The sequence below is a fragment of the Camelus dromedarius genome, chromosome 2 (genome assembly GCF_036321535.1).
Source record: "Camelus dromedarius isolate mCamDro1 chromosome 2, mCamDro1.pat, whole genome shotgun sequence".
Classification (NCBI taxonomy): domain Eukaryota; kingdom Metazoa; phylum Chordata; class Mammalia; order Artiodactyla; family Camelidae; genus Camelus; species Camelus dromedarius.
The window spans coordinates 61023670-61167848 of NC_087437.1; the positions used below are offsets into that span (position 1 = coordinate 61023670).

Genomic DNA, 144179 nt, shown 5'->3' on the forward strand with positions numbered 1-144179 from the left:
AAAGGTATGCTTTTTAAAGTTTGTAATCTTAAGGTACTAAGAGAATTGAAGCTCAACTGTATGTGTGCTTCTCTAATTCCTCTTCCTGTCTGCAGATCTTAGTAAATGACAGCCTTATTTTAAGTTTGGAGACTGTTGTCTATTTCCTCTACTCTTTCTCTACCATCCCTCAAGCTGTTTTCTACCAGTAGTTGAAAGGAAAAGACACCTATTCCCATGTATCATTATGTGACTACTATTGTGCTCAAAATATTACTAATTTCAATGACAGATTCTTCAGGCGTTTGAAGAAAGGTTAAAATTCAGATCAGAATATGCTGCTTCAAAATATGCTACTTGATCTAAAGATTATTTTAAGCTGAAGAAGACATTTGAGATTCAACAGATGCAGAAAAATAGCCTGCTCGAAGCTTCCTTATGTGACGCAAAGGAACAGTGTCTTGGAAATAAGGCTGCAATAAATTTCTCATCAGGGCAGATCTACTCCCAGAAGGAAGAACACGAATAAAACCTACCGCAAATTCCTCCTCCAGGGAAGTTTTATGGCCCTGAAGGAGACACAAAGACCATTCATACCTGTATAGACAAAGATTATTATGACTTTCTGATATCCTGTTTATTCTCCTGAAAACTCCAATTTAAAAAGTCTTTCCAAGGGGAGAGTTTAGCTCAGTGGTAGAGTGCATGCTTAGCATGCATGAGGTCCTGGGTTCAAACCCCAGTACCTCCATTAAAAAAAAAAAAAAACTTTCCAAAAAGTCATTTATCTTCCTGTAAGTGCCTTTCTCCCCCATCCCTTTTACATATTAAAATGGTATATAAGGCCCCAAATTCTAACTACTCCTCTGAGTTACTTATCACTGTGTTTTCCTACATGTATGTGTGTTGCATGTGAAAATAAACTCTGTTCTTTTTCTTCTGTTAACCTGTCTTTTGTCAGTTTAATTTGCATGGCCCCAGTAACTGAACTTAAAGGGTAGAGGAAAAAGTTTTTCTCCCACACAAGTAAGCTAGGGTTCCCTGATCTCATCCCAAATAAAGACTCTCTGGGCTGGTAGAAGGGGTGAAGAAGGAGAAGCATTACAATCTCAGGTGCAGTATCTGTTCCTAGAGAGGGAGATCCTTTGCCCCAGATCCCTGCATGTCTCAGAAACATGTCCAGAACAGCATGGAAACAGAGCAGACAACATTAGAACTTGCCTTGCCCCATTGTGGGATGGGAGGAGTAAGACATTTCCTGTGTGCTCAAGAGTGACTCAGATGTGTAGCTCTGAGGGCCTTTGGACCCAAATGAAACCTTCAGATGGGAACAAGGGAGAACTCCATGGTGCCTGGGAGCCACTGGGCACCAGACAGGCTGTGCCAATATCTCAAAGATCCTGGTATGAATAGATGACAACCAAGGACCACATATATCCCCCAGGGGGACTAATCAGGGCACCCTAGAACTTAGGCACAATCCATGCTGGGTAAAGCATGAGGAAACCAACTCAGTTGAAACTTGCCACCCCAGATCACAAGGGCACAGTAGAAATTAATTTGAATTATGGAAGAGGAAAGCTATTGTACAACTACTTCTCATTCAAGATTAGTATGAGCTATTTGTGGGGCTCATCCAGGATGTCAGAATTATAGGGTAGCCCATATCTCCTTGAAGACTAAATACTAACACTTGACTAGGATTAGCGCAAAGCCATCCAGAGATAAAGACCATGATCTGGTGGGAAATTTGGTGTGCAGAGCTAATGTGACCCCTCAGAAGTCTTTGCTAATTTCAGAATTACCAGCAGACAGTGCTGAGAACAAGCATGAAAGAGTCCTACAGAATTATTAAATTTCCTAGACAGACACAGGTAATAAAAGAGAGTGGAGCACCCTTGTTAGAGTTTGCATTTATGATTAAATTTTCTAAATCAGAGATGAGTGAATTCATCGTTATGGATTGAATTACATGCCCCTAAATATATATATTTAGAGAAAGAGAGAGAGAGTCCTAATGCCCAGTACCTTGGAATGTGACGTTATTTGGAAATAGGGTCATTGCAGATATAATTAAAGATGAGGTCATAGTGGATTATTTCAAGCCCTGAGACCAATATCACTGGTTTCCTTACAAGAAGATGGCCATATGAAAATGCAGGGACACCCAGGAAGAATGCCATGTGATGGCAGAGATTTGAGCTGTATGGCTCTAAACCAAGGAATGCCAAGAATTGCTTGTGAAACCAGAAGCTAAGAGAAAGGCATGGAATAAATTCTGCCCTAGAGCCTAATACCACTGACACCTTGGACTTCTAGCCTCTAAAACTGTGAAAGAAAAATAATTTCTGTTATTTTAAGCTACCTGGTTTGTGGTAATTTGCAGAAGCCCTATGTAACTAATGCAGTCATTAAAATGCCTTTATCCCAGGGTGAATTTCTTTTTAGGAAAGGAATAGTAATTTCAATGGCAAAACCCCAGCTGCCAAAGAAGAGAGGCACTCAAAACCCTTTTAAAACTGTTGCACCTCTTAATCTGCCATAAAATTGGTGGCCTGGATATGTGATGAGTAACTGAGTTTTGGAGGATGAAACTAGTGTCTAGCTACTGTCCAGTCCCTGGCACCCAGGGAAGGAATTACTTGGGACCCTAAGTTTGCTGATAAGAGTTTAGGGAAGTGTAAGCATTACTAATCCACCCCCATGCCCAACCACTACTACTATTTGTGGTAAAAACGGACAATTCCTTAATTCACAAAATGAATCTACAGCTATTAATGCAGAAACTAAGTCAGTCTTTGGGAAGAACACTGTCTCCAGAAGACAGAAAGTAATTAGAGTCCCCAAAATATCTAGTTTGGTTGGTACCAAGTTTCGCTCTTAGTTAGTAGCCAAGACCCTGAAACTGGCCTATATTATCTGAGAAGGAAGATGGCAGATGGCATGGTTGAAATATGAGGCTCCTATTGCCTTTCGACTGAGTCAGTGGCTCTGTCCTTCCTCTAGGTGTATGAGACCTATCAGAGGATTCACCCATCTCTGCGGAAGGCCACATCCGTGGAGACTGGAGGAAATGGAACCAACATTCCACTTGGGAGACTTTCTGGGAGGATTACAAAGGGGTATCATTCACATGGATTCAGATCACCATCATATCACCCTGAATCCAGGCTTACCTAAGAACACAAGTAGCCCAAAGGGAATGTATTATCTATTGTCACGTAACAACTTACTCGAAAACTTAGTGACTTAAAATGACAATAAGCATTTATTATCTCACACAGTTTTTGTGGGTCAGGAGTGGCTTGGCTGAGTGTTTCTGGCTAGCACTCCTTCTCACGCTATAGACAAGTTGTCACTTAGGGCTGCAATCATCTGAAGATTTGGCTGGGACTGGAAAATCAGTGCCGGCTACTGGCAAGAGGCCTCAGTTCCTTGCCATGTGGGTCTCTCCACAGAGCTGCTTGAGTGTCCTCATAACATGACAGCTGCTTTCCCCAGAGCAAGTGATCCAAGACGGAGTAAGGTGGAAGCTGCAATTCCTTTTATGGCTTCATATTGGAAGTCTCATGCTGTTACTTTGGCCATGTTTTCATTAAAATGAAGTTATCAAATCTGGCCTATACTAAAGAAGAGAGGAATTAGGTACCATTTTTTTTAAAAGAGTCATGTCAAAGAATTTGTAGATATGTTTGTTTAACTACCACAGGCATCATGAACACAGGCCTGGGCTGCTTTGTAAGAAGGAATTCCTGTCCTGTGGAATCTAATTTGGGACAAATACCTATGTCCCGTCATCAGGAAAGTCGGCGACTTTTGGATGAGATGTAATTTTCTTTGTAATCATGGCCTAAAACACAATTATGGCCAGTGAGAATAACGAAGAAATCTGCTAGGTGGTTCTGGGAAAGTTTTTGTCTTGTCTTTCCCCTTTCTTCCTGCCTCAAACACAGATGTGATGGCTGGAGCTGCAAAAACTACCCTGTAAACAGGAGCACAAGGCCAAGAGTTATCAGCCCTGACTTCACTGAACCAGTACCAACCAGCCTGCTTTCTCTTGGACCTCTCATTATGTAACAGAAACAACTCTCTATTAGTTAAGCCACTAGTGTTCAAGCTTTCTGTTACTGATAGCCATTCCTAACTAGTGCTAATTACATAGTAGAAAACAGGAAAAAGAAAGGAGTCAATTCTTATCTTCTGAATTTTAAAACCTAGGTCTCAGGGTGGTAAACAAAACCCAAAACAACCTCAGGGTATGGGCAGAAGATTTGGGAAATTAAATGATGGCTACCCAACACCTAGACCACATAAAGATTCCCTGGTCTGGAAATAATAAAAGTTAAATTGAGTTATGGAAAAATAAAATTGCTTTTCTTGTTCCATGAGTCTGTACACTAAGATTTATACTTACCAGGTGGTAACTCTCCTGTGACTGAAAATGTTATTTCCATCTTACCCTTTGAAGTCTTACTACCACTCTTAACTCATGGTCATTCTCTGAAAATACACTTTTCTTCTATTCTTCTTGATTTTAACCACCCTTCTCTCTTCTCCCAGGCTTGAAGACTTGAGGTTGTCCTTCACTTTTGCCTCTAATCCACCTCCTACATCTGATCTATTATTTCTTGGCTTTTTTCTATTCACAGATACTGGTTTATAACAACAAAATATTTTCTTTTTTTGTTTTTGAAGTATGGTCAGTTTACAATGTTGTGTCGATTTCTGGTACACAGCATAATAGTTCAGTCATACAGATACATATATTCGTTTTCATATTCTTTTTCATTGTAGGCTGCTACAAGATACTGAATTAGTTCCCTGTGCTATACAGTAGAAATTTGTTTATCTTATTATTTCTTGACTTTTCTTTCGTTTCTCCTTCTCCTTCTCTCCTACTCTCTCCTGTCCCTCTTTCTCCACTTGCCTCCCTCTCTCCTGTCCTCTGTCCCCCTCTCTCTCCACCTCCTTCCCTCTGTCCTTGAAGCCTTCTGTCATTGGGACTATTGACATTCTTAGTACATGAATTCCTCCCCATAATGGAGCTGCAGCTCCAGCAAAGCTGATCTGTTGAGGGAGGTGTTTGGATAGACTGTCCCACAGAGAACAACTAAAAATACTGGATGTGAGTACATTACTTACCTCAACTCTTAGGTTGTCAGGTATGGTAACCGGGACCCAGTGTCTACTGCTGTTGCCTGAGTCTGCTGACCCGTAGCCACCATGCATGAGTGCATCTCTATCCATGTTGGCCAGGCTGGTGTCCAGATCGGCAGTGCCTGCTGGGAGCTCTACGACCTGGAATACGGCATCCAGCCCGATGGCCAGATGCCAAGTGACAAGACCATTGGGGGAGGAGATGACTTCAACACCGTCTTCAGTGAGACAGGCGCTGGCAAGCATGTGCCCAGGGATCCTGGAATACACAGTCATAGATGAAGTTCACACTGGCACCTACTGCCAGCTCTTCCACCCTGAGCAGCTCATCACAGGCAAAGAAGATGCTGCCAATAACTATGCCTGCGGTCACTACCCCACTGGCAGGGAGATCACTGACCTCATCTTGGACCGAATCCAGAAACTGGCTGACCGGTGCACAGGCCTTCAGGGTTTCTTGGTTTTCCACAGCTTCGGTTGGGGGACTGGTTCTGGGTTCACCTCCCTGCTGATGGAATGTCTCTCTGTTGATTATGGCAAGAAGTCCAAGCTGGAGTTCTCCATTTACCCAGCCCCCCTGGTTTTCACAGCTGTAGTTGAGCCCTACAACTCCATCCTCACCACCCACACCACCCTGGAGCACTCTGATGGTGCCTTCATGGTAGACAATGAGGCCATCTATGACATCTGTCGTAGAAACCTCGATATTGAGCGCCCAACCTACACAAATCTTAACCGCCTTATTAGCCAGATTGTGTCCTCCATCACTGCTTCCCTAAGGTTTGATGGAGCCCTGAATGTCAATCTGACAGAATTCCAGACCAACCTGGTGCTCTATCCTTGCATCCACTTCCCTCTGGCCACATATGCCCCTGTCATCTCTGCTGAGAAAGCCTACCATGAACAGCTTTCTGTAGCAGAGATCACCAATGCTTGCTTTGAGTTAGCTAGCCAGATGGTGAAATGTGACTCTTGCCATGGTAAATACATGGCTTGCTGCCTGTTGTACTGTGGTGATGTGGTCCCCAAAGATGTCAATGCTGCCACTGCCACCATCAAGACCAAGAGCATCATCCAGTTTGTGCACTGGTGCCCCACTGGCTTCAAAGTTGGCATTAATTACCAGTCTCCCACTGTGGTACCTGGTGGAGACCTGGCCAAAGTACAGTGAGCTGTGTGCATGCTGAGCAACACCACAGCCATTGCTGAGGCCTGGGTTTGCCTGGACCACAAGTTTGACCTGATGTATGCCAAGGGTGCCTTTGTTCACTAGCACGTGGGTGAGAGTATGGAGGAATGAGAGTTTTCTGAGGCCCATGAAGACATGGCTGCCCTTGAGAAGGATTATGAGGAGGTTGATATAGGCTCTGTTGAAGGAGAGGGTGAGGAAGAAGGAGAGGAATACTAATTACCGTTCTTTTCAGCCCTGCAGCATGTTCTACTCAGAACTTCAGTTTCAGCATCAGCTGACAGGAGTAAAAAGCTTTCTGATTAAATTGTCTTCACCTTCAGCTGTGATCATGTATTTTCCATGTATTCCTGTAAGATTTTCCTATCATGTCTCAAAAGTAAAGGCTTTAAGAAAGAAAAATAAACAAGCAAATAAAAAATACTGGATGCTGTTTTAAAACAAACAAAATTTCTTATATTCATTGAAGAGATGACAGGATAGTAAGGAATTAATGGGCCAAAGTCAAGAGAATGTGGAATCTTGGAAAGAAAAAGGGAGCACTGAAGTCTCCCCACTTTGAGGGCACCTGCTAGCTCTGGCAAACTTGAGCTTCAATTTTCACAATCCCTTGGGGTCTGGAGTAAAGAAGTCAAAGGCTAGAGGGCTGGAAGCTACAGCTCAGTGGAAGCGCACATGCTTAGCATGCCCAAGGTCCTGGGTTCAATCCCCAGTACCTCCTCTAAAAATAAATAAGTAAAACCTAACCATCTCCCTCCCACCAAAAATAATAAATTAAGCATGCAGGAGGCCCTGGGTTCAATTCCCAGTACCTCCATTGACAATAACAATAACAAAGTCCAGGGCCATGCAAGGTAGAGAGTTGTGTTAGTTTGCTAGGCCTGCCATAACAAAATGCCACAGACTGGATGGCCTAAACAACAGAAATTTATCTTCTCCACAGTTCTTAAGGCTAGATGTGCAAGACCAAGATGTCCACAGGTTTGGTTTAATTCTGGGGTCTTTCTCCTTGGCTTATAGATGGCCACCTTTTCTCTGTGTCTTCACATGGTCTTTCCTCTGAGCGTGCACATCCCTGGTGTCTCCTTTTGTGTCCACATTTCCTCTTCATAAAAACACCGGTCACATTGGATTACAGCCCACCCTAAGTTTTAACTTAATCACCTCTTTAAAGTCCCTCTCTCCAACCACAGTCAAGTTGTAAGGTGTTAGGTGTTAGACTTTCAACATGCAAATCAGAGAGTGATACAAGTTAGCCCCTAAAAGGAGTATAGTATGAAACACTCCCCCAAAACACTAGGACCCCTCTGATGAGGGAGAACCAGAAGTAAATAACACTTCCACACCCTGTCACCATGAGGCTGCATGGAGGGCTGCCTCAATGATGGTTAATGGGGAGTGGGTGCCGTCTCTGAGAAGCTGGAGCCCCAGGGCAATTCCCACATGTTGATTTGTAGCCCAAGTTCATATCACCTATGTGGTTCAGAAACCCTCAAGTTACGAGTTTAGTTTAAATTGGTCCTGGTATGGTAGTGTTGGCCTAAAGCAAGTAGACTGCCATCTATTTCTCTGGCAAAGATGGGTTTATTCAGGATCAGCAGAGAATTGCAACGCGGGGGGCGGTGGGGTAGGGGGGTTCAACCATGGTGAGCCACGTGCATTTCCCACACAGCAAGGGAAGGAGAAGCTTTTATAGAGAGGAAAAGGAAGTTGGGAGGGCTATAGTAAATAAAGAGTCCAAGGGTTTTCAATGGCTGAGTCCTCACCAGGAAAAAAGTTTTCTCCTTCCATTCAAGTTCTGCTTGGCAGGGCATGAGAGCTCCCCCTTCTGATCTCCAGGCTCTACTTAATTGAGGTTTCTATTAATTTTTTACCATAGTGACTCTAAATGGTTGGCAGGAACAAAGGTTAATCTCTAGAGAAATCTTAACTTCAAAGAATTCCCATGAATTTTTTTGCAAAAAATAGGCACCTCGCATTAAAAAAATTAACTGAGCACATACAGAGAAACCCAGGCATCATGCATGAGAAGCAGGATAAATGACAATAAACACACATGCAAGGTTTTCAGATTTTAGAATTATCAAACAAAGATTTAAAAATAACTATGATTATCATGTTTTGAAAGAACAGTATAGTGAATACCTGTATACTACTACTTAGGTTCAACAATTGTTAGCGTTTTATCATAGCTATTTTATATACCTTAAAATTTGTTGAACCATTTAAAAATGAATTGCAACAGGGAACTGTATGCAGTTTCTTGTAATAAGCTATAATGGAAAAAAATCTGAAAATATTTGTATATATATGTATGTATATGTATAAAAAAATCTCTTTGCTGTCCACCTAAACTAACATTGCAAATCAACTATACTTCAGTAAAAGATAAAACTAAGAAAAAGTCTGTAAACTGCAGACTTCATAATATTTTATCTCTAGGAGGGAAGGTAGTAGCTCAATGGTAGAGCACATGCTTAGCATGCACAAGGTCCTGGATTCAATCCCCAGCACTTCCATTTAAAAAAAAAAAAAATCCCTAACTATGTTAGAATGTATCTCTGAGGAATAAAAACACTTTTTTCATAACTACAACATCATTATCATATCTAAGAAAATTAATAATTGCCTAATGTCATCTCATATTGAGCCCATATTAAAATTTTCAGTTTGCCTAAAAAAGTTCAAAGCTATTTTGTTTTTTTGTTTTTGTTTTTGTTTACAGCTAGGATCCAATCAAGGCATTGCTTTGGTTGTTGTCTTTTCACTCCCTTTTCATCTAGGAAAATGACCTTGGCTTCCCCCTCCCCCACTCCCTGCTTGCCCCTGCCCATGACATTGACAATTTGAAGAGACCAGCACCGCTGTCTTGTGACATGTCTGTGGTCTGGATTTGCCTGAGTCTTCCTCATAGTGTCCTTTAACTTGTTCCTTGATCTTCCTGTATTTCTTGTAGTCTGGAAATTAGGCCCAGAAACTTAACAATTTTGCCGACAATATGTCATAGGTGATGCTGTGTATTTCCTAACATATCACATCGGGAATACAAAATACCAGGTTGACCTATGCTTAGTTGACCTATGCTTAGTTTGATCCCTTGGTTGAGGTGATGATTGACAGATGTCTTCCCCAAAATGAAATTTAAAAACTCCTGGACAGTTTATTAGCTTCTTATAAAGTCAAACATACATTGACTATATAACCCAGCAATTCTATACCCAGGTATATTCCCAAGGGAAGTGAAAACATATGTTTACCCAAAAACCTGTACATGAGTTGATAACAGCTTTGGCCCCTAACTGGAAACAACCCAAATGCCCTTCAACTGGTGAATGGATAAACAGGTAAACATGCTTACAATGGAATCCTACTCAGCAATAAAAGAGAATGAAATACTGGTATAGGCAACAACATGGATGAATCTTAAATGTATTTTGCTAAACGAAAGAAGCCAGACTCAAAGGGCTCCATCCAGTATATTCTGTTTACACAACATTCGCGAAATAGTAAAAACCGTAGGAACAGAAAACTCTAATTCTAAACCAAAATACCAGTTTTAAAATCTCATATTGAGAAACAGGAGTTTCCAATGACCAACATACTCCTACACCATTCTCCTGGTATCAAAGAACCTGGAAAGGTCACATATTACTCAGAGGGATTCTAGGGAAAAGTAGAATCAGAGCAAAGGAAGCGGAGGAATATTTCATCATGCTCTGAGTGCAGCTTTATGAATGGAGCAGATTCCGGCCATTGACTAATTAACACCCATTCCCCTCCTTCTTTCTTCCAAAGAGCACCAGACTTTAGGGAAATACCCACCTTCCTCCACGAAGCCATATGCTTTACTAAACCAGTTATGTTTATCTCACATTCCTTGGCAGGGACAGCTCTAGGAACAAAACTGTGACTCAATTCAAACCAATGAATTTTGAAGGAAAGTCCCTAAAGGGACTTCTAGGAAATGTTTCCTTTCTCAATTAAAACAAACAAACAAACAAACAAACACAGCAGAAGAGATAAGCTGGCTCTTCTTTGAATGTGACTGTGATGCTTGGAGCTGCTGCAGCTTTCTTGCTACCACCTTAGGACAAAGCTCAGGCAGATGAGGGAAAGTCAAGAGAGAAGCAGACCTGGAGCCCTGTGGTACTGGCCACAGACCTTGCCCTAACTTTTATGATTTAAGCCAGGTAAGTTGAGATTTCCTGATATAATATATAGTATTCTAAACAGCTTAATGCCTGTCCCACAATGTAATACATATTTTCGGTGGTGATAACATTCAGTTCACCTGAAAGGTAAAAAAAAAAAAAAAACAGATATTTTTATCCTTTGGATTTTCTTTTTATAGCTGCAGTATATACCACTCCTCAAAATTCTTGTCAGCTCATTTTTGGGGTCAAATTTCAGTCTCACCCCCTTACCTTACAGATATTTCTAGTTTTAATGTAGTCAAATTTGTTACTTTTTGCCTTTATGGCTTGTGATTTTATGTTTTCTTTAAGAAATCTTTACCTTCCTTGATCAGACCCTCCTGAGACAGAACTGCAGGGCTTTCCCATCACCTCCTGGTCTGTGTGAATGGCGCCCCCTGGAGCACTAAGTGCATGGCATCCCCTCCTTAAGTTACGCAAAGCAGTTTGACTTGGAGTCTTCAGGATAAGCCCCTATACGTATGCTATTATAAAAGTTGTAAAGTTTTGCTATTCTCACTTAAATCTTTAATAAATCTATAATTTATTTTTGTATCTGATATGGGACTGGGATCTTATTTTATTTAGCCTCAGGGTCATTGATTGGTTAATCCATTCTTTCCTTCACTGATCTATAAAATCACTTCTGTCACTGTGTCCATATACGTTTGTGCCTGTTTCTGGACTTCACTCTGTACTCTGTCTATTCCCCCAAAATACCACACAGTCTTAGTTACTCAACCTTTATAATAATTCTTGATATCTAATGGAGCAAAACTTCCACCTTTTTCTTCTACTTTAAAAGTCTTGACTATTGTTGATCCTTTGTTTTTGAATTTTAAAATTATCCATTAAAATATTTGAGAACTTTTGTGAGTTTTTGATTAGAATTAGATTGAATTTATTGATTAATGTATAGAAAATTGGCATTTTTATAATAGTGGGTCCTTCTATACATGATTTACTAGATTTCTTTCATTTAATGTCTATCAATAAAGCTTTATCATTTTTTAAGACCTTGCACATTTTTGTTAAATCTCTACCTATGTATTTTTTTTAGTGTTATTGTGAATGGAGTATTTTTAAAATTAGTTTCAGATTATTTGCTGCTCATCTTTAAAAATACATTTTTAAAATGTGCATGTTGGTTTTATATCCAGAAATGTACCTGAACTCTTTTACTGTTCTAAAATTTGTCAGTTTGCTTAGATTTTCTATGTAAATACTCATATAGTCTATAATGATAACTTTTTCCTTCTTTAAAAACTTTTTATATATTCTTTCTTGTCTTACTGCTAAGGCTTGAACATCTAGTATATTGTTGAATAGAAATAGTGATAAAATGTATACCTATCTTGTTTTTGACTTCAAATGTTTTTGTTTGTTAAACAAGTTTTTTTAAACTCTTTTTTTTAGTGGGAGGGTAATTAGGTTTATTTATTTTAACTTTTTTTTTAAATAGAGTTACTGGGGATTGAACCCAGGATGTGAAGTATGTGAAGTACGTGCTCTACCACTGAGCTATATCTCCTTCTTATGGCTGAAAAATATTCCATTGTGTGGATGTTCTACCTTTTGATTATCCGTCATCCGTTGATGGACACTTCAGTTGTTGTGGAAGATGCTGCTGTGAATATCTGTTACAAGTTTTTGTGTGGAAACATGTTTTCATCTCTCTTGTGCACATACCTAGAAGTGGACTTGCTGGATCATAAGGTAACCGATTAACCTTTTGAGGAATTGTCAGACTGTTTTCCAAGGCAGCCGTATTGTTTTATATCCCCACCAGGAACTTATGAGGTTCCAGTTTCTCCACATCCTTGCCAACACTTATCATCATCTGACTTTTCCATTACAGCCACCCTGGGGGTATGAAGTGATGTCTCACGGTGGTTTTGATTTGCATTTCCCTGATGGTTAGTGATGTTGAGCAGCTTTTCATGTGCTTATTGGTCATTTGTGTATCTTGTTTGGAGGAATGTCTATTTAAGTCCTTTGTCTATTTTCAAATTGGGTTGTTGACTTTAAACGTTTTTATTATTAACTATAATGGTGTTTACTCTGTGTTTTTAGTAAACATACTTTATCAGGTGGAGGATGTTTTTTCTCTACCTAGATTATTAAGGGTTTTTTCAGTTTTGTTTACATTGGTTTAGTTTAATATTATTTCAGCTAACCATAAGTGAGGCTGAACTTTCATTTACTGCTTTGTTTGTTTTTCAAATTTAGGTTAGCCTAGCCTCTTTAGCTATTTGTCTCTTTTGTTTCTTTCTCTGGAATAATTTTTTTAAATTGAAGTATAGTTGATTTACAATATTAAGTTATCTGGAATAATTTTCATAAGTTTGGGATCATCTACTTAACTTTTTTGGTAGAAATCATCTGGGTCTGTTTGTTTGTTTGTGTGGCAGATTCAATTTCATTAATCATCATAAGTCTTCTCATAGTTGAGTCAATTTTGCTAAATTACATTTTTCCAGGAAACTGCCATTTATCTATTTCCTAACTCATTGGCATAGTTGTTGTTCATAATAGTCTCTTATTTTTGAAATCACTGCCATATCTACTATGTCCCTTTTCCCCTTAATCTAATTTGTGAAAGGGTTTAAATTTTATTTGTTTTTTCAGAGAACTAGCTTTTGGTTTTTTGAATCCTCTCTTTTGTATTTTGTTTTCTATTTTATCGATTTCTAACTTTCCTCTTCAAATTTCCCTAGGTTAGCCTCTGTTGTTCATTTATTAACTTCTTGATTAGTTATTGAGCTGCTCATTTTCTAGCCTTCTCTAATAGAACCATTTAAGTTTACATACTTTTTTCCTTTAAGTACTGCTAAAACTGTATTCCACAAATTCTTATATGTATTTCAGTGAAATATTTTCCACTTTCCATTTGTGCCTATCAACTTCCCTTTACTCCTCCAGACCCACTCACTTGCTCTCCCTTCCACGCTGCTCTCTGCCCAATAGGCTGCTGTGTCCTCTGTCTTCCAATTGGATTCTGCCAGTGGAAGTTCCTGGCAGGAGATGGAAGAGAGGAGGAGGGGGAGGTCAGGGTATTTTTTACTGCTGGTCTTTTCTCTGTGAGTTTGCCTGAGGCTGGTTACATCCCTTGACAGAAGGTCACTGCTTCTTAAAAGATGGCCTGCTTTACAAATAAGATTCTCCTTTGGTATTCCAGTAAATCCCTCTCTCCTATCCCTTTAGACCTAAAGGTTGTGATGTTCTACCGTTGCTAGTCCCAGATCCTCCACTGTCCCTAGATTCCCATATATCCCACTCACATCTTTAAAATGTGTTCCTTTAAAAATCATTTGCCTGACCATCTGTTACCTTTGGGGACCCTAAATGATACACCATTTTTATTTTGCTTTTGGCCCATGACTTATTTAGCACTTTGTTTTTAATTTCCAAGTATGTGAGATTTTTTTTTAAAAAGTTATTCTTTTAAAACTAATTTCTAATTTAACTAATCAATATTTAGAGAACATGTTCCATATTATAATGATTCTTTGACATTTGTTGAGAATTGCTTTGTGGTCAATTTTTATTTTGTTCCACAGGTGCTTGAATAGAATATGTATTGTCTGTATCTTTATTACTTTTGCCTGAGAGATGGAGGTTGTAAAATTGTATATTTGTCATTTGTCATTTCTTCTTTAAACATTTTTTTTCAGTACACTTGACACCATGTTATTAGGTCCATACAGATTTAGAATTATTTTATCTTCCTGGTGATTTGTTCTTTTTGTCATTATATAGTGACCCCCTTCATCTCTAATGATACATTTTGCTTTAAAGGCTATTTTATCTGAAATGAATGTAGCTACTCCACCTTTCATTTCCTAAATACTACCTCTGTGTGTTTTTTTCATTTTTCCCTTAATATTTCTTTATCCTTATGTTTTAGATATGTCTTGTATCAACAGCATATTGTTGGATTTTTAAAAAAATGTAATCTAATTATCTTTAAAAAATACTGTCATTTTGCTTTACAATCAAAGTATAGTATATTTATCTAGGATTCAAAGGATTTGGATTCCAGGCTCTACCTTACCAAGTGTGACCTTGAACAACTCTCTTAAACTCTTTGAATCTCAGGACAGCAGTAATAAAATACAACTGTTGAATCAGATTACCTTGAATATCCCCTCTAGCTCATTTACTCTGTCATTCCCTTAAATTACAGTAACATGTTATAAATTGATTTGAGACTGGGAGCCTTAAAACCAGACCTAAAAACAAAAACAAAATCCTAGTGTAATTTGGCGAAAGAATTCAAATAGTAACTGACATTTAGCTTTGGGTTATTTGCTCTGTACTGTTTTATTTTCCATTATTTAATGTATAATGTTTTTGCAGTTTAATTTTCTTTCTGAGGATAATGTATGTTTTTAAGAAAATATTTTCCATGATTTGGGGGATATATTTAAACATTTTCTTGTGATTCTAAAGATCTTCCATATTCTTTCATAATCCCCAAACTCTTTTCAAGGTTTTGTTATTAATTTGCTGACTCCTTTTCTTTTAGCTTATTTTTTAAATTTCTACAAAATCTTTTTTAGAGTTGTGGATGCCACAATCTTCACTTTTTCATAAGATTTATCTAAAAACCACATCAGTATATCTGAACCCTAAGACCTTGGAAATAAACATACAGATCTCATTGTTAGCCTCTTCATTTAATGGAGGTGCAGGAATAATTGTATCTAGTTTTTGTAGTCAATGGTGTTGGACTATTTTATTTGGAGTCCGATTTTGCATAGTTGGCTACAGTGACACAGACTTTAGGATTAAGGCCTTTAGGAAGGATGATGTCACACTGTTTCTTGCTCTGGTTTTCCCTTCCTTTTTTTGCACCTCTGGGTCAATATGTACCAAACAGCTTCCCCAACCCGCAACTGGGTCCTAGGTTTCCTCAACCCTCGTAGAGCATTGTAGCAACCTGGGAGGTTTGTCATTTAACTGACAATACTTTTGATTAGGAGACTGCTTTCTTATACACCAATCATATAACCCTATGGTTACTTTGATTTGACTTGGTTATTTTTAAATTCACCTCAATAGTGCATTTACAGGTGCTTTGGATGGGTCATTTCTCCAGAGGACTCATCTTTTATTGGGCCATTTTCCTGTGTAGATGCAAAATATGTGGGTGGGAGGTGGGAGGCTAGAACCTAAATTGAGTCTCTTTAATTTTATCCTCATGGTGGGGATCATCAGGATTGAATGTACTCCTATAATTGTTTTCTTTAAAGTACTTTAAACCATATACATAACATACTCATATTATATTTTTTAAAACTAAAGGATAGGGGGAGGGTATAGCTGAAAGTGGTACTGCACATGCTTAGCATGCACGAGGTCCTGGGCTTAATCCCTAGTACCTCCTCTAAAAATAAATAAATAAATAAACCTAATTACCTCCCTCCCCTCTTCTCCTCCCCAAAACCCTAAAAATAAAGGATAAAAGAATCCCTCAAAGTCCCCTTTCACCACCCCCTCCTTGCTCCCCTCTCTAGAGGTAACCATTATATTTGAGGACACCTTTCCAGTGACCTTTCTATACATTTCTTTCCTATATTGTGTATACTTATATACATTTCTTCTTTACATAAATGACATCTCATTTTATAGGTGAGGAAACTGAGACCTTAAGAGGAGATGTGTTGACGTATTTATTGAAGGAAAGCGGACTGGACAATCGTTTATTAAAACCTACTATGTATCAGACTCTGAGCCCTGTGCTTTATTGGCACGAAGGGTTCTAATAGTTTACTTCTGCTGGACGGGCCAAGCAATTAGTTTAGTGGTTGGAGAACAGGTGCGAAAGTCGCTTCGGTGCGATGATGTAGGATTTGTATTTTGATGGGAGCTACAGGAAACCTAGCATAGGGCTCCGGAGTTGCAAAAAAGAAAAAATAAACTGTCATCGGCAGTTGAGTCTGTCAATAAAGCTTATGAAGCTGAAAGACAGGGAATCTACTGCCTGCCAAGCTTGAAGCTTCCTTCGGAAACCAGGAACCGATATCGCGGTGATATCGGCCTATGAGAGTGGCCTCGGAGCTTGGAAAGGAAGGCAACAGAGGTTGTAAAGAAGGATGCAGCAGCAGGCAGCAACCGAGCAGCCAACCGGGAGAGCGGAGAGCGCTCCCGAACCGGTCTGGAAGTGCGCCTGCGCTGACCGCCGCGGGGGGGCGGGGTAGGAGGGGCGGAGCTAGGGGGCGGTCAATGAGCCTGCGCAAACCGTGCGGCGAGGTGGGGGAGGGCGGTCCGTGTGTGTCTGTGTTGTTGTTCGGCGGCAGCGGCGGCGGCGGTAAGATGGCTGCCCACGGGGGCTCCGCGGCGTCCTCGGCGCTGAAGGGGTTAATTCAGCAGTTCACCGCCATCACCGGTAAGAGACGCGGTTACCGGAAGGTGGAGAGTAGGGTCTGGAGCGAGCGCCCGGTCTGCCCCGGGCTTCCCTGTACCTTCGTGCATTTCTCCCTCGGGCTTTACCCACGGCTCCCGTCCTCTCTCCTGAAGAAGAGGCGACGACGGCGTCGGGTCTCCGGGTTCAGGCGGGAGACAGCCCCCCCGCGCACCCCATACCCTCGTTCTCGGTCTTCTCACAGTATGGAGGGCGACCTCCCCACCCGTTTTCCCTTTCAGCCTAGACTCAGGGAATGGGCCGAGCCCATCCGCCCCCGTCGGCCCGGGGACCTGGGGGCGGGAGAGGTGGGGGGCCGCACCCGGGCCACCGCCCTCCTCCTTCATCATCTTCTCCTCTTCTCTGTGCATAGTTGGGGTGCAGCGCATCCCCTCACCTCCTTTTTCCTTTCTTCCTTGGCCAGGTCATTCTCCCCCCTGTCCCTGGCCTGCCCTTCCCCTTTCTGGGCCCCTCGGAGCCATCGCTGTGGCCCTGGCGTGCTCGGGCCCTCCCGCCTTAACGGCGAGGTTGGTGGGTTCGGCAGCGCCTTTACGGATCTCCGACGATAGGCCGCCAGAAAGAGGGGGTGGTCAGGAGTACCCTCAAGACTGAGGTTCTGAGAGAAGAATGAGGGGGAACCCTCCCCAACCTTAATAGGAAAGGCCTGGAGGAACCCTTGGTGGCGTTTCCCACCTCCCCATAATAAAATAATAAAGACTGAGACGATGGCGCCGGGGCCTCCTGCTGATAAAATAGCAATGACGGCAGAAACTTCTTTGAGAGAAAACCAGTTTCTGTGTGTCAGTATCCCCCAAACCCTCGGTTTTCTTTTGCTTTGGACCCCTGCGAAGGGCACACGCAGATTCTCTTACCGCCTGGAGGAAAGGCCCTTAAGCCATTCTATGAATTCTCTGTCTTGTTTCTCTCTGATGGTGCTGAACTTTTTTTGCATGAGTTATTAGAGGGCGGAGCAAATGATGAAGTTCTCTGTGGAGTGATTTGAGAGAAGAGTACTCCATGTGCCTGATTGTGATTTTGCCGTTCTAGTTTGTCATTTTGGAAGGAGGTCACGATGTTAGTTCCCTCCCTTTAGCAGATCTATACTTTACCTGGTAATTTGTTAGATACAGAGAACATTTCCATTTTTAATATATCTGGAGTTTGACGTGCAAGATCTGGTTAGGTAAAATTTTATATTTTAACCACTACAGGTTGTTTATGAGTTGCTGGTTTATAGTTAAAGCTAGTTCTGTTTTTTATTTTGCAGTGATAAATGAATGTTGCATTCATTGTCTAGGTTGTGGGCATGAAACATCACGTCAAAGTTGGTAGAGGAAAATTTATAATAAAATTGGGATGAGGAATGGGATTATAACTTTTCTTAATATTTTAAAATTTCTGTGATTGGACTATTATATTAGAGATGTAATTGATTTCCCAATGTCTAAGCAGATCATTATTGGGAAAATTAGAAAATTACTGTGTATATAAGTTAATACTGCTGCATTATGTTTGTATAGAATAATCTTTTTAGTGAGTCAGGTATAGAACTAATTATGATTATCTTTTCTTTGGATTTTCTAGAGGTGGTTTAAAATGCCACCTATTTAACTCCAGTTTTCATGCTAACTACCACCTCTTCAGGAACTCAGACTGCTTTAGCCTCCTCGCATTATTTCTTCTAACGCAACATTTTTGTTGGATATAGACAAAACCAAAAATGTGGTTGAGATGATGTGACTCACTTATTTGATTTATTTCTGTGTCTGTTACTCTACATGGCTTGTTTCTTGGTCACAAGTCCTTGTATTCCTGAATCAAGTTGGAGACCCTCAGTAGACAATGGTATCTGGAAGTGTGCAAGAGAAAGTACCTTAGATTGTTCTTAATGTAGTATGGATTTCTAGTAATTATTTTTTAACAAGATAGTAATTGATTATTAGAAACACATGATTGACCCCTTCACACATATCCTTTTCACGTATCTTAAGAAATTTGGGGGTTCTGTCCATATATATTTAAATTGTAATATTTCTGACAAAAAGGTATTTGACATTTGTGCGTTGCCAGATGAAACTGGCCTTAAGAACTTAAGCTCTCATTTCAAAAAGGTTTTTCTTACTGGGAAGCTCAATATTCTGGTAAAAGTAGTGCATTTTCAAAAATGCGAGGCTTACCTTTTCTGTGGCATTTAGAAGTAGAAGAAAAAATTGCAAGAATTTTAAGTTTTATTTCTCACTAAATAGAACAAATCTCTTCTCTCTGTAAATGTGTGGTATGTGAGTATGAAGTATGACTTCATATTTAATATTTAAATATTAAAGCTAAATTAAATTAAAATAAATTAAAAATTAAGTTAAAAATTAAAAAGATATTTAAAAATATATCACATCACCATGACATAATTTTGAAAAAAGGAAACACTAATTCATTCTCACAATAGCAATCTTATTTATTTCACATATTACCTTCCAATTCTTATTTACATACTTATTTAATTTCATAAATTATTTTAAAATTATTTTTTACATTGTGGATCATAGTATACATAATTTAGAATTCTGAAATTTTCAATTTACTTTATATCATAAACATTTTCCCTATGATTAGACTCTTTGATAATCAAATGACCAAGATAAATGATTGTCTTTGAAGTGATCACACAGAGAAGCTATATACCTTTACCATTGGTGCCATTGCATTATATGAAGCTACATAGAAAACCAGTCCTGTTACTTTATAGTCTGCCACATTTTGCAATATTACTCAGTTTCATCTCCCTTGATACTCTCAAAGATGGCTTTGAATGACTGCTGACTACTTTCAGAAGTCATACCAATTTTCAAAACATGAGAAAGGAACATGCCACTGGATCTAAAGGTAATTCCAAAAGAACAGTGTTTTGATTTTTTTTTTTAGAACAGTTTTTTAAATGTTTTGAATCATGGCAGTATCCCATTAACACTAGCTTGGGCTGATATCCAGCCACACACATACAAAATGCACAGATTAATCAGAATAATTCATGAGATGAGGGATACATAGATGCTATAGAAGAGGTAAAAATAAACAATCAACAGGTAAAGCCAAAATGTGAGGGAATAGAAAGTGGAGGCCTAGAAGAGTACCAGAGGTTGATAGTATAGAATTCCATAAAGCTTGAATGTACTTAGTGAAATTATGGAACCCCCTTAGCTTAATCCTTCTTTCAAATCGTTGAATGAATGCATATTTGTTAAAGACATTAGAAACTCTGGTGTTTGTGGTATTTGGCTTTGTGGCCAATTACCATTCATATTCTTTTTGCATTTTTCTTGAGTTAGTATTAAGATGTATTTAAAGTTCTCTGTGTCAGGAAAGGTGTTTTCAAGTGTTCTAGATATTAAAAGAAAACTCTTCTGGAATTTTGAGAACTATTTCAAAGGTGATAATGAAGTCTGAGCAGAAATTTAGGGAGGTGGTACTTTTTTTGGTGAATTGTGAACAGATTCTTAGTAATAAATTCAGTATTTATTGATACGGCACTATGTGCCAGGCATGGTTAAGATTTTGAGGATACTACCATGAATAAGACATGGTGTATGTCCTCAGAAAACTTAAAGATTAACAGGAATACAGACACATAAATATGATAATACATTGGGATAATGGTAAGGAGCTATTATAGTAGCACAAAAGAGGGAGGTCAAGAAAGGCTTCCCAGAAGAAATAATTTCTTAGCTAAAACCTGGAGGAGAGATGTTTCTCACAGGAGAAATATGTGCAGAAACCTGGAGGAGAGAGGGACAGACTTACACATATATAGAGACAAGAAGAGAAAGGCAGTAGTTGAAGGAATTGATGATAATTCCAAATGAATAGAGCATAGCTAGGAGGAGATACAATAAATGGTGCTGAAGAGTTAAGTGGGCACCAGATTAGGAAGGGCCTTGTAACCCATGTTAAGAAATCTTGGAGTTGTTCTGAATTTTATTTTTTGTTGAGGAGGAAGGTAATTAGGATTTATGTATTTATTTATTTATTTATTCATCCATTCATTCATTTTTAGAGGCAGTACTGGGAATTGAACCCAGGACCCGTGCATGCTAAGCATGTGCTCTGTCACTTGAGCTATACCCTCCCCGCCTTGGATGAAAAGTTTTAATTAGGGGAGCAACACAGTCAGATTTTCTCAGTACCATACCTTGATAGTGGTGAAGAGACTGTTCTTTTGGCATTGAAAGTAGTGAAGAGAATAGTATAAGGGACTACTAAAGTTTGGAATGTTTTTTCATTCTTACAGCTGTGGTGGAGACATGGATTGCATTACAGGTTTTGGGCTATTTCCTATATCAAGTCATTAATGGAGAGAGTGTGAACTAAGGTAGCAGCAAGGAGATGGCACTGATAAATTGTGTGCCACAAGCTGGGTAAATAATGCGCTTTGGTGCCATTAGCAAGCTTAAAGCAGAAGGAAGGAAGAAAAGGTAATGGATAAAGAAAGAGTGTATGTGGTGAGAAATAGTAAAGTGGGACTCCTGCCGTAGCTGCGGATTCCTAGGTGTTATAGACTGAATTTTTGTGTCCTCTCCAGAATACATATTTTAAAACCCTAACCTCCAGTGCGATGATATTAGGAGATGGGATCTTTGGGAGGTGGTTAGGTCATGAGGATGGAGTCCTTATGAATGGGATTAGTGTCCTTAAAAAAAGAGACCCCAGAGAGCTGTCTGGCCCTTCAGCCATGTGAGTACACAGTGAGAAGACATTTGTTTATCACACAGGAAACTGGCCTGCATCACACACCAAATCTGCTGGAGCCTTGATCTTGAACTTCCCAGCCTCCAGAACTGTGAGAAATAAACATTTGTTGTTTAAGCCACCTAATCTGTGGTATTTTTGTTATAGCAGCCCAAACAAAGACATTGGGTTAGATTAAGCTGTCCTGCTGCTACCTATAATATTGGGACCTCAAAATAAGCCCATTTAAACAGGTTCACAGATAATTTAAATCTGCAAATTTGTTTTATTAGATCCCCTTCCCCTTTTGAAAAAGGTATGTTCTTTAATCTGAATGTAATAAGATAGGAGTTCAAAGTTTTTACAGCTGACCCATCAGAAGTTGTTATTACCTCTGAGTATACAGGTAAAATTTATAATTTGATTAAATTTATCACTGTTCATTTCATCTGTATCATTTAGCCCTTCTTGCTTTTCCTCTGCTCACTCAGTTAACTTTCGATTTCTCTATTTAGCTATGCGGAAGTGTTGGCATTTTGGCTAGGACAATTTTTTGTTGAGTAGGACTGTTGCATTCATTACAGAAGATTTAGCGCTTGTATTAGCTTCCTGTGGCTGCTGTAACAAGTTACCACAAACTGCATGGCTTAACACACATTTATTCTCTTACAGTTCTGGAGGCCAGAAGTCTGAAATGAAAGTGTGAATAGTCTTTAGAGGACAGGGGCCATTTTCCAGCCTACTAAAGGACCCCAGCTTCTCTCCACTAAATGTCAGTAGTGCCCCCTACTCTACAATCATGAAACACCAAAAAAGATCTCTCACAGCACCAAATGCCTCTACTACTTCCTGACATTAAGAATCACTGGAGACAAATACAAATCATAAGTACAATGAGGTGTCACCTCGCACTAGTCAGAATGACCATCATTAAAAAGTCTGCAAATAATAAATGCTGGTGAGGATGTGGCGAAAAAGGAACCCTCCTACATGGTGGGCATGTGAATTGGTGCCACTATGAACAACAATATGAAGGTTCCTTTAAAAACTAAAAATAGAGTTAGTGTATGATCCTGCAATCCCATCCTGGGCATATATCTGGGGAAAACTCTTAATTGGAAAAGATACATGCACCCCAAAGTTCAGAGCAGCACTATTTACAATAGCCAAAACATGGAAGCAGCCTAAATGTCCATTGACAGATGAATGGATAAAGAATTTGTGAGATACATACACACACACAGCCTATAGCTTAGATTTTAGCACTTAATGTTTAAGTGAGGATTATAGATAGATTGGCAATTCTGAGCCTCCAGTGTTGATACCATCTGCCCCCCAAAGAGCATCTGATACCTATATACATATATATCTGTATAATGAACTACTACTCAGCCATGAAAAGAATGCAGTAATGCCATTTGCAGCAACATGGATGAACCTAGAGATTATCGTACTAAGTGAAGTCAGACAGAGAAAGACAAATGTCATATGATACTACCTACATATGGAACCTAAAAAAATAATGTAAATAAACTTACTTACAAAACAGACAGACTCACAGACATAGAAAACAAATTTATGGTTACCAAAGGGGGAAAGAAGGGGAGGGATAATTTAGGAGTTTGGGATTAACACATACACACTACTGTATATAAAACAGATAAATAAAAAGGACCTACTGTATAGCATGGGAAACTATATGCAATATCTTGTAATAACCTATAATGGAAAAGAACCTGGAAAAGACTATAGACACACACACATACATACACATGTATATACATATATACATATATATATATATATATATATATATATATATATATATATATATCCCTTTGCTGTACATCTGAAACTAACACAACATTGTAAATTATTCTTCAATTTAAAAAAAAAGAACCACTGGAACCTTTAATTACCCTTCAGTTGTCTTCTGTTTCTAAAATGGTATACTAAGTGATACAACAAGTGATAAACTAAGAATGCCTGATTATCCCAGCACAGATGGCTCAGTTAATTTGGCTTTATTTAGGAAAGTGAATGGTGTACTTTGCTTCTTGGGCCCCTCTCTAACACTGCCTCTTCAATCTTGCCAGGATTTAGCATGTGCTTCTTTTTAAAAAATCTTCATAGGCAGAGACTCTTTTAGAAAAGCTCTTAAATCACTATCCTGACAAGCTCCAGTGATGGAGGTTATCCTGTCAAATTGTCAACAGATATGATAGGGCCATCTCCAGGATATGCTGCCTATAGCTTAGATTCTAGCACTAAATGGTTAAGTGAAGATTATAGATAGGTTGGCAATTCTGAGCCTCCAGTGTTGACACCATCTGCCCCCCAAATAGCACAGTTATTATTCCTTTATTATAGCTTTATTTTTGTGTTTTAAAGTCATTCCCTGTATAATCCCTTTTAATAAATTCTATTTTAATCTATAGTTCAATAGACCTCTGGACCTAGGAAATTTTGGAATACTTACCTGTACTTTGATTACATTTTCCTCTGTCTCTACATAAGCTTTTGATACTTCTCAATCATACTGGAATGCTGTCTAGTTGTTACAGATTTCTTTGGAACAGATCCCTTTTGTGTATCATTTTATTCTTTATCCTTAACATTCAGGGTTTTTTAGAGTAATATTTTTTGCTTTCTTTATTTTACCACTTAAAAAAAATGAGTGTAACATGAGTGAAACACAGTCATAGCATCAGATGAGTGAGGGAAAGAAAACAGTCTTACTCTGGTTATTACTCTGACATAATGTGTTTCTCCATAGCTATATATAAATATTCATACTTCATACTTCAGATATTTTTCACTTGATTTCATTGATAGTTTGAGTACCATATAACTTGGGACAGTCTATTTTTTTTCTTTTTTTTAATTCTTATTTTTTACTGAAATCAATTTACAATGTTAGTTTCAGATATAAAGGGACGGTCTATTTTTATTAACAGTTAACTGTTTGCCGATAAGGAGCTGTGCCAAGTTCTTTAATATGAATTGTCTTAATACACACAAATACTTCATGAAATTGGTACTATCCCTGTTTTGTAACTGAGGAAACTGAGGGCTAGAGAAATTAGTAACTAGCTCAGAGTCACACAACTAGTGAATAGTAGAACTAGGATTCAATATCCAGGTTCTTAATGGCTATATTATACTCTCTAACGTGAGAACAAAAGGGAATATGAAGAATGTTTTCTCTTCGTTATTGGGTATAGGACTGGTCAGAGGAAAAAGTTTTTTTTTTTCTTTTTTTAATTATTGTTTTTATTTATTTATTTTTAATTTATTTGCAGGGGGAGGGAGTAGGAAGGAATTAGGTTTGTTTGTTTATTTTTTATTTAAGTGGCGGTAATGGGAATTAAACCCAGGACCTCATGCATGCTAAGCATGTGCTCTATCACTGAGCTATACCCTCCCCCTAGAGGAAAAATTTTGATAACTTCATTTGAACTGTTGGATGTCTCTGTCCCCAGGAGCCCAGTGTCTTTTTAGTGCCTTAAGTTACCCTCCCTCACCCCCAGCCATGTGATGCTTCATGCAGACCTTCCTTACCTCTCCTCCCAAAGGTACTTGAAGTGCTAAAGCTACTTACACCCCTTTTTTCCTGAACCAACCCTCCATTCTCATATCTGAACCCTCTATTGATTGTTGCTAGGTTTTAGGGAAGTAGTATGACTGAATTAGTTCACATTGTGAAATAGTTGATACATCCTTAACTCTTCAATAAGTGTTTATAGTTTTGAAAAGGATGTTTGTTTACCCAAATTAATCTCTTGAGTAATAGTGTTTTAGGCAGCATAAACATTTTTAGGTGATTAGGAAGACTTTTGAGGTAGGCAGACCATATTGTTGACAGACCAGCTTGCCTGAGGATTGGTTTAACAAGTTCCTGATTTTTATAGTATCTTCTGTTTTACTTCAGAACCCACAGATTCTCTAAATGGTTCTTGTATCGGTGGCATTGGAGCTTTGATAGTTGGATAGTTGGAGGGTGGTGGAAGGATAATGACAACTGTTTGCAATGGTCGTTTTTAAGGCGAATTTCCTTACAAACAAATAAATTTCAATAGGAGTGAAAGCAGCCAGCGTTGATTGCTGTTATAGCAGAAGGAAGTTTCAATCCCCCATCAGCGTGTTCTTTGTGCTTTTTGTGGTGCTTTAGTGCAATGTGAGCACCTAAAGAGACAAGAGCCAAAATGGTATAAAATCAGCCATTTAATTCTATGAAAAGAAAAAGATCAGTAGATGCCATTCAGAAGCTAGTTTGGGGTTTGTTATGAGGCAAAACGTAATAGTACATGCATCTCTTGCTAGAATAAGCAGTCGGAGTAGTTTACTTATAGGAACCTTTTAATTTTCAGAAGCTGCTATGTAGAAAAGTAAATTAAAATGGCGGAGTACAATAGACACAACTTTTAGACTAACATTTAAGAAGTACAGTAATACAACACAATATAACTGGACACGATGTAAAAATATTAGAAAAGCACTGAAACAAAGCCTCAGGTTTTATGAGGTAATAATATGGAAGCACGTGAGTCTTGATATTTTTCATCAAATTTGTGCTGTTTTTGCCCCAAGAGTTTGTATTTAATAACCTAACATACGGTTGGCTATTCAGATATTTGATCTTCTTCCCTTCAAAAAGTTGAATTTGTTCTTATTTTGAGATACAACTTTTTAAAAGTGTGTTTTCTAATGGTGAGAATGTAAATTTGTATATACTAGAATTTGAGAACTTTTGGTTCAGCTTGACGGAGAACTTACAGAGATTAGAACTGGTATGAGAAATGTGAGAACTGGCCAGTTCAGTGAGTTTTTAAAGTTTGTAAGATAGAAGAACTAGTAGGGACTAGGATAGAGATAAGGCTCCCTGGAAAAGTAATAACCATTCCTGTATCTACTTCAGGGTGGGAAGGGGTTGGGAAAAGGTCCAAAACTTAGCAGAAAGTTGGGTATTTGGTGTGTAGTCAAGAAAAATGAGGGAACTGATTTGACTGCTATCACTATCCATATTATGCAATGATATGGCATTGTAAAGTACCACCAAGGGATCTATCTAGATGATGACATAGACCTCTGCAGCTTGAGAGAATAGTATGAAGTGAGAAGAGAGTGGAGGGGTATAAAATCAGAGTGGTTTATAAGGGCGAAGTCTTGTGTGCGGCTCAAGAGAGATGGAACCTTTTCCAGTCAGCAGTGCAGAACTATTGAAACAGAGAGATAATCAAATTTACATTCCTTTGCAGCGTAGAAGGTAGATCAAAAGGAGCATGACCAAGAGCAAAGAAATCCGATAGTTCATGTAAGAGATGTTGAAGGCTTAAACAAAGACTACAGCAATAGACACAGAACAGGATGGATAGGGGTGGTATTAATTAGATAGAAACTGTAGGATTGGTTTGCAGTTGAAGAAGATAGAAGAGTAGAACAAAGTTTCTTAAATTTGAGTAATATGTGAAGCCCCTTTAAAGGAAAAAACCTCCCTGGCCCTAGGTAACTTAAATTACTGTATATACCCAGATATAAAGCACACTCCAAAAAAGGCAATTCTATATTTGTCTAATGCCCAAAAAAGATTTTTGACTAATGTAAATTTCTAGAGATTCCAAGTGAAATGATTGGATGCTTTTTTAATATTACTTACTAATTTAACATTTAATCACAATATAGTATATTAATGCTATTTTCCAATCATGTTTCATGAAATAATTTTGTTCTTTTTTCCACTAGCATCTTAGATATGTCTTTGTCAGCTGTCTGACAAAGCTGTAGCTATTCTGTATCATTGACAGTTTTTTTGAGCATGTGATTTTCACTTTACATTGTTTGAGATACAGCACTTTTAAAATTTCTATGTGATACTATCACTGGAAGTTTTTTCTTAAATTCATTTATCCTAAGTACTCATTTGCCATTTGCAATTTCCACAGTGTAACCATATTGCTTTGTAAATGAAATGTGAAACATAAATATGTGTGGTTTAAATTTCAAAGGATATAGAAGAGTTATTTTGGCCAAAATCTGGCTCTTCTTTCCCTGGTATACTAACTGGTTGGCTGAAGTACTGAGATAGTTCTAAGTCAGTTTATTATATGTTGGTCCATGCAAGTGAACACAATGCTGAATGCTGGGGTTACCAAGACAAAAGCCAATTGCTGTGTTCAAGACGCTCCTGCTTTTTCAGAGGAGCCAGAAAGTAAGCATACACTTACTGCTTAGTAGTATATCTATGTATATAATAGAAGAGTATCACAAGGGTGGGAGTGAGGAGGCGGTAGTGTAGAGAATGCTTAGCACATGAACTGGCAGAAGTAACACTTATGGTGATTCTTGAGCATGCATGAACAAGATGAAGGGGGAGATAAGGAGGATAAGGACATTCCAAGCACGTGATATAGTATGACTATACTGAATTGTGTAGGGTGGGGAAAAGGAGAGGCAAAGCCAGAGAGATAAGCTGAGGCCTGATCACGCTCTGGAATTTATACTGTAGGTGTCAGAGAGCCATTAAAGAATTTTAAACCACGAGTGTGTGTTTGTGTGTGTGTGTGTGTGTGTGTGTGTGTGTTTTCATAACCTCAGCAGCAAGGTAGAAGATAGAATGATAATCAGTTAGGGGCCTATTATACTAATCCAGGTAAGAATAATTAGGGACTTGATTTAAAAACCTTAGACAAAGTAGTAAAGAAGAGAAAACAAATGAAAGATATTAAGAGTAGAGTCAGCACTTCCATTTCTGGCAGTAGGGTTAAACTAAAGAGAGATTATGAATAACCCTCCCAACTGAGAAAAAAAATCCTGAATAAAAACTCAAAATATATCATTGAGCTGGCAAGAAAGTACAGAATAATCAGAGGCTAAAAATGAAATGAAATTGGAAATGAGATGTTAGCTAGATTTTAAAGTAAGCTTTCACCGTTGTGAAATCTGCTCAAACTGGATGGCTTTGAACTTCTCTTTTGATAGCCTCATAGGGCACAGGAAACAGGAAACAAGCCTGCAGCTTTCCTAAGGAGAGGAATCTGAAAGGAGACCCCTCCCATTCATGAAGCTGGGACCTTGGCATTTGGGGAGTGGCAGAAGATATCTTCATTGAGAATTTATAGCAAGGGTCCTTACAGGGTCACATTTACCATGTGGTCTTATAAAACTTTTAAGTCAAGAATGTATTTTAAATAGTCCCTGTTTGGTAGTGCCCTCAGGTACCTTACAAAATCTATCAAATCATATCCTCTTAGGAGGAATGTACCTTCAGCCCAGGGTTTAAAATTCTGCAGGCTACTCAGCCATAAGAGCTGACAACATGGTGCCATTTGCAGCAACATGGATGCACCTGGAGAGTGTCATTCTGGGTGAAGTGGGCCAGAAAGAGAGAGAGAGATACCATATGAGATCGCTCATGTGTGGAATCTAAAAAAAACAAAAAAAACAAAAACAGAGCATGAATGCAGGGCAGAGATAGACTCATAGACATAGATTGCAGACTTGTGGTTGCCAGGGGGGTGGAGGATGGGAAGGGATAGACGGGATTTCAAAATTGTAGAATAGATAAACAAGATTGTACTGTATAGCACAGGGAAATATACACAAGATCTTATGGTAGCTCACAGAGAAAAAAATGTGACAATGAATGTATATATGTTCATGTATGACTGAAGAATGATGCTCTACACTGGAATTTGACACAACATTGTAAAATGATTGTAAATCAATAAAAAATAAATAAAAGAAAAAAAATAAAAGTCTGCAAGTTAAAATTTCAAGACACTTGAGATCATAGTAAAAAAAAATCACAAAATGCACAAAAACCATGGCACAGTGAGCAGGAGCCAGCAGAAATAAGAGACAGTGACTTCTAGAGACTGCAGAAAGTTTTTCTTAGTAATTTTAGTAAGTTTGATTAATATATTTGAAAAAAATGAAAGGATTGAAATATGAGTATGAAGTAAGGGTCTCTGAAACATGACCAATCAGATTAGGGGAAAAAAACCTCTAAGACCTTGTAGTTGTAAAAAATAAACTGAAATTAAAAGCTTAGTGAACAAAAAACAAATTGTCACAGCATAGAGTGAAGAGTTCTAACATACACCTAATTGGAGTTCCAGAATGAAATAAGTGTGAATGGTGGAGTAAGATAATTGTTAAATAGAAATATCTGAGAATTTTTCAGAACTGATAAAAGATAACAATCATTATGGTGGAAGTCCGGTGAATCCCAAGGAGGATAAATGAAATCAGCCCTGAAGACCAAAGACAAAGAAGATCTTTATAGCATCTAGAGAGAAACAACATATTGCTATAAAAATGTTTTTCTTTAGTCTGGCAGCTTACTTCCCAGAAGCAACAACAGAAGCCAGAGGACACTGGAATGCTATCTTCAATGTACTAAGAGAAAATAGCTGTCATCCTTAAAATAGAGTATGCAGTGAAACTGTCTTTCAGGAACAATAACAAAATAAAGGCATTTTCAGACCGAAAAAAACCCCCAGCCTTCACCACACCCCCAACCCCCATCCCAACCTCACTGAAGGAGACTCTAAGGGACGCAATTGAGATAGAAAGTCATCCCATATGGAAAGCCTTATACACTTTTTGATGGCCGCAGAATGTTCCACCAAATAGATTCTTCAGTTTAGACTCTAGTACTGGACACTTAAGTTTTCTTCAGTATTAAATGAAGCTATATTGGATGCATATATGGATATGTTTATGCATATATTTTATACAGATTTATTTAGAAGCCCAAAGTGCTGAGTCAAAAAAGTATTTTTATGTTTCTTGATATGTGTTTTAAAGTTGCTTTCTTAAAGGGCTTTACCAGTTTACCTTACATTGAGCAGATTATGCTGGCTTTATTGTATAAATGAGTAAGTGTGTGATAGGGCCAGTTTTAAATGATAAAGGTTGACATTTCTTACCAGATTTTGACTTAGTTATATCTTTGACAAAAATGTCTCATCTCCCTTCTTTCCTGTTGTTATGAAAATGCTTTCTTTTTAATAGAAACAAATTAAGTGAAATGCATTCTTTCTAACAAAGTATTTCTAACTTTCTAGAATATAGTCTTTTTCTTTTTCAGTTTAGTAACAAATATATAATTGGTCCATTTAAAGAAATGGCAAATAAAGGCTTTACTTAGTTTTTGTTTTATTATGAAGGAAGACTACTATTTTAATGCTACTACTTTTCTAGCTCTGTATATTTCACACTAATCAGCCAACAGTGTGGAAGTAAACAAACAGACCTTTCTGTTTTTAAATTCATTCTAAGGGGGAGAAGTATTATCAATTTGCTTGAGAATTCTGTATTCTAATGTGAACTGAATGTAAGAAGGTGTCTTTTTAAAATGTTTCCCCTGTTACTATACCATTTCAGGTGCAAGTGAAAGTGTAGGGAAACATATGCTTGAAGCCTGCAACAATAATCTGGAGATGGCAGTCACTATGTTTTTGGACGGTGGAGGAATCGCTGAAGAGCCCAGTACCAGTTCTGCAAGTGTCTCCACTGTCAGACCACACACCGAGTATGAATTTATTATTTATTATTGGGAGCTACCCCCTGCCAAAATTGAATAGTTATGTTTTTATCAGTTAGGTTAATTCTTTGTTTTTGAACAAATGAAAGGTTGAAAGCATCTGAAAATGTGTTAGGTGGAAATTTTTATACCTATATGCTTTAAATTCTCTAAAGCACTGTCAAGCCTATATAATACTCAAAAGAATCCTATAGTCTGGCATTATTATCCACATTTTACAGAGAAAGCAGAAGCATAGCCATTTCCCTGAGCTATATAGCAATTAAGCAGCAGATATGGAACTAAAGCCCAGTAAAACTCAGATTTCCCAATTCTAGATTTTCCTCCATTGTCCCAGGAAAGTTTTGAGTTGTCATGAAAAATTTTTGATAAGTAATTCTAATCCTTTATACCTTAAATAGCTATATGTAGCTAATTATTAAAGTACCTTCAGTATATACAACTGTAATATATAGAGAATAGTAATAAATGGTGAACAGATTTGATGTTTTCTATCCTCTATATTTGACACCAGTGAGAGTTTGAAATGAATATCTGTTAGGCCAAATTCCAGTAGTCTCTGGAAAATACTAGAATGAATGCTACTCAAAGGAGAACATTGATTTTTGAAATAAAATTTCAAAGATCCTTAAATAAGTGTTTAATACTCATAGTCCCTTATAACTCTTCAGTGTTTACAACATGAGATACTAAATAAGAGGAATCCCCTTAAATAAGAATAGGCAAAAGACATGGTTTTTTATTTTTACTAAATTGGATTTAAAAAGTCAAATAGTATTAGGAATACTCTTTTATCTAGTTCCAGAATCTAGAGTAATATTGTTTCCATAAGAAGTGTGAACTTTAAAGTTTATCTTATAAAGTTTTTTCCTCACAATGTTGACCATGTATTTCAAATGTGATAGCCCATTCTACACCAACCAAACTCAAATTTTTAATGGAAATCAATATGGAAGCATGATTTACAGAAGTTAAGTCAAGTTTACAGAAACTTGAATAACAGATATTCACAGCTGATTTGGGAGAACATTATCAGTCCTCACTGTTTAAAACATGTTTTCTTAGTCTTATTTAGAAATAGTTTTGATTAATGAATGTCTTTTCCTACCAAATTATATTATAATTTGACTTAGATTATTTGTATTACTAATGATTAACATTTGATAGTGGCACCTACTTCCTAAACTATAATTTTTACTCTTTATAGTTCACCTTCTTCTGTTCCATTCTTCCATTTTGTTAGGAAGCTAGCAATCTTGGAATAGGTACCCTCAAATATATAATAATCAGGTCTTTCTTCATAGGGATTACTCTTTAATCCATCATCCTAATTGATGTATTTTATCAGATTAAGGCTTGTTTTTTGAGTAATTAAATTGCCTTAGATCAAAAGAATTCTATACACACACACACACAGAGTAAAGTGAAGTATGCCAATAATGGAAAGCTTTATTCAGGTAAGAGATGTCTTTTAAATTTTTAGTTTTCTTAAGATAATGGCCGATTTCTCTTTGGTATAAAAGGTTTAATAGAGCTTCCTGTTAGACACATTGTCTGTTTCTTCAGATTATTGAAATTCTGTGAGTAGTGATGAATTATTTTTTATCCTTCTGTCATTTGGCTTATTGTAGATTTATTTGTCTAACTAGCTGTTCTTTGATTACAGGATGTTAGTTTTTGTTGACAAATGAGTTTTTATTTATTAAATAAAATATGTTTTGAAGTTCCAACTTTTAAATGTCAGAAACAGAGCCTTAAACTCAGTTATTACTATTAGAAACACCTGAATGAAAAACATTAGGCTTAATTTAACATTTATTATAATCAAGACCATAATAAATTTGGAACTTACTATTACTTTTTATGAACATTAATCAGCAGAATTAATTATTTTAGTTTTAACTCAAATATTAAAACTGGTGTATATATAAAGGGATATATACCAGTTTTATAATATAGCTAAATGAATATTTTCACTAGAACAGATGGATTATTGGTAAACCCTCTGAAAGCAGACTTTGAAGAGTTTATAGACATTTAAAAGATGAGTAATTACTTTTTCTGTTCTATATATATTAGTGCCTATTTAATAAATAATCCAAGGGTAATACCTATGTTAGCCATCTTCATGACTAGCATAAAATTAACTGCTTTTTAAAATATATCTGTGATTTAATTATTATTTGATGTAGTGGTGATATAATACTGCTTTTATTAAGCTTGTATTTTTCTGCTAATTTTCTGCATGAGGTTTTTGTTTTTGTTTTGTTTTTCCCCCCTCTCTTTTTTCTTAAAGAATTTAGGGAACTTAGAGGAAAGAGGAAATATTTTTTTATTTTTCTGTTTGTTTTCTTTATAAACCCATTTGAGCTATCTACGCCAGGTACTTTATTCCAGTTGATCTCTATGTGGAAACCATTTATCATAATTTAATGTAGTTCCTAAAGGTCACTAAATCTGTTGTTTGTTTGACCTGTTAATTTGCATGCATTTACAGTAGTTTACAGCAACAACAGGTAGCAGAAAACAGTTGTCATTTGGATATTTTCCAACTTTTTTTTTTAACTAGAGAGGAAGTTCGTGCCCCAATTCCTCAAAAGCAGGAAATATTGGTGGAACCAGAACCTTTGTTTGGTGGTAAGTTCACCTTTTTCCCTTAGCTTTGACTTTATTGTTGTCTTCAGGATTTTAATGAAGCTATCAAAAGATGTAAAGGCTTGCTCAGAGATTGTTACTTTAAGTAGAGTCAGTTCTTATCTTGTAATTCTGTACTTCCCTCAGGAAAGTTGCAGAGTTAGTTCTTTCTAAGGAGTGAACTAGATTAAAAAGTTGATAGTTGTTGCAGAAGGCCAAAAGGAGGAAAATAAGCAAAAAGAACTGCTGCCTTATAATGGAAACAAATCTATCATTATTAGAAGATTCCGATTATTTTTTTATTTCTGGATACTAACTTGACTGCCATATCCTTACTGTCTTGGTATGCTGTACCTTCACTCTTTCTTAATTTTTAAAAGTGCTATTCGTATGTTGAACAAAGGAGAAAGTAGTCTCTAATCCATGCAAAAAAATTGTGGTATCAGTCTGGGGTACAAGATGGTAGAAAATGGGGCATTTAATCAGATTTAAAGAAAACTTATAGTTTTTATTTTAATATGTGCTTATATACCTTTTGTAAGGTAGCCAGATATTTTAGGCATTAATATGTCTATTAAAAACAGAAGATAAAGTTATGATTTGGTTGGGTAGACAGAGACATAGAAATGTATATTGTATATATTGAGAACAATTATACAAAGAAATAAGCCTATAAAAAGTTTCATAGGTAAACTAAAATAAAGGTAGAAATAAGTTATAAGAAAAGGATGAAGAAAATTATATAAACCATATCTTTTGATTTCAAAAGCACCTTAGTTGAAAGTTTTAAGATTGTTCTTTAATATGGCAGCTTTGGGGCTTACTGTCAGAAAGAGTAAAAGAATATACTGTCTAGATTCAGAAAAAAGATGGAAAGAAACAATAAATGCTGGAGAGGGTGTGGAGAAAAGGGAACCCTCCTACACCGTTGCTGGGCATGTAGTTTGGTGTAGCCATTATGGAAAACAGTATTGAGATTCCTTAAAAAGCTAAGCGTAGATTTACCATATGATCCAGCAGTCCCATTCCTGGGCATATGTATTCAGAGGAAGCACTAATTCAAAAAGATACATTCACCCCATTGCATAGCAACACTATTTACAATAGCCAAGACATGGAAGCAATCTAAATGTCCATCAACAGATGATTGGATAAAGAACATGATACACAAATACACACACACACACACACACACACACACACACACACACACACACACACACAGAGGAATATTACTCAGCCATAAAAAATTAAAATAGTGCCATTTTCAGCAACATTTGGATGGACCTGGAGATTGTCATACTAAGTGAAGTAAGCCAGAAAGAGAAAGAAAAATACCATATATCACTTATATGTGGAATTTTAAGAAATGAGACAGATTAACTTATTTACAAAATAGAAACAGACTCATAGACATAGAAAACAAACTTTTGTTTGTGGGGTGGGGAAAGGGGGCATTGTGGGATAAATTGGGAGTTTAGGAGTTGCAGATACTACTATATATAAAACAGATAAACAACAGAGTCCTCCTGTATAGCACAAGGAACTATATTCAATAGCTTGTAATAGCTTATAATGAAAAAATATGAAAAGGAATATGTGTGTGTGTGTGTGTATAACTGAATCACTGCTGTACACCAGGAATTAATACAACATTGTAAATCGACTATACTTCAAAAAAATTTAAAAATAAAGAAATAAAGATGGGAGGAAGAAAACTAAGTTCTGAATATTGAAGTAAAAAATGTGCTCTCTAGACTGATTTAGCTAGCCATTGTGCTGTTAATATACTAGAAGTTATAAAGCATTGTTCATGATTTTTTTGTATAAATGTTATGAATAGGCTTTGGAGCTGAGGAGTAATGCCCTTATAAGCTTAATCTTTTATTCCAAGGAATGAGGCAGGATCTTTGAGTGGGGAAGACTATAGCAAATAGATACTGTGCTATTTTACTATTTAACAGAGGCAGAAGAGTTCCCTTTTGAAATCCCACTTTCTCCCTTTATCTTTGGTTTGATGTATATTAAGGAGGGGATTGAGAGTGACTTTACGCAGTTATGAAGTCAGTCCTAACTTTCATTATTAGACCTTATTCTAAGTTTCAAAAGGTTTTTGGAGAACTGTTTCCTTCTTAGGATAGTATTGATTTAAAGTGTGATTCTTAAAGTGTGGTCTGGGAGTCCCTGATGCCCCTTCAGGGGGTCTGTAAGATCAAAACTTTTTTCATAATGATACTAACAAGTTATTTGCCTTTTTCATTGTGTTGACATTTGGACTGATGATTCAGAAGCAGTGATATGACAAACTGCTACATCTTAATTGAATCAGGACAGTGGCTCCAAACTGCTGCTACTCCATTGAATTCTTCACTGACATGCACTTACTGGCAATTAAAAAAAAAGCCAATTTTACTTAATAATGTTCTTGATGAAGTAGTAAAATTAATTTTATTAAATCTTGATCCTTGAGTATACATTTTTAAACAACTCTGTTTGATGAAATAAGATGTGTGCATAAAGCACTTCTGCATACTGAAGTATTGTTACTTTAAAGAAAAACACTTGTACAGTTATTTGAGGTGAAAACTAAACTAGCTGATTTTTTATGGAACATTATTTTTCTTGAAAGATTACTGACAGACTGTAGTATATTAGACTTAGGCATTTGGGAGACATTTTCTTGAATGTGAACAAAGCCTGTTACTGCTTCAGGACAAACAACTGACATTTGTTACCAATGATTTAAGAAAAGAACAGAAAAAGCTTTCAGGCAGAAATCAGAATTTTAGAAAGTTTATGTCCATGATTTTGAGCTTGATAGCTTCCCAATACTGGATTTCTGATGAGATTAGTGGTGATACTAACAGTTGATTTAAAAAAAATATGTATTGTATGATGAAATGGTTACTACTTGGAATATTTGCATAACTCAGTGAACAAATATTTTCAAATGTCCAAAGCACAATATTACAAAATTGTGCATGGGTAAAAGATCTATTCAGATCTATATATAAATAATCTACATTTACAATATAGATTAGATGTCTATTACTGTGTAACAAATTGCTTCCAAATTCAGCTTCCTGAAATGATAAACATTTGCTATATCAGTTTCTGTGGGTCAGGAATCCAGGTGTGGCTTATCTGGGTGCCTCTGTTTAGGGTCTCTTGTAGGATGTAATCAGGATGTCAGCCAGAGCTTCCTCAGTTTGACTAGAGGAAGATCTTCTAAGCTCACTCATGTGGCTGTTGGTTGGCTGGAGATAACAGCTCCTTACTGTAGAGCAAGCGAGAGAGTCAGAGAGGGGCAGCCCAGGATGGAAGCCACCATCTTTTTGTAACCTAGTGTTGAAAGTGACATCCCATCACCACTGCTACATTCTGTTTGATCCTTCCCATCCTCAAGATACTCACACACAGTTTATGAATACTGGGAGATAGGTATAATTGGGGGCCATCATAGTGTCTGTCTACCACATAGACCAGTGGTTTTCAATAGAGCAGAGTATGAAAAGTTCATTGATAAGATTTCAGATTCCATGTTGCAGCTAACCTTTAAGAAACTACCACTGGTTGAGTTCTGGTGTATCAAAGGAAAATGTTCACAATTATCTTAAAACACTATTAAAATACTCTTTCTTTTTCCTACTACATATCTGTGTGAAGCTGACTTTTAATTTTCTTCATGTACTTGAACTAAAGGGATGACAGCAAATTGAATGCAGAAGCAAATCTACAAATTCACGTGTCTTCTCTTATACCAGTTATTAACAGAGATTTGTGAAAATGTGAAATAGTGCCACTCCTCTCATTGAATTTTGCTCTCTGTCTCTCTCACCTGTTCTGACTATGAAGCTCCTTTTGAATCTCTTTCAGTTCTTTGTAGCTTAACCTCTTTGACCTCAGTGACCAACACTTAAATGTGGGCAGTAGAGTAAGAGTACAGAGGACTGATGTTTACTTATAGCAGGTGGTTTGAAAGAGTCAGGAAACCACGTACTGAAGAGGCAGGCAGAAGTAATAATGGTCCTAGAGCTAGAGGTGTAATCTGAGAAGAGGTTCTTGGTTAAATTTAGGATGAAGAAAGGGGAAACAAATGGGAGCAGGTTATGAAGCCCAAGAAATCAAAGAGGGTGGTGACTGGAAAGCTAGCAATAAGAAGAAACTAGTATGAATCTCCAGGAGATTATGTCTGATAGAGAAGGGCTAAATGGTGGGGAGAGAGAGAGTGAGAGAGAGAGAGAGTGTGTGTGTGTGTGTGTGAAGTAATATAGAATATTAACTAACCTGCCTTTGGCAATTGAAAAGTAAAAGAAAACTACCTTTTATGTCCTACCTCCTGAATAATAATATGCTTTCTCAGGCAGCTATTCTATATCTTATCCTAAGATACTCTTACTTTCTTAATTGTTATGGTTAAAGAGTATCTGGTAATGAGTTTATGAAGGCATTATTTGAGAGATTATATTATTCCTGTTAGAAACATACACTTTTAAAATAGGAACTCGATTAAAAATAATTCCAAGGTTGAAAAGAATAACATTTCTTGCTTCTTATTTATAAAGTTAAGGAGAGAAAAATAATGTAATATTTAAATCTTATACAGTTAAGTAGAAAAAATATAAAATAATTCATATAATTTAGTCAGTAAAATAAAGCAATTTAAATGTAAAATTCAATTTAAATTTTAAAATTCAGTGCAAAGCTGAGATATAGAAGTCTCTCATGTGTACCAAATTCCTTTTCCTAGAGATACTATTGTTATTCTTTAATATAAATACTGATACACATATGTGCAGAAGTGATATATGGACACACAATGCTTTAAACAAATATGGAATTGTTTTCAACATGCTTCTCCATTTTTTGTTGTTTTTGTTTTGTTTTCCTTTTTACTCAGTAGTTCTTAGATTAAAAGAATTAACCTATATAATGGACAACACAGGCTGATGGGGAAGATGCTTTAACATGGGATAGGGGAACTTTTATAGTTTCTATCTAATCCTACTATCTTAATTATTATTTGTTAACATGGAACATTGTTCTGGATACAAGTTGGCCAGGCTTGCCATAATCCGGCTTAATTACTGTTACCCATATTGAAAGAATCATTAAATGTTCATATTTACTGTAGTGTATATAAATGACTTGGTAATATTTTTAGGTTCAAGAATATGTAATGTAGGAAAATAACATTTTGATTGTTGTTTTCTAAACTTTATCCATACAATACTTAAGGGTTGGATAATAGACAGTATACAAGGGTATCAGAAGACCTTGGCTCAGTTCACTTTTCCATAACAGTGGAAAAATGTTTTCCTCCAGAATTAAAAATGTTTTTTGGTGTTTATATTTCTACATGTGTATCCACTTACTAAGAGGTAGTTCTTAAATATTATGGTTTGGAACTTACTCAAGCATTCTACCAAAGGGTATAGTCAGATCCCTTAGACTAACCTGAATTCGATATTTGCATAATATGTATGTAGTTTCATCACCATGGGGAGTCATCCTCAAAATCTTCCTTCCTATCTCTTTACACAGGTTTGGCCAAGTCTCCTTAACTGGGCCTTAATTTTCTTTTTTGTAAGACAAAATGGTTGGGTTGAAGATGGTTGGGTTAGTTATATATGAATGATCTGAAGGTTTTTTTTTTTTTTGAAGGTTTTTAAAATATGTTATTTTTTGAAGGAGAGCACCATTATGAATCTGAGTGTCTTAAAATCAGAAATTCTTACAGATAAGGGTGTTTTTAGAATTGTTACAAACTTAATGTTTCAATTTTTGTATCAATTCTATGTTTTCCTCCTAAAGCTCCTAAAAGACGACGGCCTGCACGTTCAATATTTGATGGTTTCCGGGATTTTCAAACTGAAACTAGTAGGTATCTATGGACCAGTTTATCATCTTTCTCCTTCCCTCTCCCCTCCCTCCTTTCTCCCTCCTCTCCTCACCTTTCTCCCACAGGTAAAACCACAAGGTGGGAAAGTACCCACACACTCACCTACAGATCAAGATCCTAGTTTGTTTTATATAATTTTTTTAAGAGAGATGATTAATATTAGGCCTGATAACTTTGAGGATTCTTATGAATTCAGTCTGTGATTAACAACACCCCCTTGAGCTGAATTGTTCCAAATTCAAAGCTACTTGGTTATAAAAGAGTAAGAGAGATGGATATAATGTAAGAAATTTGGTAATTTACAAACTTAATCCATTTCTGATTGAGCACTTAAATTCTGACTATAATAAAATAAAATGATTTTCCTCAAGATCCTGATATCTGTCAATTAAAGGAATGACCACAGTGAAAATGGTTATTGTAAGGGATTGAAAAATAGGAGAAGAAAAAGCCACACTACCCAAAGCAGCCACTATTAAAATTTGGCTACGGTTAATTGGAATAGGTTTATATCTTTCTGTAGAATGAGTTAGAATAAGAATCTTGGCCTTCTACTTTTAATGGATTTAGTACTGATTTAGCAGTGGAATCCTAAAGAAAAAGACAGTTATGTTTAGAGTATATGAGAAACTCTTGGACCATGTTTGATTTTGTAGTTGATTTATAATGAGCTCATTGAAGCACAGATAAGTTTTGTAACTTGAGACAGTTGAAGTGGAACCCAGACTGACTCAGGTCATCCAGAAAGTCCTGTGCCCTTGCAGGAGAAAGTGACAACAGTGATCATTATCTCTCACTGCAAGAATCTTTAAAGATAGGGAATGTAGTTAGAACTGTGGATAAATTAGGATGACTTTCAGAACTGGATAAATGGAGGTGAGTTTTGTCTCATGCTAAAATTAGTTTTGAGTACATGAAGGAAATATTTTCATTGGGTGACTCTTACATAATTTCTGCTTTTATCCTTACCTTTGAATTGAGAGCACCAAGTCTTAAGACTCCCACCCTACCTCACTTTGTATATTTTTCAGAGTCAGCCTTAGATCTTTGCATTTGAGGTCAGGCACATTGTTCACTAGTTCTTGCAATTGATACCTGTTTGTTTGTTTGTTTGTTTTTTCAATGGCAAGATTCATGACTTCCATTTTATGGCTAACTGAAATTTTCTCCTCCACCTTTGTCGCAGTTCGGCAAGAACAGGAATTAAGAAATGGAGGAGCAATAGATAAGAAACTAACTACCCTTGCAGATTTATTCCGGCCACCCATTGACTTGATGCATAAAGGCAGCTTTGAAACAGTAAGTTGTTGGAGATTCTCTGAATCCTTTTGCATTTTCAATGGCACTTTTTTTTCTTTCTCAGCAAAAAAACAGTTTTCAGCATATGGAGAATTGGCATTTTAATAAGTATGAGATACCTAGAAGGTTATATTGATTTACATTTCTGCTATGTAGATTTATATCTCTACTATGCAGTGTATGAGGTTGCCTGATAAAATCATTTTATTAACCTTGTGATATCATTTTAGAATCTGCCATTTGATAGTTTTTTAAAAACCTTACTTTTAAAAGTTTATATATCTTTTATTACTACTGAGAATAGTGTGTGTGTGTGTTTGGCTATTTATGAATTGTTTGTAGGGTTTTTTTTGTTTTTTGGTTTTTTTGTTTGTTTGTTTATTTTGGCAGGAGGGAGGTAATTAGGTTTACTTTATTTATTTATTTATTTATTTTTCAGATGGAGGTCCTGGGGATTGAACCCAGGATCTCGTACATGCTAGGCAAGCACTCAACCACTGAGATATACCCTCCCCCTCTGTAGGTATCTTTTATCTGTATTCCTGTGGGGCTCCTTGTGTTAAAGGAATATCTCTGTAGTTGCAGAATATATTCTCCCTTAGTTCTTGACTTTAACTTAGCTGAAGCCAAAGAAAAGCTTTCCAGAGTGGGTTTATTTGATTGCTAAGCTATACGTTTAATGAAGGCAGAGGAACCATGTTTCTTTTTATTTTGGTAATCCTTGGGATCCAGTCTATAGCATTTAATAGGAGCACAGTATTTGTTGAATGGATGAGGTTAGTTAGGATTTTAAATATTTTTCTGTTGAGGTGTTCAAACAGTTGCTTTTGTGTGTTGACTAACATTATTAATGCTCTTTTGAATCAGAAGAGCTTTTCCATAGATGTGAATCATTTAAATGTCAGATAAATCTTTTCTGTTAAGATAAAGTAGGCCAAACAAGTACTACAAAAATGATGTTAGTAGCTACACACTTGAAAGCGAATTGTGGTTGTTTGGTTTTTTAAAATTTTGTCCTTTAACATACTCATACTAACCTAAATTAAATATTTAGGACAAGAAATTTAACTGTAAGCTTGTTCTTTCTGAATTCTTTAATTTTCTGAATTATAAAACTTGAAAATCTTTGGCTGCATGTAACTGTCCAAATGATGATGATTTGACCAAAAGTTTCTTTTTGTTGTGTAAATAAAGTATAGAGTTGAGAGAGTCTGGTATTCATTCATCAGCTCAAAGATACCAGGTTAGATGTTTTCTCAGTTTTCTTCATCTTTCTCTTGTGATCTTTATTTTTATATGGCAGCTCCCTGTCCTTTCTACTGTTCTGGTGATAATATAACCATTGAGAGAGAATAGCACAGTATGAAAGACAAAACATATCTGAGATTATTTTGATGTGCTAAATTTTCATTAGCTTCTGAATTCTCTGGGGCTTAACAAAATAACTCTGAACTTGGCTTATTTAATTTGGTCGCTTTGAACTCATAAAAACTGTTACTCTGCTGCTTATTCATTGAGGGAAATTGTGAATCTTTTTTGATATTGTCATCTGAAGTTTGATTCATTTTATTAACTTATGTCACCTTTTCTTTCTATTTCATGACCTATAATTGTTTGCAATCTATTCATTTTTTCACTGATAATACTCAACTTTATTACTTACAATCTTTAAATGACATAAACATTCCCAGAAAAGATATCCATTAGTTTTATAAAAATTAAAGAGGTAATATACAAAATTAGTCATTGAAGCTTAGAGAGGTGAATGTTAAAAATTAGAGGGATACTCTGGCTGCTGAGGCAGGGCCCACAGGTTTGGGCACCATATTAGATGTAGATCTGATCCATAGTTCTACAGGATTAGAAACTAGACTTTCTTGGTGTAATTAGAGGTAGACCATGTTCAAGGATTCTGGGTCATACTAACCAAATGAGAGACTGACTAGTTCACTTGTTCATTTAGTAAATATTTAGCAAGGCCTCCTATTGCAAGGCCTTGTTCTAGGGGATAGGGATTGTATTTGTTGGGATAAAGATGTAACTAGGTGTGAGAGAGACCAGGAATAAAACAATAGCTTAAAGAAGATAGAAGTACATGCTGATAGGATGGTTCTGCTCTAGGAAGATATTAAGAGTGCAGTTTTTTCTGTCTTACTCTGCTTTCCTTAGTTCTTGCTTGCCTTTGTCTACAAGATTTAAAGTGGCTTACTACCATGTTTGCTTTCCAGCTAGTATGAAGGAGGGAAATGGCTGAGAAGGGTATACCTTTCCATTTAAAGGCACAACCAAGAAGTTTTACACATTACTTCTCACAACCCACTGACTGGAACTTGGCAACATGGCCACACCTAGTTGCAAAGGTGCACTCAGAAATCAAGATGCCTAGCTGAAAATTGGAGATTCTGTTACTAAGAAGGAGAAGGGGAAAATGGGTATTTGACACCTTTACTCAGTTTCTGCTACAAGGAGGTAATAGTAAACAAATTTGCTATCAAGGAATTTAGTCTCGAGTGAGAAAGACTATAAACAAATAAAAAAAAAACAAAACCTATATAGCATATTTAGTATGTATTTTCTAGAGAGAGGGAAATTTCAGTTTTTAGTAGTTACTGGGAGAAGGAATAAAATAGAGTAAGGGAAGAGGAGAGAGAGGACTGTTTGGGGTCATTAAGGTGCATGTGTTCTTACAGGCAAATTGAAAGCAAGTTTGATTTCATAGGTTTCACATGTTTATAACTGTGATGAGAGAAGATTTATTTTAGATAGGAAGATCAGGAAAGATTTCTGAAAGAATGAGATTTGAGTAGAAACCTGAATGAAGTGAGAGAATGTAAATGATAGAAAGGTCTAGGGGAAGAACAGAAAAACAGTTAAGTGTAAAGGTACTGATGTTTGATGTTGGCAAGAGCATGGGCTTATTTCTTGTATAGTCAAGGAAACCGGTGTAGTTGGAGCTGAGTGACCAAGGCCCTTGGGATGAATAATCTGACCTGGGCAAGGGAACATTTCATAGGTTTTTCTTCTTTCCCCATTACTATGTAAGTTCCATGAATACAGAGATTTTGTTTTATTTACTGTTTTGTATCCACAGTAGCTAGAAGAGTGTCTGGCATGTAACTGGCTCTTATTAAATCTTCATTAAATGATTGAATGGCATAAACTGGAATGTACTGTACAAAAGAATCAGAACAATTTCCATAATATTTATTGTTTTTATAAAAATGCATATTTATTTGTTAAAATTGCCATTCAGTTGCATACGCACCTGGCCCTACTAAGAGTACTTTGTTAATTTCAAAAGTACTTGCTCTAAATGCAAATAAAAGTATTTGCTAAAATTTAAAGAACTGATTCAATAACAAAATATGTAAGATAAAATTTTTCTAAATAACTTTAGATATAGCTTACATTTAGTTTTATTCAAATTAGGCAAAAGTTATATAAAAATTAAAAACTAGCAAGGAAAAATAATAACCATAATTTGCCTTAAAATGTACTGTGCATATTTTAATGTATTTCCTTTTTGACTTTATGCATATATATTTATTGAAACAAATTATTTTTTCCTCTGTATCCTCTATTCATACTTTCCTGATCTGTTTGGGACTAGGAGAGATGTTAGTCTCCCACTATTTTTCCCTTATCATCAGATAAACCCTATCACGTATCTCTTTATTTGATATAGCTGCACTTGCCATTGGATCTCCCTATAATGGCTTTTGAATATTGATTCAGAACAGCCTAATGGATACCAAGAGGAAAGGTTCATTATTTGTCCCATGACCCACTTTCACTTCTAGTCATTGACTCATGTAAATTAGTATACTTAGATTGTATAAGATTCTCTTACATTCCCTCCAAATATTGTTGCTTTGCGTGAAATTTGTGTCTTTGGGCCCTTCCTACTAGAAATTATTTAAGAGCATCTTCAGTTTCTTTTGCTGGTGTAAGGTTTCTCCCAATGTAATAAGCTTCATGAAGGCAGGGATTTTTGTTTTAGTAACTGCTCTAAGTCCAACATCTATAACTACCTGAAACATGGTAGATACTCAGTAAATATCTGTTGAAGGAATGCATTTGAGTTAAAGCATTAATGTGAATAAATGAATTTTTCAGAACAAAAGCAAATGACTCTCTATTGTTTTTAAACTCTGGACTTTCATTATTTTTCAGTGTTACACATTTTTTTGGTCAGTGCTGTAGTGGAGGCAGACTTAGTAAATTTTCCTTGTTATAGGGTAGTCCTGTACTCTTCAGTCTGTTTCTCTAGAATGTGTATTAAGTTTTTTCTTTATTCTCAAACACTTTTTCTTCAATTAAGGCAGTATAATTACTCATTTATTAAATCTGTGTGCTTGCTATAGACAAGAAAGTAAGTGGAATACTATTACTTCCTTATTTTATTATCTTTGTATCTTAAAAAATAAGCTTTTGTAGAGTTAATTGCAGCTTCCTGGCTCAATATAGGGATACTTCCTTTTAGAACTTGGGTTTTCACCTGTGGAACCAGTAGTGAGTATTAGAAAATTATTTTCTCTAGGGGATTCATACAGAAAAATAGAATAACAATTTTTGTAAGATTGTTTAAACTTTCTTAAAACAGAAGATAGCCTAACATTCTCCAATACCTCCAAAATGATACGTGTTCTTCAATTGTTATTAACCTGAGTTAGTTGATTCTTAAGATTTTCCCATGTCAGAGTGATTTGGAAAAGAATATGGTTCCAAGACAAAATTATTCAAAGCTCTGGTATTCATTTCATTGTTTCTGTGCAAAGGTTTGAGGTAGCATTTGCTCATTTGCTTTTCTGCCATTCTTTTCCAGTTCAGCAATATTTCTTAGGTCTTTATGGTGATAAGGAAGTATGAGGCAAAAAATACGCACTCATGGTTGATATTTGTGCTATAAATTGGGGAGTCTTTTTGAGATCATTCTGAAACATTCTTTGATCTGTGATTTCAATTTTGAAATATATTCCCAGGAAAACAATCCCGAGAGAAAAAACCCTGAGCAGCTTTTACTGAAAAATTTAGAGTGATTCTGTAAAATAGCATGTGCGTAATAATTGAAATGAATATAGTATTTGGAAATATGTATAGAAGTGATGTTAAAGAAAATAAAACAACATAAACTGATATATAGACAGTGGTTACAACTATTAAAAAGGTGTATTTGTGGATAGGAATTAGAAGAGAAAATTCAGTAGAATTATGTGACTTGTTGGCCTTGTTTTTGGAATCAATAAAAAAATCCAGCCACTGTAGCAAATAACAGTGGATAAAAGAAAACTAGTTCATTTCAATCTGAAACATACTTGAATATAGATGGTATAATTATATACGCACATGCAAGGTAATGTAATTAATGTTTAGATTCTAAAAATTCTAGGTGTCATACTTAAGGGGAAAAACTGTGTATTTGTATGAAAAGAGGGCATCTTCTGAATTCTGAACCATATCAGTTACCAAGTAGAAGATGTTTTTAACAAACGTTATGTAACTTTACTCTTACAGGCCAAAGAGTGTGGCCAGATGCAGAATAAGTGGCTGATGATAAACATTCAAAATGTACAAGACTTTGCATGCCAGTGCCTCAACCGTGACGTATGGAGCAATGAAGCTGTGAAGAATATTATCCGAGAACATTTCATTTTCTGGCAGGTGGGGAGAGTTAGCAAAAAAATTTCTGTAGTATTTTCCTTTGGTAGTGTGGGAGGCCAGGGAGGAGGAATTGGATTATAAACTAGAAAAAAATTAATAACTGAGTTAAATTATGACATATGAAAAAGTAAAACCATCCATAATGACTGAATATAGTAAGGACAAGTCATAGTTAGGGTAGCAATGAAGGGAAGGAGGGAAAAAAAGAACCAAGCCATGTAAACCATATAATATTTGTATCTCAGAAGAGTTTGAGCATCTTGATAGAGTATACAGCTGTACTGTTCAATAGAACTATAATGTGATTTAAAATATTCTAGTAGCCACATATTAAAAAATCAAAAGAAAAAGGTGAAATTAATTTTATTTTTAAAGTCAGTGTATCTAATATAAAAGTAATATTAAAATATTAATGAGGTGTTTTGATTTTTTTTTGGTGTTAAGCCTTCAGGATCTGGTATATGTTTTACACCAACAGTACAGCTGTTTGGACTAGTCACATTTATAATGCTAGCAGTAGCACATGTTCTAGTGTCTACTATAATTGATAGTGTTGTAGAAGATCTTGAAATAATCAAAAAACATTTGACTAAGACTTGCATTTTAGCTTAAGTTTGACAGTCTTTAACTATATGTCCTTAAACTTGTCACTCAGTCTTCCTGGCTATTTCTTTTTATATAAATTTTCCAAGCTAAAGGTAGATGATCTTGCTCCAATTTTTTATTTTATGAAAAATTATGGAACAAATCAATCAGTGTGATACACCACATTAACAAATTGAAGAATAGAAACCATATGAACATCTGAATAGATGCAGAAAAGCCTTTTGATAAAATTCAGCATCATTTGTGATAAAAACTCTCCAGAAAGTGGGCATACAAAGAACATACCCCTACAAAATAAGGGTCATGTATGACAAACCCACAGCTAACATCATACTCAATAGTGAGAAGCTGAAAACTTTCCTTCTAAGATCAAGAACAAGACAAGGATCCTCACTCTCGCCACTTTCGTTCTATACAGTTTTGGAAGTCCTAGCCAAAGCAGTCAGAGAAGGAAAAGAAAGAAAAAGAAATCAAATTGGAAAAGAAATAAAACTGTCACTGTTTGCAAATGTGATACTCTACGTAGAATACCCTAAAGATGCTACCAGAAAACTGCTAGAGCTCATCAGTGAATTCAGTGAAGTTGTAGGATACAAAGTTAACATACAGAAATCTGTTATATTTCTATACACTAATAACGAAATATCAGAAAGAAATAAAGGGAACAGTCCCATTTACCATTGCATCAGAGGATAAAATACCTAGGAATAAACTTACCTAAAGAGGCAAAAGACCTATACTGTGAAAATTATAAGATGCTGAAGATAGAAATTGAAGTGAACACTAATGGATGGAAAATATGTTGTGTTCTTGGATTGGAATAATCAATATTGCTAAAATGACCACACTACCAAGGAAATCCACAGATTCAGTATAATCCCTATTAGAATACCAGTGGCATTTTTCACAGAACTAGAACCAAAAATGTTTAAATTTGTATAGAAACACAAAAGACCTCGAATAGCCAAAACAAACTTGAGAAAAAAGAGTAGAACTGGAGGAATCATGCTCCCGGACTTCAGACGACATTACAAGAAAAATCAGTAACCAGGACAATATGGTACTGGCACAAAAACAGACACATAGATCAGTGGAACAGGATAGAGAGCTCAGAAATAAACCCACTCACTTATGGTCAATTAATCTACAACAAAGGAGGCAAGAATATACACTGGAGAAAAGACAATCTCTTCAATAAATGGCGCTGGGAAAACTGGACAGCTATGTGTGAAAGAATGAAATTAGAACATTCTCTAACACCATATACAAAAATAAACTCAAAACAGATTAGACATATTTAGACGAGATACTATAAAACCCCTAGAGAAAAAATATAGACAAAACACACACACACACACTCTCACAATGGGATATTACTCAGCCATGAAAAATAAAATAATGCCATTTTCAGCAACATAGATGAACCTGGAGATTATCATACTAAGTGAAGTAAATCAGAGAAAGACAAATATCATATAATATTGCTTATATGTGGAATCTAAAAAAATGATACAAATGAACTTATTTATAAGACAGAAATAGATTCACAGACATAGAAAATAAACATGGTTACCAAAGGGGAAAGAAGGGTGGGGAGGGATAAATCAGGAGTTTGGGGTTAACAGATACTATATATAATATAGATAAACAACAAGGACCTACTGTGTGACACAGGAAAGTATATTCAATATCTTGTGAAAAACTATAATGGAAAAGAATCTGAAAAAGAATATGTGTGTGTGTATATATATATATATATATATATAACTGAATCACTTCATTGTACACCTGAAACTAGCACAGCATTGTAAATCAACTATACTTCAGTTTTAAAAAAAGGATAGTTAGAAACTTCTGAATGAACTTAATTTTCTTCACACTACAAGGTATGCTATTAATGTTAGTAATTTGCCTCTTCATGTTTTATATTCCCCTAAATTCAGTATGTTTTTTTCTGAATGGTAACCTTTTATACAGTGACTGTTGTTTGAGCATCTCTTTGCCTAGCACTATGCTAGGCACTTGAGTTTATAATCTTAATATATTGTGATTTATTAAGATGTATGTGGTTGAGAGTCAGGAGTGATGTAGGTGGGCAGAGAATTTGGAAAGGAAGAATGGGGAGGGTATAGCTCAAGTGGTAGAGCACATGTTTAGCATGCTTGAGGTCATGGGTTTAATCTCCTATATCCCCTCTAAAAATAAAACCTAATTACCTTCCCTTGCCAAGATAAGATAGAATAAAATATACAATAGTAAATGAATGAATAAAATATTAAAAAAGAAAGAAAGGGCAATACCTCTTTTCTTCTGAACTGGGAAGGGAGGAAGAATGAATTGCTATGTTTATGTAAATTTCCAGAAGTGACTAAGGGCAGGAAGTGGAGGGAGTTCGCACCAGGTAACCTTCATTTCCTCTTTAATGGAGGAGTGAGATCCTAACATATACCAAAGGTGTTTTTGGAGAATTAATTGCTGTTGGTATATAACAAGAATATAGTTGGTACTTTTTTAAGATGCTGATTTATTTTATATATATATATATCAATGACTTAACAGGTTTATCACGACAGTGAGGAAGGTCAGAGATACATACAGTTTTATAAGCTAGGGGATTTCCCCTATGTTTCCATCTTGGATCCTCGGACAGGTAAGATTTATTTCAGCTTATGGCCTTTAACCTATCATTTATCTTTCAGTTACCTAAATAATTGATCTTTACTGTTTGACTGGGTCTAGTTTCAAAATTGTTTGTATTAAAACAGAAATAGACTCATAGACATAGAATACAAACTTGTGGTTGCCAAGAGGGCGGAGGGTGGGAAGGGATAGATGGGATTTCAAAATTGTAGAACAGATAAACAAGATTATACTGTATAGCACAGGGAAGTATACACAAGATCTTACAGTAGCTCACAGAGAAAAAAATGTGACAATGAATATATATATGTTCACATATAACTGAAAAATTGTGCTCTACACTGGAATTTGACACAACATTGTAAAATGATTATAAATCAATAAAAAAGTTAAAAAATTAAAAAACCAAATTTTAGAAATAAAAAAAAGAGAAATACAAAAAAAATTGTTTGTATTAAATTAGGCAAAGGGTTCTTGTTCATGCCCTTTATAATTATTTAAACATCCATTGATGTATATATTTAGGGAGTCTGTTTCCAACAACTTATTTTATATTTGTGCATTTCTGTTCTTTCAAAAAATAACTTTATTTTCCTTATCATTTTTAAGGGATCTCCTTAGGTCATTATAATGTTAAGATTATTCAGGTAGTGATTGTAATCCCACCAGAGAAGTGGAGGGTAGAGTTGGTTTTTTTATTAATTGATTTTGAGTTTTATATTGGTATTGTTTTATCTGAATCTCCTAAATGGCAATAAAAGATATCAGCAGATAAAGTAGTTGCTCTTATCAGGATGGCTGGGAATCTCTTAGGTTGGTTATAATTAATGTATCCTCTGGGTTATGAAGACACTGTGTAACTTAGGCTGGTGATGGTTGGGGATGTGCCCCCATAATTTTTAATTATGTATATGCCAAAAGAAATACTTAGAATTCAGAAAGAGTGCTGATTTTGTTATATTTATATATCCTGGTTTTTAATCTTTAGGTCAGAAGCTGGTTGAGTGGCACCAGTTAGACGTATCTTCTTTCTTGGACCAAGTTACGGGATTTCTGGGTGAACATGGGCAACTGGATGGACTTTCTAGCAGTCCCCCCAAAAAATGTGCCCGTTCAGTAAGTATGACCTAAGAAGTGGTGATGCGCAATTAAGTGTAGTTGTATAAAAATGTCTTTTGTAAAATGTTTGCAGTTAAGATTGTAAAGATGATAATATAAGTGGTGGACAGTTACAGTTTGTGGTTGTACAACATCTTACCTTGTATTTTGGTAGTTTCCCACATAAGGGTTCTATTTTCTCAATGAAATTAAAAGATTGATATTTCCAGGCTCCCTTGCAGCTAGGGTTAGGCATCTGACCTAAGACTTGGATTTAGAAGTAAACAATGTGAATATGTAGCAGTGAGCAGGAGGACTGATCTGGCAAGCTGGTGACAGAGGAATCCACTTCTTCATGACTAGCATTGCTTGAACTTTCAGAATCCAGGTCTAAGCAGCAGTGGAAATGGTATTTTTTTCTAGAAAAATTCTCATGGTGTAGTTGGGCATTATTACTGATTATGTAGCTTTAGGACCTGGCTCCCAGATCCACCCAAAGATTACTTCTGTATTTAATTTCTATAATATAGTATTATTAAGCAGGCCTATTTGATAATTGATACCAAGATTAGTTGCAAATAAGAGACCTTCAAAGATGTGGGAATCTCAGATTGGTTGTAGGAACTGTTTAGGTTTGATGGCAGTGAGGATAAAATTAGTTTTAGAGGCTGTGACTTTAGCAGTCCAATCTTATGCAGTGATGAAACCAGTTCCTTAAGTTATCACCTAGAATAAAGTGCTCATTTAAGGAAAAGCTATGGGTGCTTGCCAAGGGGTTGTACAGAATCCTCCCCCCCCCCCATTACTCAGAAATTTTACTTAAGTAGAATTCTTTGTTAAGGCATTACACACACACACACTTTCTCTCTCTCTCTCTCTCTCTCTCTCTCTCTCTCTCCCTCTCTCTCTCTCTCTCTCTCTCTCCCTCCCTCTCTCTCTCTCTCTCTCTCTCCCTCTCTCTCCCTCTCTCCCTCTCTCCCTCTCTCCCTCTCTCCCTCTCTCCCTCTCTCTCTCTCTCTCTCTCTCTATAATTGCCGTAAGAGTCTGAGCTTGTGAGGTGGTGGATTACAACATAAATTGAGTTTAAGATCTCACCAGATCTCTTATAAAAGTTAGGGCACTTAGTAGGGAAAAGAGTGGGACTGTAAAATTGGACAATTACATAGGGCTGATTTGGATTACTAGTACCTCAGACCCCACTTCTGAAACTAAATTCTCTGAATTACAAATTTTGATCAACTGTGCAAGAGAAACACCAACAAATAATGACTTAAATAAGGAAGACATATTTTCTCAACAGGAAGTTCAGAGGCAAGCAGTCTAGGGCTTGACCATTGTGGCTGTCATCACAATAGTCTTCTTTTTTTCCCCCTCTATCCTTAGTGTTGGCTTTTGTCCTCATGGTCACAGTACAGATACTGTGCTCCCAGGTATCATATTCTACCATGCACAAGGAGGAAGGGGATAGTATCTGTATTACAAAGCTAAACAGCCATAGATAAGAGTTCTGCTTATTTTAGCTTAACACATTTTCTTGCACAAAAGCAATTGAGGTTCTGTTAAGAAGAAGAGAAGAAGAATGGATATAAATAGGAAACTAACACAGTCCATCATAGTGTCATTCTTTAGAATCAGCCCTCATGATACATTGTTATTACTTGTAGTCAGTCCAAGCCTTTGCAAGTCATTTGGGCACATCTGTTTGCTTTTTTGTGTGTTCTGTTTATTTTACTCAAAAAAACTCCATAGCTTTATTGAAGTATAATTAATGTGAAATAGTAAACTAAGCATATTTTAAATCTACAGTTTGATACCTTTTGATATGAGCATCTTTCCATGTGCTTTTTTTTGCTGTCTGTCTTTTTTGGTAAAGTGTCTATTCAGGTCTATAGCTTGTTTTTTAAAATTAGATTGTATATCTGTTTATTGAGTTGTAAGGATTCTTTTTATATTCTAGATGTAAGTCCTTTGTTGAATATATGGTTTGCAGATATTTTCTTTCAGTGTGTTGCTTGCTTATTCATTCCATAATGGTGTCTTTTGAAGAGCAAATTTTAAAAAGTTGGTGAAGTCTAATTTAATTGTCTTTTATACTGTGCTTTTTGTGTGTTATCTAAGAAATCTTAGCCTAACCGAATATTTTATCCCCGTGATTTTTGTCATTTAAGTTCTTCAGTCAGTGAATCATTTTGAATTAATTTTCGTATCTGATATTAGGGTGGGGTTGTGTAGGGTTTTGGGGGGTTTTTTTTGCGTATGCCTATACTCTTGTCCCAGCACCATTTGTTAAAAAGATTATCGTTTCCCTTTTGAATTGCCTTTGCACCTTTGTCAGAAACTTATCATATATGTGTGGGTTTATGGATTCTGTCCTTTTCAGTGATTGATATGTCTCTGTTTAAATCAGTATTTTACTGTCTTAATGATTACTATAACTTTATATTAAATCTTGAAATTGCATGATGTAAGTCCTCCAACTTTGCTTGTCTTTATAGTTGTTTTGGTTATTTTATGTCCTTTGCATTTCCATATATGTTTTAGTTAGAATCAACTTTTCACTTTATATGAGGAAAGATGCTGGGACTTTGATTAGAATAGCATTGGCTTTATAGATCGTTTTGGAGAGAATAGACATCTTAAAATTAATGTCTTCAGATCCATGGACGTGGCATATATCTCTTCATTTATTTAAGTCTTTAGTTTTGCTCAGCAGTGTTTTATTTCATTAATATACAGCACTGTTTGATTATCTATTTCTTCTTTAATGAGCTTTAGTAGATTGTGTCTTTCTAGGAATTTGTCCATTTTATCTAAGGGGTCGAGTATATTGACACAAAGTTGTTCATTGTATTTCTTATTATTCCTTTAATGACTGTAGTATCTGTAGTATCTCTTCCAATCCTGTATTTGGTAATTTGTGACGTTTTTTTCCCTTGACAGTCTGACTAGAGGCTTAAAATTTTATTGATTTTTTTTTAAACCAGCTTTTAATTTCATTGATTTTTCTTGTTTTCTAAATCATTCATTGATTTCTATCCTTTTCCTTTTTCCTTCTGCATAGTTTGGGTTTAATTTAATTTTTCTTCTGTGTGGGTACTTTTTAATTTCAGAAGGAAACTTAGTCATTAATATGAAACTTTCTTTTCTAATGTAGGCATTTAGTTCTATAATTTCTTTGGAAGTGCTGCTTCAGCTCTATACCACAATTTTTTTTTTCTAGCTGCAAGGGAAATTGGTAAATGGAATTTTTTAATGGGACATATTTCATTTTATAGACATGATTAAGATTCTGTAAGTAAGGAATCAGAGGAGAATGAATGTTGGATAGGAAGCCAGCAGTGTCTGCCATGGCAGCAGTGTTTAAAATCAAGCTATGTGCTGTGCAGTGTCATTGTTATAAATCTATAGTTCATCTAAGCCATTGCAGGTCACATGGGCACATCTACTTGGTTTTTTTTTTTTTTGTTTTTTTTTTTTTTGTGGTAAATTAGCCTTACGTTTCTTTAAAATGTTTTCTTTAATTTTTTAACTATATGATTGGCAGATAGAGAAAGCCACATTGAGGTTCCTTTAGTTTTTTGTTAGCAACCTATACATTTTTGAACCTTTTAATGTGGAAAATTTTAAAGTAGAAGGAATTTATTGAGCCTCTATGTATCCATTAACTAATTTCAGTAATTAACACGTGGCCAGTCTTGTTTCAGCTATACCCCATTCTCTGCACATTATTTTGAAGCAAATTTCAGAATTCATTGTTTCATTCATTAATACTTTGGCATGTATCTTTAAAAGATAGATTCTTTTTCTTTTTTTTAAAATAAGCACAATACCATTAACACAACCTTAAACAATTAACATTGATTCTTTTATATCATAAGATATCCAGTGTTCAAGTTTAGTTACCATAAAAAGAATTTGTGTGTGTGTAGTTTATTTGAGTTAGGATTTGAATAAGTTCCACTCAAGCAATCCGTATTTTGTGACTCAATAAATTTAGTGAAATCTGTGACATTAGAACTTTTCCAACAGGAAACTATTAAAATTTTCATTTCTCATGATCACATGAAAGCCTTCATTGGAATTAAGCTTAGGAAAATATAGGTTTTTTTCCTATTTATTGTATGATGTTTTGTTTTGAATGTTAAAAATCTGACTTAGATTTTTTGCAAAATGATCATTACTGAGTTATTTATTAATACCCTTCTGTGTGCCAAGTAGTGCTTGTTGAAGTATACAGTGGTGAGCAAGAGAGACATCTTTCTGTTTAGTCATTTTAAAGACTGATGTTTTTTGGCTCGATATTTAAAACTTTAATCCTGGTCTTTTTCTGGACAGAGAATAAATTACTTTCTTGGTTTTATTCATTTTGATGCAAAAAAAGCAAAAAACACCCTACACTTGTCAATCATTGTGCCAGGTAGCATAACACTTTTAATTTTTGTTCTTAAAATATCCATTTCAGCTTGGCTGGGTAAAACAAAGTTATTGCCCTCAAATAGCTTAAAATTTAGTAGAAGAGATCCATTCAGCAGAAAATAATAATGGCAAGCTGACTATTACATTTTTTATGCCCTGCTTGATTTGACTATCTATTTTGATTTAACTGTTTTCTTTTTCTTTCTACCCATGTTTTATGACTGCATCTTGCAGGAGAGCCTTATAGATGCAAGTGAAGACAGCCAGCTAGAAGCTGCCATCAGAGCCTCCTTGCAAGAGACACATTTTGATTCCACACAGACAAAACAGGATAGCCGCTCAGATGAAGAATCTGAATCTGAACTTTTTTCTGGCAGTGAGGAGTTCATATCCGTTTGTGGCTCTGATGAAGAAGAGGAGATAGAGAATCTTGCCAAATCTAGGAAGTCTCCCCACAAAGATTTGGGGCATAGAAAAGAGGAGAACAGAAGGCCACTGACTGAGCCCCCCACCAGAACTGAGCCTGGAACAGCCATAAACCACCAAGGATTGCCAGCCGTGGATTCGGAAATATTGGAAATGTCACCCGAAAAATCAGATGGAATAGTGGAGGGCATAGATGTAAATGGTGAGTTACATGTTAGGCTTATTTTACTTAAACTTGAATATTACTGAAGGGATTCATTTATTTGTTTAAGTTAGTCTTCTGTCTTAAGCTCCTGTATTTTTTTCAACCCTTACTTTAGGACCAAAAGCACAGCTGATGTTGCGGTATCCAGATGGAAAAAGGGAACAAATCACTCTTCCAGAGCAAGCTAAACTACTAGTAAGTGTATCTAATTGGAAGCATTTACATGAAGCAAAAAAAATTAATTGGTGTAATTAGCTTGATAATTCTTTAAAATTGGTGTTAAGGCTGACCTCCAGCTGGAAACTTAACTGTGGTGAATCTTAATTCTAACTGCTTTATTTCCTTCCCATATTATCTCGGGCACTCACATAGTCTGTTCCAGTCAAGGTTTTTCTGTTCCATGGCTGCATGTAATAGAAACCCAACTGAAATTACTGGAAAAGGGGATTGGGGTTATTTAAAGAATATAGTGGGGCTCCTGGATTTCCTAGTAGTTGGAACTGTGAAGTAGTTCAGAACCAAGACTGTTTTCCTCTGTATTTCTCTCATGGGACCTATTTGGTTTCCCCTTGTGATTCTCTACTTCATACCATTATTCTCTGTATTCTGGTGGCTTTTGTTTATAAAACCGCTTGTATATAATCCATCATAGTGATGCTGTGAGAGCCTTTTCCTCAAGTCCACAGCTGATGGGTCTTCTCTCTGTATTTTTCAACTCTGGGAAAAGAGAATGAATCTGACTAGCTTAACTTGCATATGAATGAACCCCCTTGGGTCAAGTGTTCATACCTGGCCACTTACTGCAGCTGGAGATAATTAGATTCTTGAAGACTATAACTGGAATGCAAGTAGGGTCTGGCCTCTGGTGCTAATACCCAGACTGTCACCCTAGTCTAGTAATGGGAAGGGAATGGGAGATGAGACAATGAATGGAATAAGTATGGACCACTTTTTTGAGAAGTCTAGTTGTGAAGCTAGAGTAGGGAGTGGGCAGTAATCAGAGGGGGAAAGATGATTAAAGGAGAGACTGACCATATTTAAGTCTGATGAGAAGCATCTATAGAGAAGGAGATGTTAAAGATACCTATAAGAGTGGTATTCTGCAGTGGCACAGTTTCTGAGAAGGCAAAAAAAGGATTCAGTGCACAGGTGGCAAGAATGGCTATAGGTAGAATGAAGGACATATCTTCCCTGATAAAAAGAGGGAAGGAAAACTGATAAAATGTTTAAAAATGAGGACAATAATTTTATAAATAGATACTGGGTTTGTTTACTGGAGAGACAATAATAATCCTGTATATTTCAGTGTTACTTAATGGCTCTAAACTATTGGTTACAGGTTTATTATCTCCCCATCCAAAGGGTTATATTGGCCCTTCCACAAGAGTGAGCTTCGATTATCTAAAAGAATAACTTAAACTTATATCTCATCTGATATAAAAGTGAATATTAGATTTTTGATTCTTCAGTATGCTCTCCTTTTTATTTCCATCTAACAACTTTGTCTTTCTCTTATTTTTCATAGGCTTTGGTGAAGCATGTTCAGTCTAAAGGATATCCAAATGAACGTTTTGAACTTCTCACCAACTTCCCTCGAAGGAAACTCTCTCATCTGGACTATGATATTACGTTACAAGAGGCAGGGCTTTGTCCTCAAGAGACTGTCTTTGTACAGGAAAGAAATTAACATCATGGCCTGACCTCTCTCAGCTTACCCCTTTTTTCCCTTGTTCTGTGAGATACCATGTCACTGAGTATGCGTTTTGGCTCATAGGACCACAGGGCCAAAGTTGGGCAAGCAAGTCACCTGCCTTCTGTTTTATTTCTTGCTCTCTCTTAAAATCAGTCTCTCTCCCACCCCTGTTAATTCTCTCCTCTCCTATTTTCTTCTTTTTCCTACTCTGGTGACCAAATGGAAGTGTTAGGATAAGATCTCCTAGTACTGGCAGCAGGAAATGTACGTTCCAATAAGTGGTCTCTTACATGGCATTTTTGGGGGATCAAATGATAATGTTACTCTTCAGTCTTCTTTGGTAAAGGAATGGTTAGATTCAGAACAAGAACAACCTCCCCTTTTTGTAAGCCCCATTTTTAGTAGGGAGAAGAAATTCTTTAGCATTTGTTTTGATTTTTTGTTCATATAGGAAATATCACATAACAAAGTGTCCAGGCTTTTGTTTACATGGAAAAAGCATCCTTTATAATTATTGCTCATCATATTTAAAATTTTTTTCAAAAGATTCCCATCTTCCCAGATAGGATTATTTCCACGATATGTGTTATTGGCAAAAAGAGTGTTAAATTAGCGTGAGTAGCATGGCGTGGCTTTCAGTATCCTAGCCTGAGACAGCTTTCTTTGCTACTGTCTATAAACTGTCTTGATCCTGCTAGTCCTGGAATGGACATTTCATGAGCACATTGTGGTGACTGGAATAGGAAGGTGCTTGCTGTTTTTGCCAATACAGCATATTAGTTCCTTTGGCCCTTCCATTGTTTGGGTCCACAAGTGATCTGTAGGAAGGCAGCTGTTCAATAATCATGAGTACAATGGCTTGTGGTTGTAACCACTATGGTTATTGGTTGTCCTATGTGCTTTAAGGCATACTTAATATATGTCCCGGGGTGGGGGAAAGAAAAAGATGCAGCTGAGAGTTGCTAACCATGTTCCTTTGGTTAAAAATAATGATTCATTTTTTACCCCTAGTTGGAACAGTCTCTAAAAGGCTCTGGTGACTGAATGAGCTTAATTTCTCATGCTGTTTCTTGAAAAAGGTATCAAAATGGAAAAGCTCTCTAAGGGAAAGACTTCTAAAATCCATTCATAGGACAACATTTAGTAAGGGAGGTGGGGAAGATTACCAGTAATCTTCAGATGATGTGGGGTTTTTCTGCCAACAAAGGCCACATTCAGGTTGTAGTTGGTGAAAGCGTTTTTCAGTATTTATTTAGGAGAGGCCATCATGAATTTCTGTAATACTGTTTGACTTAATCAGCTTCACTATACGCTCAATTCTTATTTGGAGCTTTAAATAGTCTTCTGAAGGGGTGGCAGTAATTCTGGTGGCAAAATCAGAACTTTAACTTGTTATGAAACCATCATACAGAATGAACCTATTTTGTTGATTGGGATTAGATTGATTCTTCTACTTGAGGAACATAAATTGCTATTGCTCAGAGACCTTTAGGTTCCCATCTACTTTAAGATCACTCTCTTGGCAACTAGGGGATTAAAAAAAAAAAAAGATGCTAGTGTGTTGCTAGTACACAGAAAATATGGTTTCTAATGGTTGGACTTTGAGGGACCCTCCCTAAAGAATGAGTTATGTATCTCCTCAAGGAAATCATGGAAAATTCTGTTTATTCTTCAGTGAGTCCTTTTGAATTAATGTTCTTACATTTTTTTCTAAGTCTGTGTAAGTGCTTATGTATAAGTATATAATTGTATAAATATTTATAAATATATTTATATAATTACAATTTCATTTATACCTTGAGTCAAAGTTCTCTCTCTAGATTGGTGACTGAGTAATACCACTTTGGTGTTTTTTCATAGGCTCTCAAGCCTAACTAGCAGCTTCTGCTTTATTGAGGAAACATGGTTTTCATGTTAATTCCTCAATTGTATCTCTGAACTTGGATAATATACTTGCTATCTGAAGAATGGAGCTATATACAAAGATGTGTTAGAGGGTTAAAAAAAAAAAAAGGTTGGTTGTAGACAAGGTCAGAAGTCTAAAAATTCTGGGAGGCACAGGGTAAGAAGTGAGGGTATGCTCAGCTTTGGTGCTGTGATGGCACCTATCTTTACTCTCAGCAAAGTCACAGCTAAAGCCCAAATCTGTCGAAAATATGAAGTCAAGAATTTTCCCCACAGGACTCTGTTTCATTCTTTTACCTACTAGTTTCTCTTTACAAATCATACCTAGAGAACTTGAGAAAACATGCTCATTAATATTAGGATGTAGTTCTTTCTGATAAGTTCAGCCCTGGCATATTCATTTATGAGAAACCAAAGTGACTTTTTCAACTTCGCTTACTGTGAAATGACCACAGCAAAGTGATTTAAGTAAGCATATCAGAGAGATAGAGCATGAGATGCTGGTCCAGCTTAGATACAACTGGGGTGTTTAGAGTACAAGATGTAGAGGATTTTATTTTATTTTGAAGCAGGAGTGTGATTATCCTGGGCTTGATATAGAGGCCCACAGGGGAGGCATGGGTTGTGTACAGGAAGAGTATGGATTGTGCTTTGTTCAAGAACTTAATCCACTTAGGTAGCATGCTTCCTCCAGTTTGTCTTACTTCCTCTGCAAATTCCTTAGCTCTTTGGAGGAGAGGTTTTATTGAATAGATAAAATGAAGTTAGTAAGATAGGTTAAAATAGTCATTCCTTGTCAGTATTGGAAACAGCTTAAAAGAGATTTTAAAAGGTAGACAGGAAAACAACAAGATAGAGTAAATGACAGGAGACACATACAGAGAGATGAAATGAAAACTAGTGGGAGGAAAAGTAACAGGAAATCTTTTGAATTTTATTTAGGAAGAGACCAGAGAAGAGAACAGCCAAATGAGGGAAGAATGGGGAACTAATTTTGAGTAACTACCATATGCTAGATACTTTAGTCTTTAGTCTTCATAAGAACTCTACAGAATGCTTATTTTCCCCCATTTTACAGATAAGGAAGAGAACTGAAGTTCAGAGAACTTGTCCAGGATGTCACAGCTAGTAAGTGGTAAAATCAAAATTGGCATTCACGCTCTTCACTCCTATGCTTGTAGTCTCCTGTAACAGGGAAATCAATTTGCTCAAAAGGTTATCTTCCCATTGTTTGGCTCTGTAAGTTATCATTTGGTTTTGTTAAAGCTTGTGAGATTGGTGCTATGCCTATAAATTCTTATTTACACCATTATTTTGAGGGACTGATTACTAATTGCTTTTTTTAAATGATGTACTGATGAAAATGTGAAAGGAAAATAACTAAGGCATTATTTGCCAAGAATAGATGGAAAATATAAAGAATTTTATCAAATTTTTAACAATTTTTTGGAAAAGATATAATTATCTTTTCTGTATCCCATTGTACTAGATTATTGAACCTTCTATGTGTATGTTTTTAAATATATAAAATTCTACTTCCTTGACTCTGTAAGTTAACAATTATTTATTGAGTCCTTAATCAAAATTGGGAAAAATCTTGAAATCTAAGATCTGGTTCCTGCCTGTTTTAGCTGGAGAGACACACTACATGTGAGATAACTGGAGAACATGTAAAGCTTACCTTTCTGAGACTGAACCATAATTACAAAAGAAGTTTAGAAAGGGTAAAGAATAGTGTAGGCTTTAGTTAGGAAAATAAAACTGAAAAGTGGCAAATACTGTGGCTCAGATTTTCTTTCAACTCACTTTTATTCTTTAGTTCCACCTTTTAAAACTATTAGATTTAGGATATGACTTTTATCAGTAAGGCATATCCAGTACCCAAGTAGGAAAGGATTATTGATTCTAGGATTAAAGATTTTAGCTAGCAAGAATCTCACTTGGAAAATACCAGAGGGTGCCACTAGCAACTGAAAAGTAAAGGAAAGATTTAATTTCTCTACCCAGGTACAAATTAAATGTATGGTATATTATATATGATATGCAGAAGGGACACTATATGTAGGCATAAGTGTACTTGGGTAACAGCTCTGCTTCTAAATAGCAGAATAGAACTAGACCAACAAGTATACTGTTCAAGTATAAAAGGGCCTGTAATTTTAAAATTAGGCAGTGGTGGGGAGTTGTGGGTTAAGTGTTAATATCATTAATTCTTTAGATGGAGAAAATATAAATGTGTATATGGAATTGCAGACCCTTTGCAGAAACTCTTGACAACGCACGACTATAGACTATTGAATTAGATTTATCTCCAAAGTCTTTTCCACTCCAAAATTTAATGCTTCTAGTCTCTTCCCTTTATTTTATATATTATCTATCCATAGGTTAATTAAAAATATACTTGTTAATCAGTTCCTTTGCTTTTCTGTGTCTAGGTTTCGTTTGCTGAATAACATGATGTACCCTTACTGTGATGAATGAAATCTCCAAAAAGGAGAGTACGTTAGTTACACATAGTTACTGATCTAGTAATTATCTTTTAAACACAATTTATTGATTTTAAAACTTAATGCTGTGTTCCTAATCAGTGTTGAGTATGGCTAAAATGTAATTAATGAATACCAAATATTTTACTGACACCAGAGTTAAATTGTATTTTATGTGTGTGATAAAACAAAGCACTTTATTGGCTGAGCAATTGTTAGGAAATCGATTTGTGTAAGTTGTAGAATTCACACTTGGTTTTGGTAGAAACAAGTTTTTCAAAATCCAATTAGGCTGATTTTTAAAATATTTCTTATTCCATATTGTATCTCCATGGTGTCATTCTCTCTGTCTCTCTGACCCTCTTTCATTTAACTACTCAATAGTAAATCATGGGATGCAGGCTGATGAATAACTAATGTCTTGTGTAGAACTAAATGAGAGTAAGAAGAACCCACTCTTCTGGTGAACATGGCAATTTTTCAATAATAGTAGCCTTGATTAAAAGGCTATTTTAAGACAGCTGTGTACTATGAATATTCAACTTCATTGATTTGCCTTGCTTAGCATTTCAATTCCTGTCTTGCCATGAAACTTAGTATTGCACTGTACACATTGTAGAATGATGTCAAGAGTGTTCTTTAGTACTGAAAATAACCAACAAAGAATACCAAGGCAATATGTTGATTTCTCCTGATATGGAAAAATTTGGTATTTCAGTGATGGCTACTTTGGTCTTTGATTTACTTCTCTGGTAATTCTGCTAGAGAGACGGCTTAGAGTCTAGAATACTTTTTATAGAGATTACGATGACCTTGGTAGTTTTCCCATCAAGTGATCTTGTGGTTAAATTATTGGGTGTAATGAGACCCTTAGTTAGAAAATCTTTCTACTTTCTTTTACTTTTCTATTATTTAGTCTTGATTTTTGACAACCATTCTCTGAAAATTAGTCATGGTTTTCAATGAAATTGGAGATTCCATTTCTAAGTTTTTAAATGTAACATTTTTCATTTTTTATAAATTAATATACAAGGAAAGAATTAGAGGCAAACATTGTTTTTATAGCTTATTTAAGAATTCTTATTCTAAATATAGAATAGCTAGCTCCATGACATGCCTCCCCCCCCCCTTTTTTTTTTTTGCCTATGGAATGCTGTTGTATGACTTAGAATCTCAGTCATTCTCATAAACATCATTTTTGGTAGAGGTCTTTCTTTGACATGATCTCAAAGTAGAGTTGGGCAATCTAATGAACTACTTTAATAAAACATAATTTAGCATTTCTGTAAAGTATTTTCAAAAGATAACCAGATTTACTTGTAGGATTAGAGATACAAATACCAATGGTAGTATTTTGCCTAAGAACAATCACATATTAATCTATAAATATGGAAAGTTGTCTTGTTGTACTTAATTCTGTTGCAACAAAGAGCAAGTTTTTGTTGTTTGTTTTAAAGTATTTCCTTTACAGAGATCAAAATGCCCTAAGAATTTATATCCCTTATAAGGTCACTTGGGTTTTCAAATAGGAAGAATAAGCTGGATTTAACATAAGAAAATTTTTATCTCCATTAAAAGAAGTTATTAATTGTACTGGGCCACCATGAATCATTCATTTATTAGACATGGTAAATAAAATGGGAAGCATTTCAAATCATTAGAAAAATTCTGACCTGGAATTGAATTCTCCCTTACTTACAATCTTTCCTATTTGCTTTTTTCATAGACTCAGTATGGGCATCTTAACTGACAAGGGAGAGAGATTCTTGATCTGGAGCCATTCCCTGCCATTCTGCTTTTTTTTTTTTCATTCCGTCAAGGTTGCTGACTTTAGAGTACATGTCACCAGGATATATTCCAAGTTAGTGACATTGGAATGTTGATGCTCAGTAGAGTATCTTGATGTTTTCAACAAAATGGTTTTATAGTGTGCTTTTCTCAAAACTTCTGTGTTTTAATAATGAAAAATATAATGGTGTGATTCAAAATATAAATAGGTTTTTGACACTAATCGTATGCTCTTAACAATAGCTTTTTGATAATTTATTGCCCTGTAAGTTAAACCTCACATGGAGTGACCATTGCCACCAAAATAATCCCCTTTTACCTGCTAACTAGAATGAAAGTAGTATGTGACCTCCACTTTGTTAATGAGTATCAAGCTTGTAGGGGCTGTTTATCTTATCTATTTAGGGGCTTTTGCGTTGTTACTTTCCTAGGTTTGTCCCTTTGATTTGGAAAGGCAATTTAAAACTTGCTGGGAAACAGACAGTAAAGCTGTGAGATAATCCTCTAGTCTTCGATACAGAGAAATGAGTACCAGTTGAGCTAACATGATACTTAGACTTTGAGGGGCTTCTAGCCAAGCTTTGGCATGAATCTGTTAGACATATTTTATTCACTCCTTTAAGAATCCTTTTTTCTAGAATGGTTTTCCTTTTGATTGTTAACTTCTAAGCCTCTGGTGTCTTTTTTTTTTTTTTAACCCTTCAAAAGACAAAGCCGTTTTTCAAGTAGATGTTGATTGTTCCATGGAAATTCTCAGGCTCTGTGTTTGTAGGCTCTGTGCATGCTTTGTATGAATTCAGTTTGAACAATGCGTTTTGAATCACCTGGATGTCCAATTCTGGCATGTCTTCCCTAATTGTGTTTTTTAAACGTTTTTCATATCATTTTCCAAACCTCACTTCCCATCTTATTCAGAGAGGTTAATCAAGGAATGAAATTTGGGGATAGGGTTGGGGGTGGGTTGGGGACTTGAGTGAAGTCAACTTGGGGTATTTACTTTAAAGTGTTTCTCAAGCGGTTTCTAACGGTATTTAGAGGTTCCCTGGGATGTTTGTGTATTCAGTTTATTCCAGATAAAGTGGTGGTCTCAGTGAGATTTGTATTCTTAATGCAGGACAGGCTCTAAATTTAATCTGTGGTGTAACGTTATTATTGAATCCAAGAAGATAATGGACAGAGACAGTGCTCCTATTGTAGTGTTTCTGGCAAGTGCTCCCTAAAGTGCACACACATACAGTTCTCAGTTTTTGGGGCTTTAATTCCATGGTGCTAGGAGATAGCATTTGTATCTGTAGCTCTTCTCAAGAATGGGAAGAAGGCTTTGGGACCTGTGAGAAAGGGGCAACTGGATCATCTACTAAATTTTTTTGTTCAAGACACACTAGAGACCCTCCTGTATATCGAGTAAGTGATAATAAAGGTGCTAGGGAAAGCCTTAAATTTGAATACATACGGAGGCTGTAGAAAATCTAAACTCATAGGAGGAGAAAAACATGCCATTAGATAAAGCAGAGCTGTAACTGCTGGCTAAGACTCAATGGAACTTCCACTTGCTCTAAAACCAGGGAAATCTTAGATAACTGGGTGTGATATATCTATAGATACACATAGTCTATAGGTAAATAATTTCTAAAATGAGGATCTTTCTCTCAGTTGGTGATCCTCTGGTTTTGGCTGTACCAAATTGTGAATATTCTTGCTGTGTTGTACCCAGTTGCTTTATATTGATACTGCAACTTGAACTGGGGAGGGGGGCGGTGGGACATTTGGGGTGGGGGAGGGAGGGGAGTGGGACGATAAGTCTTTTGAAGACATCAGCTCACTGTGCTGAGAGAGGGACCAAACTCAAGGAAACCTCTGATCTATAATAAATTCAACTGCTGCATTTTTTTATAAATACATGTAAATGTCCTGTTGTAATATTTGATCTTGGAAATAAAATCAAAAACTTTTCGGTATTAGTTTTTTTGCATTATTGTTTTTGTGAGATAAGACTCTGGATGCTACTTTTGTTAATACAATTCAGGTTTCAGAAGCTTGCTCTCATATTCTCATATTTAGGACACTATAGTATTTATTGACAAAGGTTAGTTCATAGTCTCTTTGTCAAGGGTAATGTTAGAATCTCTGCTCTTAGATACATGTTAAACATTCATGGTAAGCGCTCTGTAAATATTGGTGGAACTGTCATGGAGTTAGTGAGTTAGCTAGCCTCGGCGGGAAAGTCAGATTCTTATATTTGACATATTGGAAGTTCAAGCAGTCTAGTCTTTCAAACCAGCAGTCCTGGTTTGAAAATTAGCGTTAGCAGTCCTAATGACTAATTAAGGACTCAGCTTAAACAGGTGGAGGAAAAAAATTAATTGCTAAGTTATTGGGAGAAAAGCCAGGAGTTAAGAGAGAGATCATGATGAGCAAAGCAGACCCGGCCCCTCCCCTTGAAGAACTTTCTTTTCAGTTACGAATACAGACAATAAAAAAAAGAAAAAATAATAGATTTGATTCAAATACTATGAACAAAACTAGAGAAGAAGTCAACAGAATTCTGCTTTTAATAAGATGTTGGGGAGTTAACATTTAGGCTGACACCTGGAGGATGAAAAGAAGGTAGCTCATGCCAAGGGCAGGAGGAAAACTTCCAAGCAGAACGACAAATGCAAAGGCTGTGGAGCAGAAAAGTTTTTGATGTATCTAAGATATTGAAAGAAAGCCAATGTGTCTGGCATAGTGAGCAAAGGGAGTGCATAAAGTGTGAGAGCCAGATCATACAACACCTTATTAGGCCCAGTAAGGAGTTCATACAGTGTTCATATAGAGTATAATGAGAAGCTATTACTGTGTGGAGGGTGGATTAGAAGGGAGCAAGAGACTGACCAAGGTACAAAACGGAAGTTTCCTGGACCAGAGTAACGGAGTGGCAATGGAACTGGGAAGTATTGTATAGATTAGAGATGCATTTTAAGGTAGAAATTTGAAGACTTAAGTTGGATTAGATGTGGGACAATGAAGGAAAGAGAAATTAAGAATGATTCAAATTTCAGACAGTGGGTAAGTAGTGGTGTCACTCCTGAGGCAGGAAGACTGGCGGACCAAGCAGTTTGGTTGGGGGAGAAGTCATTTTGGATGTGTTAATTGTGGTACTTCCAAGTGCAGGTGTAGTATAGCAAGTTGGACATGTAAATCTGAAGCTTGAAGGAAACGTGAGCTGGAGTTAAGAGACTTGAGAAGTCATCAGTGTTATAGATGGAACTGAGTACCATGGGAAAGAATGAGGTCACTAGAGGAAAGTTAAAGAAGAGGGCCCAGAACCCAGGCCTGGAGACCCCCACATAAAGAGGCCCAGTCAAGGAGGAGTCAGTGAGGGAGAACCCCCAGACTGGGGTGTAAAGGGAGCCAAGAGTGAGAATGTTCAAGAAGGACCTTGTGGCCAACTATGTCTAATTCTGCCTAGGGGTCAAATGTTCATTAGATGCAAGAAATCATTGGAGACCAAGAACAGTTTCAGTGTGTTGTTGAAGCCAGAAGCCTAATTTAAGTGGGTTGAAGTTTATAATATTTGTAAAAAGAAAACAACCCAGAACTTCCTCTTCAGTGGACTGGTATAAATGGCAACTCTTTCAACATCTCTTATCTTCCTTTTTTTTCTCTCTCCAATTAAGGAAAATGTGCTCTCTTGTGTAGTCAGCTGTCAGTTGAGGGTGAAGCCCACCCACAAGGAAGCTGATTTAGTCTGTCACTCTTATTTGAGAAAGACTGGCCTAACTGTCATCATCTTTTCCCTTTCCCTTCTACCAGTGAATTCCATTTTCTCAACTTCCTCTATTCCTTGCTCACATCCCACCTCCAAACCCCACAATATGCCCCAGAATGAAACATCTATTTATCCATCCTGTTCTCACAAACCTTTCAGCCTCGGGAAGACTTTCACGGCATTAGGCAAATTGTTTTCCAACCCAGGCCTCATTCTTAATTTGTGCCCTCCCTAAACCCCCATTTGCATTCCTCTGGAATTATCACCAAACAAGTGATAACTAGTAGCTGCGTTACCGATAGAGCCAAATTCTATTATTAACACGTCTGTAAAAAGGTAATGTTTTAGTTCTTTCATGGCAATGACCAGGACTCTGTGACCATAGTGGTCTTACCACAGGGGAACAAAGAATCTGACTTAAGCTGGCCTGACTTAGAGAAACTATTCCAAGTATATAGCTTCTAAAAGAGGGTCTTGTTCATAAGATTAATCATTGAATTAATTGTCATAAATTTACCCTAAGAAACAAAGGCCTACAGCTGCTCTCAGCAGTCCCAACTAAATTTGACACTTTAACATGTAAAAGCCAAATTCCAGCACTTCCTTTTGCTCCACAAGCACCATTTTAATGATATTCATACAAGAGTATCTGCTGTTGGATAAGCCATAGGGCTGGGAACAGAAATACCTTCTAAAAATCTTAGTATATCTGGCAGCCTGCCATCAGATCATTCTAATTGCCTAACTATGAAGTGTTCTAATGGACACTGCATATAAAATTCTTTTTGCTAAGCTAAGATCCAAGAAAAGAAGGAGAGGACTAACCCAGGAGAGGCATCTTGCATCTTATTTAAAATTCTCAAAATAAACTTGTTAGATAGGCATCATTTTATAACTGAGGCTCAGTGAACTACCAAAGTTCACGTAGCTAATAGGTGTTTGTAGCAGAAATCCAGTTCCAGGTCTCTCAGGTGCCAAAGCACCACAGTACTGTCTCCAAGAAGAAATACCTGAAGTTAGTTGGAATCCGGGTTAGGAAAAAAAAAAAAAAAAGACATCTCAAGCACCAATGTGTGGGACTGTGTAGAGTCAAACAACGTAGGATCATTTCCCCAATCTCACTCACTTTACTCTCAGTCAAATTCCTCTGGGCTATAATCTCTTTATCAGCATAATGAGGCCAACCAAATACTTATTTTACTTGCTTTAGATCTGTTGTAAGGATCTAATGAGATAGTTTGTAAATGTAGTGGGGGTTATATATATTTTTATTAAAGTATAGTCAGTTGACAATGTGTCGATTTCTGGTGTACAGTATAGTGCCTCAGTCATACGTGAACATACATATATTTGTTTTCATAATCTTTTTCACCATAAATTACTTGATATTGAATATAGTTCTCTGTGCTATACAGTATGAATTTGTTGTTTATCTGTTTTATATATATTAGTTAGTATCTGCAAATCTTGAACTCCTAATTTATCCCTTCCGACTCCCTTTCCCCTCATAAGTTTGTTTTCTATGTCTGTAAATGTGTTTTATAATAAATGTTTCTTCTTAATTGTAAAGCTTTGTGAGCCCCCCTCAGCCTAGAATCTTCTATCAAAATTCAATTCTCTGGGGGAGACCCAAGAATTCATCTGGGCTCTAAATGATTCTCTTTTACCATGAAAATGAAAACTGGATCCTATTTAATGAACTTTTCAATAAGTTGTTTACCAGCTTTTGTGTCAAGCACATATATATCTGCATACATAGAAATGTCATACATAGAAAGCAGCTCATATGCAGCAAAGAAATGTGATAGCTACTGTAATTATTCCTTCTCATATATATGCATATCAAGGGTTTTCTCAATATTGTTTGTTTTCACTGTTAGAAGTAAAATCTCTGTGCAGAGAGATTATGTGTGTTACTTCATCCAGTGCATAAATTATTTTATTAATTAAATGATTCCTGAATTCCACTTTGTTCCAAGCTCTATACTGGATTTTGGATCTACAAAGCAAAATAAGATACAGGCTCTCTGCCCTGAAGAGTCTCACAGTTGTGAAGGAAGAGGCCCTAAATAGCATGGGTAAATAAAAATGCTGTGGGAAGTGGGCAAAGATTTTTTTAAACAGGACCCAAAAAGAAGTGATCATAAAGGAAAAGATCGATAAACAGAACTTACTTAAAATCAAGAACCGCTCTTAATGAAAAGACAGTAAGAGAGTGAAAACTACAGAAGGAAGAAACATTCATAATACATATATCTCACAAAGCTCTCATACCTGGAATTATAAAGAACTACAAGTAAAGGAAAAGACAAAGAACCAGTAAAAATTGGGCGAACGACTTGAGCAGGCACTTCTCAAAAAAGGATCTCCAAATGGCCAATCAGTATATGAAAAGTCACTAACTCATCAAGAAAATTCAAATTAAAACCACAGTCAGACACTACTAAACACCTACCCGAATGGCTTAAATTTAAGATGTTGGTAAGAATGTGAAGCAACCGAACTCTCATACAGCACTGGCAGGAGTGTAAATTAGTAGGCCCACTTTGGTTAACTGGCAATATTATTTGCCAAAATTAAACATTCACCTACCCTATGACCCAACAATTCCAATCCTAGGTATAATCCCTAGAAAAATTAGTGCATAGCTTCTCCAAAGGCATGTATAAGAATATTCATAGTAGCATCATTTATAACAGGCGAAAATTGAAAATAAATGTCTATCAATAGCAGAATAGATTGTAATATGTCATACAATGGAATAATAAAAAAGAATGAATTATATGATGGATGAATCTTACAGATATAAAATTGAGTGAAGAAAGCCAGACAAAAAAGTGCACACTATATGAGTCCATTTATATGAAATTCAAGAAATGCCAAAAGCTAATTGATGATAAAATTCAAAATGGAATATTTAACATTAGGACAGGGATAATGATGGGAGGGACACGATAGAACCTTTTGGGGATTTGGAGATATGCTATATCTTGATCTGTGTGTGGTTACTCTAGGTGCACAAGTAACAATTCAATTTTTATAATTAAGATTTTTGCATTTTACTGTTTGTAATACCTAAATTAAAAAAAAATTAAAATTTGGGAGCACAGAGAAAGAAGAGCATTAAAAACTGGGAGCATAGAGAAAGAATTGCCTGACTCTGAAGAAATCATAGAGGACTTCCACGGAGATGTTTGAACTGGATCTTGAATAGGAGCTTGTCAAAACGGTGTCACAGACCTCCCATGCAGAGAGTGCCATGAAATGCTCAGCAATCTGGTGTGACTGTGGTACAAGATGATGGTGGCCTGAAGTGTGAACAAAAAATTAGAAGGCTAGTAAAGGAACTACAGCTAAGAGCAAAGTAAGGAAGGTGATAAGGAAAACTGATAGCCACTCTGCTCAGCACTGTTTTTCCAAAGAGCCCAAATTTTGCAGTGAGTGAAACAGATATGGGCTGCAAGTATTTGAAAAAGTGTTGCTGCTTGGGAAAGGAAGGAAGATAGGGTATTTCTCACCAGTGCATCCTCTGACTCATTAAGGCATTTTAGCTCACGAGGCCATGCCTCCTGGTTCCTTCTTTTGGGTCACATGAAAATGAGCAGAGGATGGGTCATCAGGAGAGGGCTCTCTAGGAAGAGGAAAGCTCCTTCCATGGAAGCCTGTAGGCAGTGGTGTGGGGGCACACATGCACACACACACACACACCCGGGTGGCCTCCACATATATACAGCGCCTCCCTGGCCCTCCCGAGCAGTCCTGACAGAGGAGCCTCTGGTCCAGCCCTGCAGGAATCCCAGCTGGGGCCACAGGAGTACGGGCCCACTCTGAACACGGAGCCCTTCTCCACATTCTTTCTCTTCCACCCTGATTCTTGCCACTGGATGCAGGTAAGCAGAAATGAAAGGGCCCAGTGAAGGGAAGGCCGGGGAATAGTTTAGCCTAGCAGTTCAGAGCACAAACTTCCAACTCATAGGAGACCTGGCTCAGGCACTGAGCAGCTATGTGACTTCAGTTTGTTTAATTTCTCTCTGCTTCAGTCTGTCAACTCCAGGTCCTTACCCATGCTTAGAATACTTTTCCTTTCCCAGCACTGCCTGTCTAATAATGCCTTGTTGTCAAGTTTTAGCTTGGACAACACTTCCTCCAGGAGGCTCTGCCTTGCTTCTGCAAGCAGGATTAGGCAGTCCTCTGGGTGCTTCCATCACACCTTCAGTTGGACAGTTCTTGGCACTTGCTTATTGTTTGGTTAGTCTCCCCACCAGAATTTAAGTTCCTCAAGAGAAGAGGCTGTCTCTGATTCACCAGAGTGAATACTGCCTGGCAGACAGTGGTCACTTAATAAATGTATGACTGATGAAAAAATGATAAAAGCCTGGCTAGGTGATAAGTGAGGTAGAGAGACACAGAATTTGCAGTCTCTTCCTCCATGTGACTTAGCAGATCACTTAAACTGTTGCCCAGACATGTAGCTAATGGTTTCTTTACCCAGCCAGGATCCCAGGTTAGAACAGGGCCTCCCCTAGAGCCTGGTTGTAAGGTTTTACCTTATGATCCTGCCTGTCTCTTCCGATATCGCATTAGCCAAACTCTCTGCTAATCTCCTGGCTCACATTTATGGAAACATTTCTCAGAATGGTGTGATTTCCAGGTGAACAAAGTCAGGGAGAGGAAGTGAAATTCAAACTGAGCCACAGCCCTTCTGGACGGAGCAGCACAGCAAGTGCTTTTAGTAGAATGTGAGCAGGACAGTCAGGATTCTCTGAATTCTATTCATCCTAAAGGCCATGCTCAACTGCTTCATTTTCCCTCTGCATGTTTGTATTTTTAAATTTCCCTTCTAAAACTCTTTCTTGATAGGAAAAATTTCCATGGAGGAGATCGTCAGAGGGGTTCATGTTGGTGATCTATGTCTAGACAGGCCTTTACTCACAGGTAGAATGATTCAAAGTCCTCTGAAGGCATTCCTGAACAAAAGCTTTTCCTAGCCAGCTGTCTAGAGTGATTCAAAGCCCAACCACACACTTGTCATCTGGGAGGAGTGTGGGTTAAAGTTGTTACTTGCCAGCACCTTGGATTGGTTAATTCACCCCAGCATGGAGACACACACTGAGAGCCCTGCACTCAGTGGCTGGACGTTCTGGGAAGGGAGGCTGCATCACACGCTGTGGGGAGGATATTTATCACACAGGTACCCTGCCTCCCAACAGCAGGGCAGGTTCCTCACCCTGAGGACCTGAGGAGAGGGCAGTAAGTACCATATCAGTATCATCGGAGACCTACTTCAAGAAAGGAGGCTTCTGTGGTGGGCCACTGAAGGAGGGCAGGAGAAGGAACACACCATCCCTCCTGATCCCTGGTGCCTACCACTCCATCCTTGGTGTAAGGGCCACCGTCCTCCATATCCTACCCGCAGCTCTTCCGTGTGCCCCCTCCTCAGAGATCTGAACTTCCTTTCATCAGGGATAAGTTATTTTATTCACTGTGAGAAACATGGCTTAGAGAGCAAATACCCTGTGGAGAGGGAACAGAGTGAAGGCCACTCATGCCACTAAAATATTAGCAATTGCAGCAGGAAGTTCCCTGCTAGGAGGAGCAGCAGAGATGAGTTTGGACTCTGAGATTTGGGGAAGTAAAGATCACCAAGGGATGCAGGAATGGGGAATGGGGTGGGCAGGAGCATACACTCCCCCCTCCCCCCACCAAATCGCCCACTGAAAGCTGTATCTGACACAGGTCCCTGTATAAGCTGTAGTCTGGATAGATAAAAATCCCTAGGCTAATCAGGTTTTTGTTCCAAAGAGGCTGTACCACTTGAATTCTCACCATCTATCTGCGAGAGTTCTAGTTATTCCATGTTCTCAACAATACTTGGGATAGTCCAGCTTTTTAACTAACAATTCCAGTTGGTGTGTAGTAGGATCTTACTTTGGTTTTAATTTGCATTGCCCTATATTAGTGATGTTGAATGTCTTTTCTTAGTCTTAGTTGTCATCCATATATCTTTTTTGTGTGCGTGTGAGATGTTTTGTGTGCGTGTGAGATGCCTGTTTAAATCTTTTTCCCATTTTAATTATTATTATTTTTTTTTGGTGGGGGGAGGTAATTAGTTTTACTTATTTATTTATTCTTAGAGGAAGTACTGGGGATTGAACCCAGGACTTCATGCATGCTAAGCATGTGCTCTACCACTTGAGCTATACCCTCCCCCTTTTTTCCCATTTTAAAAATCAAATTGCTTGTCTTCTTATGGTAGAGTTTTAAGAGTTCTTTATGTATTCTGGATACAAGTCCTTTGTCAGATGTATACGTATTCACAGTCACATACATATTCATAAAATATATATTGCGAATATTTTCTCCCAGCCTGTGGTTTGTCTCTTCATCTTCTTAATGGTGTCTTTTGAAGAGAAAAAATTTTAATTTTGAAGTAGTTTAATTTATCACTTTTTATAGGTTGTACGTTTTGTGTTCTATCTAATCAATCTATATCTAAGATTCCAATGATTTTCTCCTTTGTTTTTTTCTAAAAGTTTTATTAGGTTTAAGTCTATGGTTCATTTCAAGTTAATTACTGAATATGGTTTGTAGCAATAGGCAAAGTATATATTTTTGTTTTGCATATGGATTGTTCCAGTATCATTTATTGAAGACACTATCCTTTTCCCACTAAAATAACATCTTTTTCAAAAATCATTTGATCATATGCATGCAGATCTATTTCTGAATTCTCTAGTCTGTTCTAGTTGTCTGTATGTTTGTATACACCATTTCTTCACTGTCTTGATTACTATAGCTTTATAATGTTTTAAAATCACATAATGTAAGTCCTCCAACTTTGTTCCTTTTTTTTTCAAAATGTTTTGGCTAATCTAGGTCCTTTGCATTTTAATATAAATTAGGATTCAGCTTGTCAATTTCTAAACAAAACCCTGCTAGGATTTTGACTGAGATTGCATTGAATCTGTGCTTCGTTTTAGAGAGAACTGACATGTTAATGATATTGAGCCTTTTGATCCATAAACATGGTATGTCGCTCTGTTTCTTTAGTTCCTCTTTAACTTTTTCTCAGCAATGGTTTATAATTTTTAGTGTACATGTCTTGCACATAATTTGTTAAATTTGTCCATAACTATTTTTATTTATATGCTATTGTAAATTATTTTTTATTTTTATAATTTATTATTGCTTATATATAGAAATACAATAGAATTTTTGTATATTTTTAATTCAATAAACTTGCTATACTCACTCATTAGTTCTAGTAACTTTTTGATAGATTCCTTACAATGTTCTACACAGATGATCATGTTACCTGTGAATAATGGCAATTATTACTTCTTTCTTTCATATCTGTGGCTTTTGCTGCTTTTTATTTTCTTATATTGGGTAAGGCCTCCTGTACAATGCTGAATGGAAGTGGTGACAGTGGACATCTTTAAAATGACATCTTTTAAAGCAAGAAGATGACATCTTTAATATTTAGTTTTTCTGTATCAAATAGAAATAATCTGCTGGTAATAGAGGTGCAAGCAAATTATGATGGGATGAGGAGAGTGTGCATGTGTGTGTGTGTGTGTGTGCGTGTGAGTGAGTGGAGGTTGGTGGAAAATAGGGTAAATCCAATCCACTAGGGAATATTTGTAAGAGGTAGAGTTTTTAAGCGAGTTCCTTGGCTCTTCTTGATCTGACCCTGGGAAATGACAGGGTCTGTTGTCTATTTCCTCTACTCCACCCTATGCTCCAGGGGTTCCTCTACCCACAGCTCACAGTGTCCACAAAGCTACCATGACCCTCCTTCCATTGGTTCCAGGACTCTATCCTCTCCCCGCACAATGGCATGCTCACGGACCTGCTCCCGCATCCTGGGGCTGAGCCTTGGGACTACAGCCCTGTTTGCTGCTGCAGCCAACACAGTGCTCCTCTTTCCTAACTGGGATGTGACCTACCTGTTGAGGGGCCTCATTGGCAGGCATGCCATGCTGGGCTCTGGGCTCTGGGGAGGAGGCCTCATGGTAAGTGTCCGGGTTCACTGGGTGTGAACTCCCAAAGTGCCCCTCAGGGGTGGAGCAGTGAGCTCAGGGTGGGGACTGTTTTGATTCCTCATAGAAAAGTTTGAACAAGCTGATCCTGGGTCTATAGCAGCAGTCTTCTATAGAAGACTCTAGGAAGTCTGGTCAAAGGTTACTGAATTTTGGACTAGGCAGGCTGGGTATGAACATTGTCATCCACAGAGTCACATCAAGCTAGTTATCCAAAATTGTCCTGCTAGGCAAAGCCAAACCCTCTGGGAAAGATGGGATAATTAAGTCCATGTGGAGTATCCAACCACTCTATTTCAACTGCCATAGATGACAGCTAGAAATGTAAATAACCCTATCTCTTCTTAACCCTCCTCTCTTTTCTCCCAGGTCTTCACTGCAGCTACCCTCATCTCCTTGATGGGCTGGAGATATGGCTGCTTCAGTAAGAGTGGGCCCTGCCGAAGCGTAAGCACTTCTAATACCTAAAATGTCCCCACATTCTATTACTTTAGAGACAGAACGGTAAAGAGGAAATTTCAGTCTTAGGGTTTGAAGTCAGATCCTGACCATACCCTTCAGAAACTCTAAACTCTTGGGCAAGTTTTCTCAACTTCAGGTCCTTATCTATAAAAATATGAGTGAACAAGATCAAGTCAAGGGAGTACGTGCTTAATGAACTATAAACGTAAACACAGATGTGAGGTTCTTATTGTTAGTTTTAGCTTACTGAACAATATGGGTATGAGTCATGTGTCACTGATAGAAAATTTCCTAGCTCCTTTGCTTAATTTTTCTTAGAGCTGGAAGTTTCTCCAGAGATCATGTAATAACTAGATTCTAGTCTAACCTCTCCATTTTACAGATAATGAAACTGAGGCCCAGAGTAAATTTGCATTTTATTAATTATAGCAGCATCTATATATTTGAAAAAAATCTCAGTACATAAATGTATAAACTATATTGCTCATTCAGTCCCAGACACATGAAATTTGTGGCCTCCTTACAGTAACTCTGCAGCCTGCTTTGATATCTGCAGCCCACATGTTGGGAACCCCACTGATTCAGAATTGTATGTTAAAGAATTAAATAAAAACACCCACACATTTCATTCACTCTCTGTTCTCTGTCAACGTCTAGTTTTCCCCTAAGCAAGTGGTTCTTAGACTTACGTGGGTGCATCAGAGTCCCTGCAGGGTTTGTTGAAACACAGATTGCTGGGCTCCACCCCTAGATTTTCTGACTCAGTAGGTCTGGGGTGGGAAAATTCGCGTTTCTAATTAAGTCTCAAGTGATATGATATTCCTAGGACAGGGACCACATTCTGAGTACCACTGTCCTAGGCTTATCTCAGACTAATTCATCTTGAATCTTTTAACTTAGAGTTAATACTTTCTATGCTCGTTTCTGTGGCCCTTCCCAAGTTCCAAACCAGCTTGACATCAGTGGGAAATGACTCTATGATTCTGTATACTAACTATATATATATATATATATATGTATATGTTTTATTTAAATTTTAAAAATATGTGTTCTTTAGGAAGGAGAGAAAAAAATCTAGTATCCTGAGAAAGAAACCAATTTGGAAGTTAGAATCCTGCCAAGAAATAAACACATTGTTATATTTTGGGAGGGAAGTGGTGTACAGACTAGAAAAGTACAGTGACAGAACTGGAATCATTTCAGAGTTGACTGGAATTTCTCTGTCTCTCTCTCTTTCTCCCTTCCTCCCTCCCTCCCTTCCTCCCTTCCTTCCTTTCTCCTTTCCCCCATTCTGCTCTTCTTTCTTTTCATGCTTGATTTGAGAAAGAGAGAAGTCAGGGATGGCAACTTGGAATTTTGGAAAAAATACAGATTTCCCGTAAAAAGTTCAGAGGTGGGCTTGCAATAACAAATCCCACCCTTTAACGCAGAGGCTGAATGGCTGCAGTCTGTAAAAGTTATTGATGCCAATCTGCTGAGATGCTCAGAAGAGCCTGCTGAATCAGGCTGAGCCTGCTGCCGGGTCCAGGTGCCAGTGTTTCCTCCTTCTCTGCCCTTCTCTTCATCTCTTCCTGGCTCTACCCAGCCAACCCCTCATCAGCCAACCCTACCCTGGTTCTGCTTTATAGGAGGTGCTGTGGGTCGGATTATCCCCATGATGGGGGAAAGCCTGAGCACCAGAGAAGTTAGACTTGGCCAGATCGCCCCAACAGTTACTTAGCCACGATCCCATCTCAGGCTCACTGTTTCTTCTGTCCATCTGCAGATGCTTACTGTTCTGTTGTCAAGTGGCCTGGCTTTGCTTGGAGCCTTGATTTGCTTTATCACTTCTGGAGTAGCTCTGAAAGATGGTCCCTTTTGCATGTTTGATGTCTCATCCTTCAATCAGACACAGGCTTGGAAATATGGTTACCCATTCAAGGACCTGCATACCAGGTAAATGGATAGAAATTTGGATTTGCATTCTCTTCAGAGAGAGAAAGACACACCAATGGCCACACATTCTAGCATCTTGCTTCTCTGTTGCTCAGAAGATTGCAAATGCAGCAACAGTAGTCACTCTCAAAAGTCTAGTGCTACAACCTGAGCTGAGGGACAACCCAGTTTTCTACTGAGGTTGGTGGGGCTTTTCTTACTTATTCCTCAACCCCTGGTCTCCTTATTTTTGAGGATAGGAATTATCTCTATGACCATTCACTCTGGAACTCTGTCTGCCTGGAGCCTTTTAAAGCTGTTGTTTGGCACGTGTGCTTCTTCTCCGCCCTTCTGTGCATCAGCCTCCTCCAGATTCTCCTGGTGGTCATTCATTTCATCAGCAGCTTCCTGGGCCTTTTCTGCAGCCTGTGTGGGAAGTGACAGGTAATGTCCTCTCATACATGAGTGTTTTCATCATTAGCTGCCTTGAATCCTTTCTGCCAGTAGTGGGTATGAGTTATTTACAAACTTCCCTTTTAGGTAATCATGTGGTAATCATAACAATAATAATTTCCTCCATGTGTGTTGAATGATACAATGCATTTTAAGTCACACTGTAAACTGCAAGGTGATATATTAATAGAATAAATAATTAAGTCTATTATTGTTTAGGAACTTATAATCCATAAAATGTCCTCCAGTCATGATCTTGTTTCATCCTCTCAACAGCCTCATGAAATTGACCACACGTTACAGATGAAGTCAAGGCTCCCAGAGAATACTGGACTTGCTGTCTAAAAGCACTCAACTAGGTTCAGGTAAAGTCAGTACCTGAGCAGCTACCTGCTAAATTCAAGTTCACTAGTCTTTATGGACTGAACTGTGTGCCCTCCAGATTCATAGGTTGGACTCCAATCCCCAATGTGACTTTGGAGATAGGACCTTTAAGGAGCTAATTAAGGTTAAGTGGAGTCATAAGTGTGGGACCCTAATCTGGTAAGACTGGCATCCTTATAAGAAGAGGTTGAGAAAACAAGTACAGGAAAAGATGCTCAGCATCACTAATCATCAGGGAAATGCAAATCAAAACCACAGTAAGCTATCATCTTATACCTGTTAGAATGGCTATTATCAAAAAGGCAAGAAATAACAGGCAAGAATGCTGGTGAGGATGTGGAGATAATGAAACCCTTGTGCACTGTTGGTGGGAATATAAATTGGTGGAACCACTGTGGTAAACAAATGGAGGTTCCTCAAAAAATTAAAAAAGAATACCATATGATCCAGCAATTCCACTTCTGGGTATTTAGCTGAACAAAACAAAAACACTAATTCTAAAAGGTATCTGTACCCTCACATTCAGCGCAGCATTATTTTCAATAGCTAAGCTATGGAAACAACCTAAGCATCCATCAATGGATGAATGGATAAAGAAGATGTGGTATACACACAGACACACACACACACACACAACATGGATGGACCTTGAGGGTGTTATACTAGGTGAAATGAGTCAGGCAGAGAAAGAAATATCGTATGATCTCGCTTATATGTGGAATTTAAAACAACAAGACTAAGTTCATAGATACAGTGAAGACTGCTGGTTGCCAGAGGCAGGGGGTGGGGGGGTGAGAGAAATGGGTGAAGGGGGTCAAAAGGCACAAACTTCCAGTTATAAAATAGTTAATTCCTGGGGATGTAATGTACAAATGGTGACTATAGTTAATAATATTGTATTGTACATTTGAAAGTTGCTAAGAGATCTTAAAAGTCCTTATCACAAGAAAAAGATATTTTGTAACTATATATAGTGACAGATGTTATTGTGGTAATCATTTTGCAATAGATACAAATATTGAATCATTATGTTGTACACCTGAAACTAATATAATGTTATATGTCAGTTATACCTCAAAAAAAAAAAAGTAGGATGTGTTTCCAGAATAAATAAAAGCATGATTAAGTTTTAGAACATTTATTCACCTATATTAATAGACTTAAAAAGGGAAAATCCTATGATTTTCTTCATAAATGCTGAAAAGGTATTTGATAAAATTCAACATAAATTCTTGATAAAACTCTTAATAAAATGAGAAAATATGGGTACCTCCTTGTCTTAATACAACATATGTATCTCAACCCAAAAGTCAGCATCATGCTTAATGAAGGAATACTAGAAACAATTTCATTAGAGTTGCAAATAAGACAATGACACTCACCATCATTATTACCATTTAATATTGTTCTTGAGGTATTAGCCCAAGCAAGTATTCAAAAGGAAATTTATAGATATAAAATTGGAAAGGAGGTAAAGATATTGTATGCAGGCAATATGATTACACATGTAGAGAACCCAAATTAATTATATTACAAACAAGAGAATTCCATAAGTTGTATGGGTACAAAATAAATACATGGAACAAAAAAATCTTCATATACACAAACAAGCAGTTAATAGATATGGAGATTGGGAAATCCCATTTACATTAGAAATAAAGAAGAAAAAAACCTAGTTAAAATATAACGAGGTAAAATACTTACTGAGGATAACTTTACAATATTGCTGAAGGACATAAAATAAACTTGAACAAACATAACGGCTTATTATGAACTTGGACAGGAAGAGTTAAACATCATAAAATGTAAATGCCCTTAAGCTAATCTATAAATTTTTTTTCATTTTTGTTCTTATTTATTTTTTGTTTTTTCCTTCTTTTTTATTTTTAGTTTTTTCTCTTTTCTTGTTATTTTTGTTTATAAATTTAACATGATTAATAAAATCACCAATGAGATTTGGTGGAAAAGGGTATGGAATTAGATAAGCTGGTTCTAAAGCTTACATGAGAAATGAACAATCTAAGAGAGCCAGGAGGTAAGGTGGGATTTCTGAAGAAGCAGGCAGTAGGTGGGACTAACTCTGCTAGATAATAAAACCAAATATAAAGCTACAGTAATTATAACAGTGTGGTACATTAAACGGACAGACAAATTTATGAAACAGACCAGGGAGTCTAGAGATAGAACTGAATATTTGTGATTATTTACTGCATGCTAATAGAGGGGGGTGGGAGACTGAGATACCAGCTCTCTCTCTCCATGGGAGCACAGAGGAAAAGGCCATGTGAGGACGCAATCAGAAGGTAACCAACTGCAAGCCAGGGAGAGAAGCTTCAGTAGAAACCAAACTTTTTGGCACTTTGATTTTGGATTTCCTGCCTCAAGAAAATAAATTTCTGTTGTTTAAGCAACCCAGTCTGTGGGATTTTGTTATGGTAGCCTGAGCTGACTAATCCGCCATTGTTCTTTCCATTAGTGTTCAGTTCAGTTCAATAAGTGGTATATACTGAGGACCCTCGGCACTGCCGTACACTGTGAATTCAGAAATGACCAAGATATGGTCCTTGCCCTTAGACCCTGCCCTGTCCTTGAAAAGCTCATGGTCAGGTTAGGGAAACAGATCTACCGATAATTTAAATGTCATATAGTAAGGGCCATGTTAGAGGTCCACACAGGGTGTAACGAGAGCTCTGAGGAACACGGAACCTCTGAAGAGAAGCCTTCATAAAGGAAGGCTTCAGTTGTATCTGAACTGATTCTAGAAATAGCCCAGCAAAGAGGGAAGGAAGTGTTTTCCCAGCAGACACTCAGAAGCACAGAGGGGAGGCACAAGAGGGTTTTGCTGGAGAACTGTGATGCCACAGCTGCTTCAATGTGGAATCTGGAAAGCAGAGAACCTCCCTCTCTCCCACTTGGGGATCTTTGGTCAGGATAGATACTGGGGGAATTAATTTTCTTAGTTTTTGAAGCTGGCAAGCTTATGGTGAAGGTAAGTACAGTGTATATTGCAGGGCACCAAGCAAAGAGAATGGGCAGCTAGTTCTCAAAAGACCCAAATTCCCCAATGGCTTTCAGAGAGACAGTAGGAGTCAGAGTCACAGGGTGCCTGATCAGCTTCTGGACATTCTTCTGATTGGTTAGTGATGTGGTGATATGGTGAAGTTTCAGGAATCTCATTCAACTCTCTGGCTCCAGCCTAGGTCTATGTGTTTGTGATCAGCAGTTTCCACGTGGTGGGGTGCTCCTTTCTGTAAAAATAACTTAAGAAAAGAGGAGTCCTATAACTACTATTTAAATTATTACTTTTCTTGCTTGACTGCTTTTCCTTTTCTCTTGCTTTTCCATTTTTCTAATCATTAACTGCTTGAGTCTATTCTTTGGAACTCCAGCCACCTAGAAGACTAAAGCTTTTTTTTTTTTTTTTTTTTTTTTTTTTTTTTTTTTAACAAGTAAGAAGCGGGGAACACAGAGGGTCTGTCACCAAGAACTCCAGCAAAGTACAGCTCAGTTCCACCTGCCGCTCACTACCTGTGTATCCTTGGGCCTCTATGGGCCTCAGGTTCCCTGACAACTTCCTACGGTTGCAGCACGTTAATAAGAGCTGACGCCTGTTGAAGTACTTTGTAAACAAGAGACAAATCAGTCTTTACCTACTTATGGTCACTCTGGCTTGGCCAATTCCGGTCCAGGAGCGGGTGCGCAGGCGCATGGGGGCGTGGGGGGGTGGGGTGGGGTGAGAGCCCCGGAAAAGGGCGGGCCGCACGGCGCAGAGCGCGCGGCCGCGTCACATCAGGGCCTTGGGCGGCCCTGTCGCCCTGGCGACGGTTTCCCAGATCCGTGCTGCCCCCGCGGGCTAAGCCTTCTTCGCGAGGGTCCAAGAAGCTTAGGCCATGTCGGTCACGGAGTCCTTCTCGGCGGTCGATGGGTTGCCCGATTCTGAGAAGAACCCTGGGGAGTCCGAGAATACCTATATTCTGCGGCCCATTTTCCAGCAAAGGCGGGTAGCGGACGGGCTGTGGCGTGGGCGACCTGAGAAACTGCCACTTCCTGCGGGAAGAGCTCGCCTACTAACCTGGGGATAGGGAAGGAGCGCGCTAGGGGCCGGCAGGGTTGGGTGGGGTGGGGCGGGGCGGGGCGCGCTGGAGGGAAGGGGCGGGCGGGGTTAGAGACGGAGGGGCGGGGCTGGGAGGGAGAGGCGGGACATGGTTAGCGACAGAGGAACAGGGCTGGGATGGAGGAGTGGGGCGGGGTTAGAGGCAGAGGGGTGGGCTGGGGAGGGAGGGAAGGACTTGGGAGGGAAGGGCGGGGCGGGGATAGGGGAGGAGGGGCGGGCCAGGGAGGCAGCCTGGGCTGGGGGTGGAGGACAATCGAGAGGGAAGGGGCGGGGCTGGGAAAGGAGGGACTGGCCGGAAGGGGTGGGGCGAGCCGGGAGGGAGGGGCGCTGTCCTCCTTGGGCTTCCTGCTGCAGCGGGTAGCAGAGCTCGCGACCTGCAGTGGCGGTGTTACCGCGAGAGGAGTGCCTTAGACTAGCGCCTTGGGGATGGTTGACTCTAGAGATCCAGGAAGTGAACACAGAGGAATTGAGATGAATGGAATAGAGGGGCAGAAATCAAGCGGCTTGCATCAAATGCCACTCAGCCTACGTGTGGCAGAATGCGCTTACTCGTCCTCTACAGGGCACAGGCCCTGTATGTACATACAGTCTTACCCAGGCAGTGTCCAGAGGCCAGCTACCCCAATACCTTCCCAGAATTAAGGCACACAGTCTAGTGCAGAGGACAATCAGATAGGGCTGTAGGATCCATCACTAACTTCACTTTCACAAGATTTTAAGAAATTAAATTAATTAAAAAAAGATTTTTCCAAGCTCCTCCTCTGGTATTTGAAACCAGGTTCCTGAATCAAATGCTGAGCAAGTACTGGAAGCCAGGAACTTTGGTTATAATGCGATAGAAAATTTCATGTAGCAGTTTTCTAGTGGGTAGAAGGGACATAAAAAAAGATGTGTTCAGTTATCTTGGTTAAAAATTTTAAATACATAGAATACCATTCATTTGTGTTTCTCTTGTAAAACAGAACAAGATTAACAACAAATACATATTTTGTAGGAATAGTCCTTCGAGATTATTTGTAACTTGTTTGAAGAAAACTTTTAATATTTTACTGAGAGTGGAAACAGCTTAAGGGAAGAGCCAGAAATAGTACATTTGTTAACAGGAAGACCACATTTTGAACAGATCAAATCCTGGGAAATTTGTCCATGATGCTGAAGTTCACCTGTGAGAATAAGCAGGCAAGAGACCAAAGAAAATACTGTTAAAAAATAATAAGGGACCACTAGTACTACCAAATATTAAACCACATTATAAGCTCACAACTTTAAACATTCTGGTAACTTGGCACGTGATAGACAAATCAACCTATAGAATATATAGTCCAGAAAAGGAACCTAGTGTTTTAATATGTAATAAGTACAACTAAAAAGCTAGTAGTAGTGTTAGGGTGGTGAAATTTGGGGAGACTTTTTTAGTCTGTCTTCATTTATTCAGTAATTCATTTTTTCAAAAAATATTGTCTACTGTGTACTGGGTGCTGTTCTAGGAAATGGGGATGTAAAAGTGAACAAAACAGGTTAAAAAATCTCTGCCCCTGTGGAGCCTATGTTCTAGCTGGGTAGAAGGACAACAAACAAGATAAATACGTAAGTGAACCATATAGTGTATCAAATAGTGATAAGTACCAGGAGAAGGTGAGATAAAGTGATGTGGTAGGAGGGTGGTTTAGCATTTTAGAGAAGGTAGCTAGGGAAAGTGACTTTTGAATAAAAACTTGAGAGAAGCGAAGGAGTTAACTATGCATATAAAGAGAGGAATTGAACTTCAGGCTAAGGTTAACAGCAAGTGCAGAAGCACTGAGGTTTGCATTCCTGGTGTAGTCAAAGCACACAGGGAATGCCAGTGTGGCCTGAGTGGAGAGAACTAGGGGCAAAGCAGTAGAAAACAAGATAACAGAGTTTGGTAGGGTAGATCATATGAGACCTTGTAAGTCACAATTAGAATGTTGCTTTTACTCTAAAATGGGAAATATTTGAGGTATTTTCAACAGAGGAGTGTAGTGATCTAACAACATATTTTAATATCACCAGTCTAGTTGCTGTGTTGAGAACAGGATTCAGGGGCAAAGATAGACACAGAGAGACTTGTTAGGCCATTGAAATCCAGGCAAGAAGTAATGGTAGCTTGGAGCAAGGTGGTAGTAGTGGGGTGGTGAGAGTGAATTTTAGATTATTTTGAAGGTAGAACTTACAAGATTTGCTCATGAATGGGATGTGGGCAGTGAGAGAGAAGGCCAGCCAACCTGACACCAAGGTTTTTGGCTTAAGCAACTGGCAGAATGGAGTTACCATTGACTGAGATGAGGACCTAGTTTTGGGAAGAGGATGTGATCAGAAGCTCAGTGTTGGGTGTATTGCATATGAGTTGCCTACTAGACATCCAGATGGAATATGGGTTGGAATGTGTGGTCTGAAGTTCAGGGGAGAGGTCCAGGCTGGAGATAAAAATTTGGAATATGACTTGTTTTCTTTATTTGTTTTTACTACTTTTATAATAAAAAACATGAAAAAAGAAGGATTATATAGTTTTAATGACAAAAAACTGGGGGAAGTTGAGCTGTGAAGGTCAATTATGGTTTTAGAGTCACCAATTAGATGTTTCAAACTTTCATTTAGGTTCAGACCCTCTGTGGTTAAAGACTGTATCCATGCTGTACTCAAGCAAGAACTGGCAAATGCTGAATACTCTCCAGAAGAAATGCCTCAGCTCACAAAACGTTTATCAGAAAATATTAAAGATAAATTAAAAGGTAATAGTGGTGATAATTGGAAATAACTTGTTCCCTTCAAACATCCAATTTTACTCATTTGTCTCCTTTGTTTTTAAACAAAGGACATAAGCTGTGGATTCTAGCAAACACAAATTTCTCTTCAGTGTCTAGTCTTCTCAATTATTTGATAACTTTTACTCATGTAGGTTTTTGTAGATGGTGGGAAAGGGTGAAGGTGTGAAATAAAACATTGTACTGAACTACTATCCAAGAAATCTCAGTGTGCAGAAAGACCAGGAAGTACAGAGACTCTTTTCCCTCATAATTTTTGGTGGTCTTTCCTACCAATATATCAAATCCTCTACCTGCCATTCAGTACCCTTGTGGTCTGACCTCAGTCCGTCTCTCCAGCCAAATCCTTAACTACTTGCCCTACTTAACACTCCATCCTGCCGCACTCTATGTCAGCAGAGCTAATCTCGTGCTTTTCCTCCCTGTACTCTCTCTCTTATTAATAATGCTATACCATCTGAAAAGTCCTTTCTTTCTATCTACCCGTTTTAAAAGATATCTTTTAGGAGGGAAGAAATGTCTTTAGTAGTAATGCATTTTCATTGTAATAAACCTGGACAATACACATAATTTTTAAAAAACTACATAAAATTCTAATACCCATGATAGTTACTACTTAATATTTTGGTGTATTTTCTTATTTTTATTAATATGTTTTAAACTTTAGAAATAAAAAACATAGAGAAGTATAAATAAGAAATAACAAATTTATTTCCATCACCCAAACTGTTAATATATTAGTATTTTTGTTTTCAGATTTTTAATGAAAATTAACTGTTTAAAAAAAAATGCTCAGAGGTTGGGGTTTTTGAGCACAAGCCACCTGTTCTCCTTGCTTCACCCTGCAATAAAACTTTCTCCACTTAAAAGAAAATAAAAAAAGGAAAAAATGCTCATTATAAAAAAATTTTAAGTGTAGAAAAATAAATAAAATTAGAAAAATCACTCCAAATGGCAATAGCCATAAAGAATCATTAATACTGGGTAAACATCTTATCAGACCTCTTTCCTATGTATATGTACAGATAAATGCATACTTTAAAAGCCATGGTATACTATAAACTGTTTCCCATAATGTTACAGCATTCATTCGGTATTTAAATGGAGTGATTGCTCACTATTTAGTCCTTTCACCATCCTATTTCCATTGCTGAGTTCTTTTTTCTGGTTCAATTCTTACCTGATTTTGTTGTAAGTTTTTGCAGGAAGGGCTCAGAAATGGTATATTCCCTGGATTCTTTCATGTTTGAGAACCAGACATGCCTTTAAACCAGAATATATTTTGGATGGAATATAGTACTTTGAGGTAATTTTTTTCTTGGAAGATCTTATAGACACATTACTACACTGTCTTCTTGCATCGAATGTTACTGTGGAGAAAATTGAGGCTGTTCTGATATTCTCTGCATAAAGAATCCTATCCTTACCTTGAGGCTCAATAGCTTTTCCAGGATATGGCTTAGTGTTGAGCATTTTATATCTGTGGATTTTGTTTTTTCCATAGCAGGGTAATTTTCTTTTATCTCTAAATACATTTCAATTCCATTTGTTAGATTATCTTCTTTAATACACCAAATGTTGATGTGTTGAATCATCTTTTGTCTTCCATATCTATTAGCTTTTCTCTGCCTTAATTTCTTCCTTTTTCTTTGACATATACTTGTGATTACTTTAGGCCAGTAATTCAGTTTTCATGTGTATCTGTCCTGTCTCTTGCCATTTTTAATTTATTAGTTCTGCACTGATGTAAAGTGAGTATTCAGTTTGTTTCCTTGGGCTATAATCTTCCTTTTATCTTTCTGTTGTTTTATAATCTGATTGAGTTCTTATTTTATTGAATTTGTGAGCTTATGTTGTTCTGTATTGTGAATCAGTTGTGAGAAATTTCTCTTTGTTCCTTGATTTGTATTACCTCCTAGGTTGAGTTTTTTTGTCTTTTAAACAGTTCATTTCTTTTCTTGTCATTCTTTGGTTTGTTTTTGCTGTTGAACCTTTGCATATTGCCACTCAGCCTCTTTTCATTTTGCTCTGCTGTGTGGGTGATTTTTTTTTTAACTCTCCTCCTGCTGTATCTGTGGCTATTTTATTTTTCCCTCAGAATTATGTTTTAAGGGCTGTATATTTAATATTCTAGCCACATTTCTAAAGTATGGGTATGAGAAATAGAGGGAGAGGAATGGGTAGAAATAGAAGGAAGCTGAGCTGAGCTGTGTGCATTGATTTTTAAAAAATAACTTGGGCTCTGTCTTCTGAGATTTTGTTAAGTGTCCTAGATTAGGGTTCATGTCCCAGATGGGAGGGTACCTGTAGTGTTCAGATTGTTTGCCTAATTTGCTGTATAATCCTGGAGGTTTTATTCTCAGAGAGAGTTGACTCTGTTTCAACTTTGCCTATTTCATTAAAAAAAAAATTGTTTCCACTTTTCCTTGGTCAGTAAAGAAGGAAGATAAAGATGCCCACTCAGTTTTCTGTCCCCTAAATTTGGTGTTGGTGAGAATTTTCAGGATTTTGTTGTTTCAGCAGCAAAGTTTCTGGGGAAGCAACTGAGTTGTGCTAGGCCACCCCAGTATACTCCAGAATCTTATGGTTTATTTTCTATCTTATTGAACAGCTTGCAGTTTTCTAAAGATCCCATGCTCTGTATCTCTGCGTATGCTAAATCCCTTTCCATAGAATGGAGAGACGTTGTCCACCTGGTAAATTCCCACTCATCTTTCAGAACTCAGCTCACTTTATCACATCCTCCAAGAAGTCTTTTCTGACCATCCCTTCCCCATTGCCCAAAGGGAGAAGCCTCTCAGCTTTGTGCTCCTGATGTACCTTATCCATGCCACTCTTTGAATTATTAGTACATTGCATTTTCTTTTTATTTGTCATGTTTGCCTTCCCAACTACTATGAGTCTTTAAGGCAAGAAGAGTGTCTTATTTATCTCTTTATCTTGAGGGCCTAGGTCAGTACCTGACTTAGAGTAGGGGAGAAAGGAAGGAAGCTAAGACCTATTGAGAGACTACTACAGAAGATAAATGGGTAGAGACAGGAGGAAGCTTATCTCATCTAACCTCACAACACCCCTGGGAGGAAGGTAGTGATATTCCCATTTAACAGACGAGGGAGACTTAAACTGAAAAGTTAAATAATTTGTCTAAAATTACACACTTACTAAGCTTATGGTTAGAATTTGTCCTCAAGTCTCTCTGACTCCCAAGCTTATAATCATACTTAGTAAGTGCTTGTAGACTGAATGCTTATGTTCCTTTCTAAGCAAATTTGCCTTCATTAAGTAATTTTACCATATATTTGCTTAAAGATAACTTTCTTATTTTTTCTTTCCAGAAATGGGATTTGACCGATATAAAATGGTGGTGCAAGTAGTGATTGGAGAACAAAGAGGGGAAGGAGTATTGTGAGTAGTTGATTTTTCTTTCTTGTTTTTATTTTTACATGTTTCTTATTGGGTCTTCATCCTCTTGACAACTCACTAAGATTGCAAGAGTGAGAAGAAAGGACAGTATAATCAAATGCAGCTGGGAACAGAAGTGATCCTGGTCCTGAGCAGTGATGGGGGGAGCTCCACGGGGTAGCTCACTTTTCAAAGAATCTGTAGGCTAAGATGTCTTTTAGGGTTTATGTATATATACACCCAAAGAGAGTGTAGGATTATGTATATATGTTTCCTCCCTTATTCCTTGTTGCCTGGTTTTTGGTCCTACCATTCTCCTAAATTAATTTCTTTAAAATTGTCTGAGAGACAGTTTTCATAGCTCTTGTTACTGCCCTGGACTTCTGTTTTTTAAAATTCACTCTGGTTTTTTTGGTCCTGGTATCAGTTATCTAACTTGTTTCTCTTCTGTTTTTCTAACTGATTATTCTCTCCTTCACTGATTCCTCTTTCTCCCCTATGTCCCCAGCTGTGAGCTTTCTTCAAGGCTCACTTCTTATTCTTCTGCTTTTCTCTCTGCTTTTTCAATGAGCTCATTCATTCTCATGACCTCAAACTGTCATTCCCCTATTGGCAAGTTCAAAAATCTCTATTTCCTGTCTTTTCCTATGCCCAAGTGTTAGTCTTCTGTTTCCCTTTGTAAACAGTGCCTAGTCTAGTATTTTTGTAAGAAAGTACAAAAATATTTGCTGAATGAATTTTAAAAAATACCTTGTAGATACTATCACTGAGAATTTTCACTATAGAATGTTAGATTTGGAAGGGACTGCAGATTTTTGCTGGTGTCCAGTCCCCTTGTTTTATGATGACACTTAGGAAGTTGAGCATGATTTGCCCCAAATTATGGATCTGGCTGGTGTCAGGGCCACTGGACAGAGCCCAGGCTTCTGACTCCCAGTGCAGGACTCTCCACCACGGAGCCCTCTACCATCTGGTCAAAAGGCTTCAGGAGATTTCCTCACCACAGACACTAAGAAATACTTTACTGTCTTGCCACCTCAGATTCAATGTGATTAAATAAAGTTCCAAATTCTTTTCCCTTCCTTTCAAATCAGTCTGTCTTCTTCATTTCTCTGTCTCCTGCAGTATTACCAAGGTTCCATTGACTCAGGCTTAAAAACGTAGAGTCCTCTTTTATCTTACATAGCTATTACTCTCTCGTTGCATGTACTGTAACCTGGACGCTGGGGTGACTTAGCAGCCCCTTATCAGCACGTCCAGACTCTGATCTGTCTCCTCCACAATGCACATACCAGACCAATCTCCCAGAAGTACACCACACTTTCTTTTCTTAAACTCTGTAGAGTTTATTTCAAACCCTGTAAAATAAAAACTCCCCAAACTTGTCCTGACTGACTTTGTTAAATGTGATCAGGCCAGGTTCTAAAGCATGGCATACAAGGCCTCTGCCACCTCCTTTTAAAACTTCTGTCATCTAAAATTTCAAGCATATATGAAAGTGCAGGCGCTAAGGAACTCCCACGTGTCTGTCATTTAGCTTTAAAGGTTATCAACACATACCCATGTTGTTTCATTTACACCTCTGTCCATTCTCCCTGCCCAACTAGATTATTTAAAGATTTCAGTCATCACACCATTTCATCTGTAAATACAATACTCTCTATCTCTAAGATGTCAGGGCCCTTTTTAACATAATAAAATATCACATCTAAATATTGAAAATCCTTAATATTATAAAATATTCAATTAGCTTTTAAATATCCTCAATTGTCTCATATGTACATGTGCATGTATGTATATGTGTGTTTTTCTGTGTGTATATATGTATGTAATTTTTCTTTTTACAATTTTTTCAAGTCAGGATCCAGGCAAAATCCATACATTGCATTTGGTTGATACATCTCTTAAATTTCTTTTAACTTATCATTTCACTTCCTCTTTTCTCTCTCTGTCTTTCTCTTTTTTACCTTGTCATTTATTTGCTGAAGAAATTAGGTTGTTTGTCCTGTAGAATTTCATAGTATCCTGTAGAGATAATACTGGATTTAGAATTATTTAGAAGATTGAATTCTAATTCAGAGTTTATCCCTCTTTTTCCTAGAACTGTATGAAATTATCAGGCTAGATAAAATAATTTGTTGTCCTTTCCAGACCCACCTTCTCATATTTTTGTGCAGGAATTAAGCCTTGAATCATAAGTCTTAGGTATTATTTCCTCTAAAAGTCACATACAGATATCTTACCTGAAATAATCTATAACAGAGCTTCTAACCCAAACTTACCAAAAACTTCAAGGTATCAGGCAGCCAGTCAGAGTCTGAGGCTGTTAGGCCCCTGGGCTGGTCACCTCCAGCCACAAGCAGCCTTATCTGTGACTCTAGTCCCTTCTGGTTTACCTACTATACTCTGCACAAATATGATTTTCTGTGTTTTATCCTGTGAAAATATTTGGAAGCACTGATGTATAAAAATGTATCAAGGAAAACTTTTGCTTATGGTAGATATATGTAGTTCAGATCCTTGTTACATTATTCATAATTCTCTATTCTTTGACTTTTTAGCATGGCTGCTCGCTGTTTCTGGGATGCTGACACTGACAACTGCACTCATGATGTTTTCATGAATGTGAGTCTATTTGGAAACTTTTCTCCCTTTCTTAAGGGCACCTGGGCATTCCAAATCAAATCACCTAATATTTGTTAAGATGTGAGGATACTTTTGTTTTAGACGTTTGTCTGAAACTCCTTCTGAGTGAGATGATTTTACTGTTTCTTTGTGTTATTACAGCAGAAACTTAGTGTGTTGCTTATAGGCCAGGAGACTTTTATGTGTATAGATGATGTAACTCTTCGTCAGTTTGAATGTGGGAATAGCATAGTTTATTTAGTGCTACCAGATGGATAGCACTTTGCTAAGCTGCAAAGAAATTTGGGTGGCAGGGGTTCCATGAACAGAGGTAATTTTCTTTCAGTAATAAAATTATCTTAAAGCTATTTCTCAAAACTAAATAAAAATAAAGAAGAATTTTAAAAAAGAGGTTTCATTTAAACATTCGTAAGTTAGTGACATGAATGCTTTATGTGTTTTAATCATGTGTTATTTTATATTTGCTTTCAAAAATGATTCCGTCTTCTATCCAAATGCTCCCAGGCTGTGAATTAGTAAAGACAGAATTAAAGTATAGAATAGTAGAAAAGAACTAGATTGAGTGAATTAGGAGAGAGGTTCCACTTCTAGTTCTTTAACTTTCTAATTAAATGACTTTAGGTAAATCACTGAAATTTTCTTTGATTATATCAGTAACAGTAGGAAGCTGCACTAGATTTTCCCAAAGACTGACCGTGGCTGCCTAAGAATAATTTGAGGAACTTGTTTACAATACAGATGCCAGGGCCCTTCTCAATAGATTCTGATCAAATAAACCAGGGGTTGGATCCGTGAATCTGAATTTTTAAAGAAGTTCCCTATATGACTTACTGCCAGCTTTGGAAGCTGCTTGTGTAGATGATCTTAAGGCACCTTTTAGCTCTAAAATTCTATAGTCCTACTAAAGTTTTATTTAGTGCTCGACTGCCCTAGGGATCAAGGCTGAACAGTGGGAAGTACTACGTAAATCTTCATTTATCGGCTCTCTTGGGGTAGGGGCAAGCTAAGGTGGTGGTTTTCCCTGATTATTTTGGAGTTAAAAACGTGTATTTCCCTGAGTCATTATACAATACAATTCATTCATTCAACAAATAATTTTGAGCTCCTGTTATGTGCCAGCTTCTGTACTAGTCTTATATTTGATTTTGTTATAATCTGTTATTACATTTGGAAAGTAGGGATAACCCATAATTCAATTCCTTTATTGCTAGGAATAAAATGATGACTAAGACAGTCATGGTTTCTGCTGGTTGAGAGCTTATAAACCAGTGGAGGCTAGACAATACTCAGATTAACAAATATGCAATTAAAAATTTTAGTTATCAATAAAGATCAGGATCACGTTTTAGAACACAGTGTTGGTAGAGGAGGTGTCTAAAAATCATTTTTGAGAGATGGGTCTAGGTTGCTGACTTAATCTACTGTGTCTTTAGTTCAGTTTATTGAGTGTTTATTTAGGTTTCATTTTCAGAGCTTAAAGTACTTTGTTTATTTGGGAGAAAATCCCAGGAAGGACCACTACTAGATGAGGAAATGAGAGAGGGGAGAGAAGAGCATGTACTACTGAGCTGATAACTGCTGTGGATAACCAGGGCTCAATCCGGATGGAGAACTGTGGGTGGCACTGTAAGAACAATGCCAATCAGGGTGAGGAGGGTATAGCTCAGTGGTAGAGTGCCTGCTTAGCATGCACAAGGTCCTGGGTTCAATCCCTAGTATCTCCAAACAAATAAATAAACCTAATAACCTCCCTCTGCCAAAAAGAAAGAAAAAAATAAAGTTAAAAATGTCTTTAAAATAACTTAAAAAAAAAAAAAGTAGTGCCAGTCAAAGCGGGGTCCATAGACCAGTGCCAGTCCACAAACTGTTACAAGTCTTCGACAAGGTAAGTACATAAATTGGGTGTAAGGGTTTAGAAACTCTCATGGGCATTTGACAAAGTAATTTTATGTCCATTGAATCTAATAAAAAGTTTAAGCTGTATTTATATGTTTCTTTTTTTATTTCATTTTCTCAGTCATTAATTTTTATTGTATTTTATGAAAATAACAGTTCATGAGGGATTGAAAATTCAAACAAACAAAAAGTAGGTCCCTGACCACAGATAGCGCTGTTTTAGAACACAGCTCACAGTTATCCTATCAAAAAAGCCAGGGAACTGGGTTAACCAAAGAATTTTCTTTTGGTTAGTAATCAAGTACTTGAATTTATATTTTCTCCCATCACTGCCAGGCTGGAGGTGAGGTTGGTGGGTTGGGAGTTGCTGAGGCAGTTGGAATTCTTGTAATAAGTACCTAAAAAGTGTTTCAATAAGTTTCATTAGGATCTAGAAAACATTTTGAGATTCTGAGCTAAAAGATGGATAAATGAATTTTATCAGTTAAGAACAAAAAACCAGACATCATTTGTCCTTATCCAGAATTTATGACAAGGTGCTGTATTTTTATTATCTGTGATACAATAATATCCTTGGATTGGGTAATGCATTTACTCCGAGAAACTCAAAGGATTTTTATACATTATATTATTTTTTTGATAAGTCAGGGAAAATGGGAATACTTATTTCATGAATAAACATTACATAGTTCATTAGTTTGCATTTTATTTCTGCATTCAGAGACTGTAATTCTTTACCCATCCTACCTTTTTTTTTTTACCTTTTTTTTATTCAGTTATAGTCAGTTTACAATGTTATGTCAGTTTCCAGTGTAGAACACAATTTTTCAGTTATACATGAGCATTCATATATTCATTGTTGCATACTTTTTCACCGTGAGCTACCACTAGATCTTGTATATATTTCCCTGTGCTGTACAGTATAATCTTGTTTATCTATTCTATATATACCTGTCAGTATCTACAAATTTTGAACTCCCAGTCTGTCCCTTTCCACCCCCCATCCTACCCTTTTAGCAAGCAATTTTGTAGCTACCCTGAGGCAAGTAACTTTATAGGTATACTCTGAAAAATATGTTTCTTGAAAAAGAAAATTTTCATGATTAAAAATTGGCAAAGATCTAGGTGATATTAATTTCAGGTCTGTGCTGCCCTTAGTCCTTCATTAGTACTAACATTCTGGATTTGTGTGTCTGTTTCTGTTTGTTTGTTTTTGTTTTTTTTAGGACAGTTTATTCTGTGTTGTAGCGGCATTTGGCTGTTTCTACTATTAAATCTTTGAAAGCTGGAAAAAGATATGACCATGAAGAAATACGAACTTTTTTATCTTGTTAAATATTTTGACAAAATAAAGAAAAGTTGGCAGTTTGGCAACTGAGTCTGTTGAGTTTTAGGTCTTATATTTTAATGTTTTGATTTTTTAAATACTATGTTATTACATTTGGAAGGTAGAAAAAAAGTCGGGAAAATCTTTAATTCAATTGTTCAAACATAACCAACTAAATATTTTGGTATATTTTGTACCAGTGTTTTGTTTTTTTTAATTTGCAGTGTTTAAAAAAAATCACATATATACTTTTGTAACCTGATTTTTCACTTCTCATAATGTCATGTGCAGTTTTATGTCATAATTTTGTCTGCATTCTAATTTTCATAAGCATAATTTAATAGTTGTATTTATTCCTTCAGGTTATATAACATTGGTTATTTTTGCCATCTCCTTATTGAGGGACTGGTTATTTCTAATTTTTCATTATTATAAATAACACTGAGGCCAATTTATTTGTGCATAAAATTTTTCTCCTGCATTTTAAATTATTGCCTTTATCCTTTTACCCAGTGTTTTTGCTCCGTTCTTGACACCTTGACATAGTTTCCACCACTTGTTACACATGCATTCTTTTCTCCAGGCTTTGCCCAGTGTCAGGGTCTGAGAGTTTCCAAGCTGTATATGAAATTAACCTTCCTTTTAGACTCTCAAAGATTATGTTGTTACTATCCCAACTCCATCTTTGTAGTGCTGTTTCCCTTAGAGTTTCTGGTGTCTTTTCCAGCTAGCTGTCCTTATTTGGAGCACTTTAATCTATCTGCAATTTTCAAATAACTATGTGAAACTCAAAAGGGAAGGGTCACAATTTACATTTTTTTTTCTCCCTGGAGGCTTCTCAGTAGATGCTTGTTTACCCACACTTTCTTCCCAGCCACTTTCAGGTCAAGCATGTAGACAAAAATAATACATTAAAAAATTCTTTTACATACCTTTTCCATAACATTGTAATTTACTTGCTTTACATCTATAGAATCAAAAGGGACCCCTGCAAAGATTCATTCTAGCAAGGGGAAACTTCTCTTCATCAGAAATCTTGCCATGTGATTGCCTACCAGTGGCCTCCCTTGAATCTGTTCCTTCTCAGCTAACCCCCCAGTTGATTCCTTGGTGAGCCAACCTAGGTTAGAAATAATAGGAAGAGGCGTTTGGGCCAGATGCAGGTTTTCACAGAACTTGGTTGGCGGACGTGAATTCTCTTTACATCATTAAGTAGGGGAAAGTCTGTGTGAAGCAGTCGCAGACCATAGGGTAGGGTAGGGGGTGTCTTGGATGGAAGGCGTCACAGCCATCTGCGTTGTCAATGTCCTGGTACGAGTGCCTGGCACCACAACAGGCGCTGGGGATGGAGCGGGAAGGACCAAGACAGAAAAGTCAGCCTGGGAGGGACCGAGCACGGAGCTGGACAAAAGGAGAGCCATCGACCCAACGCTTCTTCACGGATTGCCGGCGAGCACGCGTGACAAGTAACATCGTATTTCATTACAAGATACGGCCGTATCTTCTCCGCATACTCGAGTTCCGCAGGGAGATGGACTTTTTACCATTTTATCTTCTGTCTCTGGCGATTTCGGCTCAGTCTCTCCGTCCCCGCGGCCTCTATGGAGGCGGAACTACTGTGTCAGGTGTCTTGGTTTTCAGGAAGAAGTCGTGGTCGGAGTGACAAGAGGGCGGGCAGTAGGCGGGACTTCCGGCTCGCGGTTCCGTCCGCTGCCTTTCCCGGGCGTCTCCCCGCAACCTCCCCAACTTCCCTTGTCCGTGACGCGGCACCCAGGAGAAACCCGACGGGACTCGGGCCGGGGAAGCGTGAGCTGCAGGTAGGCACCCGGTCTGTGCATGTCCTTGCGGCTCTGAGAGGAGAAACTGTGGGGCTGGCACCGCGGGGAAGCTAACTGAAAGAAGAGTGGGTCAGTGTCAGCAAGGGGAGTGTGAGGCAGGGGCTGCGAGACTACTGTGACCCAGGGGCATTGACAACGAGGGGACTGTGACAGAGACGTAGCTGCTTGCGAGGGGTCTGCGACCCAGGAGCAGTGAATGTGAAGGGACTCTGACCTCGGAGAACACGAGGAAGAGGCTGCGAGGGGACTATGACCGAGGAAATATGAAGCAGTGACTGCAGGAGACTGTGACCAAGGGCCAACGACTCGGAGGAGACTGACCAATGGATAATTGTAACTGTGAGGGGACTGTGACCTAAGGGAGCATGAAGCAGCGGCTTCGGGGAGACTGACCAACGAGCAGTAACTTTGAGGGGCCGACTTGAAGAACAGTGCGGTACAGTGGCTGGACAGGGTACTGTAGGGTTGTGTTTGGGTAAGGGGTGTGGTGACTGAATGGAGAAGGTCTTTAGTGGGAAGAACATTGGTCTGGGACTCACCAGACAGACCCAAGTTTAATTTTATGAGCAAACTTCTTGTGGCTGGGAGATTTACTTCATCACTGAGCTACATTATCTTCAATGTGAATGGGAAGTTTGAACGAGATTGTTTTCTAAGCTATGGGTTCCATCCTGTTGTTGGGTTGTGAAATCCATTTAGTGGATGGCACCTGAACTTAAAAAAAAAAAAAGGAATAGAATAGAAACTTTCAGTGTGTTTACATAGTAAAGATAAATATAGTTTCATGAAATGTATTTCAGTTATGTATGTATGCCGTTAAGATGTGAAGTGGATTTCTTGTATCTTAAAATGTATGAAATGAAATGTAGTAAAAAAAAAAAAAGTTGGAAAAACATTGGACCAGATTATTTCTGAGTCTTCTTTCTAGTTTAAAATGCCATGACCCTGTAATTAGGGGACTGCTTCAAAATACACAGTTGTGAAAACTGGATCTGGGGCTGGGACACAGGCTCCATCAGATTGACTTCACTGGAGAAGGTGTCCCAGATATAACTGAGGGGACTAGATATGACTGAGGACTGAAACTCAAGTTCTCAGTTGGGAGAACCAATACTTATATCTTGAAATAGGTACAGTGATATTTATAAAGGCAGTGAGGATATAGGGGTTTGTGATGGGAAAAACTGCTAAGAATAGATTACTAAGGAAGGGGGAAGCTTTGAGAAGGGTAGAAACAAGGCTCTGGAAGGGAACTGAAGATAGAGACAGAAAAGTAGAGTGGGAGTAGGAAGATATGACCTTCAGGGTCCTTTTAAATCTTGATATTCAGTGATTCTGCAACTACAGAGAATTGCTAGTAAAAAGATACTAGTTGAGAATGGAGTTTGTTGCAGTAATCAGTGGTAAATAGATAATCATTATGGGGAAGAAAGGATGATCTGGGATGGTCAACAGTGGTGACTGGAATTCCACAAGGGAGATGTATTTAGCTGTCCAACTCAATGATTTGTGCACTGGAGGCCAAGACTGGCACACTGGGAATGATACCATGCTGTAGATAATTCAAATGATATTTTAGCTGTTGGTTTTGTTTCCTACTGATTCTCATTCATGAGGGCTATTAGTGATGCAGATGAAATGAACTAAAGTGAGTTTCACTACTTCCTCCTTTCTTACAGCCTTTTGTGGAGTGTGCTGATTTTGTCACCCAATGTTTTAAAAAATATATCTAATAGAAAATATATCTAATAGAAGAAGCTTGAGGCAATTTTAACTTATCATACAGTGTATTTATCTGATTACCTAATAGTCGTCCCCACCCTCTATAATTTGTGATAGGATAAGACAGTTCAGAAAGATGCTTTTTAAAAAAAATTTTTTTATTGAGTTATAGTCCTTTTACAATGTTGTGTCAAATTCCAGTGTAGAGCATAACTTTTTTTTTTTTTAATGGAGGTATCGGGGATTGAACCCAGGACCTCCCACATGCTAAGCACATGCTCTACCACTGAGCTACACTCCTACCCCCTCAGAAAGATTCTTGAATGGGAATGAGTTGGGAATGGTTAGGGATAGCCTTTGTTTAGCTAAAAAATGGCTAGTTACACCATTTTCTAGAACATTAGATATTTATTTGGCTTATATTCTACATACCTAAAAGGAGCTACTGAAGAATTTGCTCCTAGAATGGAATATAATGCTCCAGGGTAACTAACCACAGAAGGGAAGACATTTAGGCTTGGGGACTGCAGCACTGCCTCTGGGGTCATTTGTGTTTGCTGAATGAAATGATTCTTTTTGATCTACCCTGCTTGCAAGTTCCATTTGAAAACCAGTATAAATGGCCTGATTGATAAAGAGTGAATGTAATTCTTTCCTTAGCCTGTGATTTCTCCTCCCATAAATAGGTGAAGTTTTATTTTTCTTGAGTGCCTCCTCACTGGATATATGATCCCTTAAGGAGAATGATCTAGTCAGATGAAGCCCTTAAGGAGAATGATCTAGTCATTCAGAAGTCCCAGGTTACTTTATCTGATGTTAACACTGACTCATTCTGTGACTATAGGAAGAATTACTGTTTTCTCTTGCTTTAGATTTTCTAACTATGGCATAGGTAACTGTTCTTCTGGTTTAATAGCCCTTTAATAATCTGAAATAAATACCCACTCACCAAATTCAGTATACAATCTCCTGGCTTTTGTAAGCGACCTGACCTCATTTATAATTTTCCTATGGAACTGTCTAATCTTTAGATTAGGCATCATTCCCCTTGGGAGCTGAATAGCCTCTTCAGTTGTAAATTCTGATGAGTATTAATTTATGAAATATTCATTGAAAAAGCAAGCATAATAATTTGCTCTTGTTATTAAAGATGCATAAGGACAAAATACCTACTAAAACTTGCAATTTTCTAATGCTTTTCTTTCCAAGTATTTGCATAACTCTGATCTGAAGCCAGATCTCTTGGCTTTTCTACTCATAAAGATAATTCTCCCAACTGAATCATACAGAAATAGGTCTTTCTTACACTAACGTTTGTGTTACCTTAAAATAGATTGGAAAGAATACATTTTTCTGAAAGTCACAAGTTTTAGGAAATTTTTTCAGTTAGAGAAACCCTGAAGTCAGAGTACTTCCCAGTCTTCACTGGACTATGAAAATTTCTTTTTGCTCAAGATTGTGGATGCTTCTACATCTTTTACTTATGCTATCTCTACATAAGTCACCTTAAAGACAGTATGATTAAGGAAGGAGAGAGTGAGATCAGGGCTCTAGGCTCAACCCTCCTGCTTATTTGCCCACAGGGTAACTTCTAGCACTTTCTCTTCCTAAACTTAAACCTTTCTGTTGCTAGTCCTAAACTTTTCTTTTCACAATATTCCTGTCAAATGGGTACTTGGACACGTGTTTATAGTGTGATTTGTTTTGTTAATTGTTTTTGAATGATTTGTAGCGAAATTTAAATCCTAACTCCCTTCTTCTATAATTCAGTCAGTAAATTCAGGGAATATACATTTTTACATATTCTATTTTGCAGTATATGCCCCAGTGCCATTCTAGAAGAAAAAAAATCATGAGTCTCTAATATATATTTGGCACTGTGTTAGGTTTGTTTACATACATTATCTCATTAATATAAATATTGAATTGCCTGTATTTTACTGTTTGCAAAACAGATTAGTAGATAGATGTAGAGCAGGGTTTTGTTTTGTTTTTTCATTTTGTTTTGGCCCTTTTTCTCTCTTTTCTTTTGGTAACTCTCTGGTTGAAAATTATGTTAGTTTGAAGCTTTCTATGTTTGGACTAGAATGACTGCCAGTGAACCAGGGGAACCCATGGATCTGCTAGGCTGTTGTATCACAATCACAACTATTTGCAAACCAGTTTGAAGTGAGGGCTGCTAAAAATAGTGACTTATGGTCTTTGTTCTGTATTAGGGAACAAAATGAGTGTATGGCATTTAACAGAAAACAGAGAATTACCTCAGATGTGATTGATTGTTTATTTTTTTGGTCCTAAAGCAGTGCCATGGACTGCTTTGGCAGTATGGTGAAACCTTGTGGACTCCTTTTTTGGAATAATGTTTCTATTTTCTTTAATTTTATTATTTGTTATCTATTTATTTATTTATTTTTACATTTTAAAAATTGAAGTATAGTCAGTTTACAATGTTGTGTCAATTTCTGGTGTACAGAACAATGCTTCAGTCATACATGAATGTACATATATTTGTTTTCATATTCTTTTTCACCATAAGCTACTACGAGATATCGAATATAGTTCCCTGTGCTATACAATATAAACTTGTTTATCTATTTTATATATACTATCCAGTATCTGCAAATCTCAAACTCCCAATTTAGAAATAATGTTTCTATAAGCAAAAAAACAAAACAAAACATAGAATTATAAAGGAAACAAATTAGGTTGAAATATAGTTATCAAACTTTTAAAAATATGTTAGAGCACATGTGCTTTTTATTAACATAGTAAATAATGTTTACTGTCTATTAATGGGTCTTGTGATTTTGATAATTTTAAAGTGATCATGTGTTTAAACAATATTTCAAGATACATGTAACAAGTGTAACAGTACATGAAAATACCTGTGATTTCTATTGGTGATGAAGTTTATTCTACTAAATCTGCTATTACTGTTGTTGCTTATGTTCATATTTGAAGAAATGGTGAATTTGCCAGAGGTATGTGAAAATAAAGATACTTTTTTTGGGGGGTCTAAATCCGAGACTCCCTGAATCTATCATAGACACTGCCTTAGAGTTCTAAGTTCCATAATCCACTCTACAAAGAGCAAAATCTAAACACAGGATTTATTCACTGAATTTTCTGGTACAGTAGTGGCAAAATCATTCAACTGTAAAAGCTGTTGCTAGTGTCTCTTGTGGTTTTTAGGATAATCTCTTTCCTGAAATATCCTACTCTGTGGCCGGGACCAAGTATAAGCTTTACTTTGGTCCAGGACTAACCCAGGGTCTGGCACAGAATAAGTGCCCACTCGATGTGTGCTGAGTAAGATTTCTCTCAAGAAATTAGAGGGAAGAGATCAAGTTCAAAGCTGAGGTCTTAGATGTGGCAATCTTCTGGTCTCAAATATTGAGGAATAATACTGAGCTTTGGTTTAACACTAATCTATCAGTGCAGGTCGTGTTGTGAAATTCACCTTTACATTTAGCTTCCCAAATCAGGCATTCTTTTGACTTATTCTATATGGTGTGATGATATATACAGGTTAGTTGCATAAACTGCAGTAATCCTGTATTAGAAAGTTACAGTACAGTTTCTTGAAATAATCGTATTCCTAGCACTGTCCTCCATTTTAGAACTGTTTGCTTAATCTGCATAGAATTCACTACCAAATTATTGATAAAACTGATCCTGCCTTCATCTACAATAGAGATGACAAGCTTCTTAGGTAAAGGGCCCAATGGTAACTATTAGGCTTTGCAGGTCATACACTCTGTTGCAACTACTCAGCTCTGCAGTTGTAGCACAAAAGCAACTATAGACAGTACATCAGTGAATGAGCATGACTGTGTTCCAATAAAACTTTAATTACAAAAACAGGCAGTGAGCCAATTTTGGCCTGTGAGGTGTGATTTGCTGACCCCTGCTCTAGGGGTTCTGCTGCTTCTTGAATCTAATCCCTCCTCCCCACATACCTTCCCTCAAGCTTCAAAGTTCTTTACACAAGGGGTAATATGACTGAACTGTTATCTGTGGGAAGGCCTGAGTGTACAGCAGATGACATGATTAATGCCAAGAGTATTTGATGCACTTTAACCCAGGAATTCACAGAGCTTGCTTCTTAGAGCACTACTATTTTAAGCTCCGCAATGGTAGAAGCAAGTAAAGATCCCAAATATGAAATATGTTTGCTCACTCAGCTTTGGAACTTGGCATTGGTATGCCAGTAGAAAATTACTGATCATAGGTTCTACCGAGGAGGATAATTGTAGGCCTAGAGACGGGGGAACAGGAATAGAATGCAAAGGAAAAATTCATGTGTCCTCTTTTTACAGATAGTTCCCTGTAGTACTCAGTCAAATCTGAATTAGATTTTTGAAACTTGAAGAGTATATACGATTGCAACTTCTGCTATTTAGGTTGTGGCATACCTTTGGAAGCAGAGTCCACCTCCTCTTTCATCCTGGGGTGTTTACTAGATCTACCAGCAATAAGGAAGTAGAATAGAAGGGATTGGGTGGGAGTTTCTAAAACTGCACTTTTAGGAAGCTTTCATCTTTAAAACACAAGCATATGCACTCCACACTCAGATTTTGTCTCCTAGACATTCATATTGGAAAAACACTTGATTAGATTTATCCTCTCTATCTCCTCATTGCCATCCCTCCCCGCTCACACATATTATTTCCACTTCTGTGTACTTCCTTAGTAGCAAAGTTGATGCATCCAAGCAGGCATCTATTGGAGCACTGAAGAACAAGGCAAGCAGTGTGTACTGGGAGGTGAGTCAGCAGAAGTGGAGACACTAAGGCACTTAATAGGCAGGGTAGTGGTGGTGGTGGTGATGGTACTGTGAGCATTTATGTCCATATTTAGAATTTGTGCTTGAATGGGGGAATTTGAGTGACCAAGATAAGGTGACTTATCTAGAGACTGAATATGCAGCAGTGTTGGAAAGATCAGGCCTTACAAATGCTGCATTCTGGCTGCCAGCTCCCTTTTTCTCTCTTTTGTTATAGCTTCTTTTGACATAGAACCTTCTGGGGAGGATAAACTGCTAAGGAGACCGGGACTTTTGGCCCACCCCAGTGGGCTCATGAGGGAGACTCTGTATTCTACCTCCAACTGCTTTAATTCTGACTCATTCCAGCTTAATTCATGTGGGTACTATTGCTGGAAGCCAGGAACCATCTGCAAATTATTAGTCAATCTCCTGCTTTCCATCCCCATTTTGATCTTGTACTGTATTGGCTCTGAGGAGATGCCATCTTTTCCCAACCCTGTTACCCACTGGACAAACAGATATTAAGGCACCCAGTGTGTGTGTGTATGTATGTTTTCCCTTTGGAATGTAGATACTTAAAGCCTCCTCCTTTTCCAGGGCCGTCTTTCACTTTTACTTGAATAGTGTTGGTTGATTACAGAGGTGCAGTTATAAATGGAGAGTTTGGAAAGTATTGTTCCTCACTGTTGGAGGTATTCAGTGGTTACTGGGCAATTGTGAGTATTGTAAAGGTGGGTGTGGTTTTGAGTAAAGCTAAGTTCCAGTATAATGAACTAAAAAGCCAACATGCATTTGCTGTCCTCAGTATGCCCTCATCCTCCCACATGCCTTTTCTCACTAGCAAATTTGTTGTGTCCCAGCAGCCATCTATTGGAAATTTAGGGAAATGGAGGGGAGGGGGTAACTTTTTTCATCAGTTTAGTCACTAATTATTAAATTTTTCTATATACTTTCATGGTGCATAAGTTAGTAGATTTGAGAAACTTGGGGATGGTCTACCAGTGAAAAATGAAAAAATTTGAGAGACCTATAAAGTCAAATTTAAAAATTAGTAGTAGTTCTAGAGGAAATGTGTGAGAGTTAATCTCTTTATAATTTCTAAACTCTTCTAAGGTTATTGTTATGGAAGGTCAATGATCTTCGTGTTTTCCATCTCCTAAGAAAGTGGAGAAAATATAGAAGTATTTTACAGTAAAACCCCAAAAATATTAGGTATGTTTGTTGTAAATCCAAAGGATCTTAAGACTTCAGTTTAAGTCTGATGTGTAATGTTCAGTTTAAAGTATAATGTAAAATACAATATACAACACAAAAGTCATCTTTGGAAAATAGAAGAACTGTACATGAGCAGATAAGGAAAAATACTTTTGACAGGATGAGAGCTTTGTTGTGCCTTCTTTGATACACTTATAAATTGGCAAGTACTTGATCTCTTTCCATCAAAACAAAACTCTAATGTGTGTAACTACAGTGCTTTTCAAAATGTCAAAGGAGTATTTTTTACTTACTACATTTATTTAAATAGTTACTAAGCACCTACTGTGTGCCGAGGCTCATTGCCAGGTACTGAATGCATCAATTGTGATTTTGTTGTTCCAGGTGATAAGAAACCCAGCTTAACTGAGTTTAAGCAGAAAAGGAATGTATTAGTTGGTACAATTAGACAGCTCAGGATCTGGCTTCTCTCCATCATTGCTTTCTCTGTGTTGACGCTTTTAGAAAAGGCCCTCTCCCTGGTTATAGTATGACTACTAGATTGTCACAGGATGGTTCCTAGAATCATGTCTCCAGGTTTGAATCCACAAAGAAAGAAGTGATACTATTTGTCCAAGCATTCCCATCTGGCGAGTCCTAAAATTCACTCTGATTATATGATCTTAGGTCATTTATCACTGCCTTTCCCACCTCCCTCCTCCCCTAGTCTGTGGCCTGGGAGAGTGATGACTGATTGATTCAGGTTTGGCATATACCATCTGATGCTATGGCTAAGGGTGAGGCTCACACAGACCAAATGAGACTGAGTCTCCATTTGAAAATGGGTTCTTTTCAGAGCAGGAGAATTGAACAGTGGGAAGACAAACAACATCAGAAAGTTTTTATTTTTTTATTATTATTTTTTGTGTATATTTTGGCCCCAGATTTTCATTTTAGATGAGAATTAGGTGTGAGACTCTCTGGTCTATAAGCTTCCTATTTTACCTAATTTTTAAAGTATCTAGATTTATCATCAGTAATTAAGGAGTGAGATTATTCTTTGCTGAATATGGCCAATTTTTCAAATTCTGGGAGCAGATTTTGCATCTTGCATGAATTTTCTTCCATGATTAAGAGGTCTAATAATAATACCATATTTTACATTCATTTGGCACATTAACTTTTATACATGTATTTTCACACGCATTATCATATTTAAAAATTCTCCCAGCTGACCTCTTAAGCAGATAATGAAACAGACTCAGTGTAATGATTGCTGGAAGTTTCATGGCTAGCAAGGGGCAGAGCCAGGACCAAACCCTCATTCTTCTCCCCTTGACTTTAATAATTTTTTTCTTTGAGTTAATGGTTTTATTTTTTTAAACATTTTTTATTGAGTTATAGTCATTTTACAATGTTGTGTCAATTTCCAGTGTAGAGCACAATTTTTCAGTTATACATGAACATACATTTTTTTTTCGCTGTGAGCTACCACAAGATCTTGTATATATTTCCCTGTGGTATACAGTATAATCAGGTTTATCTATTCTACATTTTGAAATCCCAGTCTGTCCTTTCCCACCCTAGAAAGTTTATATATTGTAATTTCTCATTTGCTTCTTACCATGACTTAAGAATTAAGTATGTTTTATTTAGTACCTTCCTTAATCACATGAAGAAACTCTTAGAGTCAAGGTACTTACCTTAACTTCGAGTTAGGGTAATGAGAGGAGTGAGAATTAAGTCCCAGTTTATATGATATTATTCCTGGTCTAGTGCCCCCTCTACCCTTCTACTTGGGCCCAAACTAAAATAAGCCCCTGGAGTTCCTGAGTAGTCTGCCAGGGATATGCCCAATGAGGAGGAGCCCATGCTTTATGAAGGATGAAATTAGATTCCTGCCTGGCACAGTGTAGCCCATGGCCAGAGTGCGTTAAGTGATTTTGTTTTAAGTTCATGTGTGACCACTTTATATACTGGGCAGCATAGTGATGTTGTTAAGCGCATAGACCCTAGAGCCAGAATGCCTTGGTTCAAATCCTGTTTTTGCCCTGTCCTGTGTGTGTGACCTCAGTCAAGTCATTTAATCCAGCTGTTCCTCAATTGCTTCATCTGCAAAATAGGGCTAATCTACCTCATAAGATTGACGTGAGAATTAAATTATTTAATATATACATAAGGTTTATAACTTCCTGGCACATAGGAAGTACTCTGTAAGTGTTAGCTATAATTTTTATCATCACTATTATCATCATAGTTTTTGGGACTGTAATAGAGAAATGTGGATTATGTAATAGTACAATGAGACAGGTCTACATCTGATTGAAAAATCATTAAGAATTCTGAATATATTTTTCTATTCTATTTTCTAAAGATAAACTATGCTGTGTTATACATTGTACTAAGCTAGAGTATTAAGAGTGGATCTCAGTGAAGAGAGAGAGTTCTAGTAGTATGTCACACTGGTGTGTGGTGACATATCTATCCAGATCATTATTTTCAGCACTTACTTGGATGGAGACATAAAAACCATGCTTTCAATTTTATAGATTACATAAAACAGTGATAGCTAATATGATAGGTGGCAGTCAAGATTTGAAATTATTTTAACAGATTAGAGCAAACAAAAAGATAAACTGAGGTTTGAAGAAATGGAAAGATATCCCATGCTCATGGATTGGAATAATTAATATAGTTAAAATTGCCATACTACCCAATGCAATCTACAGATTTAATGCAATCCCTATCAAAATACCCAGGACATTTTTCACAGAACTAAGACAAATAATCCTAAAATTTATATGTAATCACAGACCCAGAATTGCCAAAGCAATACTGAAGAAAAAGAATGAAGCTGGAGGATTAACCCTCCCAGATTTCAGAAAGTACTATAGAGCTATAGTAATCAAGACAGTGTGATATTGGCACAAAAACAAACATATGGATCAATGGAACAGAACAGAGAGCCCAGAAATAAACCCACACACTTACAGTCAATTAATAGTGCCAGACACTGAGTTAAAAGTGTTACATGGATTATTCCATTTAAACCTCATTTGTTAGATGTTGAAACTAAGACTTGGAGAGAGTGAGGAATTTGTCCAAATTTTCTTGACTAGAAAGTGGTAGAAATGGGATTCATACGTAGATAATCTGATTTTAGAGTCTGACCTCTTTTTAATCACTACACTATGCAAATGGAGTGAGGTTGAAGATTTTTACATTTCTCAAAATGGAATGTGGATAAAAAATACTGAGAAACACTGCTTTAGAAATTTGATTAGAGGTGTTATGTAAGGAGGATGGAGAGATTTTGAAGAATGTATATACTTAACTGAAATACAGGTAAAATGTATTAGTATTAGTTACCAAAGGGCCTTGTAAAATAATAATAATAATAATAATAATAATAGCGTTGATATTTTTCTTTGTGAATTTTACTTTAGCTTCTCTTGCCTTGAGTCTTCTATGATATTTTATATTTTTGTTATAATTTTTTTAATCTAGTAGAATAGATCCAGTGTAACAATATATAGTGACCCCAAGTATCAATTTGACTTTAGAATATCTTTAAAACCACACTGGCAGTATTTAGAGCCTTTGCTTCTTTCTAGTATGATGATATGTACCATGTGTTTGGCTGGTTAAGTTGAATCGTACAACAAGATGGTTCAATACTTCAAGAAATAAGCAGTTAAACAGCAAAGCAAAATTTATATTATGTATATTTTACCACAACATAAACAAAACAAAACAAACAAAAAAGCAAAGCAAAGCAAAGTCAGAGTGGGGAGAAGAGATGGATTACAAAGTGGCATGAGGAAACTTGAAAGTGAGAGACTTGTTCATTATCTTAATTTTGATGATTTCACAGGTATATGGATATGTTAATACTCATTAAATTACACGCTTTAAAATACTTTATTCTGTGTCAATTATGTCTCATTCAATAAAGCTGTAAAAATATTATAGCACATATATCCTCTCCCCGACCCAACCCATACACAGAGCAAAGACTTCTGAGAAGTTGCTAGACATGTCTTTAGATGTGTGAAGTATTTTTCTATTAAACTTGAAGGAATTTTAACTTGAAGTCATGGAAAATGACTGGTGAGAATATGATATGACATTTCCCCCTTGATGTATTATGGCACCCTTATCATGAATGAAAAGTACAGATAATTTAAGCACCACCTATTTGTAATGTCAGAAGAGGGAGGAGCAGAGAATGAAAGAATTCTTTATTGCTTAAGTTGGAAGCATATCAAGAAAGTCTAGCAAAACTATCCAATAGGAAAGATCTGCATATCCGTACCGCTGACAAATCAGGCAGCCTTGGAAGCAGGCCAACAGCCACGTCAGTTCTCTTTGATTTGTCCTGGAACCTTGTTTGTCTTTAAGTGACTGTAACCTTTTATTCCACTGGTCAGTTAGGCTGGTCTGACTTAAGTTTGCAAAAACTTAAGGGACCCATGCCATAGAAAGAATGTTCTTGATTAAAGGAAGCAGCAGTAGTAATGAGACAGCTTCTTTTAAAAAATCTTGGATTTCTGGGAGACAGCAGAATATAGTGGTAAGGACTTTGGAATTAGACTAGTCTAGATTTAAATCCTGGCTCTCCCACCCACTTACTAGCTGATCTCTGGATAGGTTGCTTAACTTCCCTGATCCTTAGTTTTCTCACTTGAAAATTGTGACTAAAAACACCTGCTTCTCAGGTTATATGAGTCAAATGAGACTAATGTATATAAAGTACCGAGCACAGTTCCTGGCACTGCTAAATACTGACACAAAAGATGGGTATTATTATGAATGTTGCTGTTATTATGTACTTCCTTGCAAGACATACAGATTATTAAAACATACTTCTTGGAATATATGTATTATCTACACTGATTCATAGAGTTAGGAAGGAGGGGGAATCTGTTTCCAGAGACCCCAAAAGACAACTTTGATGAGGGCCTATCTGTGTAGAATTGTTTTTGAGAATTTAAAAAATTAAACTTTTTACTTTGAAAAAAAAAAAGTAAAGCCTTTTAGAAAAGTTGCAAGGATATTTAAAGGAATTCCTTCATGCCCCACTTAGATTCATACACTGATGACATTTTGCCAAATTTGCTTTGCCTTTTTACATGTAATATACACATTTTTCTTTTTCTTTCCTTTTTTTCCCCCTGAGGGTAATTTGGAGAGATCGTAACCTTTCATCCCTTAATACTTCAACATTTATCTTTAAAAACAAGGACAGTCTTTTATATAACAATGTAGTTATCAAATTTGAGAAGTTTATATTATATTGATGCATATTATCCAACACACAGTCCGTATTCAAATTTTACTGATTGTCCTAATAACTATCGTTTATAGCAATTTCTCCCCCAATCTGGAATTATGCAGTACATCTAGGTGTTATTTCTTTGGTCTCTTTTAACCTGGAACAGTTCCTCAGCCTTTCATTATTTTTCATGATTGACATTGAAGAATACAGGCTTATTGTTTTGTAGGACATCCTTCAGTTGAGGTTTGTCTGATTATTCCTCATAAATCTATATAGGTTATGCATTTTTGGCAGGTAATGTGTCCTCAGTGCCTCACATCAGGAGGCATTATTAGTGATGTTAATTAACTTTAATTACTTAGCTAAGATTTTTTTTTCACTTTAAAGGTAACTCTTTTCACATTGTAATTAATAAGTCACTGAAGGAAAGATACTTCGAAACTATGTAAATAATCCTATTCCTAAACAAATTTTCCTCCAATGGTTTAGAATCCTAAGGAGCATTGTTTTTAAAACATTTTTTTATTGAGTTATAGTCATTTTACAGTGTTGTGTCAAATTCCAGTGTAGAGCACAATTTTTCAGTTATACATGAACATACATATATTCATTGTGACATTTTTTTTTTCCACTGTGAGCTACCACAAGATCTTGTATGTATTTCCCTGTGCTATACAGTATAATCTTGTTTATCTACTAAGGAGCATTTTTATATCATAAGCATGATTTCCTCACCTTGGTTGAAGACTTCTTGAGAAGATAGCTTATACTTAAAAAATAATGTGTTAATACCTTTTACACAATAAGTACTCAGTGTTATTGACTTTCTGACCTTGAGCTACCTGACACCAGATAGCTGATTATATTTCTTATAATGGATTTTGTCTGCCTACTCAGAATTTAACAGATACTAGCAGCAAAGTTCTGTTGTATGCAAATTAGAAAAGGTCACTAATTGGACTGATTAGGCATTCATAGTAGGCCTCTCAGACCAGTGAGATGGGAGTAGTAAATTGAATATTTTGAAAGAATAATTAAGAAAAATAATGAAGAAAATTTCTGAGCATCATCACTGGAAACACTAATTAAATATATAGTACTCTCTTTCCATTTTATTTTAATTTATAATAAAAGACATTTGAATTTTAATTTGTGTATGTGATGAAAGGAAGTTTCTGGGTGGTGTTCATCTTTCAGTTTAGACTCTTATGATATTTTCTCATATCTGCCTAATACTTAGCCATGACTCATGAGGTGTCACCTTCAGTCTCTAAGAATTAGGTCAGGTTTCTTGTAGATCTTGTCACATTGCCAGTTGGAATTTAGCAGGAAGGAAGAAAGTAAGACAAAATTGCAATTGTTTAGATGAACATCTTATTCTGGAGGGCTTATTAGAGGCAGTAGGCAGAGTAGAAAGACCTCATTCTGTCTGGTATTTTGTTTTGTTTTCCACCTCTTCTCTGAGCGTCTTTTTCCCCCCTTTCACTGTACCATATCTTGGGCAGAGATGGCAGTTGATCATTAAAATTCCTCTATCCCCAATTTCTGACTGATGCCTAAAATTTCATCATTATCAAGAAGTTAATTTATTTGTGCAAATTATGTTACTCCAGAAAAATGCAGATATCCTTTCAGGGTATTAGAGGGGTAGCATAAGCCAGCATCTAAACATGATACATCAAATATTCAGAACTTTTTTGTGGTAGTTGCTAGAAGCTTTCTGCTAAATGAGATGATAATAAATATTTTTATTTTTAAAGGGAAGGGGAACCCTGGATGGGGTTTTAGTAGCTGGGGACTCTGAACAAGCTTAAGGTGCTAAGACTCTGAAAGAGGAAGGGGAAATGAGTATTGAAAAAGGAAGAGGAGGGATATTTAAAATATACAGTACACTTTCTAAACAGTTTTCATGACTCTTAACTCTGGAGGAGTCTTGTCTGAAATCTACAGAGCAGTTAGAGTTAAGAAATCAATGCTTTGTTAAACCAGGAATTGCTGATGGCCATCCTCTAAAAAAAAAAGGCTCTTTTCTCCATCTGTACCAAAGACATATCTTTTATATTTCCTTGCATCTGTCATACCTCTAGGTGTCCTAGGGATATAATGTTAAGGGTAGTGGGAAAGTCTGTGTAACTAACTTTCTTGGCCATATTATTCCAGTCTTTTGCATGCAGTCAAGATATGAAATTAGCAGTTAATATACAAGCTGCATTGGCTGGGGAATAATTTCCAAGGTCAGGTGACTAATAGTGGCCATTGTTCCACAGAGAGGCATTTCAGTGTTTCTACTAGAGCCTGGGTTTTGTGAAGCTCTGTTGTTTTTGCCAGATGCAATTGGTTTATCTTTGTGAAATGTGTGCTATGGAATTGATGCTAAGTGCATCCATATTAACCCCTCTGAAATACTGCTAACAGGCTTTTCCCACCCCAATGAGAAAAAAATTTCTTTTCAGTGTCTAGGACCCGTTAAAAGAAGATGGATGCACAGAATTCAGCCAAGGTCAACACGAGGAAGAGGAGGAAAGAGGCACCTGGACCCAACGGAGCAACAGAGGAGGATGGAATTCCTTTAAAAATGCCACGTTGTGCAATTGTAAGTAAGGAAGAGATTTCTTTGTTGAACACTTAACCTGGAAGGAGGAGGGTAGAAACTGATACAACACTGCTGATATCAGCATTACAAGTCTTCTTTAGTAATGGAAAGAATGAATAGTAAGTGTGAATAATAAGTTTCCAACAGTTGTTGGAAATCTTATGCTTTCTTACCAGATTATATCTTACACTCAGTTGCAAGAGCTTTACATTGAAACTGAAGAAAGAATGTTAGGAAAATTTGGAGGTTGTATGTGTATTAGGCTAAAGATCAAATTCAAATAAATGAAATAGAGAAATCGGAGCTCCAGTGATCTAATCTTGGTATCATGTCATGGTGTTTAATTTTCTGTGTTTTACTGTCTTTTCTCTCATATCACTCCTTCACTTTATTACTGGTTATATCTTAGATGAGAACCGTTTTCTATTACTGCCCACTTTATGTTCTTTTATCTCTGGGATGTTATCTTTGTATTTCCTAACTACTTCCAAGCCTTTGGTGAAAGATCCCATTCCATACTGCTCATCTTGTCTCAGGTTGGTACCCTTCCTGAAGCTTCCCCTAAAAAACATGTCAAAGAATATTTGTATGCAATTGGGGTTATTATTGATATATAGTATTATGAAATCCATGTTTCAAAATGCCAGTGACAGAATTTTATGTTTCTGTATTTTCTATACCAAAATTGACCATTAGCCATTGATCGAACTGCAGTTTCCACTGGTTAGGTCTGGAGCTTTGTGGCCCAAAAGGAAAAACATTTCTGCTCTGACACAATTAATAGTTATTCCAAAGCAATACTCTATCTTAAGCAATAAAAGCAACTGGACTCCACAAATAGGAGGGATATACTCCAGGCCTGATATTGATGATGGTGGTGGAGGCAAGTGTGTTAGTTTCCTATTGCTACTGTAACAAATTAACAAATTTAGTGTCCTGAAACAATACAGCTATATTATCTTATAGTTCTGGAGGTCAGAAGTCTGAAATGGGTCTCAGAAGGCTAAAATCAAAGTTTTGGTAGGTCTGGAGGTTCTAGGGGAGAAACTGTTTCCTTGCATTTTCTAGCTTCTAAAGGTTTCCCATATTGCTTTGCTCGTGGGCCAGCCAGCAATCACAGCACTCTGACTGCTGCTTCTGTCATCATATCTCCTTCTCATTCTGGCTCTCCTGCCTCCTTCATTCACTTGTAAAGACTCTCGTGATTACATTGGACATAACTTGGCTAATGCAGGGTAATCTCCCTAGCTCAAAATCCTTTAAGCACATTTGCAAAGCCCCCTTTGCCATGTAAGGTTACATAGTCACAGGTTCTAGAAGATAAGACATAGACATCCTTAGGGGGCCATTATTCTTTATATCACAGCAAGTAAACTCAGAAAATGACTCAGAAGTCAACAAAACAGCATTGTTAATTTCTGGATACTTCTTAAGAGAATTCAAGTGAAGGAATTGGTGGGTACCAATTCAGCAATCTCACTTGGAGTAGGGAAAAGTTATAACCAAGTAGGTAATACTCTCAGACAATCATCATAGCCAGGGGAACAGCAAAGAAGGCCAGCCTTAGTGGAATGGGCTCTGAGAAGTCTTACATTTCTTGGTCCTTAGAATCTGAGGGATCTCAATGCTTTAAATTACTTTGCTTCATATATTCATGTCACAAATCAGTTAAGTGACTTGCTGCCTATTTCACATTCCTTTCTGGTACACACTGGCTATTTAACATGGGCTAATAGTCAAAGATTCACTCACCCAACAGGCCAGACTGACTCTAATGAGGAGTGTCTGCTAAACAAACTTGTCTGTCATCTCCACTGTACACATGTGCTTTCTATCTCTGAATTCTTTTCAACTCTTGCAGCGAAAACAAACACAATTTTTTCTTTTTTTATAACAGCTTATTGAGATCATAAATCCACCTATTTAAACTGTACAATTCAATAGGTTTTAATACATTCACAGAGTTTTGCTATCATCACCACAACCAATTGTACAATATTTTTATCACCTGCAAAAGAAGCCCTGTACCCATTAGCAGCCACTCATAACTTCCTCCTAACCTCCCCAACCTCTAGAAATCACTAATCTAGTTTCAGTATCTATAGATTTGCCTATTCTGGATATTGCATACAAATGGCATCATACAAAAAGTGATCTTTTGTGGCTGGCTCCTTCCACTGAGCATGTTTTCAAGATTCATTAATGTAGCATATTCAGAACTTGATTTCTTTTTATTGACAAATAACATTCCATCGTATACCACATGCCACATTTTATTTATCCATTCATTAGGTGACATTTGAGTTGAGCAAACAAGATTTTATCACATACTTACAATATACCAGCATGGCAGTAGTTACTAGGAATGTAAAGATAAACAATACCTTACTTTTGAGAGATGTGAGCATAATGTAGAGCTCTGTAGCTCAGATCTTACTAGCTTTAGAAAAATACTTTCCTTGAAAGCAGGGAAAGGAATAGGAAGGATCACTAAGTATTTGGTAGCTGAGTTGGTAGGTCAGGATAGAATGGATATAAGGGAGAGAAAAGAGTTAAAGAGGAAAAATTAAGGGATAATTTTATGGCTAGTTTATAAGTATAAAGAATTTACTGAAACAGATATTTCTAAAGGTAAAATCAAAAGGATCACAAAAAGTTTTACAAAGTTCAGCCTGACTTAATATTTATCATATGTATGAATAAGTCACAAAGTACCTAAACTCTGGAGAAAATTGGCTGAAGTTCTGCTTATGAAAATAAAGTTTATAATCTCATTTCAAACTACATACATTGAGAACCTCTGTGTGTCATTTGCTGTGCATCGAGATGCAGATATTAAAAGATGGTTTACCCTTAAGAAGCTCACAGACAAATAAGGAAAAGAGAGAAATAATTAAGATACAGTATGAAAAGGGCCAAATAGAAGGAATTTAGAGGTACAATGGCCATCTAAGGATCAACAGATTAACTTTGATTCAGGGGTAGGGACAGTGGTTTTGGAAAAGCTTCCTTGAGATTATTTCTGAGTTGAATTTTGAAGGATAAATAGGAATTTAAGAAATGGACATGAGATAGAGTTGAGACAGAACTTGTAGTTCTAGAAGTATGAAATAGTAGTATGTTAGCAAACTGCAAGTAATTCTACTGCAGCTTAAAGTTCAGAATCAGAATCTGCAATAAGGGCCTGTTCATGAAGGATTTTGTATGCTGTGCTAAGGAATTTGAACTTTATCCTATAGGTAATGTGATCAGATATGCAGTTTAGAAAGTTGTCCTAATTGGGAAAGGATGGTTGAAACAGGAATAGACAGAAGCCACAGGACTAATTGTGAGGTTACTGTAATGATCCAGGGTTGGAGGTGATGAGGGATTAAACTAAGACAGTAGATACAGGAGGACAAGATAAATTTTAAGTTTCTAAGAAGTAAAATAGACAATTATTGCAAATTATCAGGATGCAGAGGATGAGAGGTGTTGAGGATGACTCCTAGGTTTCAGTTTTAGGTTGTTTGTGTAGATGGGGTGTTTTTCACTCAGATAAGAAATACAGGAGGAAGAACTATTTTAGGAGGAAGATGAAGAGTTTAGTACAACTTGGAAGGTCTATGAAAAATCCAGATAATAGATAGACGAGCTCACTGTTTGCATCTATTGAAATGGCAGCAGGAGTCAGGGACAATTACTGTTTTTCTCTTCTTTTTTTAAAAAACCAAATCCCCATGGGTTCGAATCTTTCTGCTCTGTTCGTTATCCCTTTTTCCCATACCACGTGGAATTCCTCTTGACTCTGTAGCCTTTTCCCAGGCATTATTGAAATAATTTGGCACTTAGGAGGATATATTACCATTTGTGCAGAATATTTGGGTAAATGGGAAATGTTTCTCTGTGACATTCTGAAACTTTTTGCTGAAAAATGTTTAAGAATTTTTGGAAATAGAGTACATACTGGGAAGCTAATATCAAGTTCTAGTATTATATTATTTGAGTTATTGCTACTTTCCTATGAGTAAGGACACCAGAATCTCTTCTCTTTTGCTAGAATTCTGAGGAATAATATATGTGAATATAATCAGGAAAAAGTTTTTATGGAAGTAGTATTGCATTCAGAAGATCATTTATAATTTGGAGGATGATAATCATTATAAGTTTTAATTTTTAGTTATAATAATATTAGTTATAATTTGTATAGATTTAGAAAATTTATATAGCATTTAGAAGCTAACTTCTTAGATTAATACAATTTAGTTAATTTTGTTGGGATAATGAAACATGTTCCATAGAATGGAAGAGAAAATGAACTAATGTTGATACAGATTTGTTGAGTGCCTACTATATGTGAAACATTGTGCTAGTTACCTTCCATGTGCTCTTTTATTTAATCCTCACAGCAGCCTTGTGGAGCAGGTATGATTATCTTCCATTTTATAGAAGATGAAATGAAAGCTTTAGAAGCTTGCTGTGATTTCACTGCTATTAAGTGATAGAGCTGGAATTTAGATCTAAGTTTTTTCCAGTTCCAGACTCTTGCCCTTTCATTTATACTTTGCTAACAGAAAGTCAAAAGACCTGAAAGCAGTATTATTATGTAGGATTCCTTTGAGGTTAAAATGAAGTTTGTTTTAGGAGAGCATTAGTAGGATCACTTAGTCCTACTTTTATAAATCTCAGCTTTTAAAGACATTGTTCTCTAACTGGGAAGAGAATAATAGGGTGTTTTTAAAAAATACTACTCATTCTAACTGGAGGCAACCCTAGAGAGTTAAAGATTTTGCTTATCTGTTGCAGCTGAAGAACCTTAGTTTTCATTCTCTATACTTAGGAGGAATTGATTCAGCACAAATCCTAGCCAGGAAGGACAGCTGCATTTGCCTTCTGCCTTGGAGTATACACAGTATACAAGGAAGATTGAAGAAACAGAGTTATGAAAGATAGGATACTTAATGTATCTTTTAAAATTGAGATAAAATTCACATAACATTAAGTTCACCATTTTAATAATTTTAAAGTGTACAATTCAGTGGTTTTTAGTAAATTCACAATGTTGTACAACCATCACTGCTATCTAATTCCAGAACATTTTTATCACCACAAAAAGAAACCCTGTACCCATTAGCAATCATTCCCTCATTCCCCGCTCTCTACATCCTGGTAACCACCTGTCTACTTTCTCTCTCTAGGAATTTGTCTATTCTGGACATTTTGCATAATCACACACTGTGTGGCCTTTGTGTCTGGCTTCTTTTACTTAGCACAGTGTTTTTAAGGTTCATCCAGGTGGTAGCGTTTATTAATACTTCTTTCCTTTTTATAGGTGAGTCTGTGGAGGCATGCTGCTTTGTTTATCCAGTCACCAGTTATTGGACATTTTGATTATTTCCACTTTTTAGCTATTGTTAATAATGTTACGAACATTACTCATGTACAAGATTTTTTTTAAACATATGTTTTGACTTCTCTTGGTTATATATTGAGGACTATAATTTCTGGGTCATATGGTATTCTTTGTTTAACATTTTGAAGAAATATTTTCCAGAGCTGTGCACCAGTTTACATTCATAGCAGCAGTGTGTGGAGGTTCCGATTTCTCCACTTTCTTGCCATCACTGTTGCTGCCTGTCTTTTTGGTTTTAGCCATCCTAGTGGGTGTGAAGGAGTATCTCATTGTGGTTTTGATTTGCATTTCTGTAGTGACTAACATTGTTGAGCATCTTTTCATGTGTTTTTTGGCCATTAGTATATCTTTTTTGGAGAAATATCTAGATCTCTCTTTCTTCTTAACTCTTCACTTCCCTCTTCTGCCTCTCTTCCATTCGTCAGGGACTAACCCTAGATTTTTCAGTTACTTTTAATTCCTTTTTTTCTCTTCGTGGACCTATTAACTTGGCCTTCTAATGATTAAAGTTTCTAGCTTGATCTGGGCTGTATATAGTGCTCAATAGTTCCATTAATCATTTGCTTAATCAAATGCTTAAATACATTTCCCACAACATTTACTCCTAATATTTTGTACTTTCTTCAAGCTTTCAGTCTCATTCTAAGGTCCCTGTTCTTCATAGGTAACTTTACTTTCTTCTTTACTATACTGAGAAAATTAAGAGCATTTAGAAATGCTTGTGCTTCTAGGAAAATGTCATCCTTTTTATTTCTAGGGCTAACACCTTCCGCCGTGCTTTCCTTTGAGGCCATTCTTTGTCATTCTTCTAGACTCTTCTTTCCTTAATTATCTGGGTCCCCCCCCCCCTGTTATTTTCAATTTCTTTGGCTCCTTTTCCTTGGTCTTGGACATGTACAGATCTCCTCAACTTAAAAAACCAAAAACCAAAAACCAAAAACCAGAACTGCCACTTGATTCTTCTGTTCCCTCTAAGTACCTATTTTTCTCATTCCCTTTATGGCAACGTATCTCTAATGAAAGATTGTTACTAATTATTTCCTTGTCTTCCATTTTTCTTAAAGGCACTATTGTTCTGACTTTCACTAACGTATTCTAGAATATGTAGTCATTTGAATCTCCAAATTCAAAGACTCTCAGTTCTCATTTTCTTTGATCTCAACTCCTTTTTAAAAAACTTCTCTATTCTTGCTGATGGTACTGCAGTCTTATTTTCTTTAGTTCTAAACCTCAGTTATAAACTCCTCTCTTTCTCAAGTGACAAATATTTTCTCTTTACCATGTCCTACCTATTCTTCCTTCACAAAATCTTTTATCTGTAACCTTTTGTACTCCCACTGCAGCATTAGTGGAAAAATTCCTAAGTCCATTTCCTTCTCCCTGTAATAACCTCTGAACTAATCTCCTTCAAAATATGCAAAATAACCTGATGTCCTGGTAAATTAACTCACTGTAGGGGTTGAGGGGGGAATTGCACATGAGAGCTGTGTACCTTCCCAGTCCCATAGTTAAAGCGGTGTGAAAAGGCACTTGTGAGCCTTGGCAGTTTCATCACACAGATCAGGGTTGGCTGTTCTGCCATGTGGCAGAGGACCCGTCATTCCGGACCCATTAGTTGAGACTATACTTAGGTCCCCAGCCACCTTGCTTAGTCTTACTCTGAAATCACCAGCAAGACATTTATCTTTCATTCCACGATTTGTCCATTTGGTAAAAGGTTGCAACTTTCACTTGTCATGCTGGAATGCTTATTTTTAAAAAAATCTTTTTCATGTTATGAGTTTTAGGAAGAGTTTTAATCACAGCATATTGAATAACTGATTGTTTTTTAAAGCTGCCATATTTTTGAGTATTTCAGTTTATGCCATTGAATTTAACTTTCTTTTCCTTCACTTTCCTCTTCTTAAGGGCTTACGGCAGCCAGCACCTTTTTCTGATGAAATTGAAGTAGACTTTAGTAAGCCCTATGTCAGGGTAACTATGGAAGAAGCCAGCAGAGGAACTCCTTGTAAGTAAACACCTAATTAATTTTGTTGTTTTACTATTGTCTTTAGGATTCAGTTGTATTTTTCAAATATACACCTACTCTCTATATTCTTCCCTCAGTTTACCTATAAAGGCTAGTTGGGGGAGGCGTTCCTCCCATCTCCCTTGCTCTTCTATTTGGGAGGATAACTGTACTCCATAGAATTTCATTTCTTCTTGTTGTATACTTGTTTCCCAGGATTTTGTCATAGCTGTGGGATTTAGTGGAGCAGAGACAATACAATATTAGTCTGAGCTGGGTTTTAATCTTACCTGTTTACAAAGGTCCAGATAATGACTGTCACGTTTTTAATAGCCTTCAGAGTTGTCCCCCCAATTTTCCTTTCTATCAGTCAGTACACACTAGCTATGATGCTGCTGACTTATGGAGGACAAAAATAGCCCAAGTTAGGAGATGCTTATCACTTAATTTTATCTTTATTAATGTTATCATTTTTTCAGGTTTTTTTTTAAAGACTTGCTTTATTATTTTCAAAGCCTGTGGTCTATTTGTATACTTAGTTGCCATCATTAATTAGCAATTTTTGGGTATATAAATTGTTAATGTGTATTCTAGATACTCTTCCTTTTTTGGTTTTACGGATCATCGTAAATAGAAACCTCCATTAGCATTTGTTATGAATATAAAGTCCCATAAGCATCAGTTCTTACTCCTCTGTAAATTCTTCTTTTTTTTTTTCCAATCTTTTTTCAGTTCTCTTGATTACTGTGGTGTTTACTCTGTAAATGTAGGGCCAGACTCAAACCCAGGCAAACACTGAAAAATAAGAGGCCATTATATCCACAAATCTATACATTTCCAGTATATAGAAGATATTTGTGGTTACTTCTTAATTATGTTAGTATGTTTCCTTTCTGTTGTGACTTAGGAGTAGTGAAATATGAATAGAAATGAATGCTGGACAGTGTCAGGCCAGGGATCCCAGTATCCCTTGGCTGTATCTTGACTATATGGAGTATGATTTTTGGGTTCTCAGAATTCAAGAGAAATCCTTTTCTTTTGTAAAAGTGTTTAGATATAGCTCATGTTGATCACAACCCTTCTGATTCATGATGTGATTTTTTGGGTTTGGCTCCTCTTACTTGTGTAATAGGCAGGCTAATGGAGCAGGGTAAAATGACAACCAGGCCATAGTGTTGGCAGGTGAAATTTCAAAATGGCACCAACAAGTTAAGGGTCACAGTCAGATATGATAGTAGAGCCTGTTGAGGGCAAGAACTTTTCATATACTCTCTGTTGACACATATTCCCAGAATGCAGTAACTCACTCAGATCTGATACATTACTTATATTACCCACATTGTTGCTAATCAATCTACATACCAATTGTGGTAGGTAAAAATGTATGTATGTGTGTGTACTGTTCCCAAGTTTTGAGCTTATAATTAACAAGCAGTAACTAATAAATCTAATTTTAAAAATTTTAGAATAGCAGAATTTTACAAGTAAGTCATTTTTGAGATTATCTACTATAAAGACTATAACTCTTTATTTTACACATTAATAAATTAAAGTCCATAGAAGCTAAGAAGTGAAGTTTCCTCTATAATAAAACAAATAATTAGAGATAGAATTGAAGCTACAACCTAAGTTTTTCCATCTTTGTGTTCTTTTCATCCTGGAGTGGTGCTACTCTTGATAGACATTAGTTATAAGTAATAGAAGGCCATCAGCAAACTGACTGTATTTTAAGTGGAACAAATAGTCACAAATTGGCCTCTAAAGTTTACCAATCTAATTTGACCTCGACCTCTGGTTTTTCCTTTATCTTATTCTATCTGTTCAGTTTTATGTTAAATAACCAAGTAATGACTGTCTTTTTGCCAATGCTGGATAAGGAATAAACCAATAAATAATCTACACATACTGTAGTTAGTGAATTTTAAACCATCCCTCCCCCTGCCCCCAGGTTTTCACTTAGGGAGGCTAAGGGGGTGCAAGAAGGCAGTTTGTGTAATCTTGGAGAAAATTCACTATCTCACTACTTAGAATTAAAAGAAATAGGGCTTGAGAGATGAGATGATCATCTCTTTTGGAAGATTAAAAAAATCAGCACTATATTCTGTTGGAGAAAGGAAGAAAAAGGCAGAGTCTGAAGGGCAATGGAAATATGTTAAAGACAGAATGTTTCAGTGACAGCTGTTTGAGAGAATATATCAAAAGAGCTAACAAATTGAAACCCAGTTCTCTTCTGCTTAAAGAAGAACATCTAGTTAATCTAGCAGTAGTGCAAGGGCTATAATTTATAATCCAAATCAAGATCATTTTGAGAGTGAAAGAGGTTGCTCTTGATAATATGCTGGTACAACAGATGTAAATCAGGGTAAGGTCATCCTGACCAATAGCCACTTGGTAAAAGAATGGATAACTTGTGCTTTTCCCCCTGATTTTTAGTTCAACAGTGGCCCCTTCTGGCCATTTTGTTAATATACCAGGCTGGGTTTGCCAGAGACTTGGGGTTAAGTCATAGGGAATTGAGAGGTTGAAAGGCTGGGGAAGAGGGCAAGAGGCATATCTCGGGTCAGTCCAAGAAAGGGTTCAGAGGTGACTTGCCCTAATATGGGATGATTAACTCCCGCCAAATAGCCACTCAATCAACAGTGCTCTATGCAGTTGCCACTATCCAAGAAATGTGTTTACTGAGCTAAATCTCCTTTATCTCACTTTGCCCTTGTTAGATGTTAATGGCAAAGAAACAACACAATATTCTCAAGTTTTGTATTCCATCCTTTGTCTTTTAGGATCAAATAAAGTGGGATCATAGCCACTCTGAACTTGTTTAGAAAGGATAGAAGTATGTTAGTTACTGCAGGGTCATGACTTCTAGGATGTAGAAGAAAGATTATACTACTCAGATTTTGTTTTGTTTTGCTTTGTTTTATAGATGAGGAAACTGAGGTTTAATCTTAAGCAATTAAGTTCACAGAGGAATGAGGCTGGTTGGCAAGCTTGAGCTATAACTTTTCTGACTCTTACATCTATCATTATTTCTCAGTTTTTCATTGTATTGGTGTACTTATTTTAAAAATTTATTTCCTGTATTATAAAACCAATACTTTCCCATAGCCTAACATTCATGAAGTACAAAAGGGATACAAAGTGTCTTCCTCTTACTACTGTCTCCCTAGTACCCCTAGGACCCCTTTTACAGGCAACCAGTATTACCAATTTCTTGTGGATATCTAAGTAAATAATGTATAAATCTTCCCACCCTTTTAGTGGGTGGATAATGTCATATTCAGTCTTCCACTGAAATTTAGGTTGTTTCCAAACTTTTGCTACTGTGAACAATGCTGCAGTGAATAACAAACTTATTTGCAAATGTGTCTGTAAGATAAATTCTTAGAATTGGAATAGCTGGGCCAAAGGGTATAAGTATTTGTCATTTGTCTTTTGATATTGTCTATTGCCTTTCTTAAAAGTTGTACCAATTTGTATTTCTATTAGCTGTGTAGACTTCTCAGTTTAAAAGCTACCTGTTTTATGGATAAAGCTATCGAAAAAGAGAAGTCCATAAACCTCCTGAGAACCGGTTTCCTCCCCTTGATTCACTGTCCTCAAGGCAGGAGGGAGATGCATCTTATCCCTCCCTTCAGTATGGTACATCCAGTGAAGCTCTGGCTCTTCTTTCTCAGAATGATGTAGATACTCCTACTGTTATTTTCTGCTGCTACAGTGAAACAGCTCTTCCTTCATTCATGTAGTAGAAATACGTTACTAGCACTCCATTAGAATTATCATTTGAATCAGGGTGAACCATTATATCAATTTCATTCTCAATTTGTTTATTTGGCTTTGGAATTAGTCTTATACCCAGGAGATCATTTCTTGCCTTTTATTTCATAGTCTACTACCATTAAAAATAAATTGACAGTCAGTTCTCTATTATTCTCACTAATGGAGAGGAGAGGAGGAAAAGTTCTAATACAAAGTTCTAAAATATTTCTATTTGATTTTCAAATACATGATATATCACCCTTTACTGAGAAAGTGTAATATCATGCTCACTAGCAAGGAGAAATGCTTGAAGAAATTTCGTCTGTTATCACAGAGCAGGTATTGAGAGTGAATCTGGAACTGAGAAGCAATAAGTATGTAACTGGTACTTACCTTCCCTCTTTTTCTGTCTCACCCTTCTGAATCAGTATTTACTTTCAAAGCAAAGCAATAGTCATTAGTAAGCAAGGCAGCTTGAAAATGAAAGAGCTAAGCCAGAATATAGTTTAGTTACACTTTTTAAACATAACTGAAATTTAAACATAAACTGAAGGTGAGAATTTCAAAGTTTAAGATACATCTCTTTTAAAAAAAAGATATATCTCTTGTATAACTCTCCTTTTTAATTCTAAAATAACTTGAGGAAAAAGCAATTGTGAAATTCAATTACCTGAGCAGTTTGGTACAACCAGGCTAACAAAGAGAGTTAGTTGATATGATGTCAAGAGCGTCTTTGAGTCAAGGAAGTTTGTGATGTTATTCCTCACAACCCCAAAACACCCCAAATTAAGGTGAATATCCAGAGAACACCTTAAAAGAGGGATATGCAGGGATGGAACAGTCATACAGTGCCATTTCCATTTGTTAAAAATGAGGTATTGAATCAGTGTATTTCTGTGATAAATTCTTTCCTTTGGATTTAGGTGAACGGCCTGTGAGAGTTTATGCAGATGGAATATTTGACTTATTTCATTCTGGTCATGCCCGGGCTCTTATGCAAGCAAAGAACCTTTTCCCTAATACATACCTCATTGTGGGAGGTAAGAAAACATCTGATGACTTTAGGTGCCATCCAGAAAAAAATTATAGTAGCCTTTTTTCTCCTATCTTTATAACCTGAGTATATTGGCTCTTATTTTTGTTTTTAAATGAGGGAAACATTACAGCCTCCCTAAAACGTGAAGCATATGAAACATGAAGTGTATCAGCCTGGAGAGAGAGGTTCTAAGCTCATTGACCTGAGATGTCCAGGATTTCTCTCACTGTTTTTAGCTGGGTTTCAGCAGTCTGACCCCTGTTGCCTACCTAAGAACAGCATTTACTTTAGATTTCAGTTTATCATTTTGAATCAATTGTCTGCTAAGCAAATGTTATGTGGTCCAGTCCAGTCTTATACAAGTATAATAAGAAAACATTTTGTAAAACTTCTAACTGATGCAGAAATGCACAGCAATTTCATTTAAAAGGCAAAGAGCTTAGTCCTCTGTGTAGCCTCCCTTCTCCAAAGTGTGAACATACTATTTAGTGAGTGTTGCTCCTGAAGGCGTATCTTGGATTAGGAAAAGCATTGTTATTCAGACTGAGCTGCATCGAGATGACTCTCATCCAGGTGGGGAGATGGGTTACAGTCCTAGGAAATGGGAGAGGCTGATGACTGAGGAGTGGTTAAGCAAAAGGGACTTCGACTCACAACTTTATGATGTGGTGAACTCAGTTTGCAGTGATGAGCTAACCCACAACTTCAAAGGCTTCACAGTGATGAATGAAAACGAACGCTATGATGCAGTGCAGCACTGCCGCTATGTGGATGAGGTGGTGAGGAATGCCCCCTGGACCCTGACTCCAGAGTTCCTGGCAGAACACCGGGTAAGAAACTGAGCACATGCCCCCATTCCCTGTTCTGGAATTCCCTCAACTTTCAAAGCTTCTGGTACTTGGGCCTTTTCCACTGGCCTTATCTTCTAAATTCTATGTAAATTTCATGTACAAGAAATGACAGTATTTTTCCTACTAATAATAGTCATCTGTGACATTTTTTATCATGTTTGATGGTTTACAAGCACTTTTACATCCACTATATTTCCCTTACTCCCCACAAAAATCCCATTGGATAGTTATTATTTCCACTTTACATATAGGAACTGGGCCAGGGAGGCCAAATAACCCAATCCAGGTTGCACTCTAGCAGGACCAGAATTGAACTCTTCAGTTATGTGATTCCACTCCACCCCTTCCCTCCCCCACTAGAGGTGTGTCCATCCTCAAAGCATACCAGTCTCTTTAGAATATACATGGCCCCAGCCATGCTCTCAAGGAGTTCACATTCCAGGAAATAAGATAGATAAACATAGACTTCTTTTGATTGATTTAAATTTAGTTTCAAGACTTTGATTTGGGGCTAGAAATTATGTGGGATCAGGAATCAGGGAGGTTTCTCACTTTCACTCAGTGAGTTGATATAAAATCCCTTATCTCCTTTTTATTCTCCCACATTAAATCAGCAGGTTTCCTACAAAAGGTGGGTGCAAATGCTGAGAAGAATTTATCAGATCAGGTTGGAGGCCCACAAGTTTGAGGAACCAGCAAGGATATTGTCTGTTCTCTGCAGAGTGTCTAGAATGTTGAAGGTGAATTGTTCAATGAGGCAAGAAAGAAAAAGGTAGCCAAAGGGCTTCAAAAGCAGTATTGGGTAGGCCTGAAGCTAAGGGGTATTTGTTATAACTATTTGGGATTAGGACGCACCTTTTATAGTTCTTCAGCTTTTCTCATCAGCATTTAGCAGCCAGTGGTACAAAAGGTGATGAGCAACATAGCCAGGCAGGCCCAGGCAGAATTAGCTAGAGGAACTTCCAGATTCCCTTTTCTCCGTGTTAGCAGTATATCCTCAACCACGAGTCTTATTTTCACTTTGCTGCCTATAGACCCCTGACAGGTTGTTCATGGGTAATCGAGATGTTAGCTGAGCATAGCTGGTGTTATCCCAGACATAGTCCTAATGAGTGTACTTCACATTACAGTGGCTTCTGGGAGCTGGTATGGTGGTGTTAACAATTGTATTAGCAAAGGGCATATGGCCTATTCAGGAAAGGAGTAAATAAGTGAGGTTTAGAAAGATTATTGATCCCAGGCAAGAGGTATTGACAGTAGTAAAATGATAGATCTGAGACCTAAAGGTCTTTTATGGCTTTGGGTTTTGCATTTCTCTGGAGTACAGATGTATCTATTCTGGTAGAAGGGCTCTTGTTGCTATTTTTATATTCCCACTCATCTCATGGACTGAGAGAGGAACCAGTTAACAAAGTGACCTCTTTCTCATATTTTTAGAAACCGTATTTGACCAATCCTTGTAGACCTAGGAGGATGGGGAGATTTCCTTTCTTCTTTCCTCAGCCCCACCCACTAACTAGCGTACCAGCAAATTGTCCAGCCCTGTTTACCACAGCATGGTGACTGGTATACAGGGTGAAGGTAGCACTTCCAGTAGACCAGGAGGAATAGCTAAAAAAGAAACTGGCTAGCGTCATGTTTAAGATCCATGAACAATTAGGTTGGGTGGCTCGTGAATGATTTGTGGAGTTTATGAGCAAAGCAAAGAGAGAGAAAGAGAAAAAGTCTATTTGAGGCCTGGCCTTGTAGTCCTTCTTCTGGGCCTGAGAATATTTACTGGTTCTTTCTGAAGGGCAGTTATCCTGGGTTTTAAATAATGTTTCCTTATTTTCAGATTGATTTTGTAGCCCATGATGACATCCCTTATTCTTCTGCTGGGAGTGATGATGTTTATAAGCACATCAAAGAAGCAGGTGAGTAAGTTGTTGTACATCCTCACTTTATGGAGTCTTAGGGGCAGTGACAGAGATTCAACCACATTGTTACTTTACAGAGGAAAATTTATATACTGAGAAATTCAACATCCACTTTTAGGTCACACTTTAGATAAGAGGTTAAGGTGAACATAGCACCATGTATCAATTCTCAGTTTAAACATCTACTTCTGATACCTCTTTTAATTTTAGGAAACCATTCTCCAACCCCATATTTTTCTTAACATTAGAGCCATATGGCTTCTCCTTTCCTTAGCCCTAGATTTTGATTCAGTTCTCCTTCTGCATGTCAGTATTTCCAGATCTCACTTAGTGATAGCAGATTCTGCTTTTTGAGAAAGGTAATATTGCTGCCAGTTTCCATCTAGTCCTACTGCTTGAGCTACCCGAATGCCACAGTGTTTGTATGTGTTCTTGGGCTAGGCATGTTTGCTCCAACACAGAGGACAGAAGGTATCTCCACATCAGACATCATCACCCGAATTGTCCGTGACTACGATGTATATGCCAGACGGAACCTACAGAGGGGCTACACGGCCAAGGAGCTCAATGTCAGCTTTATCAATGTGAGTTCCAACTTCATCCCAGAGTTCTTTGGCCCTATGGGACACATATTACCTCTCACTTCATCGAAGCTAAACTTGCTTTTCAGTCTGTAATTATCACCTCTAAAAGCAGAATGGATACCTCTTTGTAGATAACACTGTGCCAAGCCCTTTACAAAGAGTATAGATGTATCTATTTCATAAAGAGAGGCACTTTCTGCCTTTATGGTCCAGGATCAACACACTGATGTAAGGACACACAGCCAATTAAATAAATAAGAATGAATAACTTATGTAGTACAGTATTTGTATCAAATACATCTAAAACAGTGGTTCTTAACTCTTTTTTTAATTGGATGGTCTTTACAAATCTGATAAAAGCTATGGATCTTCTCCCTGTGTGAATAGTAACACACGACATTTTGCATGCAGTTTCTCAGAGCACGTGGACCTAACTTTTAAATTTTGATTTTTGAAAGCAAGTTTATCTTGGCTTAATATTGCCCTTTAGAAACACACTGCTATACATTTTGTATATAAATAATACTTCAATAAAGTTGACTTAGAAACAAGAAGAAAGCTGCTGATTGTATCTTTGACGCAAGTAGTTTACCGTGCTGTCTCACCTGCTCCCAGCTCTGTGAATTATGTATAGGTGAAATGGTTTCATCTAAATGTGTTTTATCTATGCAGATAAACCCTAGCTGTTGTTTACCACATATTGCAGAACCTTTATCTATTTTCAGGTGTTCAAAAATTCTAAACATACTCCCTTTCCCTTTTATGATCTGGAAATATGAGAATACTCTTCATTTGGCTCCCCTTTTGGTCTCCCCCCTCCCCTCCAGAGGGTTTATACCATTTCCCCTTATCTTTAGAGAAGCTGGTAGGATCAAAGAGTATCATCCTCGTTTTGCAAATGAACAAACCTCCAAATGTTAAAAAACAGAAAGCAAAGCAAAACAAAACAAAAAAACTCCTCTATAATCACAGAATAAGCCAATGATGGAGGGAAGAAATCCAGTACAATAAATGAATTAAGTAAAAGACCTGCTATTTCTACTTCCAACCTGTTATAGTTGGCTTATTCTTGGCAATATTGTGCAGTGATCTTGTTTTTTCCTCCCCTTACATCTCCATTTGGAATGGGGTTTGGGTTTTGTTGGGCATGGTTATCTTCCAAGTTTATGTTTTGTCTTAAAAAGTCTGATTTCATTTGGTATATGCCTGTCTGTTACTGGGCTTACCTTATATATTTAGTTTAGTCCTGGGCTTCTACAATCTTAGAATTATTGTACTTTTGTATAAGATGGCCATCTAGAACATATCTGTTATTAGGCTAGAGAAGTGTGGGCTAGATTAAAGCAAAGTGAAATTCTCAAGACTAAAAGGAACGTCAAAAGAATGCCAAACTAAGTCTTTTCCTTCCCCTTGGTGTGGAAGGTCAGAGTGAGTATCATTTCTCAGAACAGTTACTTCTTTACCTAGGAGAAGAAATACCACTTGCAGGAGCGAGTTGACAAAGTAAAGAAGAAAGTGAAAGATGTGGAGGAAAAGTCAAAAGAATTTGTTCAGAAGGTGGAAGAAAAAAGCATTGACCTCATTCAGAAGTGGGAGGAGAAATCCCGAGAATTCATTGGAAGTTTCCTGGAAATGTTTGGTCCAGAAGGAGCACTGGTATGTTCTTTCCTGCTGGACAACTTAGGGAATTTCAGGAAAATCTTGGAAAATCTCATGCTGTGGAAAGAATTATAGAATCCTTGAGCAGAAAGAGGCATCAACATTAAGAAGTTATCTCATCTGTTCCCCTTATTGGGCAGAATTATATTTCAACTATCTCCAGAAAGTTTTTAAAAATCTTTACAGAAAGAGGTTATACAGTCTCCTAAATAATTTTGTCAGCTCTCTATCAACCTCTAAATCAGGTGACAAGATCAGTGAGTAGCCTTGCCTAGCTTGCTTCTACATTGTAGTTTTAGAAGGAAAGGGAAGGACAAAGAACAGAAAAAAGGAAGCTGCCTCCACTACAAACAGCTGCTGCAGGATCACTGGGTTAGGTGGGAATTCTGTCCCTGAAGAGTAGCAAGTCCTTTCAAGCCAAATAAAAGGTATATGTGTAGCTGTTAGCAAGTGAGCCCTAGGATATCAGGAACAATCTGATTGTGAGGGTGTTCGGGTACCAGAATAGATTATTCAGAGAGAATATGGAATTTCCTTTTCAGAGAACTCTAAAACTAGGATAGGTACCCTTTTGACTGAGTTAATGCCTTTGTTTTTGCCTGAAGCCTGGACTACAGACCAAGTAGCCTTTTAAGAATTCCTTTGACATAGCAGTCAAGAATTGGGTGACTGTGGATAGCAGGTTCCGGGAGCCCTTAGATACAGAGTATAACATAGACCACTTTGGGGAGGCAGTTGCTTAGAACTGTGGCTGTGTTCCTCATCTGGCTTACTTGATCACTTTTGACATTGCAGAGGGCACTCATGATAATTTGAAGTCTCAGATCCTCCATTAGTGCTTTAGTAGGATCCATAGGTTTCTTCTAACTCTTCCTTTTGGTCTCCCCAGAAACATATGCTGAAAGAGGGGAAAGGCCGGATGCTGCAGGCCATCAGTCCAAAGCAGAGTCCCAGCAGCAGCCCCACTCGTGAACGCTCCCCCTCTCCCTCTTTCCGGTGGCCCTTCTCTGGCAAGACTTCCCCGCTTTCCTCCCCAGCAGACCTCTCCAGGCACAAGGCTGCAGCCTACGATATCAGTGAGGATGAAGAAGACGACTAATTTTTCATCTCTCCTTTCCTCTCCCCTCTCTCTGTCCCATCACCTTCAGAAGCTCTCTGTTGAATTCCAAATTGTGACCCCAACACTAAACTTAAGGACAGCTACAAAGGAAAGACAACTGGGGTAAAAGGACCTAGGATGGGGGGACCAGACAGCCTATCCTCCAAGAGACGTCACCCAACCACACCAAGAAGGAGGCTGACTGCACCTTAGAAGCCTGTTCTGCATTCATATACCCTCCCCGTGGACTTCACTTTACTGTTTATGTTCATGTGATCTTGACAGGGAAATTGTCATTTTTATTAATTTTTTAAAAATTAGTCTTTCAAATGTAGTAAGTAGAACTAATTTTTTGCCCCCAAGGAGCGGGCAGAAGGAAGTGGTATAGTAACAAGAGGCCTTTTCTTCCTGATTCATTATAGGGTTTGCCTTCCATTCTGAGGCAAACTGTCTTGCCAAGTCCTTCAGGCAGTGAGCCATGCTGCTGGGTGATTTGGAGGGAGATACCATAACTTTGGTTTCCTTTTTTAAAAAAAATAAGCTGAGTAACAGTCACAGATCCCCTAAGTGTACTACTGGCACATGTGTCATTGTGGCTGTGGGAGGAAGGAGATCTGAGCCTAACTTTTCTTACTCCCTGAGGAGTTTCTTGTTGAACCCAATGGGGTCCATGAAGACACTGATGGGGCTGGAACCAGACCACGTGGCATTAGCTGCTTTTCTTCTGCTATGTTCATCTTCTCAGAAAATTCTGTTGCCCAGTTATTTGGGAGCTCTTGTCAATCTTTCTTGCAGTCTACCCTCCTAAAGGAAGGAACACTTTCAGGCTTACTCTCACTGAGGAGGGGAGTGGGACAGTACTCAATCCTATACAAAGTCAGTTCAGATCAATTTTCCTCCTGGGAGTGAGTCCCTGGCCCTGTTACTCCTATTTTCATACTTATTACCTAGCTTTTTTTTACAAAGGATACTTTGTAAATGTCTGCAGTTTGAACATGATCTGTTAATTCATGTCACTAATAGCCATATTGAATATTCAGAGAGATCTGCAAAGAACATAGGCACAAAAGCATAAGGAAACACATCCCTTTTTAAAGCTTTATCTTGACCTTTTCCCCTCTTAAGAGTGTCCTCACTGGAGCCAGTGCTCCACGAGGTGTTTCTTTTCCTCTGGGAGTTGCCGCTGGCAGGGACTCCTGCCCACTGCCCCTTCAGCAAACCACCAAGCAAGGGCCCACACTACAAGAGTGTGGTAGGTTCCCTCCCTGTCCTTCTGCCTGGTTCCACCTCCTGTGTTAGGCTACCACTTAAATTTTAAATTTCACATCAGAGAATGCTGAAGTTTATCACTTGCTGTTGAGCATGAGCTCCTTTTAAACCTCTAGCATCCTACAGTATGTGACCTAGGAGATCATCATCCATCAGTAATCCTGTCATTGGGTTCAGGGTAAAAAATGCTTATGTCGAGGCCCCACCCCATCACTCATAAATACCCCTTGTGGGGGTGGAGTTTTAGTGTTTTCAGCTAAGAAAACCACATTTTATCTTTTCTTGCCCCTCTGCTAGGGCTGTGAGCATCTCATAGTCCCCTCCCTAAACATTTTCTGGTAAAACCTGTTCTGCCTGAGGGTCAGTGACTAGAATCACTGCCTGCCTGCACAGCAGGGACTACCTAGATTCTTAAAACTCAGATTACCCAGAGAGGCAGAGCAGAGGGACAAAGAGGGGGAAACCTCTTGTTGTCCTGATGGCCTATGAAAACTCATTTCTAACTCTTCACTTGAAGTGCTATTTTTATTATCAAATCTGGTTTACACAAGTTTTGGCTTGGAATCCTATTTGGGGAACAGTTAAAGTTAACGTTTTCCTATGTTACCCAGCTTCATGTGATCAAATGTTTTAACTTTTCTACTTCAGTCTTCCCTCTCTGGGAATTCTGCCCACTTCTGTTGATAGAAAAGCAGTGAAGTCACCACTGAAGTCACACTACCTGCTCCCTCAAATAACACATGCTCTCCAAGTGTATTTGGAAAGGGAGGTGCCCAGAATGTGGTTTTTCTCCCTGCAGTCACTCCTCTCATGTATACTGTCTGGGTCCCAGGTGTTTGGCCCTCCTCCTCTGCTCTGTGATGGGCTGCTTTTGGCATGTCCTGCCCTTGGAATATGACCTCTGGGCTGACAAGCTCTGTGAGACTGCTGCCGCCAGCATATGCACATGTTCTTGGAAAACTCTCTCACTCCTTTGGGTGAGCCTCTGTGGCCTTAGTCTTCTAACATTGGTTTATCTTCATATTATTTTGACTGAAAGCAAAAAATGTTATGATGTGGCATGCTAGATACTTTGGGATAAATATGACCCTAGGTGCTGGATGGGGGGCGTTTGTGGAGAAAGCTGTTGGGATAATGCATTATTTGATCACTTGTGCCTAATTAAATAAGGTTCGAGGTTCGAATTCCACAACTGTGTATGTGATCTGTAAATCTTTAAGTATTATTGTTAATATTGCCCTCTAATACTAATTTTAAAATTAATTAGCTGTTTCCCTGAGTCCCACACATGAAGCAGCCAGCCTGAATAGGCCAAATGTGGCAGAAATGGGAGAGCCTTAAAAGTTGGTTGGCCTCAGAGCCTCTGTGTGCAAGACAGAAGGAGAGTGGAGACAGAAGCCCTGTAGCTGGTGCTGAGGAGGTGCCGTTTCAGCAGTTACCTTGAGACGGGCTGGGCAGAGACTTTGCTCTTTTCATACACTAGACTCAGTAACACTGAAGGATAGAGGTTGAAATTTTAGAGGAATAGAAATGGATCATTTGTACTGCCGCAGCTGCTTCTGATAGCTAGAGCCAAAGGCCATTATTTTGCCGAGGCTTGGGTAAGAAGGTTGGGGGTGTGAGGAGGTTGAAAATCTTGAATGGAGGAAAAAATTTGAGGGAAGTCAAGAGAACTTTTGACCTTTTCTCATCACTGATAACTTCTTAGGCAGCATCTGAAGTACATTTTTCTCACTTGTGACCACACAGCTGTCCAGGCAGTCTTTGGATATTCCCTCTGCAATGGTTCTTCACAGTGCTTTTTAGTCTCTTTCTTATTTGTCGGTAGCTTTTGTGTTTCTGGAGCTCATTGCTTTGTTAATCTTGTTTCAGACCCTTTATCTGAAGTCTTTCCAAATCAATTATAGTTTGCAGCTTTTGTTTAATTCCCTAAAAGCCATATCTTCTGCATTTTCTGCCAGCACACACTTTCATCAGAAGTTGAACCAGTACAGGTAGGAAAAAAAAGCTCCCTTAACAATGTTTTTATCTAATGGTATTTTTTTTAAGCTTACCAATGTAAGTATTTTTAAAGTTATATTTTTCAAAGTCATGCAACAATTGTTCTTGTTTTCTCTTGTAGAATAGGTTGTCATGGGATAAATAGTGGTCCCTAGTTTTTATTTTTCCACACAGTAAAATATGTTCTTGGGATTATACTATTAAAAGTTAATTTTCTTTAAAAGAAAGGAGAAAGATACTCTGTCTGCCAAAGCGTAATGTTAGTACTCAGATTGGGGTAGAAAACAAAAGTGCTTGGTTTAACATTAGGATGACTCCAGTTGTGTTTTTTCAGGTTTCAAGTGGGCTTTCCCACCCTTCTTAGGGAGGCACTGACTGTTTTGAACAGAGACTTGATTGGTTGGGATTGTTTTGTATTGAGGATCCTGAAAAGAGTGTTGGAAAGAAATGCTGCCCTTGGCGTGAATGTTGGCCCCATCGCCAGTGCCGGTGTCCACAAGGACGTTTTCCTCAATCGGTGTTCAGTATATTGTTTTCCTGTCTGAGTGTTATTAATTTGTTCAGTTATTTTGGCTTTTGTCATCAGCCAAATAAAGATAAAGTGGTTTTACCTAATGTTCCATTTTCTATGTTTTTGACCTGGTATACGTGTGTATGTTATGTTTTATGTATTTGGGGTTTTACCTGTACTATCAATTCCTTTGCTTTTGCATCCTAATTTATCTTCTCAAAATTCCTTGATGACCATATTTTCAGGGGTTCCTTTTGCAGCTTGGTACCGAAGACTCAAAAAGCCACTGTCCCACAAAAGGAGGCTGGTCCAGATCTCCCAGGTCTAATGTCATCAGTGCCCTAATGACATATCTGTAAGAGAAGGAACACTGTCCATCTGTTCTTCAGAAGTCTGTGTTTCTTTGAGACTTTGGGTTCATACTGCTTGGCTTGGCTGAGTTCTGTTCCTGTTATTATACTAGGAAAACTACGATATACTCTTCACCCTTTTATTTGCTTTGGAAAGATTGAGAGTGAACTTTTAATATACAAGCTTTAAGGGCTGATAGTGGCACCCACAAAGGCACTGTGCCCCGTTATAGAATATCAAACTCCATCCTGTTTATTATAAAACTTAAAATACCTTCCTCAGGCCAGATCCAAAACAATTTCATCCTATCGCATAGTTCACATTTGTCTCTATAGTCAAGTGTATGTGATCTGCCAGCTTGTGCTGACAATGGAAACCACCCCCATTTGGTCAAGGTTGGGGGTCAGTAAAGAAATCTTGTGCCCATCTAATGAGTACAGTGTCTCTTTGATTGTCCAAGTCATCCACCTCAGGCTTTGACGTTTGAATCCAGATCTGGAGAAGAGAAAGGTTCATACCCGACCTTGCTGTCTTTCCTTCGGTAGTACATTCGTATCAGCACAGTTATCAGAAAGGACTCCAGGATGAGGAGATGGCAGTTCATCACTGCAGCGTGGGGCGAAATATAATGTTGGTTATGCTAACTTACAGATGCAGAATCCCACTAGCAGCCCTGGCGTATAAGTTGAACAACACTTTATCTAATTTCTCCTCAAACCAGGACCTAGAGATATTAAGTTGTCAGAAGTAACACAGCAGGTTAATAGTAAAGCCAGAACCAGAAGTTGGTTCTGCAATTTGAGGCCAGCATTAAACTCCATTTCTTTTGTATATTTTATCAGCATGACCTTCTGCTTCCTCACCAGACCCATTCCTCTTCCAGGAGCTGAGGACTGAACTCATGGCTTCCTGGGTTGGCCATCACGACTGGCCTGAAGCTGTGGGCTTGCAGCTGTCCTCTGTGTGATCACAGAAGTCATAGTCTCCTTAGTAGAGCCTCAGCTAGATTTCTTGGAGGTTCCTTTTTGATCAGAATATTCTAAGTTTTCTGAGGCTGGCTGGCCCACCTTCTGTTCTAAGGTCCTCTCTTCCCTGACCTCCCCGTCTTGTCCATCCTGGCCTGGGACAGGCGCCCTTATGTGCTCACCTTGAGACCTGATTTTAGAGGAAAAGGGTGGCGAACAAGCAATCTGCCCACTGTTGGCCAAGACTGAGAAAATGGCTGGCTGCACGGCAGACAGAATAAGGAGCGCCTGCAGAACAGAAAAGGAAAGTGAGGGCAGGAGGCCCAGCATCCATGGCGCCGAGGACAGCTGGCCCACTGCTGTGTTTGAAATGTGTCCTGGTACTTGCCCTCTCTTGAGTACATACACTTTTCTAAAGCACAGCCTCTTCTGGGCAGACTTGGCTCATCCAGGCTTCCCCATAATATTCATGGGCAGGCTCGGCCATCAAGGGGTTTTATCCTGTGGCCTGACCCTAAGGGGCCCAGGTCCTTTCTGTGTCCCTTCAGTCTCTTACTCCATTTCAGGCTCTTCTGTCTTCCTACAGACCCTCTGATTCTACCTTCTATGTGCCTGTAAATTCACATTCCAGTGGCACTTGCTTAGATCAAATGAGAATGTATGTGAAATCACCCTGTTAGCTCTACAGGAGTCATTGTGCCTTGGGAGTAGGAGAAGGGCCCAACAAGGAGAAGAAAGAATGGAGAAAGAAGGAAAACAATATTGGGCTAGAAGTCATTGCATTTGCCTTTGAGAGAATTTTCAGAAAAGATGTGAAGATGAAGAGGCAATGTGATGAGAAGAAGGGATGTGGGTTTAGGAGTAGACAGATCTAGGTTTAAATTCCAGTTCCAAGCCTTATGTGCCTTTGAGCAAGCCCCATAACATCTGTTTCCTCACTGGTCAAAAAGAAATAGTAATGACTCTTTAAGATTGTAGTGAACATTTAAATGTAATTTATGTATGAAAAATGTCTATGTGGTACAGGTAGTTCATAGTTGTAGCTGTGATAATGTTGATGTTGCTGGTGGTGATAAACTATAGGGTTTTTAGAAGTAATGGGTAGAGAAGAAGAAAAAAGCAAAGACATAAGAATTTAAGGTTGGATAATCACATGTGTTATGGGTTTCATTGTGTCCCCAGAAAAGATATGTTGAAGCCTAACTCCCAGTAGCTCAGAATGTGACCTTGTTTGGAAATAGCATCATTGTTTTGGTTAACTAATTAGTTGTAATTAGGTTAAGATGAGGTTAGTAGGAGTAGGGTGGGTCCTTATTCCAATATGACTGGTGTCATTATAAGAAGAGGAAAAGAGACGTGAGACACAGACACATGAGGGCGAAATGCCATGTGATGTTGGAGGAGTGATGCCACTGTGAGCCAAGGATGCCAAGGGTTGCTGCAAACCACAGGAGTCAGGAAGATCAAGGAAGGATTCTCCCTGACAGGTTTCAGAGGGAGTGTGGGTCGGCTGAAAGCTTGATTTTGGACATCTAGCCTTTAGAACTGTGAGACAATAAATTTCTGTTGTTTTAAGCCACCCAATTTGTGATGTTTTGTTACACCAGTCCCAGGAGACTATTACAGCACAGAAAAGCAAAACTGGGGAAGGGCAGGGATTATTTTCCAAATCTCACAGGAAACCTAAGGCTTAAGAAGATTCCCAGACCCACTTTTAGCCTTTATTAGTCTCGGCTCTGAACCCCTATTATTTGTGGCTGATTATTAGCCATCTTTCTCTCCCAGGGTATGGTTACCTGGAAGAGATAGAATTTGGCTCCCATGTTCTGCTCGCCCAGGTGCAGCTTGGCTTGACGGAAAACGATGCCCAGGGCCCACAGAGCCAGCAGAGTGGACACACCGAGGAAAGTGTTGATCCACAGAGCTGTGCTCCTCTCAGAAATCTGGTGGCAGACCAGGAAGTAGTCAGCAAGGGAGGCAGGCCCTTCCTCCTCCCTTTATTTCCCCTCTCCCATGGTGGGGAAAGTAAAAAAGCCCAAAGCCTTGGCCTCTCCCCATCCCCTCTCTTCCCACTGGAGTCCACGAGCCTCTACTTTTCCACAGTCACCCTGTCCCTGGGGCTACCCCACCCCTGGGGCCCTGTATCAGGTGATATTGGCCCCAACTCTTCCTTCTAGAGCTCAAAGGTATTAAATGAATCTTGGGCTTTGCTGCCCCTCACTCCTTGCTTACGTCTGATGGGTCATAGATGCCATCAGGGACGAGAAACAGGCCCGCTAGGCTCAGTGTTATCTTGAAGAAGGCATACTGGATGGGGCCGAACATCAGGAGCTGAAGCTTCTTCCTGAGGAGGGAAGAGGGTTAGGAACATGGGTGAACAAACTACCTGCCCCAAGAAGCCCTTCCTGCTCCCTCACTGGGCTCCTGGGCTGAAGTGTGGCTGCCATCACAGTCACCCAACGGTTAAACGGATGTGGACTCAGGAAAAAGCCAGAATGTTGACAGCCTTGGGAACCTTCCCTCTTGCCTCCCACTCACTGTCAGACCAGAATGCTGCCTTTTGAGCAAGAACTGAGTGTTGACCCCAACTTTACAACCCAAAATGGACAAAAAAGGGGAAGTAAATAGCCCAAAGTCTAGTTTGCTCTGGGTGGTAGTTTGTAGGGGGTGGTGAGCTTAAGTGATGGGAACTTCGGAGTTCTCCTTCCTCTGCTCCTCTCACCTCTGGGTGGGCGCCCAGTGTGAGGGCGCTGGCTGTGGGATGCCCACCCTCTCGTCACTGGTTTTGTTCCATACAAGCCTTGTTCCAAGAGGCTTGAAGCAGGGCTGCGAGAGCCAACAAGGCTCCGGGGAGAGTGCAGGCAGAGGCTGACCTGTTCCTCCCGCTGCTTCTCCCTCCCGACTTACCTGGTGAGCATGATTTTGGGGCAGCAGGGGCAGCAGCAGCAGCAAGGGCCTGTATGGATCCTCACTGGGGTGTCCTTCAGTGTCCTCATTACTGCCTCCTTCCCACCAAAGCCTTCCACCATGATGTGCATCAGCAGGTAAAAGTACACCGAGTAAAACCTAGCGTCAGGAGAGAGGTGGGCCTGAGTACACAGAAGGGGAGGCGGCGGCAGCTGAGAGGATACCCTGTGCTGCCAAAGGAAAATAGACTGCAAAGGAGGCAGGGAGAGGTGGGGCTTCCTGAGGGGATCACAGTAGGGACTGGGTGTTCTAAATGTGTGACCCAAGAGGAATGAGAGAGAGGACAGGGTGGGAAGAGGGCAATTTTGGGCTATGGGAGCAAAGTGGCACCTGAGGATGAACTAGAAGTTCAAGAGACCTGGATTAGCACAAGTTGGAAAGCGCTAGATTTGTGATCAGCTGGTTTGCAGGGATTTATGGAAGGGACAGGGGATAAAAGAAGACATGGACTCTGGAGTCTGGGAGAGAAGGGAGCAGGGAGAGGACCCCAGAAGGATATACAGCCCAGAGCTGGGGGTGGGGCAGGACACTCACGCGGCTATGGTCATTTCCACAAGTGTGAGGGCACGAGGGATCCAGAGACCAAAGCAGCAGAATGCAGACACTGTCTGCTTGGAGAGGAGCAAAGAGCAGGTTAGGACAACGAGGGAGACTTCATGCTCACCTTTTGCTTCAAGGACTTAAGGAAGCAAAACTTAAACATTTGAGGCATCATTACTTAAAGGTGGCCAGCTGAAAAAAATAACTAACTAAAACTTCTTAAAAAATTCAGCTGTCAAACTTTGCACAGTGGCAGTATTGTAGCCAATGAGGTTTATCTGAGGTGTGATTATTGCCAATTAAAATTCAGCTGTCAGTTTATTCCTCGTCTAGGGTTAGAGACAGCAAGTCACTTTGAGCCAGGGGCTCTTTTGAAGACTCTCTCAACCTATATTCATGGGATAGGAGGTTAGTTTGTCTTTAGAAGTAAGTGGATCAAGATCCAACCCTTCCTTTTCAACATCCCATGTTATTAGAGCAACCCTGATGACTTGAGATGGCCCAGGCAGATGTTATCTGGCAGGAAAGGGCCTCAAGGACTTTGTTCTTCACCCCACACAGACACAGAGCTCACCACAAGGAAAGAGAAGTCCTACCTTATGGCCTGAGAGCAAGCCAAAGAGCTATCCAATGGCTGTGGGGGAGTTAAAAGGACCTGCAATGTAAGGGTAGGGTAAGCATGACCCCATAGGGGAAAATTCTTCTCCTACTACATGCTGAGGAACCACTGCTCTGTCTGTACAGGAATGAGGCTTGCTTTTAACAGCAGTATCATAGTGAGGGAGTAGTGAGTGGGGCTGCTGGTGGGCTGAGCAGTTTCTCTAGCTGTCTCGGTGGCTCTAAGGTTTCGAATACTCTATCCCACTGTCCGTTGATCTTCCAAGCAAGGGGTCCTGACTGCAAACAGAAATCAGATTAAAACCCCCACCCTAAGGTGGTAGAGGAAGGCACCTCATTGCTGACTTGAATTATTGAGTTTAAAGGAATCCTCAAAATGGACCCTAGTTCCTCTCTGGTCCCTCTCAAAGAGCAGCTACCAGGCCCTCACCGTGGGTGCAGAGCTCATCCAGAGAAGAGTCTTCCTCTTGATGGGGCAGCGAGTGTTCTTGTGTATGTAGACAGCATCCTCCAGGAAGATGGCGATTGAACCCAGGACAAGCAAGGTCATGATGACCGTGAGGGAAATCTCCACAGGACCCAATGCTAGAGTGGAAAGAGAAGGCAGACTTCAGTGAGGTAAAGACCACGACTGAGGAGCAGAAGATGTAGGCTTCCTCACTTGAATCTAAATTGCTTTACCACATCTAGAATTACCTGGTCTAGGTTCCCTTCCATGCAAAAGATGGGCTTTTTCTTAGACCTACAGATCCAACATGTGACTAAGAAATAGTCATTCTTCTGCGGAGATGGGAGACTAGACCAAATAACTACAGGTACGGTAAGGCTTACCTGAACGAGGGTATTGACACCAAACCAGTTTATATTGCAAAATTAGCAAATATTAGCAAAAATTCTGAATTAGGAGGTCAACAGGGCCTATTCACTTTTCTATCTCATTATCAGGTGTCATGCTAGCAGACGGGGACCAATAAACATTATAATTGAAGCAGAATATAATTCATGCTTTACTTAGAGCTGTTTAAGTTTTATTTCAAAAATTATGTCACAAAACTGGGACATTAGGAAGGGACTTAAACAAATGGGTACAAGTAAAGTCTCCAAGGACATTTGACCCATGTTGGCTTCACACTTAGTCTTATACCAAATGTGGTTGAGTAGCTCTCTTTAGTGTTTATTCAAGTTATTTGAGGAGCTGTTAAAAAGTAGCTGCCCAGGCCTTGCCGTCAGGGATGCTATTTCAATAGATCTGGGATGGAACCAGTAATCTACATTTTAAACCACCTCACCCGACAATGGCAATAGCCAGAAGATAAACATTTTAACAAACACCAGTGAAGCTACTCTGGCCTCACCATTTCTAACAGGAGAACATTAATATAATCACAGTATTTGTTGCTGGACATGTGATTCATCAATGCAACAATTAGTTTTAAACAAAGGGTTCAGTGTCCTCAGCGACAGGAGGAGTCTGCCAACAAGCCCAGACCTTCGTTTATCTAAGTCTCTTCCCTGGTTGGCAAACTCCTTTCCACCTCCTAACTGGCTAGATGACAGGAAGAAGTTGGGGAAGACTGTCAGAGTCCAGTCCGTTGTCTTATTGCATTGGGAGTACATTATGAGAAAGGTATTGGCTGGCCTGCCCTATGTCTTGGTGACTGAGGGCAGCTCAGGCAGAGATGTTACTGCTGACACCAAGGCAGGGAGGAAGGCGACCATACCACAGTAAAGACTTGAGTCATTGTCAGCTAGATCAGTCACACCTGACGGCACCACAAGGAGCAACCAGGACAAAGGTGAATTTATCAAAAAATGTCATGTTGACCCTGGTTGTTCTTATTTCAGAGCACATGTTTGTCTCTGTTTCTGTTTGCTTTATCCAAGAGGCCCTTTACCTCTGACCAGAGTTAGGTCTGTGACCACTCCGGAAGACCTGCCACGGGGAAGGTGGTCCTTGGATTCCAGCTCCCAAGCTACACTTCTGAAGTCAGTGGTAAGCTTTTCCTATCACTGGCTACAAAAGACTAGGCTGTGCTATTTTCTTCCCTCCTCCCCATCCCTTCCTCCACTCCCCTCCATTTAGTTAGGTCACAGCCCTCGCCCACTGGGTGACTAAATTACTGGCTTGGCATTGCTCTTGCTGTGTGGCTCTGTTGCCTCTTTCTTAATTACCTCTCTAGATACTGTTCCAGTAGGCTCTGCAGGTTTTAAACATTAAGAAAACTGGTTGTAGTCCTTTATTAAAAAGAGACTTTACCTTTTCCTCTTTGAAGCTTTAAAAATATAAAAATCGCAGAGAATTTTTTTTCACTAAATTTTACCCTTATGCAATAAAAATGTAGATTTTTAAAAATCATGATTGTTTTATCGTGAGATACACATAAAGCCTGCCACATATCAAAATAATTCCAGATAGATTAAAGAGATAAGCCTTTAAAAGTCAAACAGGGAAAACTGAAAGAAGAGAAAAAGAGAGAAGTGTATTTTCATCAAAACTTTGGAAAGGGAAGATCCGCCTAAACTTAGGTGCAATCCAGGAAATCACAAAGAGAACAATGGTCAAATCTGATATAAAAAGTCTAAATTCATGAGTGTTTGAAAAACAAAAAAGGCAGCAAGCAGACTGGGGGAAGCATTTTAAATAAATGTGTACTGAGAGAGGATATTTGCTATACAAATATCCAACAAAAGACTCATATTCATAGTATATAAAGAATTCCTCCTATCAGTAAGGAAAAGAACACAATTTTTACAAATAAAAAAAGATCTAAACAGTAACTTTTCAAAGTTCAATTCAAATGTTCAAGAAGTATAAAAAGGTTCTAAATATCAACAGTCATCGGGGAAATAAAAATGTGAGATGCCACTATATACCCACCAGAAGGGCTGAAGTTAAACGGAATAATGATTCTAAGTGCTGGTGAGGATGAGAAACAATTGGAACTCTCATACGTTGCTGTTGGGAGTGGTACTAGTACTTTGGAAAACAGTTTGTTAGTATCCATTAAAGCTCAATATACACCTACCCTGTGACACAGAAACTGCACTCCTGGAAACATATTCAATAGGAATGAGTGCCTAGAATCACCAAAAGAACGTTCAGAGCAGCATAGTTCGTAATGGCTCAAATGGGAAATAGCCCATTATGTTCTTCAACAAGAATACAGATTAAGAAATTTTGATATATCCCCGTAATGGAATTACTGTTTGATTTTGTTTACATCAATTGAAGAATAGGGAAAATTGATCAAAGATGTGTTAGAGCTTAGGATAGTGGTCTTTGGAGGAGTATTAACTGGGGGGAGTATGAGAGACCCTGCAGGATGCTGGAAATACTCTGTATCTTGGGCTGGATGGTGGTTTCATAGATGTACATGTAGGTAAAAATCCACCAAATTATATACTAAAAATCATTGCCCTATAGTATGTAATTTATACCTAAAACAAACATCAAACACACATTTACATGAACAAAGCAGAATCAAAATTAGCACAGTAAAATTATAATCATGTTTGAAGGATTTGATTGGGTAGAAAAAGGTAGAAAAGAGTTGAAAGGAAGAGTGAGGCACCAATATCTTTATCTTACAAAATGGAAAGTGAAGAAGTACTGTCCATAGTTGGCACAATAAGAAATAAGCCATAGGTACAGTATATATAGCTATAAAGATAGCCAACTAAAATATTGACATAATTATATAGAAAAAATGGAAGAGGTTGGCACTAAATGAGCTAAATCTTCATGTATTATAGAGGCGGCCACAGATAATGTCCAAAATTAATACCCCAGGAAATAATGGTAGTTTGAAGGCAACTATCAGGAGAATCATCAGCTCAAAAAGGATGAGGGAGATTAGAAATAAGAATAAATAGGGCAGGGAATTGTTGGTTTTCATTAGTAGCCCCTTTGTGCTATTTACATTTTTAATCATGTTCATATATTATTTTGATTAAAAAAAATCATTGCATGGAAAATATGCCTAGGGGGAGGGTATAGCTCAAGTGGTAGAGCACATGCTTAGCGTGCAGAAGGTCCTGGGTTCAATCCCTAGTACCTCCTCTAAACATAAATAAATAAACCCAATTGCTGCACCCCCCTCCAGAAAAGAGTTAGAAAAAAAAAAGAAAAAATGCTTAGAA

General features: G+C 37.7%; 5 protein-coding genes and 3 pseudogenes across 10 annotated transcripts in view; 6 read left to right on the forward strand and 2 right to left on the reverse strand.

Annotated features, from left to right (window-relative positions):
* The first annotated feature begins 5202 nt into the window (after positions 1 to 5202).
* On the forward strand, positions 5203 to 6693 carry LOC105101289 (tubulin alpha-1B chain-like; annotated as a pseudogene).
* A 9484-nt stretch (positions 6694 to 16177) lies between these two features.
* Positions 16178 to 17880, reverse strand: LOC116153585 (collagen alpha-2(I) chain-like; annotated as a pseudogene).
* Positions 16814 to 65910, forward strand: UBXN7 (UBX domain protein 7). 5 transcript variants are annotated; one of them, XR_010384014.1, is made up of 13 exons: positions 16814 to 16909; positions 31031 to 31178; positions 33760 to 33827; positions 39639 to 39704; positions 40913 to 41025; positions 46540 to 46686; positions 49852 to 49942; positions 50921 to 51048; positions 55681 to 56074; positions 56193 to 56272; positions 57603 to 60803; positions 62111 to 62173; positions 63888 to 65910. XR_010384014.1 is itself a non-coding variant. In XM_010994424.3 (11 exons), the coding sequence occupies exons 1-11, from the start codon at positions 16837 to 16839 to the stop codon at positions 57762 to 57764; spliced, it is 1470 nt and encodes a 489-aa protein (XP_010992726.3). In that variant the 5' UTR covers positions 16814 to 16836; the 3' UTR covers positions 57765 to 65910. The 5 variants fall into 5 exon arrangements, 1 of the variants encoding a protein (XP_010992726.3); XR_010384013.1 differs by having other exon boundaries at positions 57603 to 62173; XR_010384012.1 differs by having other exon boundaries at positions 62111 to 65910.
* Positions 65911 to 75400: 9490 nt separating this feature from the next.
* TM4SF19 (transmembrane 4 L six family member 19) lies at positions 75401 to 80022 on the forward strand. Its single transcript, XM_010994426.3, has 5 exons — positions 75401 to 75715; positions 76112 to 76189; positions 77970 to 78139; positions 78379 to 78562; positions 78848 to 80022. The coding sequence occupies exons 1-4, from the start codon at positions 75401 to 75403 to the stop codon at positions 78557 to 78559; spliced, it is 744 nt and encodes a 247-aa protein (XP_010992728.2). The 3' UTR covers positions 78560 to 78562; positions 78848 to 80022.
* Positions 80023 to 82716: 2694 nt separating this feature from the next.
* Positions 82717 to 95170, forward strand: DYNLT2B (dynein light chain Tctex-type 2B). Its single transcript, XM_010994427.3, has 5 exons — positions 82717 to 82952; positions 85686 to 85819; positions 89188 to 89257; positions 91816 to 91879; positions 95023 to 95170. Exons 1-5 carry the CDS (start codon positions 82846 to 82848, stop codon positions 95068 to 95070), a joined length of 423 nt encoding a protein of 140 aa, XP_010992729.1. The 5' UTR covers positions 82717 to 82845; the 3' UTR covers positions 95071 to 95170.
* Positions 95171 to 95290: 120 nt separating this feature from the next.
* On the forward strand, positions 95291 to 134702 carry PCYT1A (phosphate cytidylyltransferase 1A, choline). Of its 2 annotated transcripts, XM_010994431.3 has the most exons (9): positions 95291 to 96940; positions 112377 to 112516; positions 119817 to 119916; positions 124596 to 124712; positions 125387 to 125538; positions 127394 to 127472; positions 127917 to 128059; positions 129527 to 129715; positions 130608 to 134702. In XM_010994431.3, the coding sequence occupies exons 2-9, from the start codon at positions 112400 to 112402 to the stop codon at positions 130815 to 130817; spliced, it is 1107 nt and encodes a 368-aa protein (XP_010992733.1). In that variant the 5' UTR covers positions 95291 to 96940; positions 112377 to 112399; the 3' UTR covers positions 130818 to 134702. The 2 variants fall into 2 exon arrangements, with proteins under 2 accessions (XP_010992733.1, XP_031309983.1); XM_031454123.2 differs by lacking the exon at positions 124596 to 124712.
* Positions 134703 to 135175: 473 nt separating this feature from the next.
* Positions 135176 to 144179, reverse strand: part of SLC51A (solute carrier family 51 member A) — a 16284-nt gene continuing 7280 nt past the window's right edge. The window contains exons 3-9 of the mRNA XM_010994430.3: positions 140470 to 140624; positions 139416 to 139489; positions 138822 to 138980; positions 138147 to 138258; positions 137711 to 137857; positions 136097 to 136202; positions 135176 to 135555 (exon numbers count right to left, since the gene is read on the reverse strand). Of these exons, the coding sequence (XP_010992732.1) occupies positions 135419 to 135555; positions 136097 to 136202; positions 137711 to 137857; positions 138147 to 138258; positions 138822 to 138980; positions 139416 to 139489; positions 140470 to 140624 (890 nt within the window). The 3' untranslated portion in view covers positions 135176 to 135418. The remainder of the gene's footprint in view (positions 135556 to 136096; positions 136203 to 137710; positions 137858 to 138146; positions 138259 to 138821; positions 138981 to 139415; positions 139490 to 140469; positions 140625 to 144179) is intronic.
* On the forward strand, positions 139660 to 139829 carry LOC116155846 (U4 spliceosomal RNA; annotated as a pseudogene).

Excerpts from the sequence above, each read along its gene's own strand:
- TM4SF19 (XM_010994426.3), top strand. The coding sequence starts at position 75,401 with ATGACAGGGTCTGTTGTCTATTTCCTCTACTCCACCCTATGCTCCAGG. Across the intron at positions 76,190-77,969 it reads AGAGTGGGCCCTGCCGAAGC|ATGCTTACTGTTCTGTTGTC; the intron begins GTAAGCACTTCT and ends GTCCATCTGCAG. Across the intron at positions 78,140-78,378 it reads TTCAAGGACCTGCATACCAG|GAATTATCTCTATGACCATT; the intron begins GTAAATGGATAG and ends TTTTGAGGATAG.
- UBXN7 (XM_010994424.3), top strand. The coding sequence starts at position 16,837 with ATGGCTGCCCACGGGGGCTCCGCGGCGTCCTCGGCGCTGAAGGGGTTA. Across the intron at positions 16,910-31,030 it reads GCAGTTCACCGCCATCACCG|GTGCAAGTGAAAGTGTAGGG; the intron begins GTAAGAGACGCG and ends ATACCATTTCAG. Across the intron at positions 46,687-49,851 it reads AACATTTCATTTTCTGGCAG|GTTTATCACGACAGTGAGGA; the intron begins GTGGGGAGAGTT and ends ATGACTTAACAG.
- DYNLT2B (XM_010994427.3), top strand. The coding sequence starts at position 82,846 with ATGTCGGTCACGGAGTCCTTCTCGGCGGTCGATGGGTTGCCCGATTCT. Across the intron at positions 89,258-91,815 it reads CAAAGAGGGGAAGGAGTATT|CATGGCTGCTCGCTGTTTCT; the intron begins GTGAGTAGTTGA and ends TTGACTTTTTAG. Across the intron at positions 91,880-95,022 it reads CTCATGATGTTTTCATGAAT|GACAGTTTATTCTGTGTTGT; the intron begins GTGAGTCTATTT and ends TGTTTTTTTTAG.
- PCYT1A (XM_010994431.3), top strand. The coding sequence starts at position 112,400 with ATGGATGCACAGAATTCAGCCAAGGTCAACACGAGGAAGAGGAGGAAA. Across the intron at positions 124,713-125,386 it reads TACATACCTCATTGTGGGAG|TTTGCAGTGATGAGCTAACC; the intron begins GTAAGAAAACAT and ends TGGTGAACTCAG. Across the intron at positions 127,473-127,916 it reads TAAGCACATCAAAGAAGCAG|GCATGTTTGCTCCAACACAG; the intron begins GTGAGTAAGTTG and ends TTCTTGGGCTAG.